This window comes from Budorcas taxicolor, chromosome 1 (genome assembly GCF_023091745.1).
Source record: "Budorcas taxicolor isolate Tak-1 chromosome 1, Takin1.1, whole genome shotgun sequence".
NCBI lineage: Eukaryota > Metazoa > Chordata > Mammalia > Artiodactyla > Bovidae > Budorcas > Budorcas taxicolor.
The window spans coordinates 31,664,825-31,776,779 of NC_068910.1; the positions used below are offsets into that span (position 1 = coordinate 31,664,825).

The 111,955-nt window shown below is 42.0% G+C and overlaps 1 protein-coding gene across 1 annotated transcript; it reads left to right on the forward strand.

The window, feature by feature from the left end:
* Window positions 1-15,235: 15,235 nt before the first annotated feature.
* On the forward strand, window positions 15,236-93,186 carry GXYLT2 (glucoside xylosyltransferase 2). Its single transcript, XM_052638859.1, has 7 exons — window positions 15,236-15,510; window positions 37,866-38,058; window positions 43,926-44,057; window positions 75,528-75,779; window positions 76,872-76,995; window positions 87,817-87,989; window positions 92,862-93,186. Exons 1-7 carry the CDS (start codon window positions 15,236-15,238, stop codon window positions 93,042-93,044), a joined length of 1,332 nt encoding a protein of 443 aa, XP_052494819.1. The 3' UTR covers window positions 93,045-93,186.
* The last annotated feature ends 18,769 nt before the right edge of the window (window positions 93,187-111,955 follow it).

The following is a 111,955-nucleotide window of genomic DNA, read 5'->3' on the forward strand; positions in this document are numbered from 1 at the left end:
GGTTTTGTTTATTTACACTCATCTTGCTTCATCACTTCAGTAGTTAACAACATTTTTATGGTGATTTTTGAAAATCATAATTTGTAGCCAGTTAAGTGTCTTCTCTCTTTATATAAAACATGAAGAAATAAGAAAATTTTAAGTTCTGTCTTCATGGCATCAGAGGTCTCCAGCCAGTGAGACCAGAACCTGTTGCCTTCATTATCACAGTTTACGGAGTTGTTTTTCATCCTGGAAAATAATGCTTATGCTCTTTTCTTTGCCTCTAGGTAATACTTCCCCCAAGTTATCATAAACTTATGGTATAAATTTAATCAACAATAAATTTATTGTTTGCTTATTATATATGAGTCATTTTTCTAAGTGTTTTGCAAACAATGTCATTATTTCAGCTCTGGGAGGAAACAGACTTCTTATTACCAGTGCCTTCATTTTATTCATGAGAAAACTTGGACTTAAAGAGGTTAAGTGACTTTCTGGGTCTCATGGCTTATAAGTAACACAGTCAGGATTGGGACCTCTGAGTTTACCCGACCTTTAGTCCTTTGCCTGTCTTAGTACCTCAGACGGTAAAGCGTCTGCCTACAATGCTGGAGACCCGGGTTCGATCCCTGGGTCGGAAAGATCCCCTGGAGAAGGAAATGGCAACCCACTCCAGTATTCTTGCCTGGAAAATCCCATGGACTGAGGAGCCTGGTAGGCTACAGTCCATGGGGTCACAAAGAGTCGGACATGACTGAGCGACTTCACTTAGTCCACCATCTATAAAACACATGTTTCTGTTCTTTGTGATCTAGGAGGAAGAGAGAGAAGAGATAATACAAGATGAAAGAAATGATCTCTAACTTCAAATAATTTAGACTCTAGTTGTGAAAATGAAACACAGAAGAATTAGCAATTGCAGTAGCCAGTTTCCAAAGCCGCATCTTCCCACACCCGAGTGTGAAGCTGGGTTGGCCCTGTGGTACCAGTGGTAACACTGCATTACTTTGGAGAGCCAGGTCATAAAAAAATCTTGCCACTTCCAACCAGACTATTGAAACACATGCTCTAAAGGAAGCCAGCCACCGTGCAAGAAATCTAGCTACCCATGAGATCACCATGCTGTGGGGAAGCCCAACCTGCCACTTGGAGAGGCTGTGTGGCCAGCAGTGACTGCCTCTGCCATCCCAGCCCAGGTACCATTTTCAAGAGTGAAGAAGCCATCTTGGACATCTAAGCCTCAGCAGATACCACAGGAAGAAGAACAGAGGAATCTTGCTGTTAGCCAGAAACACAGCTCGAAGCTTACGGGCCCATCCCAGCCACCTCTAGGATTTGAGCCACCCCAGCTGAGGCCCCAGTTACATCAGAAGAGAGACAAGCCGTCCCCACTGTGCCTGCCCTAATTTCTCACACACAAAATTATCAGCCTAAGAAAATGATTGTTAGGTTTGAGGGAGGTTTTGCAATGCAGCAGGGGATAAACAGAATAGCAATGAAAGGCAATCCGGTGTAAAAATCCAGTCAGAGAGATCCAGAGATAGAGAAATGTGTAGGGGGCTGAACAATTAGAAAAATCTCATTCCTGATAAGTCTGACAAGTCTAAATTATCTGAGCAAAGGCTCCCAGGGGAAAAAGTACAGATAAATGGGGTGGAACCAGGTCACTTTATCTGATGTGGAAGACACAAAAACGGAAACAACAAGCATTAGGACTAGATAAGACTCTAGGGCAATCCTTGAGAGGGGTGAATGCCCAGGAAAAGAATTCTGCAGCTGAACAGGGCAGAACCATTTAGTACAACTCATGCTTTTGTAAGATAAAGAAACTGAAATTCAGAAAAATGAAGTGATTGGGAGAAGGTCACATAGCAGGTTGGTGGCAAAAGTTAATACTTAAGGCTAGGACTTAGTTTCTTTTCTCCAGGAACCCACAGTTGGTTAAGGAAACAGCATCATGATTCTTTGTGTCTAAATCTAGATAAACTTTCTTCCCTGGTATCAAAACAAAAAACCATGGTATATCCATCCTAAATATCTGGACAGATAACCATGGTGTATAAAGCCAGATTTTCTCCTTCGCAGCTGTGAAGTCTCTAAACACTCTTTCTTCATCCTTTTCTTTCACGTTAAAACCAAAATACAATAAAACCTCTAAATCTTTTAGTCTCTGAACTTTCACCAAATTCTCCATTAAGTTTTTTAAAAAAACTTTTTTGAGGCATAAATTACATTTCATGAAATTCACTCTGTTTTAAGTGTACTAGTCAGCGTTTTTTACTACTGAGTTGAGCAATCATCACCTTAATCCACTTCCAGAATATTTCTATTCCCTGCAGCAAAATCTCTCTGTGCATTTACAGTTAACCTTTTTCCTGCCTTGAGCTGCAGATCAGAAATAATTTACTTTTGTCTCTATAGATTTGCCTTTCTGGATATTTCAGGTAAATAGGACCATGCAATAAATGGCCCTTTGTGTCTGGCTTCCTTCACATAGCATGTTTTTGAAGTTCACCCATCCTGTAATGTGAATCAGTAGCTAATTCCTTTTTATTGTTGAATAGTATTCCATTGTATGGATATACCATATTAGTTTATCTATTATTATTATTATTATTATTATCTATTATTATTAGTGGACATTTGGCTTGGTTCTACTTTTTGACTACTGTGAATAATTCTGCTTCCACTAATTTTAAATTTAAAAGTAGTAAAGATTGGTTAGTAGAGAGAAGTCTCACAGAAGTTTTGAGAGTTTTGTGGAGATTGTTTATTTAAATAAGAAAATGCAGAAAAATAGGAAAAATACAAATTCACCATTCAGAGATAACCAGAGTATTAATGTTCTACACGTTTTAGCTAAGTATTATGTAGAGTCTTTTCTTATAATAAAGTTAAACAGTATATACTTTTTTGATAGCTCATTTTAAAATTAATTATGTCAAGAAAAACCTTTCTATGTGACTGCTGCTGCTGCTGCTGCTAAGTTGCTTCAGTCGTGTCCAACTCTGTGTGACCCCATAGACGGCGGCCCACCAGGCTCCTCTGTCCCTGGGGTTCTCCGGGCAAGAATACTGGAGTGGGTTGCCATTTCCTTCTCCAATGCGTGAAAGTGAAGTCGCTCAGTCGTGTCTGACTCTTCGCGACCCCATGGACTGCAGCCCACCAGGCTCCTCCGCCCATGGGATTTTCCAGGCAAGAGTACTGGAGTGGGGTGCCATCGCCTTCTCCATTCTATGTGACTACATTACATTGAATCAGTGTATCATCATTTGTTTATCTGATTTGATAAAAATTTTATTTCAGTGATTATATAATTCAGTTACATCCAATTTCTTGGCCATTATAAACAAGAATGACTTTGGCTATGCTCACAAAAGCTGTCTTCAAACTAAATTCATGAAACTATTTACTTCTGTTTTCTTTCACCTCTTTACGGTTAATTGTTTATATTCAACTTTTTAGTCCATCCTGAAAGTATTTTGGCACTTGTTTACCCCAAAGCCATTCTTCCACACTGACTTAAAAAGCATTCTTTCATTCACAGTACAGATGAACACTGTCCAGAACCATTTCTTAGGTTTCTACTCTATGTCATCACATGACTTCAAGTGCCAACACCATCTTGCTGTAATCAGAACTGACTGGAGCATGATAACACATAGCAGCGTTAGTCTTCCTTCAACGTTACCTTGTTTCATACCGTCCAGTTTCACAGCAAAAATTCTCAAAAGTCTAACTTTATTTAATATGTATATACTGAAATTTTGGATAAAATTCACACACTTAAGTAGCAAAAATTTTTTCTGATTTCACCAAGAGAACTACTGGTCGAAGTGACCTTGAAGTGACTTATTTGTAAGCCATATATCAATAGTCCCCTCTAGTCCCATGTTGTCAGTCATCATGCAGTCCCCCACAGGACCACCACGTTCTATTCAGACCAGAGTTCGGAGCTTCTTCCCCTGTCCCTGTGATGAGAGGGGCATGAACTGTGAGTCAGGTTGTTCTAAAAAGTAGATGGATCTTGGGTTATTTGTAAAGTCATAGACAGACCTAGAGACTGTCTATAGAGTGAAGTCAGAAGAACAAATATTGTAGATTAATGCATATGTGCTGAATCAAAAAAAAATGGTATCAGTTCAGTTCAGTGGCTCAGTTGTGTCCGACTCTGTGACCCCATGGACTGCAGCATGCCAGGCTTCCCTGTCCATCACCAACTCCCAGAGCTTGCTCAAACTCATATCCATCCAATCAGTGATGCCAATCAACCATCTCATCCTCTATTGTCCCCTTCTCCTCCTGCCTTCAATCTTTCCCAGGCATTGGGGTCTTTTCCAGTGAGTCAGTTCTTCGCATCAGGTGGCCAGAGTATAAAATCATATAGACGATCTTATTTGCAAGCAGAAGTAGAGACACAGATGTAGAGAACAAATATTTGTATACCAAGGGAGGAAGGGAGAAGTGGGAGGAATTGACACATACACACTATTGATGGGCTTTCCTTGTGGCTCAGCTGGTAAAGAATCTGCTTGCAATACAGGAGATGTTGGTTTGATCCCTGGGTTGGGAAGATCCCCTGGAGAAAGGAAAGGTTACCCGCTCCAGTATTCTGCCCTGGAGAATTCCACGGACTCTGTAGTCCATGGCGTCGCAAAGAGTCGGACACAGCTGAGTGACTTTCACTTTCACATTATTGATAGTATGTATAAAATACAGGTAACTAGTGAGAACACCCTGTATAGCACAGGAAACTCTACTTAATGCACTGCGGTGACCTGAATGGGAAAGAAATCCAAAAGAGAGGGGAATATATGTATATGTATGACTGATTCATTTTTCTGTACAGAAGAAACTAACATAACATTGTAAAGCAACTATACTGCAATAAAAATTAATTTAAAAAAAATTAGATGGATCTTAAAACCTTAGTGAACCCAAGAAGCACCAGTACAAGCTGTATTAGGTATGAACTTTCAATGCACACAACTCAGGTGTGAAAAAATGTAACTTTGATTCTTCCTTGTCTGAATTTAATTTCTTTGTCTGGCAACAGTTTGCCAAATCAATTTGTGGTCAACTCAGTCACTTCAGAGTTTTTCCTTAATCTCTTTGGTGTAGACTCAAGGGGTTCAGGTTTTTCTCCACCTCCTTAATTCACCCCAAGGTGTCATTTTACTTCTAGGAAGTTTTCCAAGAATCACAGAACTGAGTAGAGTGGGGTGGGCCTGAGGAAGCATCTGAACCTTGGAGTTGTGTCTGTTCAGACACACGCAAGTGTCCTGTCCTGTGTGGTCCTCAAAGTTGTCTCTCCACACCAGCATCTACCGAGGCATCCAAAGTCCTATGTCATAGCTGTACAGTCTGTTCCAGTTTCTGCTAAGACATTCCCTCATCAGCGTAAGGACCTCTACTATCCTCAAGCCTCGGGTCTAATGGCTTCTGCTAGGCCCCCTGTTTTACTGGGTCCCACTCTGGCCTTTCTCAGGCAGAGCCCATCCAGAGCCCTGGCTCCTCCTCTACCTGGAATATACCCTGGATATCCAAGACTCTGCAATTCCCAATCTAAATGGTCCTGAACCCCATCTTGGTGCAGGCCTCTTTGCTAAGTGGTCCTCCTGAAGACAAACTGCCCCTAGCATACATGCCCTTAGGCTTGAGGGTGGCCAAAGGGCAGGTGTTTGCAGGAGACTGGATGAAGCTTGAGCATGTGAGTACAGGTGGAGGGAAGAGGGGATGAGCTCAAGACTGGGGCTGGGGACTTGCACTCCACCCCCTCCAAGCATATGTGTAGAAATCTTGAAGTTCCTCCTGAACCTGAAGGTTGCTATCAAAATACATTTGTCATGCAGAAGCATAGAACATATGCTATTTGACAGTGGATAGTTTGACCTGTAAATATTTAAGCAAAGGATAGGTGGGTCTCCATTTTTTTTTTAACTTTTATGTTAAATTGGAGTGTGGGCTTCCCAGGTGACTCAGCAGTAAAGAACCTGCCTGAAATGCAGGAGATGTGGTTTGATCCCTGGGTTGGGAAGATCTCCTTGAGAAGGAAATGGCAACCCACTCCAGTATTCTTGCCGGGAAAATCCCATGGACAGAGGAGCCTAGCGGGCTACAGTCCATGGGGTTGCAAAAGAGTCAGGCACAACTTAGTGACTAAACAATAATGAGAGTTGACTAACAACATTGTGTTAGTTTCAGGTGTACAGCAAAGTGAATCAGTTATACCTATACATGTATCTGTTCTTTCTCAAGTTCTTTCCCCAAATAGGTTATTACAGAATGTTGAGTAGAGTTCCCTGTGCTATAATGGGGTTCTCTGATTTTACTCTCACCCCAGACCCTGAGAATTCCAGGGATGGACCTGATAGAACACTATCACTCAGCTGAGTGCTGCCTTATATAGCTTTGACTGTTAGAGTCACAGAGTGTCACTCTTTGGGGAACCCAGTTTATTCAAATGTCCCCATTCTGACTTCACAACTTGTTTAGGTTCTAGGTTTTATTTCCTGTCCAAAGAAAATTTTCACTACAATGCTGAATAGTCTCTTGGGTTTCTTACCTTCTTACAGTTTCTTGGCTTCAGAGATTTTCCTTGTTTTCCCACCAGGTCAGTGAAACATATCAAGAGAAGTCTATGCATCCTCAAAGGATACCAAATAACATTTGAACCAATAGGAAAGTGAAAGTTGCTCAGTCATGTCAGACTCTTTTCAACCCCATGGACTATATAGTTCACGGAATTCTCTGGGCCAGAATACTGGAGTGGGTAGCTGTTTCCTTCTCCAGGGGAGCAACTGAACCAATAAGGGACATTTAGTTATACTCCACTGGAAAAACAACATCATGGAGATGTTAATTCATTGTAAGTTAACTTTTAAATTTTTCTTAATACCAATAAAGCTTTTTTTGAATTTTAGAATGAGAAAGCTAGTTCTGAGCTCATATGGAAAAATAAATAAGAATGGCCTGGGAAGCTCTAAAACAATGAAACTCATCCTGCTAGATATGTAAACATGTCATCATTCTAAGGAAATAAAACTGCATGCTAACATGGGAAACAGACAAGAAGAATGGGATAGAAAACTCCAAAATATCCAAAAATACACCTAGGAATGCAGCACATGACCAAGGTGGCATCTAGAATTGATGGGAAAGGTGGACTGTGCAGTTTAAGTGTTGAGAAAACCATATGAAGGCAAAATAAAGTGGGCCCAAACTCACCTAGAGTAAATGCCAAGGGAGCCAAAGATTTACACTTAAAAATGAAACTATATGTATTGATAAGGTTTGTTTATGCAGATTCTGGGGAATCTTACAAATCAATCAAAGGCAACTCAACAGAAAAATGAGCAAAAGACTGGAGCAGAGATTTCATAAAATAAGACATCTAGTTGGCCAGTACATACATGAAAAGATGCTAACTTCACTAGTGCTCAGGGAAATGCAAATTAAAACCACATTGAAATGCCACTACACAGTCTCCAGCGTGGTTAAAATGAGAAAAACAAAACACTTGGAGAGAATGTTTAGCAGAAAGAACCCTCATGTGTTGCGGGTAGGTGTGTCAGTTGATACAATCACAGGGGAAAACTGTTGGGTAGCATCCACTGAAGCTAAGCTTATGCCTACCTTGCAATACAGCAATTTACCTCCTAATATATATATCCAACACACACATATTCCTGTGCTCACCAGGGGACAAATACAAGAATGTTCACAGCAGGTTTTCAGTGAAAACATTTCCTTCCAACCCTGTCCTCCATCTGTTCTGGGTTTTTTACTCCGTAAGATAAAGATATCTTTATTATTCAAGCCCTTGCTCAAAATGTTGAATCACCACCAGCAGCAGGAGCAATGTTTAACAGCTTATTAGAAATACAGACTCTTGGGTCATGGCTCAGATACACAACATTGATATCTACATTTAACAAGAGCTCCAGATAATGTGCCCACCCATTAAAGTTTGGAAAGCCATAAGCTAAGCTAAGTCACTTCAGTCGTGTCCGACTCTGTGCGACCCCATAGACGGCAGCCCACCAGGCTCCCCCGTCCCTGGGATTCTCCAGGCAAGAACACTGGAGTGGGTTGCCATTTCCTTCTCCATGAAAATATTCCATAAATGAATTTCAGTAACTCTTAAACATTCCACAAAATTTCCTAAGAACCTGTGAGAGTTAGTCAGATTCTCTTCTGCTCCTTCTGACTGATATAGACATGACCCTAAGCCTCCTCTCCTATCAACTGAGGTACTTACTGGCTACCATCTTTACAGATCATTCTACACCCTTCTCTTTGCTTAAGCTACATATATACACTATCCTTGGGGCTTCCCTGGTGGCTCAGAGGTTAAAGCGTCTGCCTCTAATGTGGGAGATCTGGGTTCCATCCCTGGGTCGGGAAGATCCCCTGGAGAAGGAAATGGCAACCCACTCCAGTGTTCTTGCCTGGAGAATCCCATGGACGGAGGAGCCTGGTAGGCTATAGTCCACAGGGTCGCAAAGAGTCGGACACGACTGAGCAACTTAACTTTCACTTTCACTTTGGGGCAGGGGGTGGAGGGGCATGATTAACAACACAGACAGTAGAGTCAGAGTACTTGCATGAAAAATCCTTTATCTGCTTGCTTTTTAAAAAGAAAAATAGATTTTTTAAGAGCAATATTTTTAGGTTCACTGTAAAATTGAAGGGAAAGTACAGAGAATTCTGACATCCTTACTGTTTCCTCACGTACACAGCCTTCTCTCCACCAACATCTCAGCACCAGAGGGGTACATGCTTTCACCCGATGAATACACACTGGCACACCATTATCACCCAAAGTGACAGATGCAGCACAGTTTATTTATCCATCACCTGCTGAGGGGTATTTTGGTTGCCTCTAAGTTTTCACAGTTACTCATAAAGCCGTTATTACTAATTACCTGCACTCAAGTGCAGGTTATTGTACAGACATAAGTTAAATAAACACCAAGGAGCAAGACCGCTGGATTGTATGGTAAGGGTATGTTTAATTTTGTAACTGTCTTCCAAAGAAGCTGTATCATTTTGCATTCCCACCAGAAGTGCATGAGTGTCCCTCTTGGTCCACATCCCTGTTAGCACTGGTCGTGTCGGTCGTGCCAGATTTTGGCCATTCTAATAGGTGCGTAGTCGTATCTCATTGTTTAATTTGCATTTCCCCAGTGGCAACCCACTCCAGTGTTCTTGCCTGGAGAATCCCAGGGACGGAGGAGCCTGGTGGGCTGCCGTCTATGGGGTCACATAGAGTCCGACACGACTGAAGCGACTTAGCAGCAGCAGCAGCAGCAGTGACAGAATAACCCACTCCAGTATTCTTGCCTGGAGAATCCTGTGGACAGAGGAGCCTGCTGGGCTGCTGTCCATGGGGTCCGCAGAGTCTAACACGACTGAAGCGACTTAGAAGCAGCAGCAGCAGCAGTGACAGAATGTGGAGCATCTTTTCATCCGTTTACTTGCTACCTGTATATCACCTGTGATGAAGTGTCCATTAAGGTCTTCAGCCTATTTTTAAATCAGGTTGTTTCTTTTCTTATTGCTGAGTTTTAAGAGCTCTTTGCATGTTTTGAATAAGTCCTTTGTCAGATGTCTTTTGCAAATCTTTTCTTTCAGTCTGCAGCTTATCTTCCAATTCTCTTGCATTTGTCTTTCACAGAAGTTTTTAATTATAATAAAAGCTAGCTTATCAATAATTTCTTTCATGGATTGTGCCTTTGGCATTATATCTAAGAATTTCTGGCCATCCCTGAAGAGTTATAAGCAGAGGCAAAAGTGAAAGTGAAAGTCACTCAGGCGTGTCTGACTCTTTGCAGCTCTATGGACTACACAGTCCATGGAATTCTCCAGGCCAGAATACTGGAGTGGGTAGTTGTTGCCTTCTCCAAGGGATCTTCCCAACCCAGGGATTGAACCCAGATCTCCTGCATCGCAGGCAGATTCTTTACCAGCTGAGTCACTAGGGAAGCCCAAGAGGAGAAATAGGACTCAGTATATGTTTAAAAAAATTTTATTCTGGTTTAAGGATTGGAAGAAGGCATGGGGAAAAGCAAGGAGGTTTCTAGGCCACAAAAGAGCTACATCATACAATTTAAGGTAGCGAAGGGTGGAGTGGGGATAATTTATATGAAATACAATGAGAACAAGACCATGAGGAACTGGGCAAGGTTTGGTCTCGTCAAACAATCCTTATTGACAACTCAGGAGAAAAGTGGACAGATGCCAACTGCACCTTGGAGGCAGAGTTGACAGAACTTGCTGACTCTCAGATATGGGAGGTAAGGAAGGTAGCCTTCTAAAACAGCTCCCAGTAATCCTGGTATTCAGGTCTTTGTGTAATCCTCTCCACTTAAGGGTAGAATCGGTTTAATGCCTTGCTTCTAATAAGAAGAACTCAGCATTGCAATGGAATGCCACTTCCTAAAATAGATAATGAGATTGTCACTTCTGTGTTCTCTCTCTCTAGCTCTTCTGATGTCCTTACCCTGATAGAAAGAGCCACCTGGCAAGGCACTGAGGGCAGTCTCTGGCAAAGAGTCATCAAAACAGAAATTCTCAATATAATGACCTGAAAGAAACCACCCCTTTCAACAACTATGTGAGTCTTAGAAGCAGATCTTTTCCCAGTTGAGCCTTCAGTTGAGACCACCACACCTGGGCCAACACTTTGATTATAGCCTTTCGAGAGCCTGTGAAGCAGAGAACCCAGCTACACTCTGCTGGGTTCTTACCCACAGAAAGCATGAGATTGTATGTGCATAATATATTTTTAAATATTTATTTATTTAGCTGTTTCTAGTCTTAGTTGAGGCATGTGGGCTTAGTTGCACCATGTGAGCTTAGTTGTATGTGGAATCTTAGTTTCCTGACCAGAGATCAAACCCACATCCCCTACATTGGAAGGTGGAGTCTTAACCACTGGACCACCAGGGAAGTCCCTGTATGTGTATTATCTTAAGCCACCAAATTTGGGGATTTGTTATGCAACAATAGATAACCAATACAAGTGTGAGGTAAGCAGAGAAACCAAGGATGCTTCCTACCTAATTTCTGGCTTGAGCAAATGGGTATCTAGACATGTTAAAATTCCCAGTGGAAGAACAGATTTCTGGGATAGAGAGACAAAATAAAAAAAAGCATTTGGTATATTAGATATCCAAGTGAAAAATTGGGTAAATCCTAGATAATGTATCTGGAACCCTTTTTCAATGACATTAGATGTCAGAGCAGTAACCAAACCATGAATTTGAACTCAGGAAAAGGAAGTAAATCAGGCCTTTCCTTTGTTCCAGCAAGGCTGAATAAATCAGGGTCCTCTGTTTGTTCAAACCTAGCTGGCCCAACTTCTATTTTGGTATTTGAGACTAAAACCTTAACTGCTAGTCAAGTGTGACTTGGCCTAATTTTATTCTTGTTGCACGTGTCTCCTTGAGGAAGAGAAGAGATGGCAAGACAGAGTTTGGAAATTCTTGCTTCACTTGGCCACATACCAACATAATAATGGTCATTTCTGAATTTGGAAGGCCTGAACATCAAGCTTTAGCCTAACCCGATGTTTTTCCACAGCATCGCCATGTTGGCAGTTGGCCCAAGACATTTCTTTTCCTTAAAAAATATTTTATTTATTTATTTGGCTACACTAGGTCTTGGCTGTGGCATGTGGGATCTAGTTCCCTGACCAGGGATCAAATCCATGCCCCCTGCAGTGGAAGCGCAGAGTCTTAACCACTAGGCCACCAAAGAAGTCCCAACCCAGAAAGATCTTTTGTGTTACTGGAGTGTCCTAGCATTGTAGGAAGTCTAGCATGTGCCAGTAGAATCTGCCAGTTATTGACAACCCAAAACATCCTTTCCACAATTCCAAAATGCACCTTACTGAGATAGCACCTCACCCTCGGTGAGAATCAATGAATTTTTTGTGCAACATCTGCCATACACACCTTGAGCCTGCATCCTGCAATCGCCCAGGTGCCTGCTTAACCAGAGGTTCTAAGTGTTTATATGTTCTCATTCCTAGAACTTTATATACAACAGAATCCCTCAAAGAATTAAAATGTAATGCTAATATGAGAACCATTTGGAATATAATTGAATTTTGGGTGATTTAGAAGGCAACATGGAATCTTGTAGAATCTCAGAGACTTTGCCATAACTAGTGTTCTTTGTTCTATGGCGAAGCTGAAAAGAAAGTTAATAGAACACTGGCTATCAGTTCACGATAAATAATAAGAGGAGGAGCCCTCATGGTTCAGGTTTATGATGGAATGCCCTGGAAGAAGAGTTAGAAACTTCTAGAAACTTGGTCTGATAATTCTGGCTGTTAAAGTCTCAAGAAGAAGCTGAAGAAGCTGAAGTTGAATGGTTCTATGAAGACCTACAAGATCTTTTAGAACTAACACCTACAAAAGATGTCCTTTTCATTATAGGCGACTGGAATGCAAAAGTAGGAAGTCAAAAAACACCCGGGGTAACAGGCAAATTTGGCCTTGGGATATGGAATGAAGCAGGGCAAAGGCTAATAGAGTTTTGCCAAGAGAATGCACTGGTCATAGCAAACACCCTCTTCCAACAACACAAGAGAAGACTCTACACATGGACATCACCAGATGGTCAACACCGAAATCAGATTGATTATATTCTTTGCAGCCAAAGATGGAGAAGCTTTATACAGTCAGCAAAAACAAGACTGGGAGCTGACTGTGGCTCAGATCATGAACTCCTTATTGCCAAATTCAGACTTAAATTGAAGAAAGTAGGGAAACCCACTAACTAACCATTCAGGTATGACCTAAATCAAATTCCTCATGATTATACAGTGGAAGTGAGAAATAGATTTAAGGGACTAGATCTGATAGATAGAGTGCCTGATGAACTATGGATGGAGGTTCGGGACATTGTACAGGATACAGGGATCAAGACCATCCCCATGGAAAAGAAATGCAAAAAAGCAAAATGGCTGTCTGGGGAGGCCTTACAAATATCTGTGAAAAGAAGAGAAGCGAAAAGCAAAGGAGAAAAGGAAAGATATAAGCATCTGAATGCAGAGTTCCAAAGAATAGCAAGGAGATATAACAAAAACTTCCTAGGCGATCAATGCAAAGAAATAGAGGAAAACAACAGAATGGGAAAGACTAGAGATCTCTTCAAGAAAATTAGAGATACCAAGGGGACATTTCATGCAAAGATGGGCTTGATAAAGGACAGAAATGGTATGGACCTAACAGAAGCAGAAGATATTAAGAAGAGGTGGCAAGAATACATAGAAGAACTGTACAAAAAAGATCTTCAGTTCAGTTCAGTTCATTTCAGTCGCTCAGTCGTGTCCGACTCTTTGTGACCCCATGAATCGCAGCACACCAAGCCTCCCTGTCCATCACCAACTCCCAGAGTTCACTCAGACTCATGTTCATTGAGTCAGTGATGCCATTCAGCCATCTCATCCTCGGTCTTCCCCTTCTCCTCCTGCCCCCAATCCCTCCCAGCATCAAAGTCTTTTCCAATGAGTCAACTCTTCGCATGAGGTGGCCAAAGTACTGGAGCTTCAGCTTTAGCATCATTCCTTCCAAAGAAATCCCAGGGTTGATCTCCTTCAGAATGGACTGGTTGGATCTCCTTGCAGTCCAACGGACTCTCAAAGAGTCTTCTCCAACACCACAGTTCAAAAGCATCAGTTCTTCGGCGCTCACCTTTCTTCACAGTCCAACTCTCACATCCATCCATGACCGCTGGAAAAACCATAGCCTTGACTAGATGGACCTTAGTCGGCAAAGTAATGTCTCTGCTTTTGAATATGCTATCTAGGTTGGTCATAACTTTCCTTCCAAGGAGTAAGTGTCTTTTAATTTCATGGCTGCAGTCACCATCTGCAGTGATTTTGGAGCCCCCCAAAAATAAAGTCTGACACTGTTTCCACTGTTTCCCCATCTATTTCCCATGAAGTGATGGGACCAGATGCCATGATCTTTGTTTTCTGAATGTTGAGCTTTAAGTCAACTTTTTCACTCTCCTCTTTCACTTTCATCAAGAGGCTTTTTAGTTCCTCTTCACTTTCTGCCATAAGGGTGGTGTCATCTGCATATCTGAGGTTTTGATATTTCTCCTGACAATCTTGATTCCAGCTTGTGCTTCTTCCAGCCCAGCGTTTCTTATGATGTACTCTGCATAGAAGTTAAATAAGCAGGGTGACAATATACAGCCTTGCCGTACTCCATTTTTTATTTGGAACCAGTCTGTTGTTCCATGTCCAGTTCTAACTGTTGCTTCCTGATCTGCATATAGGTTTCTCAAGAGGCAGGTCAGGTGAACTTATTACTCTGTCTCAAATCTATGTCAGAAAGCGTGCGTTTATGTATATACTACAAGCTCTGTTTTATTGTACTAATTATCACATAAGTTTTATTGAGCACCTGTTGTGAGCTAAGCACTGTGTGAGTTTCTTCGAATGCTTTAAGAAAGGCCCACACAACACCTCTGTGGAGAAGAGCAATACAATCCCAGTTTGCATGGAGGGAAATAAAGGCACAAGAAAGCTGTGCAAGTTCCCCAAGATCATCTAGTCAGTGAGGTGTAGAGTCAAATTTCAAATCCAGACTCCAAAATTCGCTCTGTAACTTGTTTAGACTCTATGGAGCTGGAGTCATGTTATCTTACAGCTATCCACCAAGTGCCAGGCCCTACCAATGGCCAAGCGGGACAGGGGTGTCCCGGCCTGATTGGACGTGCGGATAGCTGCGCAAGTGCGTGGATAGATGGATAAAAATAAATGACGGGGGAAATGCAAGGGATAATGAGGGACTGCAATGAACAGGGGATGGAATGAAAGAGTGAATGAGTGAAATAAGGAAGTAAACGAGGGAATGGAACGGAGTGGGAGAGAATGGGTGAATGGATAGATGGGACGGAGGAGTAAGGGGTTTTGAGGCGGCCCTAACCAGGAGACCGAGCGCCTAGCTGCCGGCGGGTGGGCAAACGGGCAGCTACTCCACACAGTACGGTAGGCGCGGGCTGCCCCTCCTCGGGCCGGCTCACGCCTCCCCCCTCTCCCCCTCCCTTCTCTTCCTCCTCCGTCGCGCGCCCGCCCGCCCGCCCGCCCGTCGGCTGCCGGGACCCCAGTCCCCGGCGGGCGGGCGGAGGAGGCGGCCGCCGCGCGCCGCTGCCCTCGCGCCGCCGCCCGGGGCGCCGCGATGCTCGGAGGGGCCCGGTCGCCCGGGGGCCGCCGCCGCCGCGCCGCACCATGAAGCTCCGCAACAAGGCGGCGGCGCTGCTCCTGCTCGCGCTGGCCGCGCTCCTGCTCGCGCTTCTGTCCCTGCGCGCCGGCCGCGCCGCGCCCCCAGCGCCCCTCGCGCGCCCCGCGTCCGCCCCGCCGCGCCGCGCCGCGCCGGCCCCCGCGCGCCTCCCGGGCTGGAGCGCCCTCCCGGCGGCCGGCCCGAGCGCTCGTCGGCGCCGGCCTCCTCGTCTGCGCCCCCGAGCCGGCCGTCGGGGCGCCGTGAGCCTCAAGAAGTCGGCGAGGTGAGTCGTGGCAGCCCCAGACCCCCATCTGTGGACCCGTGCCTCCCTCCCTCCACCCGTGTCAAGTCCAAGGGAGGCTGTGGGCTGGAGGGACAAACTCCAGGTTCACCCCCGGGCTGCCCACTTTTATGTCTTACCTTGCTAGAAATGAAAAATCGTCTTCTTGGAATCCTGTTAACAGCGCAGTGCTAGTCATCACGTACCTTTTGGAAAGCAGAGTGTCAGGGGAAATGATTGGCATGTTACATTCTTAACTGTCCGGGCAAAACCATATATTTTCATTTTTCCAAATTTGCGTCCTTTGTTTAATTTCTCAAAAGCCATCGTGATGCAAGAATGCTTTATCTAACTCTCATATTTCACTGGAGATTTTTTTTTTAAGCCAAAAACTTAGATCTGATTGAGTTGGAAAAGTTAGATTTTTGCTAAGTACTGGCTGTTTCTTATTGAACCTCGAATTGCCCTGTGCTTGGAACAGAAGAGCCACTCTACCTGAGGGTGTTAAAAAGAAGTGTTCTCCTAGGAAGGAGGGATGCGTGGCACGGGAAAGACAGTGGGGGTTTCCTTGTTATTCCTTCGTTTTCAGACTCTTGTATGGTCAGAGTCCTGCAAGGAAAACATCTTAGCCATCAAGATTCTGTTTGATATCCCCTTTCTTTACACAGAGCTTAACCCGCCACAGCTTTTCATCAGAGCGTTTTATCTTGGCCTTAGGGTCGCTGGAACGCCGCAGGTTAGGGATTTGCCTTCATTTCCTTTGTTGTGGAGAGAGCTTTTTAACAATCCCCCCTGTCTTGTAACTGTCTGTTTCCTCTACCCTTTTGAGGCTGTTGATGTTTCTAACTGCCAATTGCAACGTCCACGTTTGCTGGGCTCCCTAATAACCTGAAATGACTGGAAGACTTCTTTTTGACCATAGTGACTAAATCTGGTTTGACGTTTTTACTGTGAGAGAAAAGTCAGGAGACCTCCGTAAGTAGCTGTGTCAGCATTCTCTTCTGCCTGGTAAGAGATGTACAGATGAGTAGGGACGAGTTTTAGGAGCAAAAATCTATACGATTGTTTTTGAGTACTTGGAACCATTTATAACCTCTTATGAATGTATTTGCTCTTATGAATGTATTTGCTCTGTAAGGATATTTCTGTTAGGAACTAAATAGGGTTTTCTCTTCTAGGTACTAAGGTTTCTTGTAATGGGTTCTAATACAGTTTAACTACAAGGTTGCTGTGATTTGTAAGTTGATGGGACAACTTGGAAGGTAATAAGACTGGACACCATTTGTCATGGCTAACTTTTTACAAGGCATAGTGTTAACCTCAGTACGTTAAAAGTCATTGTTAATGCAGGTTATGATTCTTATTACACCATCAGTATAGTGGTTCTCCCAGAGAGCTCTTTGAATCAGCAGCATCAGCTTTACCTGGGGCTTTGTTAGAAATGCAGTCTTACCCCTCCCCTCTTCCACTCCACCCCTAGACCCTCTGAGTAAGAAATCAGGAGGATGAGGTCAGTAATCTGTGTTTTAATAAGCCCTCCTCTTGTTTCTGATGCACACCAAACTTTGAGAGCCTGCTCTAAGTAAGCACTAATCAAGCACTAATATTATCCCCATTTTACAGATGAGGAAAATGTTATACAAGGTTTAGCAATTTGTCTCAGTTTCCAAGGTGAGGTTAAATATCCCAGCAGTCTGGGTCCAGGTTGAGCCATTTAGTACTAGTACACATGTCAAACACGAGGCTTGCCTGCATTCACCATTTTCCTGAGATCTTTTCTAAAGAAATGTGACCAATTTTTGGAACTGTCTTCATCCTTCAAGGTGTTGGGAACACTGGGGCAGCATCTTCTTGTCTCTATCTGGACAAATTGGCTCTGACTCAGAAGAGATCACGAACAGAATCCAAATGGATGTTTTCAGGAAGGACTATTTCCATGAGCAACAGCACCTCCGGAAGTCATTTTTCTTCTGAACATATCTTGTAGATTATCGTGGAAATCATGGCCAACACCATAAGAATAAAGAACAAAATTTTCAAAGTCAGGAGAGAGTGAAAAACAAAAATGCCACAGGAAGTCTCAGGCTCAAATACATAAATGTGGAAGTCCTCTGGCAAAGTTGACGTTTTCGGGGACTTCTTAAGGTTTCTCTTGCTACCTGGACAGGAATGGTGACAGAAGCAGTAAGGGAGCAGGAGGAAAGATCTTTGCATGGACGCCTTTGTTGCTTTGCTAATCCTGCCTGGGTTAAATTTTTGTGGTTTAGGAGGAATTTCATTTTAGGGAGGGAAAAGTAAGCCTCGTATTTTCAGAAAATGAGTGCTTTAATCTCTTGATGTGGCTAGAATCCATAAGAGATGAAGGCTGCATGCGTGATCTGGTATCTCAGGCCTGGGGAGTAGTCAGCAGAAATGGTGGGGCTGGATGAGACCCAATCCACCACCTGCTGACCATCCTTCCAGGGCTATACTGCTCCCTGCAGGGTCGTGGTGTAAGTGAACTCCTGCCACGTCAGCACAGCAAGCATGGCATTCTCCTTCCACATCTTGTTTTCATTTCAGAGACGTTTCCAGGGATTTGCCTAGTTAGCAGGCAGACCCTACAATTTTATAAGTAGTCATTTGTATGCAGTCTGTCCTGTGGTGGGCTCCCCTTTCCATAAATATAAAGCCAGAAGGTGAGGTCTGAGCTTTTAGGTCAAGGGTGGAATCTGAAAACAGACACCACACTCTTAAGTAGCGGTTCCAGGGCACAAGAGAAATGAAATCTTCCTTCTATTTTTTTTTTTTTGGTGATTTAGACCTGGCTGACTTCCAAAACAAATTTGAGACGACTAACAGTAACTGACACATATACAATAAGGCCATTGAAATACTTATGAAACATGAAAAGTCATAAAGAGGAGGTGGGAAATAAGTACTGTTTGTCTAAAACTAAGGCCACTATTGTTGTGAGGGATTAAGTGTTCAATTTAGCTCTAAGCTTCCTGGCAGCCATGTCAAAAAGGGAACCATGATGGGCTGTGTTATTTTCTTTGAGATAAGAGGAAAAGTTTATCAAGAGGGATCATTTTTTTTTCATGGAACTGAATCCTAAAATGAGAACTTTACATTAGATTTTATTTCAGAAGACTGTCTCTCCAGCTTGCTTCTGAATACCCTTTGAGCCTGCCTACAGAAGAGGAAGTTTAATATAACTGCCCATCAGTGTGATAGGAAAAGAATGTGTCATCTGGAGTCCAGAGGATTGGGTTCTATTCTGGAACCATTTCACCCTAATTTCTATCTCTGTCAAATGAGAGTCGATCCACAAATTTTCTAAGATCTCTTTCAGCTCTGCCATTTGACCGTACTGTGATGAGATCATCAAGTTCAGCTGCAAAATCCCAGCAAAGACTGTTGCTTAGCCCTTTGTGTTGTGTCTTGCAAAACCACTCTGTTTCTCATTTATTGGCCGTGACCTAGAACTGCTGGTTAGTCAGCCTCCGCCCTCTCCTGAACTTCTATTCTTTGTCTTTTGATTTAGCCTGGATAGTGCTGTTTTCTCTAGAAGCCATAAAAATACGGCTTCTAAGGGAGACGTGGGCTACGTCTAAGCCCCTCTGTGATTTTATGCCACAGTCATTCAGCAGATGTTTATTGCGCATGTGTCCTGAGCCAGGTACTCATTGTGCAATGGTAGGTGGAGTTTGGAAGAGGGAGGACAACACAAAAACGCATTACATATTTGGCAGCCTCCACAGCTGCCCCAGTGAGAGGAAGCGAGCATATCTGCTCATCAAGACAGCACTTTCTGCAGTTCCCTTTGGTCTCTGGAGAAGTCTTTTCAAAGGGTTCAAGCCTGAATAAAGGTCTCACTAAAGAGGGATTATGTTATACAGCAAAATGCCAGGTCTGTGGCCAACCTATAATTAACTGGTCACCCCAGAGCACATTACAGATCTCCAGATCTTGAGGACCATCTATGATACTTGGTCACTGTGAGTGCAGATTCTAGTTTCACGTTCATTTTTGTTGATGAGACCCCTCTTTCACCCTCTCCGTGTATTCATTTAGTAAGTCCTCTGGGTTTTATCTCAAAATAGAACCCGAGTCCCACCATTTCTACTACTTTCACGGTTGCCACCCAGCTCCTGAACACGGTGGTTTGCCATGGACTGACCACTGCAGTAGCTTTTCTTTGACTTGGGGTGTCCACTCTAGCGCCCTCTACAGTCCATTTTCTATACAGCTGCTGAAATAATCTTAATTGCTGGTTCCAGTCACTAACTTCACATCATACAGTAAAATTGAGCTTCTTACTGTGGCCTTTGAACCCTATTTCAGGTCCATTTAGCTCTCTGACCTCATTTCCTACCCCTCCCCACTTCACTCACTCTGCTTCAACCACTCTGGCCAGCACTGCTTACTTTTTCCTATGCTGAAATGTTCTTTGCTCCTGTCCTTGTGTGGCTAGCTTCCTCATTTCTTTCAGGTTTACGTTTTCAGGCTTTCGCCGCAGAGGAGTCTTCCCAGCTGGGACCCTGCCCATCATCCTCTACCTTCTTGCTCTCCTGTTTTTTTGTTTTAATAGCACTCATCATTATATGAAAATACTGCTTTGCTCCTTCCCCCATCATGCATGCTTCATGTCTTGTTAATCAATTTACTGCTGGCACCTAGAACAGAGATGAGCGCTCAGTAGGTACTTAGTAAATATTGGTTGAGTGAATGAATGAATGAATGAATGCAGCACCCCCCTTATGCCAGCACTATACTAAGACTTTGCTTCTATTATAAAATTGCATATTACTTAGTAATATTCAAAACAATCTTACACCTTTTAGGGAGGATCTCTAATAGTAACATCCTTTCAAGAGAGGGAATATTTTTTTTTAATAGGTTTTAATTTTTTTAGAGGGCTTCCCTCATAGCTCAGTTGGTAAATCACCTGGCTGTAATGAAGGAGACCCAGGTTCAATTCCTGGGTCGTGAAGATCCCCTGGAGAAGGAAATGGCAACCCACTCCAGTATTCTTGCCTGGAGAATTCCATGGACAGAGGAGCCTGTCAGGCCATAGTCCTTGGGGGTCCAAGAGTTGGACACGACTTAGTGACATTTGTGGAAAAATTGGGGAGTATGTAGTCCAGAGGGTTCCCATATATCTTGTACCCAGTTTCCCCTCTGATTAAAATCTGGCACTGGTATGCTACATTTGTTGTTATTTACCAAATAATAGCAATACGTTATTACTAATGTTTGGTGTATTTGGATTACATTTGTTTTTACTTACGGCTCTTTTGCAGTTCCAGGATTTTATCTATGACATCACGTTACATTTAGTTGTGACATCTCTTTGAGCTGTGACAGTTTCTCAGACTTTCCTTCTTTGTTGATGACCTTGAGAGTTCTGAATAGCACTAGTCAGGTATTTTGTAAGATGCTTCACTATCAGAATGTGTCTGATATTTTACTCAGGGTGACTCTGGGGTTATGAATTATCAGGAGAAAAACCATGGGATATAGTGCCATTTCATCACATCATATCAAGTGTATATGCTATCAACATGAATTAATGTTGGCTTTGGTCACCTGGCTGAGATAGTGTTTCTAGACTTACTCTTGCCCTGTCTCCATACCGTACTCTTTAGAAGGAAGACACTGCACAGCTGCCACGTAAGGAGTGGGGAGTTGTGTTCCCCTCCTTGAGGATGGAGCGTGCTTAATCATTCAGCCATGTTCAAGTCTTAGTGACCCCATGGACTGTAGCCCACCAGGCTCCTCTGTATGGGATTCCCCAGGCAAGAATACTGGAGTGGATTGCCATTTCCTTCTCCAGGGAGTATGGAATATCTATATATAATTTATTTGAAATTCTTTTGTGTGGGACATGTTGTGTTTCTTCTCCCCCATTTATTAATTTATTCAATCATAAATCAGTATAGAATCACTGATATTTTATACTTTGAGTTACACTGCATCATGACCTCATTTTGTTGTTGAAATTATTTCAGTTCAAGTCATTAGTAGCTCTTACAGTTGGCTGCTATGCCCTTTAGACATACTCCCATCCCTGTGCTTTCATTTTTTGTTTTTGTTCTTGTCTTTCTGGGCACTTTCTTACTCTCTGGCACTATAAGAGCTGCAGGCTCACCTCCTGTGTTTCCTGCTTCAGTCATAAAATCAGTCATTTCTTCTAGGAGACCTGATTTCTCTCATTGGAAAATGGTATTAGAAGCCAAGATTTGGGTACTCAATATGTTTGCTGCTACTGGGGTGTCATTTCATTTAGCCTTCACAGCTGAGAGAGCAAAACACATATGTGTGTACTAACCTTTGTATGTACATGTACTTATAAAATTTTCCATGCATGACCATCTCTGTGTAAGTTAAACATGGATTTATACTTAATGTCTCCAACTGTAATCTGCTACAAACATGGATCATTCTAACCTCTTTTCCTTGATTCTCTGGGAAAGGGAGTGTTTTTATATCCTAGAAGCACCAGCGAAAGTTTTCTCCCATCTTATTGGCTTTATTTGGTTTAAATGCCTACAGTGTGGATGAGGAAATGGAAAGGAATAGAGGGATGAGATGGGATTAGCTAACTGATGTAAACCAAGCGAGGGTCACCACTTAAGTTAGGGATGAGGCCAAATATGCCTGAACCATGGGATGGAGATAAAGTAATAGACGTTGTGGTTGGCACCTGACCTCTATTTTCCCATCCCAGCCCCAGTTTGACAGTGAGGTGTACCTCCAGGCAATGGTCTAAACCTACCATGACATCCCTATCCATGCCATAGTGTAATCTTTATATATCCAGGACCAAGATATAATTTCATTTCTCTGGCAATAATTACTGGTCTTACAGGTGTTACATGACCCGAGCTGGCCTGATCAGCAGGAAAAGAAAGACTTATGTTAGTGGACAAAAGACTTTATTGTCTAGATATGAACAAGATAATAAACAGTCCCAGGTGTCACTGCCATCCTCAGAAAACCAGCCTTGACTGAAGTCATCACTCTGGGCAGTAGAGAAAGATAGAGACTGTGGATCCTTGTGGACAGTGCTGAACCCTTAGAACCACAGCTCTGGAGGCCTGGCCCATCTTGAACCCTCCTGCTCTATGCTGCAGTTGAGATTTCCGTTATTTGCCACCGAAATCCTCTCCCGCCCTGCCATGGTGTGCCATATGTGCTATCCTGCTTCCCTGACCAGGGGTCGAACCTGCATACCCTGTGCTGGAAGTGCAGAGAGTCTTAATCACTGGACTGCCAGGGAAGTCTCTAAACTCCTTTTAATGGAACTAGGTGGTACTTTCAGAGAAGGCAATGGCACCCCACTCCAGTACTCTTGCCTGGAAAATCCCACAGATGGAGGAACCTGGTGGGCTGCAGTCCATGGGTCGCTAAGAGTCGGAGATGACTGAGCGACTTCACTTTCACTTTTCTGCATTGGAGAAGGAAATGGCAACCCACTCCAGTGTTCTTGCCTGGAGAATCCCGGGGACGGAGGAGCCTGGTGGGCTGCCGCCTCTGGGGTCGCACAGAGTCGGACACGACTGAAGCGACTTAGCAGCAGAAGCAGTAGAAGCAGCAGATGGTTCTTTACGTCAAAACCTAAGTGCTATTGATGATGAAAAAAGGGAACAGCTATAGGGCCACCCAGGAAATGAAGGTCCGTTACACCCTGGAGCTGCCATCCTGTGTCCTTGACCTTGTCCCAGGCAGCAGGTGATTCTGAGATATGTTCCTAAGCCAAATTAGAGCCTTTAGGGGGTGGGGGATTTAAAACATTGCAATCAGAGAGACAGGATAAGGGAAAAGTATTTCTAGTGGCTGGAACTGCATGATAGGAAACTCAGGGACTGGCAGCTCTGTCTCTGGCATGGAGAAAGCTGGGGAGTTCATGGACCCAGGATGACAAGGAGGGTTGAGAAGCAATGCCAAGCAACTGGGGTGGGGGTGGGGTGGGTGCTGACATAGTTCCCAAGGCCAGCTTCTGCCCTCTGCTGGCTGTTCTGGCCCATCGTGTCTGATTCTTTGTGACCCCATAGACTATAGCCTGTGGGCTCCTCTGTCCATGGAATTCTCCAGGCAAGAATACTTGAGTGTGTTGCCATTTCCTCCTCCAGGAGATCTTCCCAACCCAGGGATCAAAAACAGATCTCTTGCGTCTCCTGCAATAGCAAGTAGAGTCTTTACCACTGTGCCTCTTGGAAGCCCTAATCTCTGTCCTAACTTCCGTGAATTGAGTTTCTGTCACTCACCACCAAAGAATTCTGACTGACGTAGACATGTCGCACCTGACTTTAGCACCTTTAGAAAGTTTCATGACTGGTCGCCGTATTGATACTTATCCTCCTAGAAACTCACAAGAGAGATGCCTTGGAAGAACCTTTGAGAACAGATTTGTTTTCTTTGGAAATACTTCTCCTCATGATACAATTTACTGTAAGAAAATAAGAGGTAAAGTTTTTTGTTACATCTGTCTTGTGGGTGTGTGTGTGCTCAGTCATGTGCAACTCTTTGTGGTCCCACAGACTATAGTCCACCAGGCTCTTCTGTGCATGGAATTCTCCAGGCAAGAATACTGGAGTGGGTTGCCGTTTCCTATTCCAGGGGGTCTTCCCAACCCAGGGATCGAGCATGCATCTCTTTCATCCCCTGCATTAGCAGACAGATGTTTTACCACCAGCACCACCTCTTATCACCATTTAAAATGCTTCTTCAAAACAGAAAATAAGAGGCAGACTTGAAGATGGAATTCATGTTCCTCTCCAGAACTTGCCCAGCACTTGATGTATTTTACATCATGAAACTTTGACAACTGCCCCAGAAAGAAGAGTTTCTTGATTTGATTCCTTTATTTGGATTCCGTGCTATTTTGGCAGCCAAGCGCAGCTGTGGTGTGTTTGAGGGTGATCTTTAGATGCCCGCTTCCCCCCTTATCTCTTTTAGCAACACAGAAGACTATCATCTTCTGATAAATACTCAAAGCCGTACAATTTAGAGTCCAAGCTTTCCATAAGTAGGAGGCAATGGAGAACAGGTAATTTAAAATGCAATTTCCTTTTATATGAGAGAAAACTGAGGTCCAAAGAGCTAAAATAATAATAATGCTCTGAAGCACCAAGCACAGGCCTAGCTCATGGTGATCCCTCAGCCTGTGACATGCTGTTCTGGGTACTGTTCTCATCCTGGTTGCTTTATTATTTAGAAACTGAATCCTAACTAGATCCAGCTGACTGGCTGTGTAGCTTTGAATGAGTCAGTGCTCCTCAGCAAATCTAGGCTTTCTCCTAAGTTCAAGGAGGAAATGAAACAATGTGAGTCAAATGCTGGCACAGAACCTGCAACACGAGAAGCTCTCAGCAAATGTTAACCAGAGCTAAGATGTGGATTCAGGCAGGGTTTTCGCTGGGTTTTGTCTTGAGGAAATGCAGACAGCCTCTGTGTATAGCGAGTGCTATCCTAACACAGTGACCTGGTCCTTAGTAAAAGCTGGGGAAATAGATGGGACAGGACCCTTTTAACTGTCTCTGGTAGAGTTGGGAGATTTTTCTGGAGAATTTGAGAACCCAAAAGTCTGGCCATCTATAGCTTTGACTTCTGCTCAAGGGCAGAAAAACTATTGTTTCTGCTTAGAAAAGCAGAGTGAAGAGTTTGCAGAAATTAGGCAGTGTCTTCAGGAACCAAAATGCAGGATTTTGTCCACAGACACTGCTCTTCAGGAGCCTGTGTCTCTGCTTGGGCTTGAACCCTTGCTCTGCTTTCTCTCCTCTCAATTTTGTGGGAATTACAAGGAGCCAGTTGTTTGACGCTGCTCCAAAGTAACAGGCCTTATTGTTCAAGTATCAAATATCATCCCTCAGGAGAAATGGGGTAATGGACTTTGATGTTAAAGTCTGAGAAGTTTAAAAATGTGCAAACATTACAAACCTGATTTGCAATAATTGAGTATTGACACTTAAGTTTTTTGCTGCTCTGCCTTGCCCATTTGGCAAGGGGCATGGGTATAAAGGATTTGAAGAAAAATGAAGGCTTCTGATGCATCATCTAAGTTAATATTTAATAATAGTGATGATGATAACTAATATTTATTGATGACTTAAACATTCCAGGTACTATAGAAAGCATTTTGCCACATTATTTCATTTAATCTTAACAATCTAGGAGATGGGTACTGATATTGGATAGGCAGTATTTTTTTTAGTTAGAAGTGACGGAATCCCAGCTCCTCAGCTTAATCAGAATCATATCACTTACTCATAAAAAGGGATTTACTAGCTCATAAAATTGTGAGATCAATTAAAACTGCAAAGGAGATCAAGCTCAGTCACAGATGTATCCAGGACGTCTGTCTTGTCTTGCTTGGTTAGTCACTCCGTCGTGTCTGACTCTTTGTGGCCCTTTGGAGTGTAGCCTAGGCTCCTCTGTCCATGGGATTTTCAGGGAAGAATATTGGAGTGGGTTGCCATTTCCTACCTCAGGGGATCTTCCCAACCCAGGGATGGAACCCGTATTTCCTGTGTCTCCTGCGTGGCGGGCAGATTCTTTATCCCCTGAGCCATCCGGGCAGCCCATCTGGCCATCTTGCTTCATTTTCTAGCTCTGCTTCCTTCTGTGTGGGCCACACTTGTCGGTCATTTTTTTTCTGTGTGATAGTTCCAACGGATCTGGACTTGTGTCCTCCTCCTTTAGTAACCTTGGAGGGAAAGACTCCATCCAGCAAGAGTCCCAGGTCTGCCTCCGCTGCTCTGGTTTGGATCCCATGCGCACCCGATCCCTGATGGCCTCACCTGGTGGGGAGGATATTTCAGCCCATCCCAACCTCATGGACTGAGAACTGAGGTTCCCCCCGAAGAAAACTGAGATGTCCTTAGCAGAAACACCTGGAAGTGGATGCTAGTAAGAAACACCAAAACCAAAAGCAGAGAACCACTGGAATCAATAAGCCCATTTTACAGATGGAAAACCTGAGGGTTAGAGATGGTGAAAGTGTTGGCCCAAGAGATGGAACAGCCAAGTCACAGACCTAGAATTTGAAGCCAGGTCTATGTGCAACTAGATCTGTATTGCTTTTTTAAAAAAACTATCAAGGAAGGGTATTTATTGGTTCACATTTCTTAAAAGTCCAGTGTATATACTAGCTTCAGACATGATTTGATCTTTGCTTACAACCATAATGTATTTGAGAACATATCTTAAAATTTGAACTGTTTGCTTGCTTTCCAGAATCCCTTTGAAGAAGATACCTTTAATGAAATCTCTTTTCTTTTAACTTTGAAAATTTTTTAAATTTATAAGGGAAAAAGCAGATTATAAAAGTTTTCTTGTTTTTAATGCCTTCTATGTATTTACGTATTTATAAACACATACCCACATATGTTGGTTATATCTCTGGAAGGTGGTATCTGCCTGTGTGCTCAGTCATGTCCAACTCTTTGCAACCCCGTGGACTGTAGCCTGCCAGGCTCCTATGTCCATGGAATTTTCTAGGCAAGAATACTAGGGTGGGTCACCATTTCCTCTTCCAGGGGATCTTCCTGAGCCAGGGATTGGACCCGTGTCTCTTGCATGTCCTACATTGGCAGGCGGATTCTTTATTACTGCACCACCTGGAAAGTGGTATACCAGAATGTTAACAGAGGTTATCAAATTGGGTACCCCTTCTTTTGCTTGTCTATATTTTGCTTTTTTCTATGCTAAATGTATGCATTACTTGCATATTGATAAAACAATTTAAAGTATATTAATTATCATAAAAATTAAAAATCCCTTATTGGCCTGAGGCATAAGAAGATGGAAATTAGTTGGGGAAACTACTTTTCCTTCCTTTAGGTCCCTCATGCTCTTTCTTGAGGAATGAAATAGAGGTGCCCATTCATGGAATATATAATCCACACTCTTCTCCCTCATATGTCACCAGACATTTATTTCAAACCAGTGCTGCTGGTTCATATTTTAAAAATCTCAATAACATCGTAATTTGAAAAGAAAAGGGAGATGGAGAAATAGAATTCCCTGTGTGTCAGGAACAATCATAAGGGGGAAAACTGAAATGAGAATTAGTCCAGGCAGTGTCCTAAAATTTTAGAAGAAGAATTATGAACGCAATTGTGTATAACCTCAGCTAAGGACAAGTGGCGAATGTAGACAGCATATTAAAAAGCAGAGACATTACTTTGCCAACAAAGGTCTGTATGGTCAAAGCTGTGGTTTTTCCAGTAGTCATGTATAGATGTGAGAATTGAACCATAAAGAAGGCTGAGCACCAAAGGATTGATGCTTTCGAACTGTGGTGTTGGAGAAGACTCTTGAGAGTTCCTTGGACTGCAAGGGGATCCAACCAGTCAAACCTAAAGGAAATCAGTCCTGAATATTCATTGGAAGAACTGATCTGAAGCTGAAGCTCCAATACTTTGGCCACCTGATGTGAAGAGCTGACTCATTAGAATGGATCCTGATGCTGGGAAGGATTGGAGAAGGCAATGGCACCCCACTCCAGTACTCTTGCCTGGAAAATCCCATGGACGGAGGGGCCTGGTAGACTGTAGTCCATGGGGTCGCGAAGAGTCGGACACGACTGAGTGACTTCACTTTCACTTTTCACTTTCGTGCATTGGAGAAGGAAATGGCAACCCACTCCAGTGTTCTTGCGTAGAGAATCCCAGGGATGGGGGAGCCTAGTGGGCTGCCGTCCATGGAGTCGCACAGAATGGGACACGACTGAAGCGACTTAGCAGTAGCAGTAGCAGGAAGAAAAGGGGATGACAGAGGGCGATATGGTTGGGTGGCATCACCGACTTAATGGACATGAGTTTGAGCAAGGTCTGGGAGATGGTGAAGGACAGGGAAGCCTGGTGTGCTGCAGTCCATGGGGTTGCAAAGAATTGGACGCAACTGAGCAACAACAAGGGGCAAGTGGATAGATTACGGAGGAAGAGATGGTGCAGGTATGCTATGGGAGTCACACCTGGTGGGGCTGTAGTGGGCACTGAAATCCAGTTCACCTTCAGATCACTGAATCAGGAGCACGAAGTAAAGATAAAGGCTTATGTGCCTAGAGGGGGCTTCTTTTCTGACTCACCTGTATGTGGTCCCATATACAGCACAATAACGAAAAGCAAGGCTTCTTGAGTTTGAATCCTGACTCTGCTACTTCCTAATCATAAGCCGTGTATATGTGTACAATGATAGCTAAAACCAGACACACACACTTACAAAATCACCAAGTTTGGGCATTGACACCTATTGTTCTTTAGAGCTAGACTTTGTTTAGGAACACAGCCATGTTTCAAATGTCGTGATCCAAGCAAAATATGAATTATTAATAATTGGATTCGCTTATCAAATGATTTTATTAAGTCTCCCCCTCATAGCAGATATTTTTGCATTGTTTCAACGCTGATCATGTAATGCAGGGACTTCAAGGCAAATGTCAGCTTTTCTGTCTGTCTTGGAAGATTAAAGACTGTTGATTTAACTCCAAACCATGGGTCATTAAAAGTGATTTAGCTGTTAGCACAGTCCTGGGCGTCATGTCTGGGTTGCTAAGTAAAGGCTCTACTCACAGCTTCAGTGTGGAAATTTTTTGTCAGGGGTTTTATGTGTTCCCAGACCTGTAGTTTGCAAGGAACTTCATTAGTGTCTCTGGCTGCCAACACTTAACATGGATATAATCACCCATCACCAGACTCTTTTGCTAGGAGCTAAATCAAGGTATTTCCACTTTTTTCAACTGCCACTGTGGCCTCATTTGCAAATCTCTATGTTCAAATAGCCATGGCTTCATCTTAAAAGAGATTCCACTGGGACAGGGGTAGGAGGAAGAGCATTCTACAGGTCAGGTCTTCCCTAGGGTGAGCATATTCAACTCAAATCTTAAAATTTGTCTGTTTCCTTTCCTTCCCACCTCCCCCCTCAAATTTCTGTTTCCCTCCCTATTAAAACTAGACACCAACAGTACTGGTTCAGGCTGTGATTTTCTGTCCAGCTCACACTGCCAGCCCATATCATAGCATCAGGTTTACCTGAGTTAATTTAGCCTGTCAGTTAAGAAGCCCTGATAACAGGGGTAGCAGGAGACAGCAGAAAAGAGGGTCTGAGTAGAAGCAATTACTCGCGTTAATAATTCAGTGTGTTTTGCAGTAATAGGCTTCAAAGTAAATAGCACTACACATAAATGCCGTATTTCATTATTTATACACTCCAGAAATTGAAGTTTAATTAAGTCACACGCTTGAGACTTTTAAGCAATTAAGGAGACACTCGTCTCCAGCAGTGGGGAGGAGGTAGTTGAGCCTTCTCTGTTGTTCTGAGCATCATTTTTCATTGGACCACAGGGCGGGCATAAACCAGGACAATGAGGGTGGCATTTTCCAAACCTCAGTCATTCCTACATCAGCATCATGGTTTTTAAGAGTATACTGCTGTATGCTAACTTGAAAAGAAAAAAAAACAAACTTAAATCTATCCTTGTTATAAATGTGTGCCTTTGTGTATTTACTTAATAGCAGCTTTATTGCAATATAACTCAAATACCCTTAAAAGGTATACAATGTGGAGATTTTTAGTTTACTCACAGAGTTGTGCAACCATCCCTGATATCCAGTTTCAGAACAATTTCATCACTCGGAAAAGAAACCCTATACCCATGAAACAGTCACTCCCCCTTCGCCCCTTCTGTGAGTCCCTGGTAACCACTGAGCTGCCTTATGTCTCTATGGATTTTCCTATCCTGGACTTTTTGTACACTTGGAATCATGCAACATGTAGTCTTTTGTATTTTCATAAACTATTTTAAAGGTTCTAATATGTTGACAGAGGCATCAGTGCTCCATTCCTTTTTATTGCCACATAATATTCCTTTATATGGGTATACTGCATTTTGTTTGTTCATTCATCAGTTGATGGACACTTGGGTTGGACTTTTCGGCTATTGTAAATAATGCTGCTAGGAACATTTACAAGTGTACATGTTTTTGTGAGGACAGCTGTTTTCGTTTCTCTTGGGTGGACACCTAGCAGTAGAATCACTGGGTCATAGAGTAGTTCTGTACTACCACCTGATCTCCCAAGACTTTGCCTACTTGATGCAAAGAACTGACTCATTTGAAAAGACCCTGATGCTGGGAAAGATTGAAGGCAGGAGGAGGAGGGGACGACAGAGGGTGAGATGGTTGGATGTCATCACTGACTCAATGGACATGAATCTGAGCAAGCTCCAGGAGTTGGTGATGGACAGAGAAGCTTGGCCTGCTGCAGTCCATGGGGTCGCAAAGAGTCAGACATGACTGAGCAACTGAACTGAACTGACTGATGGTAGTTCTATAGTTAAAAATTTGAGGAACTGTTTTCCAAAGCAGTTGCACTATTTTGCAGTCTCACCAGTTGTGCTTGAGGGTGCAGATTTCTCCATATTCATACTATATTTGTTTTTAAAGAAAACTTTATATCACTGACATAAATTGCTAGCAATCACATAAATAGAAGGGGACCGTCAAATCAAACACTAAGAAAACAAGACAGCTTTTCATTTGTAACTTGGTACTCTTGCCTGCTAAGGCTCTCTAGCTGAGGCCTGCTGTCTTCTCGGTTGAAAAGGAGAATTAGGCAACATTAGAAAGACATATTAGCACTGTTGAAAAAGACGTTGTTGGAAAAGAACTGAAAATGGAATAACTTCTTCCTGTGAGACTCAATGTTATTTGATGCAATGTCTAAACGATAACTCCAGTCTATGCATCACCTCTTCAGAACACAAGGAATTTGGAGGCACTGATGTCACGTGCAAGCATGTTTCATCTTGTTTCAGCTGTCAGCTCCACAGTTACCTCATACAAGGAGCTCAGAGGTGGCTGGTCTAATGTTTGTTATGTTTTTTGTTTTCCTTCTCATAGTCTGGATGTTTTCTAAGAACTCTTTGGTAAATTTGAGGAACTCAAAATTACTACATCCTTGATAGGAAAATAGCTGTTAACCCAGTAAATCCCTTCCTGGGAATGTAGTGTAAGGAAATAATGCAAAAAAGGGAAAATAAAATCTATTGACCTATACATGTTTAGTGCAGGATTTTATATGTACATACACACACACACACACACACACACACACACACACACACATGTATATTTGAGAAAAATTAAGACAAACCACCACAAAAGAAATGGTAAGCCATGGTGTTTTAGTCAGATAACCAGTTAAAATGATGGTCATGAAGACTTAAAAAGTAACAGGAAAAGTAAAAGGCAGAAGGAGAAGGATGAAAAAAGTAGAATATAAAATTGAATGTACACCATTAGTACATATTTTATTTGGTGGAATAAAGACCACACTGTAACATGCGAAAAAAGTTATTTTATGGGGCAAGGATTTTTTTTCATGTACCAACTTTATTATTTCAACACATAATGTTTTATATTTTAAAAATTGAAACTATACATTGTGTGTTTTATTCCAACCTTTTTTCTAAGGATTTTTAAAATTTACATTGCCTTATGTTGACTGTAAATAATATTGTGTGCTTGCTGTAAATTACAATGTAAGTAATCCCCTAACAAGGTAGGTTTTTTGGAATGAGATAAAGACCCTGATAGAAAAGAAAAGGGAAGGTGCTCCTTCAATGAGGTGGTCAGGGAAGTGTTATTCTACTGTCGAAAGAGAAGGAGGTGGTTTTGTAAAGAGCTGTGCTGTTGCTCAGTCGTGTCCGACTCTTTGCAACCCCATGGACTGTAGCTCGCCAGGCTCCTCTGTCCATGGGATTTCCCAGGCAAGAATACTGGAGTGGGTTGCCATTTCCTTCTCCAGGGGATCTTCCTGACCCAGGAGTTGAACTCGAGTCTCTGCATTAGCAGGCAGATTCTTTACCACTGAGCCACCAGGGAAGCCGTAGGGAAGAACATTCCAGAAGCAACAGTGTATGTGAAGGTCCAGGATGTAAGCACAGCACTAGGTGTCTCAGGACATGAGAAGGAAAAGGTGGAGGGTATTCAGCTCACAAAACTGAAGGATCAGGATGCAGGAACCATCTTTTAAAGAGCCATTGAAGTCCCTAAGAGCCTATGGGGGTCAAAATGAGTAGGACACGACTTAGCACAACAACAAGAATGTTGACAAGGACTGTGGTAGGGAGATGTACTGTGGGCAAGAAGCTCAACTGTTCAGGGAATGAAGAGGAGTGACCGGACAGCTGAGAGATGACACCAGCAAGGAAGATGGAATAGTTGCATCCACAGACTTCACCGTGGAGATAGTGTCTAAATGTGTTAGGGAGGAGCAGGGAGGAAACCAGCTTCTGAGGCTCCTGGGACAGGGCAGGAAGAAGAGCTGCACTCGAGGGGTTGACTGGGGAGGTGGCATCCTCACAAGGCGGCAAGAGGTGAAGAGAAGACCCAGAGAAAAGGCAGAGGATAGAGCTTCATTCCTGCAGGTGAGGGGAAGAGTTAGGGAGAGAGAGGAGAGGTGAGAGGTCAACTCAGGTGATGAGTTCCTGGCTGGAGATGGACTCCGGATGCTTGTAGTCCAAGTGTGTTAATATGCAAACTCTGGGGTCTCACCCCAGACCCACGGAATCAGAATCTCTCTGGGATGGAAGTTATAATATTAACAGACACCTCCTGTGATGATGATATGCAGTCAGGCTGGGCATCCTCCGCTCAAGATGGTATCTGGTGTCTCTTCCACCTATGACACTGGTAGAACCATGAAAATTTGGATGAAGGTCCTCAGTTCAGTCGCTCAGTCATGTCCGACTCTTTGCAACCCTGTGGACTGCAGCACACCAGGCTTCCCTGTCCATCACCAGCTCCTGGAGCCTGCTTAAACTAATGTCCATTGAGTTGATGTCATCCAACCAGTGAGCCTCAGAGAGGGGATGGATTCGTGGAGCATTTAAAGGATGACTCAAGGTGAGAAGAGAAGCAGAGTGAGTGAGTGAGTGAAGTCGCTCAGTCGTGTCCGACTCTTTGCAACCCCATGGACTGTAGCCTACCAGGCTCCTCCCTCCATGGGATTCTCCAGGCAAGAGTACTGGAGTGGGTTGCTATTTGAATCTAAGGCAATCTGAAACCTATTTCTAAGACCTATGTAAAGACTCTTTTTTGATTACTAAGTTGTTTGTTTCAAACTGACTTAAAGGGAAAAGAATATATTGGCTTATCAATGACCTTCCAGGGTTAAAGCCATACACTTGGATTCAGGTGCCCAAGTTATGCCATTTGAGATATGACCTGCCTCCTTTTGGCTCTGCTTTCTGTTGACTCCCATCCAGGCTCTACCAGTGCGGTAGCTGAGTTGGTTGCCATCAGCTTCAGCCTCAGCAGCAGGCCTGTAAAACTGGATAGCAAATATCTACTCCAGTCTTCTTTTATAAAGTGTAAAGAAGAACATAGTTAGCCATCAATCAGAGCAGTTCAAGTACAATTCCCATCTCCCATTCTCCACCAACACCTGGCAACTCAAGGGGTTTAGAAGTCTGAGGTCTGTAGCCTGGACATCCCTTGACCCTTGCAGGGTCTTCAGGTGACCTTTGAGAGGGGCTTGTGTCCCATTGGTAAGATTTGGTGGCAGGCACACCATTTCAGCCCCCTTACTTGATTATTCCTTGTGGCTACAGAACACAAACGCTTATTACCTGAAGCCTATGATTTTTAACGTAACATGAGAAGTAACAGAGTAGGGGGCAGCAAAGGTCTCATTAAATCCCAGCCACCGATACTTGAACTGCCACCAGGAGAAGCTTTATTTGTCTTTTTTAGTACCTGTCACCAGACACCAAAAAGAACTGCAGGGCCCAGCCCCTGCTTTGTGTACCATGCAGGCCCAAATCACTGAAGCCTGCAAAGAAAAGTGGCCTGCTGTGCTGCAGGGATGTGCAAGCTTTTTTTAATCAAAAAGAAAATAAAGTATTTGTCTCATAGTTTGGGCACATGAATAATACAGACAATTACATCGTGCATTTCTGTGTACCCTGCTCTCATCTTAAGAAATAAAAACTTAAGTGCCCGGAAGTAACCACTGCCTCGTCTTTGATGTCTCTCATCCTCATAACATGATGACTTTTACTCCATATGTCTGTGAACAACACGCAGTGTTTGCTGGTTTTTCAGCTTCATCCAAACTGTCTCAATCTACCGCTCTCCTGCTACCTAATTGCTCTTTTTCCTGTTTGTCCTTATGTTTGTACATGACCTTCTGAATTGTTTATTTTCACTGCTCTGCAGTATTCTGCTTACATTTGTCAAATATATTCATGATTCTCCTGTGCATGGACAGGAAAGTTATTTCCAACTTTTCAATATTATAAATAGGACTGCTGTGAGCATTCTTCCATGGGTCCTATGCAAATGTGCAAGAGTTTCTTCAGGGCTCATATGCAGGTGTAGAACCAGAAGAGTGAGGGTGTATATATATCTTCACTCCTGACGGATGTGACCAAAAGGCGTTCCAAGGTGTTTGCTGCTGCTGCTGCTGCCAAGTTGCTTCAGTCGTGTCCAACTCTGCGACCCCAGCAATGGCAGCCCACCAGACTCCCCCATCCCTGGGATTCTCCAGGCAAGAATGCTGGAGTGGGTTGCCATTTCCTTCTCCAGTGCATGAAAGTGAAAAGTGAAAGGGAAGTTGCTCAGTCGTGTCCGACTCTTCGCGACCCCATGGACTGCAGCCTACCAGGCCCCTCCGTCCATGGGATTTTCCAGGCAAGAGTACTGGAGTGGGATGCCATTGCCTTCTCCTTCCAAGGTGTTTAGGTCAACTTAAATTGCCCCAGCAGCATCTGAGCTGTCCCCAACCTCCATATCCACTCTGAAACATATATGGTCCAACTTTTATTTTTTAAGTTTCACCAGTCCGAAACAACATAGAGTCTCCTTATTGTTTGAATTAGTATTTTCCTGATTACTGAGGTTAAGATATTTTATTCACGTAGAAGTCCAAAGTGTAAAGCTAAACTAGGTGGAATTGTTCTCTTTGGAGGTGGGGTAATGGCTCATATTTAAGACAGCTAAGCTGTTACATTTATTATTTTAAGTACCTGTGGATACTTGTGTTTTTAAATGTTGAGCATAATTTTAAGCAAATGAGTATGCATTAAATGTTTTTGTAGCATATTTTGGCTGGTATTTTGACTGACTTTTTCTTAATTGACTGTGATTTTGGCATTGTCTGTGACACATCCTTCCCATCCCTTTATATAAATTAGTTGGGAGTTGGCTTTAATAGCAGGTATGAAAGTCCATCTGTGAAGCTGAAGGAGAGAAGACATCTGAGTCCTGAAGGCAAGGATTCTTGGATTCACCAGGCATGTTTCTCATTTAGCGCCTTTGGTCTGACTGTCCCCTTTGCCTGGAATCCTCCTCACCCACAAAAGCATGTGACTCCTTCCCTCCCCACCGTCAGATTGTCATCGGATCTCGGCTTCTCAGTGAGGACTTACTTCTCTGACTTCGCAATGTATAGTATATTCCAAACCATCAGACACTCCTGTATCTCTCATGGTTCCACCCTGTATTTCCTGCTTGCTGGAGGACTTTCTTTGTGAGTTGCTCACTTACTATTTGCTTTGACTGGTATTCTTTCTTTGTCTTTCGCCTACCATCTGTAGAATGTAACTTCAGCAAGGGCAGGCATTTTGATCTGTATTGTTCACTGCTGTCTTCCTGGTACCCAGAAAGGTGTCTGGCACATAGTAGGCACTTCATATAGATTTATGGAGTAATGGGACGGAGTGAGCAAGGAAAAGAGAGCCGAGAAGAGCATTTCTGAGAGACACTGCATGTGCTAGGATCTGAAGATGAAATGAGATGGAGAGCTGCAGCCTAAGTGTGACTGTCATTATGAATGGCTGCCCACCCAGGCTCCAGGTGCTGGAGGCGGATACAAGAGACCTAAGTAGAAGCCACAGTCAGCAGTTTGAACTTGATCTTCAAGGCAGTCAGGAGCCTTTACATGACTTTTATCAAGGGAATAACACAATCCTGTTTGCATTTTAGAAGAACGTGACTCTGACCCCAACAAGGAGAAATCATAGATGGGGTTAAGGATCGGATTGGAGGCGGGTGGACCATCTAGGGGGAGTCACAGTGATCTTGGAGAGGGAAGATGATGCCTCATCAGGTAGCAGCAGGGAGCTGAAGGGACATGGACGTCTCAGAAGATACGTCTCTACTGTCCTCTCCTCTGATCCCTGAAATTAGTGGAATCTGAGTAAGTCTATGCAGCTGGACCTAACTAAGCCAGGAGGCCATGCTTCTACTCAGCATGCTCTTAAGTAATCAGACTGGAAAGTCTTCCAAAGTGTTCCACCCACATCTTCAACTTTCCTCTTGGTGAAAGAAATCTGGAGCACGGCCGCCTTTATTTGAGCGAGCAGTGAATAATGGAGCAGTACGCTGATTGAACTCGAAGTTTTTGGAAGGAAGGTAGCATTCCACATCCAAGCTCCCCTGGTCTCCAGATCTTTTGTGCAAGTAAATTAGTTTCATTTGTCTCAGGGCACCTTTTTCCAGGCCAACTTCTTCCAGCTTGCCTGCAAATGTTTCTCAGTGGTGTGTTTGAGGCTTGGCTGTGTCTCCTTGTCTGGAACAAATCTTTTATTACGAGGAAATAGCTGGAAGATGATTCTGGACTCTTGGACTCTGTTCCCCTCTCAGCTGTTGACTGGGTATTTGATACCTTGGTAATTTTCAGCTTAACCTGTCCTCTCTCCTGCCTGCTTCTCATTACTAAACATTTCACGCTGGAAGCTGAATTTCATACCTACCAGCTCAGCAGTCTTGAGCGAGATGATTAAGATTAACACCTGTTTCTGTGAGACTCTCCCAAGATGTCATGGAGGCCCCATGTGTTGTTTTCTTTGCTTACCTCCTGGGTTTGCATGATTTTCCTTTGGGCCGGTGGTCATGCCTTCCACTTCAGCCTAAAACCCTCCAGATGATAGGAGTATCATGTTGCTTGTTTCACATGGGAAAGCCACCGTCCACCCTCGTCTTGTTCAAATTGCATTCAAATCTAATTTCCATGGCCCATGTCAGTGGGAGCACCACAGCCCTGTGTCAGCTGTCAGAGTTTAGCAATACTATTTCCAAACATGGGCCAGTAGGCAGCCAGCAGGCACTAGACAGCTGAATGCTGGCGGAAAAAAGCCTCAGACACCTATAGCAGTCCAAACAGTGACTCATCCTGCTATTGCCAGGATAAATATGGGAATAAAGGGTATTTTTCCCTAAGCAGGAAGAATTGTCAAAATGCTTATCACTTTATAAAGTATAACAGATTGTGCCTGTTCATGTTTTGAAATGTTCTAACCCTCCACTAGCTTTTATTTTTCTTGAATGAGTTTAATAATGGCTTTCACCTATTTTTCTTCTTTCTAGGAGGCCTGGAGAACTCAGGAGTTTCCAAGCTGAGCTGCCGCCCGAGCTCTGGATCCACTTGGCAGTGGTGGCCTGTGGCAATCGTCTGGAGGAGACGCTTGTCATGCTCAAATCTGCCGTGCTGTTTAGCCACAGGAAGATGCAATTTCACATCTTCACTGAGGAATCTCTGAAGCCTGAGTTTGATAAGCAGGTGATTGTGCAGAAATTGTGGCACGGTATTTACTGAGTGTAGACAGAGTGTACTGTGGGACATGCATATCCTGTTTCCTACTGTATTTTACTGAATACTCAGCTGTGTGCCCACGAACACTTGACTCTGAGCCTTAAAGTTGTCATCTATAATATAGGGATAATTACACCCCCTTAGAGAGAGACGGGGAGGATTAAATGAGGATCAAATGAGATGATGCACTTGAAGCACTTGACCCAGAGCTCCACCCCTCCTGGTGTTACTGACACTGCTCTCAGTGGGAGTCACGTAGCTTATTTTTATTTGTGTATATATATTTTTTGAATGACAAATAATATGTGCTCATCAAAATAAATTCAAACGGGATGTTATAAATATAAAAGGTAGAAGTCCTTGCTACCCTTCTTCCCCACACAAGAAACTATCAGAGTCAACACTTTTGAGTAATTCCTCCATATTTTTTTCACATACAGGTGTGTGTATGTGTATTTATGTATCTGAGAGATTGAGTATGTATATGTGTATACATGAATATGTGTGTACTCTTCCTGTATTGAGGAACAAGTAACAGTTCCCTCCCAGTACAGGAGTGCTTTGGAAATAGCTATTTTCTCTGGGCTTGTTGCATGTGCAACTATAAACCGAGTTTGTTTTCCTGGCGAGGCTTCTCTTGCAGTGAGTTCTTGAGTGCTGGCAGAGAGAGCAGCTGTTTTGTTTTGTATCTACCAACTTGTGTCACCAGGGCTACATCCTGCCATCTGAGTAGCCACACTGATGAGAAAGGCCAAAGCAGAATGTTGGGTAACTAGAGACTAATAACCGAAATCTAGAGAATGTATTATGATTTCTAAAGAAAAAAAGAAATCACTTTGACATCCTCTCCTAAAGAAGCCAGGGAAGAAACTGCCTTGGGACTTGAAATTGATTGGCAAATACCTTGAGAAAGGTCTGCATCAGGGGAAGGGGCAAGCAAAAACATTGAAACACATGTAGGTAGCTTCTCTGAAGCTGTGGTATAATGGGAATTATAATTAATAATAATAATAATAGTAATCATTATTTCAAAAATAGAATAGCGTTTATCAAGGGCTTATGATTTACTGTTATTTAATCCTCAAAGCAATCCTTTGAAAAAGTTAATAACCATATCCGTAGTTTGCTAACTAGTAAAATATCCGTATTTTACTAACTGAGATCATTGAGGCTTAGAGAGTCTCAGTGATTAACTCATCTGATGTCAGTTCAAGGTTTCTGACCCAAATATCCATAAACTTAACTCGACTAGTTCTCAAACTAGTAGACAGAAAACTCAGATTCAAAACTCAGCTCCACTATTCACCTGCTGCCTGATCTTGGGCAAGTCTTGGGGGCTTTTTGGGGGGGCTTTTTTGGGGGGCTTCACTAGTCCATTCTAACAGAGAAGGCAATAGTACCCCACTCCAGTATTCTTGCCTGGAAAATCCCAAGGACGGAGGAGCCTGGTAGGCTGCAGTCCATGGGGTCGCGAAAAGTCAGACATGACTGAGCGACTTCACTTTCACACATTGGAGAAGGAAATGGCAACCCACTCCAGTGTTCTTGCCTGGAGAATCCCAGGGATGGGGGAGCCTGGTGGCTGCTGTCTCTGGGGTCGCACAGAGTCGGACACGACTGAAGTGACTTAGCAGCAGCAGTCCATTCTAAAGGAGATCAGTCCTGGGTGTTCTTTGGAAGGAATGACGCTAAAGCTGAAACTCCAATACCTTGGCCACCTCATGCAAAGAGTTGACTCATTGGAAAAGACTCTGATGCTGGGAGGGATTAGGGGCAGGAGCAGAAGGGGACGACAGAGGATGAGATGGCTGGTTGGCATCACCGACTCGATGGATGTGAGTTTGAGTGAACTCTGGGAGTTGGTGATGGACAGGGAGGCCTGGCGTGCTGCGATTCGTGGGGTCGCAAAGAGTCGGACAAGACTGACTGACTGAACTGAACTTCCCCCTCTGCAACTTGGGACCAGTGGGAGTGATAAAAAGAGATGCTTATCTGTACCCAAGATAGGCTAGGTCAGGCTGCACTAACAACTTCCGGAAAGCTCAGAGACTTTCCACATGCCTGCTGAATGTCTCAGAGGGCCTCTCCACATGGCCCTGTCAGCCTGGGACCAGAGTTAACAGAGACTGTTCTTGCATGTAGCTGGCACCTGCTGGAACATTTGGCCTCTGCAGTTCTTGAGATGCCACTAAAGGAAAGACAGGGACTATCAGATCCCCACGATGCCTTTCACTCCCTCCTCTTGACACTGACATTTCTGTTCCTATTTAACTGTCCAGCAGCAGCCGGTCACAAGACCCACCCAACTCCAAAGGGGCTGAGAAGTATGCTCTGTGCAGGAATGGAGCAAAAGTGGCTATGGGCCAACACTAGTCGGGTCACGTACAGTATCCATTGAACAAGTATTTATTGAGTACCTACTACATGCTAGAAGTTGGGGCATGAGAATGGAACAGAACAGAATGCAGACTTAAATCTTAAAAAGAGAAGGAAGATGTATATATATAATTACAAATGCGTAACAGGTTGTGTTTTCTGAAGGGCCCCCTTGATCCTGCCTCCTACTATTCACATCTGTATGTACTCTCATCCTGCACTGTCCCAGGGCTGGCCTGTATGAACAGTAGCATAGGGAAGAAGTGACACTATGTCACTTCTGAGATTAGATCTAAAATGACACTGCACCTTCCATCTTGGTTGCACTCTTTCTCTCTTGGAGGCCAGCTCTCATGTCAGAGCAGCCCTTGCAGAAGACCATGTGTTAAGGCTTGAAGACTTCTTGCTGACATTCATGCACATGAACTTGGAGACAGGACTTCTCACCCCATCCAGCCTTCAGATGACTCACCCTCACTCCTCATCCAGAACACCCCAGTTCACAGATTCCTGACCCTAAGAAATGATGTGAGATAATGCATGTTTGTGGTTTTAAGCTAGTAAGTTTTAGGGTCATTTGTTACAAGGCAAGAGCTAATACAGATACATCTACACACATAATATGTGTGTGCATGGATGCTTAGTAGCCCACCAGGCTCCTCTGTCCATGGAATTTTGCAGGCAAGAATACTGGAGTGGGTTGTCATTTCCTTTTCCAGGGATCTTCCCAACCCAGGGATTGGACCCGCGTCTCTTGCATCTCGTGCACTGGCAGGCAGATTGTTTACCGCTGTGCTACCTGGGGAACAAAAATCAGAAACGACTGAGCGACTGGGCACGAGCGCATATGTACGTGTACATAACATAGAGTATGCCAGATGTCCTGCTATGTGGCGAAAAATGATACAGCTTCTGCCTGGCTATCTCTTGGGATGCCTGGCCCTGGAACCTCGCCACCATGCAGTGAGAAAGTCCAGATTCACCCACAGGAAGAAGCCCACACAGAGAGAAGTCAGGTCCCCAGCCAGTAACTAACCTCCACCACCAGACATGTGAGAACAAGCCGTTAGATGATTGCAGCCCCCAGCCTCCAAGACTTGTAGTTGAGGCCTCAGACACTGTGAAGCAAAGTCAAGCCGTCCCGTCTGTGCCATGTCTGATTTTTTTGATCCTTGGAATCTATGAGAATAGTAAATGGTTGTTTTGTACTACTAAGTTTTGGAGTAATTTGTTATGAGCCATAGTACTTGGGATGTTATAAATTAGGAGCTATTGTATGGGAAAATTTTGTAGCTACTTGTGCAGTTGGGTTATGTTTTGCGTTGCTCAGATGACTTTATCCCTTTGACGGCTTTTTTCCTCAGGTCTTTGTTAGACCAGTGAAGCCCAATTGCGAAGGAAATTATAATAGGGTGTTAAAAATCACAGCAGGGCATATGGCCCCGTTTTTTTTTTTTTTTTTAATGCTGAGGTTATGGTGCCAGTTTAGATGTAAACCATTGGCTCTTTCATAAGTCACAGAATGTTTCTCAGTTTCAATTTCTTCATTTGTATCAAGCAAAAATCTCTCATAGATACACAGAAGGGACAGATGATTCTTGCTCTGCTTGTTGTGGAGTCTAAGTGTGAGGCCATATCAGATTCTACAGATTCCTTGGAATGTTTCTGTCTGGTGGGTACTGTATTAGCCCTAAAACTGTAGATCAGCAGCAGTTGGCTTCTGCTCAGCCATGTGAGATGCTCGTGTGTAGGGGCAGGTTATCGCCTCCTTCTCAGGGTTGTCAGTTAGTTTCAACACTGAGGCATTGTGGGAATATCCAGAGTGTCTTGTGATAACTTTCTGGGAGGCTCAGGGACACATACCTCAGCGTCAGAACAAAACAAAATGCTAATTGCCATCATGATTCCTCTGGAAACTACATTGTGGGCAAGTGCTGTTTTATTGAAGTAGATTTTTTTTTTTAAACTGTTTAAGAACTAGAGTTTTTTTAAGCTGTAGACATTGGTGTTTACCACCTACATTGTTGATATTTAATATTTGAAAGCTTCATTTTTGTCATCTCCTAATATAAAGGCTGAAAATGTCAGCTGGTTGGTTTCTTAACCTCTTCAGGCAGTTCACAATCAAATATACAATTTAACTTTGCCCCCGACTCAGAACCAGAAAATAGTAGGACACAGAAGTGGGGACAGCCACGAGCCCGTTCTGGTGGGGTGCATGAGACATTGACGTTCTGTAATGGTAGATGTAGAACATCATGCCGTTGTCAAAACCCATAAAATCGGGTGATAGAGAGAATGACTCCTCATGTAGACTATGGGCTTTACTTGGTGATGTATTGATACTGGGTCATCACTTGTAACAAATGTGCCGCATTCATGCAAGATGTTAATGATGAGGAAACTGTGGGATAAGAAAGGGAAGGAGAGAGGATATATGGGAACTCTGTGTACTTCCTGGTCAATTTTTCTGTTAACATAAAGCTGCTCTGAAAAATAAAGTCTACTGATTAAAATAATTTTATTATAAGACTAATATAAGCAGAGAAAGTAATATACACTCCCTATAAAAGTTTTGAAGAATACAGAAATATAAACATAGAAAATGACACCCCCACTTCCATAGGTACCCACTTTTAACAGTACGGTGCATGTCTGTTCAGATTGTCCCCTACATGTAAAATACACACATGTATTTTCCCCTGTGTGATAGACCCATATTATACATTTCTTTTTGGACTTTCTTTTTCTAAAACCTAACTATATATTGTAACTGTTTTTTCATAATGGCACATATGCATGCGTGCTAAGTCATTTCAGTTGTGTCCAACTCTTTGCGACCCCATGGACTGTATGTAGCCTGCCAGGCTCCTCTGTCCATGGGATTCTCCAGGCAAGAATACTGCAGTTGGTTGCCATGTCCTCCTCCAGGGAATCTTCCCAATCCAGGTATCAAACCCACATCTCTTGCGTCTCCTGCATTGGCAGGCGAGTTCTTTACCACTTGTGCCCCCTGTTCTCACCCTTTACAATAGTCCACTGTGTAGTTCCATCATAATGCATTTTCCCAGTTCCTTATTATTGAGTTTTTAATTTGTTCCCAAGGGGATTTTTTTGTTTTGTTTTTTATTTTTTACTAAAAACTATGTTTTGGTGCAAGTCCCTGGACCTCTGTCTTGGGGTTTGTTATTACCACTTTCTAAATTACCCTCTTGGAAGTTTTTTTATAATTTACCCTTCCAGCATTTAGGTGCGAGTTTCCCATCATCCTTGCCAACTCTGGATGCTATTTTTTTAAATCTTAACAGTGGTCTATTCAGTGAGCACGAGTTGTGGTGATAAAGTTAAACTTCTGTGCGTGCTACCTGAATAATTTCTACACTGCCACTCAGAAGTTTTAGGTGTTTTCCATATTTCTGGGGTCTAATCACCCTCCCCTTCCCTGCTATCTTTTTCAGCTTCGACAGTGGCCTGACTCATATACAAAGAAGTTTGAGCACAGAATCTACCCCATCACATTTTCGGCTGGAAACCCTCAAGAATGGAAGAAATTATTCAAACCCTGCGCTGCCCAGAGACTCTTTCTTCCGGTAGGAACACCTGCTTTTAATAAGATGCTGCTTGGGAGAGAATTGCATTTGGAAACATCATGGAATTAACTAGCCTTTGTTTAGAAAGATTTTAATTACGGTGGTTACAGTGGAAAATATGTTCCTCTTAGATTTTGTAGTTGATGCTCCTAATGATCAGGGTGTACAGAGAAGTTCCCTGTGGTTGAGAAATTGTCTTTCTCAAAGATTGAGGGACTGAGAGTATCCAGAGCATTCTTGATTATGAATCTTTGTGACTATGGATCCACATTTACTAGCTCTGTGGACCTCACTAAATCTCTAAACTTCTCTAAGCCTCACTTTCCTCCATAAGCTTGGCACATAGTTGCTGCTCAATAAATGTTATTTTAGATTATCGTTATTTCTCTTATAATAAGAACTACTACTGGATGTCACCATGTTGCTGTTGTCATTTTAGTCACTAAGTCGTGTCTGACTCTTGTGACCCCATGGACTGTAGCTGCCAGGCTCCTCTGTTCATGGGATTTTCCAGGCAAGAATACTGGAGTGGGTTGCCATTTCCTTCTCCAGGGGATCTTCCTGACTCAGGGATTGAACCCACGTCTCTGACATTGGCAGGCACATTCTTTACCACTGAGCCACCAGGGAAGCCCAGCTGTACCTTTGCTAGGGAGTAATTCAGAAGGTCCAGCGTTCCAGTTCACTTTTTCATTTGGAGGGTTCAAGTTGAAAGTCTTTGTTTCCTTTATAAAAAAAATCCTAAATAGAAAAGCACCAAAGATATACTAAAACTGACAATATCACTCAACAAAATGGCAGCTTTGACTTGTGAATTGCAGCCTTGACATTTGTCAAGGTCATGCTTTCAGTAAACATTTATTGAGTGCCCATTAGGTGCTAAGCTCCGGCTTAGTGATGGTGATATGACAGTGAACAAGACACCATGGTCTTTTTAAATTTTTTTTAATTTTTATTGAAGTATAGTTGATTTACAATGTTGTGTTACTTTCTGCTGTACGGCAAAGTGAGTCGGTTATAACTAGCATATATCCAGTCTTTTTTAGATTCTTTTCCCATACAGGTCATTATGGAGTATTCAGTAGAGTTCCCTGTGCTATCCAGCAAATCCTTAATAGTTATTTATTGATCTTGCCTCCTTGGAGTTTGAGTCTAGCATGGAAATGAACAAGAACTTAGAAATGTGATCCATGCTGAGATGGAGAACAATCTCATGGATGTATGTAACATAGGGTTACACTCTGATCTGGGGGGTATCTAGATGGTTCTGTTGAGAAATGGCTTTTATGCTGAAATGTGAAAGAAGAAGTAGCAGGAGGTGGTCACTGGGTGACTAGAGTCTGAGAAGTAATGAGAGAAAAAGGTTCCAGGTAAATGGAATAGTAGGTGTACAGGCCCTACTACAAAAGTAGGAAGGCACATGTTTGAGAAGATAGAAGATCCCAGTAACTGAAAACAGAGTGTGGTGGAATAGAAGGGGTTGACAGGGTCTGGAGCCTGCAGACTCTATAAGCCATGTTGGAATGTCTGACCTTTGTGTTTAGGACAGTGAGATGCCACTGAACAATTCTTAGCTTGGAAGTGAAGTCATCTGACTTGGGTATTGAAGAGGATTCAGGGATTTCCCTGGTGGTTCAGTGGCTAAGACTCCATGCTCCAATGCAGGGGACTGGGTTCAATCCCTGGTCAGGGAACTAGATTCCACATGCCACAACTAAGATCTGGCACAGCCAAATAAATAAATACATATTTATGGGGGAAAAAAGGATTTACAGTATGGATAGTGGAATTGCTGAGACCAATTAATACTGACTTCAGCTATGGCAGTTGGTTGCCTTTGAGATGGATGCAGACCATGCCTCCATCCCTATGAGTAGCTGGCTGTGAGAGTTGAAGTGGAGGTGATCAAGATTTCACCAAGGTTTCTGATCTGAACAGCTTTTAAAGTTGATCTGTTTGAAATTGCCAGTATTCAGCTATTTATGAGCTACAAAAAAAGGCTGTTTCTTTTAGTTCAACCTATACAATGTATGTGTATGTGTGAGCTCAGTTGTGTCCAACTCTCTGTGACTCCATGGATTGAAGCCTGCCGCTTCTCTGTCCATGGAATTTTCCAGGCAAGAATACTGGAGTGGGTTACCATTTCCTACTTCGGAGGATCTTCCTGACCCAGGGATCAGGACACATCTCTTGTGTCTCCTGCATTGGCAGGCAGACTCTTCACCATTTCGTCACCTGGGAGTGTATAATAGTAGTGCTATTTAGAGATGGAAAAGGGGGCTTGCCTGGCGATCCAGTGGTTAAGACTCCGTGCTTCCACCAGAGAGGGATGGGTTCAATCCCTGGTTGGGAACCTAAGAGTCCATATGCTACACGGTGGGGCCAAAAAACCCCAAAAAATGTAAAAACAAAACTTAAGAGATGGAAAAGGCTATAAAGAAATATCATTACTTGTAAAGGGAGAAGATGAGTTTAATCAGGGTCATATTTTGATTTTGAGGTACCTGGGAAACATCCACACAAGGAGGCCTTACCATCTGTTGGTCTGAAACCCCAAATGGCAAATGGCATTTTTAGCATTTCCTACTCAGAACTCGTGAAAAAGAAATACAACCTGGATGTACTATTAGTGGCGATTTGCTGCACAAGTTCACTGACTACTAAATGACCTGTTTTTCACATGATACAGCCTTTAGTACAGGTTGTGACATGGGATTCACTGCATGAAACAAAGTAAGAAGTGGCTCAGAAGGTAAAGAATCCACCCACAGTGTAGGAGACCCAGATGCGATCCCTGGGTGTGCAAGATCCCTTGGAGAAGGGAATGGCAACCCATTCTAGTATTCTTTTTTTTTTTTTTTTTTTTCTTTCCATTCTCGTATTCTTGCCTGGAGAATCCCATGGACAGGGGAGCCTGGAGAGTTACAGTCCAGGGGTCTCAAAAAGTTGGAGACAGCTGAGCGGCTAACACTTTCACTTCACTTTCAAGAAGCAACTACCCTAAATCAGAGCTAAAAACTCTGGGTTGGTGTTATGAAAACTACTTGAGAAGACAAGAAAAAAAAATCTCAAGCTTCTGCTTAACTGTTTTAATGGGAAAATATTAGAAATCCCAAGTTATTATTGGAAAATTGTCTCCCCAACCTACCAGGAAAATAGTAACAACCCAAGAGAAGACATTTGAATTTTCCCTGACCTTGAATTGTGACTTTACTGCCACTATTAAAAAAACAAACCTACCACATGATGGTTTTCATTCATTCCCCGCAAAACAAGTCTATTCCATTTTGAATGACAAATGAGTGCTGGAATTCCTTATCTGCTTTTGATAATGGAAACTAGCCCTTCTTAAAAATAATAAAGAGAGATTGTGGTTGACAGGACATTTACTTTCCCTGAGTTGTATATCATAACAGAAGATTATAAACATGGCTTTTCTGGACATCAGTGAGATATATTGATCTTCATGGTAATTTGAAATAAAGTCTAGGTGATGTTTTCCTTGAAATTTGTCTCTATAAAACCAAATCAGGGGTGCTGCTCAGTCAGTGCAGAGGAGATGGAGATTCTAAAATGCAAACATTCTGGCCCTGGTCAGTCCAGTGACTGAGAATCAGTCTTACCTCTTTTCTGAGGCAGTGTTGTCTGTATATGAAACCTTTTCTCAGGTAAGTGAAAGTGAAAGTAGCTCAGTCGTGTCCGACTCTTTGCAACCCCATGGACTCTACAGTCCATGGAATTCTCCAGGCCAGAATACTGGAGTCGGTAGTTTTTCCCTTCTCCAGGGGATCTTCCCAACCCAGGGATCAAACCCAGTTCTCCCACATTGTAGAAGGATTCTTTACCAGCTGAGCCACAAGGGAAGCCCAAGAGTACTGGAGTGGGTAGCCTATCCCTTCTCCAGTGGATCTTTCCAATCCAGGAATCGAACCAGGGTGTCTGGCATTACAAGCGGATTCTTTACCAACTGAGCCATCAGGGAAGCCCTTTTCTCAGGTAAGATTTTACTAATCAGAGCATGAACCTTTGCAAGTCAAACCTATTAGATTCTCAAGTACAATTAGTGGAATTCAGATCCCATCAATTCAAGATTTATGAAGTCCTAAATCAATCAATGTTCGTTAACTTTTCTGTTTCTGTGAACAGTGGACCTAAGGACCCTTATTAGTGCAGGCTAACAGGTGACTTGATGAAGCTCCTTAGGCATGAAGCTCAAAAGTATTTAAAACAATATGCCAACCACAGATAAGTCAAATCTGTCCTTTCAAATTGATCCTGGAGGACTTTTCCCTTTTTGCATAGTAAAAGCCAAAAAAGCCTTTACTTTTGTAAGAACAACTGTTTTGTGAATTCACATCACCTTTTCTATTTAATAGGAATTAGTGAGATTTTATACTGAATCTCCACATTTTGTTACACAATGTGCCTGTTTGATTATAAAGACCTATCTCCTCAATAATGTTCTCCTCTGCAGATCCTGGGCTTCCCAGGTAGCACTAATAGTAAGAACCTGCCTGCCAATGCAGGAGACCTGAGACTCAAGTTTCAGTCCCTGTTAGTTATCCAGGCTCCTCTGTTCATGGAATTCTCCAGGCAAGAATACTGGACTGGGTTGCCATTTCTTTCTCCAGGGGATCTTCCCAACCCAGGAATGGAACTGGGTCTCCCACATTGCAGGCAGATTCTTTACCAGCTGAGCTACCAGGGAAGCCCATAAACTCTCACTAATTCCTATTAAAGAAAGAAAAGGTGATGTGAATTCACAAAACATAAATATGTCCTGAGAATTTTTTAACTGTATTTCCAACGAACTTATCCCATTCTTTAATATTTCAAAGTAATACCATGCCATATAAAAATCTTAATTACCTAGATTTTCTATATAACATCAAGAGCAACAACATATAACCTTCCCTTTTTGCCCTTATAGTTTGTTAAAGAGGTCTTTATCTGGTTCCAGTATTTGGAAAACTTTATGCCCACTAGAATGTTCTAATGCATCTGCCATATGTTGAGGGAAAAGAGAGGTTTACTTGGCTTATTAGAACTTTGTTTTATTAGAACTTTTTATAATTAAGGTAAGGTTTTTGTATTATCAATAATATGTTTCAGAATTAGCAATTGAGACTTCCTTGAAAAGAACCTTTTGTATTTCAACAAACATTGACAGGCAAATAGGAATATATTAAAAAGCCTTATTAAGAGGAACATCAGTTTCCATCATCATAAATGATGTCTGTATATTTCATCAAGCCCTAAGAGGCCTTATATTATCAGGATGAAGTTAACTACATAAAAGATCGCATGAAAACAACCCTAGACAGCAATCTTGTTGGACAAGTTTTCCACATTTGCTCACACATTATTAAACATTTGACATTCAGGATATTAGTTACAAGTCTTGGTTACCTGTGAGAGAAACTCAATTTCAACTATGAATAGCTAAGCAGAGAAAGTGAAAGACAAGAATTAAAAAGTTGGCTTAAAACTCCAGGACATGGAACCAACCTAGATGTCCATCAGCAGACAAATGGATAAGAAAGCTGTGGTACATATACACAATGGAATATTACTCATCCATTAAAAAGAATACATTTGAACCAGTTCTAATGAAGTGGATGAAACTGGAGCCTATTATACAGAATGAAGTAAGCCAGAAAGAAAAACACCAATACAGTATACTAACACATATATATGGAATTTAGAAAGATGGTAATGATAACCCTGTATGTGAGACAGCAAAAGAGACACAGATGTATAGAACAGTCTTTTGGACTCTGTGGAAAGGGTGAGGGTGGGATGATATGGGAGAATGGCACTGAAACTTGTAAATTATCACATGTGAAACAAATCGCCAGTCCAGGTTCAATGCATGATACGGGGTGCTCGGGGCTGGTGCACTGGGATGACCAAGAGGGATGGGATGGGGAGGGAGGTAGGAGGGGGGTTCAGGATGGGGAACACATGTACACCCATGGTGGATTCATGTCAATGTATGGCAAAACCAATACAATATTGAAAGTTAAATAAACAGATAAATAAATAAAACTGAGATTAAAAAAAAAGTTGACTTTAAACTCAACACTCAAAAAACTAAGATCATGGCATCAGGTCCCATAACTTCACGGCAAATAGATGGGAAAACAATGGAAACAGTGACAGACTTTATTTTCTTGGGCTCCAAAATCACTGCAGATGGTGACTGCAGCCATGAAATTAAAAGGTGTTTGCTCCTTGAAAGAAAAGCTATGACAAACCTAGACAGCATGTTAAAAAGCAGAGACATTACTTTGCCAACAAAGGTCCATCTAGTTAGTTCAGTTCAGTTCAGTCGCTCAGTCATGTCTGATTCTTGGTGACCCCATGAATCGCAGCACGCCAGGCCACCCTATACGTCACCAACTCCCGGAATTTACCCAAACTCATGTCCATTGAGTTGGTGATGCATCCAACCATCTGATCCTCTGTCGTCCCTTTCACCTCCTGCCTTCAATCTTTGCCAGGGTCTTTTCAAATGAGTCAGTTCTTCGCATCAGGTGGCCAAAGTACTGGAGTTTCAGCTTCAGCATCAGTCCTTCCAATGAACACTCAAGACTGATCTCCTTTAGGGTGGACTGGTTGGATCTCCTTCCAGTTCAAGGGACTCTCAAGAGTCTTCTCCAACACCACAGTTCAAAAACATCGATTCTTTGGGGCTCAGCTTTCTTTATAGTCCAGCTGTCACATCCATACATGACTACTGGAAAAACCATAGCCTTGACTAGACGGACTTTTGTTGGTTAAGTAATGTCTCTCCTTTTTAATATGCTGTCTAGGTTGGTCATAACTTTCCTTCCAAATTTTGGAGCCCCCAAAAATAAAGTCAGCCACTGTATCCACTGTTTCCCCATCGATTTGCCATGAAGTGATGGGACCGGATGCCATGATCTTCGTTTTCTGAATGTTGAGCTTGAAGCCAACTTTTTCGCTCTCCTCTTTCAATTTCATCAAGAGGCTCTTTAGTTCTTCTTCACTTTCTGCCATAAGGGTGGTGTCATCTGCATATCTGAGGTTATTGATATGTCTCTAGGCAATCTTGATTCCAGCCTGTGCTTCTTCCAGCCCAGAGTTTCTCATGATGTACTCTGCATAGAAGTTAAATAAGCAGGGTGACAATATACAGCCTTGACGTACTCCTTTTCCTATTTGGAACCAGTCTGTTGTTCCATGTCCAGTTCTAACTGTTGCTTCCTAACCTGCATACAGGTTTCTCAAGAGGCAGGTCATTCCCATCTGGCATTCCCATCTCTTTCAGAATTTTCCACAGTTTATTGTGATCCACACAGTCAAAGGCTTTGGCATAGTCAATAAGGCAGAAATAAATGTCTTTCTGGAACTCTCTTGCTTTTTCCATGATCCAGCAGATGTTGGCAATTTGATCTCTGGTTCCTCTGCCTTTTCTAAAACCAGCTTGGACATCTGGAAGTTCACAGTTCACGTATTGCTGAAGCCTGGCTTGGAGAATTTTGAGCATTACTTTACTAGTGTGTGAGATGAGTGCAATTGTGCAGTAGTTTGAGCATTCTTTGGCATTGCCTTTCTTTGCCGTCTAGTCAAGGCTATGGTTTTTCTAGTAGTCGTGTATGGATGTGAGAGTTGGACTATAAAGAAAGCTGAGTGCCAAAGAATTGATGCTTTTGAACTGTGGTGTTGGAGAAGACTCTTGAGAGTTCCTTCGACTGCAAGGAAATCCAACCAGTCCATCCTAAAGGAAATCAATCCTGACTGTTCATTGGAGGGACTGATGCTGAAGCTGAAACTCCAGTACTTTGGCCACCTGATGCGAAGAATTGACTCATTTGAAAAGACCCTGGCAAAGATTGAAGGCAGGAGGTGAAGGGGACGACAGAGGATCAGATGATTGGATGGCATCACCAACTCAACGGTCATGAGTTTGAGTAAACTCCAGGAGTTGGTGATAGACAGGGAAGCCTCGCATGCTGTAGTCCATGGGGTTGCAAAGAGTCAGATATGACTGAGTGACTGAACTGAACTGAAGCAGAAAAGGCGGTTTATTCACTTATCTGACTGTGGCGTCCAGATCAGAGGACTGATCTCAAGCACAACTAGATCCAAAGGCTGTTGTAATGTCGCCAGGGCTCTGTCTCTCTTGTAGTCCTTTACTAGGCTCACTCCATGAGAATGATGATTGCTTGAAGCAGCCTGAGAATCATGTTCTAGAAACTTAGCTCCTGCTGCTGCTGCTCAGTTGCTTCAGTCGTGTCCGACTCTGTGCGACCCCATAGATGGCAGCCTACCAGGCTCCCCTGTCCCTGGAATTCTCCAGGCAAGAACACTGGAGTGGGTTGCCATTTCATTCTCCAATGCATGAAAGTGAAAAGTGAAAGTGAAGTCGCTCAGTCGTGTCTGACTCTTAGCGACCCCATGGACTGCAGCCTGCCAGGCTCCTCCGTCCATGGGATTTCCCAGGCAAGAGTACTGGAGTGGGGTGCCATTGCCTTCTCCACAGTGAAAAAAGAGCCTGGCAGGGTGGTGACATCTGAAATGGCAGCTTCTGGCCCTGAGGCTTATGAGACCTTCCCTTCATTGGAAGGCAAAGTCTTAATCACTGGACCTTGCGGGGAGTCCCAGAACATTATTTTTAAAACAACTGTCTAGAATCTTTGGAAACTGTCATAATGGCCTAAGCAAATGAAGAAACAGATTTCTTACTCAAGAAATCTACTAAAACTTAATAAGAAAGAGTGAGAGTCTGTGCCAGTTGAGCCATGACCCACTCCCTCCCTCTCCCCTTCTAGCTCAGCATGGTGGAAACCCAACTCAGTTCAGTCAAGAACACAGGAATCCTTTCCTCCACAGCTCCCAGTTGAGGGGTTTGGTATTTTCTTGGGTGCAGGGGGTGGGGAGGTCATCAGCATTTCTCATCTCTACCAGCAGTGTCTTTCAGAAGCTTAAATTCCAGGCAAAAATGGCCAAGGTTTCAGAGGCTCCCTTCATTAAGAGAAAGCTTCATGAGAGCAAGAAGCTAAATAAACTATAGGCCAGTTAGTTTACAAGGGAGAACCAGGGGAAGAAATATAAAAAGTGCCCTTCTGGTCAGAACAAAGTCCAAAGACCAGCTTCTAAAACTGTCCCCTCAGATGTGCCTGAATTTAATGGATCATCCTGTGGAGCAACTCATGCTCAGGCCATTGTCAAAAATAGAAGAGCAATCAGCTGGAATTAGTGAAGGCTAACAGCTGGGTCATTGATAAAGCAAGAGAGTTCCAGAAAAACATCTATTTCTGCTTTATTGACTATGCCAAAGCCTTTGACTGTGTGGATCACAATAAACTGGAAATTCTGAAAGAGATGGGAATACCAGACCACTTGACCTGCCTCTTGAGAAACCTGTATGCAGGTCAGGAAGCAACAGTTAGAACTGGACATGGAACAACAGACTGGTTCCAAATAGGAAAAGGAGTACGTTAAGGCTGTATATTAAGGCTTATTTAACTTCTATGCAGAGTACATCATGAGAAATGCTGGGCTGGAAGAAGCACAAGCTGGAATCAAGATTCCCTGGAGACATATCAATAACCTCAGATATGCAGATGACACCACCCTTATGGCAGAAAGTGAAGAAGAACTAAAGAGCCTCTTGATGAAATTGAAAGAGGAGAGCGAAAAAGTTGGCTTCAAGCTCAACATTCAGAAAATGAAGATCATGGCATCCGGTCCCATCACTTCATGGCGAATAGATGGGGAAAGAGTGGAAACAGTGTGAGACTTTATTTTTGGGGGCTCCAAAATCACCGCAGATGGTGATTACAGCCATGAAATTAAAAGACGCTTACTCCTTGGAAGGAAAGTTATGACCAACCTAGACAGCATGTTCAAAAGCAGAGACATTACTTTGCCAACAAAGGTCCATCTAGTCAAAGCTATGGTTTTTCCAGTGGTCATGTATGGATGTGAGAGTTGGACTGTGAAGAAAGCTGAGCACCAAAGAATTGATGCTTTTGAACTGTGGTGTTGGAGAAGACTCTTGAGAGTCCCTTGGACTGCAAGAAGTTCCAGCCAGTCCATCCTAAAGGAGACCAGTCCTGAGTGTTCATTGGAAGGACTGATGCTGAGGCTGAAACTCCAATACTTTGGCCACCTCATGTGAAGAGTTGACTGATTGGAAAAGACTCTGATGCTGGGAGGGATTGGGGGCAGGAGGAGAAGGGGACGACAGAGGATGAGATGGCTGGATGGCATCACCGACTCGATGGACATGAGTTAGGGTAAACTCCGGGAGTTGGTAATGGACAGGGAGGCCTGGTGTGCTGTGATTCATGGGGTCGCAAAGAGTGAGACACGACTGAAACTGAACTGAACTGAACTGAACAGCTGGGTATAATACCAACAGTGGTGAACAGCTTATGAGAAAGATGAGAGGAATAGTCAATCAAAAAGAGCCCCGATAAAAACCACTGTCATCTTGGGTGACCGTGGGTATTTATAGGCTGCATCCTCTGAGGAAAAACTATAGATTTCACACACAAGATGAAGTGGACTACACTGAAATAGTCCAGTCAAGATACTAAACAAATAAACAACATCCACAAGCCCTGCACTTTTTGGAGTCGGGTATAGCGTGGGCAGGGGAGAGTTATCCAAAGTTGCTAAAACATCCTGAAACGTATTATCATGGTAAAATATATTAACATGCTAAAAATATCATCTAAATTTTTTTCAACAAAAAATTATAAGGCAGTCAAATAAAGAAGAAAGTGTGACTCATTCACAGGAAAAAAATGCAGGCAACAGAAACTGACTGGTGAGAAGACCCAGCTGTCAGATTTAGTAGAAAAAGACTTCAGAGAAGCCATTACAAATATATTCAAGCTATAAAAGGAACCTGTGCTTAAAAAAGTAAAATAAGATATGATGACGATGTTTTGTAAAATTGAGACTGTCAGTAAAGAAATTTAATTTTTTTAAAAGAGCCACATAGAAGTTCTAGAGTTGAAACGTAAAATAACTGAAGTGAAAAAATCGGCTATTTATTTGAATTTAAAGTAGAAATAATCAGTAAACTTGAAAATAATCAAATATTAAGATTATACAACCCGAAGAACAGGCAAAAATAACAAATAAAATTGAACAGAGACTTGGAGATGTGACGCACCATTGGACCCACCAGGACACGTATGATGGCAATATTAGAAGGAAAGGAGAGAGAGAAATAATAGAAAAAATTTTTGAAAAAATAATGGTTGTAAACTTGTAAATTTGATGAATACAATTTACACATGGAAAATCAACTCCAAGTAAGATAAACTCAAAGAGATCCACACACAAATCATGGTAAAAACCCTGAAAGACAAAAACAAAGTCTTACGAGCCGTATAAGAAAAATACTTGTCACATGTAAGGCAACTCCAATAAGATTAATAGCCGACTTCTCATTAGAAATTGTGGGGACTTCCCTGGTAGTGCATCTGAGCCACCAGGGAAGCCCCAAGTATACTGGAATGGGTAGCCTATTCCTCCTGTAGGAGGTCTTCACAACCCAGAAATCAAACCCAGGTCTCTGGCATTGCAGGGCGGTTCTTTACCAGCTGAGTTACCATCAATTCTTGGCTTGGGAAGATCCCCTGGAGAAGGGGATACCCACTCCAGTATTCTTGGGCTTCCCTGGTGGCTCAAACGATAAAGAATCTGCCTGCAATGCAGGAGACCTGGGTTTGATCACTGGGTTGGGAAGATTCCCTGGAGGAGGGCATGGCGTCCCACTCCAGTATTCTTGCCTGGAGAATCCCGCAGACAGAGGAGCCTGCCGGGCCACAGCCCATAGGGTCGCACAGAGTCAGACACAACTGAAACGACTTGGCACTCACGCACTGGGAACTAAGATTCCACAGGCCACATGGTGTGGCCATAAAGTGAAAAAGCAAAAACTGTGGATACCCTGAGACCATGAGATAACATTATTTGAAGTGCCAAAAGATGGGGAGAACCTCAACCAAAAACTTTATATCCAGCAAAATAGTTTTTAAGTTGAAGGTGAAATAAAGTCACTCCCAAATTAACAAAATCTGACATAATTCATTTACAGCAGAACCACAAGAATAAAGGAAGTTCTGAAAGCAAATGACTCCAGACAGTGATTAAAAAATCATGTTTAAAAAAGAGTATAATAAAGGCATTAAAGCAAAAGAAAATATAAGTGAGTATTTCTTACCCCTTATTCTCTTGATTGATTTTAAAAATGATTGTGTAAAACATTATGTTTATATTTTGGATTTGTACTGTTAAAATATATTTAATAATAATAGCACAAAGGAGGTTAGATGAAGAAAAATTATATGGAATAAGAAAATGACAGCAGATAGTAACTTGAATCCACAGGAACAAATGAACAAAATTTAAAATGTCATATGAAAAAGTTAATATAACAAACTCCGTAAATATGTACTTGTTCTTCCTCTCTCAGCTTCTTTAAAACACATAAAATTATATGAAGTAGCAATTATACTGTTGGGCTTATAACAGTATTGATGTAATATAATAATGAAAATATAATGTAATACAATGATGTTATAAAATGAAGAAGAGGAAATAGAGTTATGTATGACTGACATTTGTATATCTCACTGGAATGTAGTGTAAATCTGAGGTGTATTCTGATAAGACATATATGATAATCTCTAGAGCAACCACCAAGGAAACATCTCAAAAAGCATGGTGAAAAGAAATGTATTAAAATTCAAAAATACTCAGTGCAAAAGAAAACAGTAAGACTAGAGTAATAAAAAAAGACATGATACATATTGAAGACAAAAATAGGAGACATAAATTCAGCTCTGTCTATAATCACATTAAATAAAAATGGGTAGAAGTCCAATCAAAAGATAGAAATTGCCAGAGACAGATGATAAAGAATACAATCCAACTATGTACTGTTTACAGGAGACATACCTCAGGTTCAAAATACAAATAAGTTGGCAAAGATACGTCAATCAAACAGCAACCACTAGGAAGCTGGACTGGCTATACTAGCATCAGATAAGGCAGAATTTAAAAAGCAACATTAGTAGAAAAAAACAGGCATATTTTGCCATGCGCATGTTAATCCACTAAGAAAATATAACAGTTGTAAACATTTATGCACTGTTTTTGCATTTATGTAAAATGTAAAAGCCCCGAGTACTTGAAGCAAAAACTGACAGAATTAGAGGAAGAAATAGGCACTTCACCAGTGATATTAGGAGGTTTCAATGCCCCACATTCAATAATGGATTAAGCAGTAGGCAGAACATCAACAAGGGATTAAAAGACTTGAACAACATTATAAACCTGGTGCAGCCAGATAAATAAATATATATTAAAAAAGGCAGAGAGATGGCTGTTTCATCTAATGCACAGAAACCAGCACAGAGTCAAAGAAAGTGAAGACACGGAGGCATATGCTCCAAACAAAAGGAAAAGATAAAACTCCAGAAACAGACCTTAATGAAATGTAGATAAGTAATTAACCTGATTTATATGCAGAGTACATCATAAGAAACGCTGGACTGGAAGAAACACAAGCTGGAATCAAGATTGCCGGGAGAAATATCAATAACCTCAGATATGCAGATGACACCACCTTTATGGCAGAAAGTGAAGAGGAGCTAAAAAGCCTCTTGATGAAAGTGAAAGAGGAGAGCGAAAAAGTTGGCTTAAAGCTCAACATTCAGAAAACGAAGATCATGGCATCCGGTCCCATCACTTCATGGGAAATAGATGGGGAAACAGTAGAAACAGTGTCAGACTTTATATTTTTGGGCTCCAAAATCACTGCAGATGGTGACTGCAGCCATGACATTAAAAGACGCTTACTCCTTGGAAGGAAAGTTATGACCAACCTAGATAGCATATTCAAAAGCAGAGACATTACTTTGCCAACAAAGGTCCGTCTAGTCAAGGCTATGGTTTTTCCAGTAGTCATGTATGGATGTGAGTTGGACTGTGAAGAAGGCTGAGAGCCAAAGAATTGATGCTTTTGAACTGTGGTGTTGGAGAAGACTCTTGAGAGTCCCTTGGACTGCAAGGAGATCCAACTAGTCCATTCTGAAGGAGATCAGGCCTGGGATTTCTTTGGAAGGAATGATGCTAAAGCTGAAGCTCCAGTACTTTGGCCACCTCATGCGAAGAGTTGACTCATTGGAAAAGACTCTGATGCTGGGAGGGATTGGGGGCAGGAGGAGAAGGGGACGACTGAGGATGAGATGGCTGGATGGCATCACAGACTCGATGGACGTGAGTCTGAGTGAACTCCGGGAGATGGTGATGGACAGGGAGGCCTGGCGTGCTGCGATTCATGGGGTCGCAAAGAGTCGGACACGACTGAGCGACTTAACTGAACTGAACTGAAGAGTTTAATGTAGTAGTCATAAGGATGCTCACTAAGGTTGGAGAGCAATGCATGAACAAAGTGAGACTTTCAACAAAAAGGAAAAATATAAGAAAGTACCAAATGGAACTCACAGAGATGAAGAATACAATAACTGGGCTGAAAAATTCAATGGAGGGGTTCAACAGCAGACTAGATTGAGTGAAACAAAAACTTGAATTTTCAGAACAGTAGTGAGAAAAAGAAGAATGTATTAGGTGTCAGTAAGGTGGAGGGGTGGGGGATGTTCACATCAAAGGATCAGGAATCAGAAGGGCTTCAAACTTGTCAGCAGCAGTGGAGGAAGTGCTAAAATATTGGAGCAATGCCTTTAAATTCAGAGGCAGTTTTATGTCTAACCTAGTTTCCCTACCAGACAAGCTACAAATCAGGCATGTGGGTAGAATCAAGACATTTTTAGATGTGCATAGTTTCAAAATATTTACCCCCATCAGTCTTCTCTCTGAATAATGTGCTCCACCGAAATGAAGGAGTACATTCAGAAAGATAAAGATGCGAGATCCAGGAAGCAGACAATCCCACACAAAGGAGGCATGAGAGGAGTCTCAGGGGAAGGGAGATGCAGAGCATCCTGATGAGAGGGAATCAGGAAGCTGTGGAAGAAACTTTGCCTAAAGTATAGACAACTAAGCAAATTCACAACAGGAAAAAAACCCACAGTTATTAATTTCAGGGAAAAACAAAGTTATTCAGAAGGGGAAAGTCACATGGTTTGCTTCATGGCTTAATTGGAAATCATGTTAAATAATCATCATAAGATAATATTGTGTGTTGATCAAAATGATATTTTGATGTTGCTAGATTGGGAGATGAGGTGTGTATGTGAGCGGTGTTATGGAGTTGATAGTTTTTGTGAAAAGGACCTGAATTCTTTTCTAAGGTAGGAAGTCAGTAGATGAGACATATCTGACATAGTAAGAAATATCTTCCTAGAGCTCCTAAGTGAAGTGAAGTGAAGTTGCTCAGTCGTGTCCGACTCTTTGCGATCCCATGGACTGTAGCCTACCAGGCTTCTCTGTCCATGGGATTTTCCAGGCAATAGTCCTGGAGTGGATTGCCATTTCCTTCTCCAGGGGATCTTCCCAACCCAGGGCTCAAACCCAGGTCTCCCACATTGTAGACAGACGCTTTACCATCTGAGCCACCCTAAGTCCCTTGGAATTTCCTGGGTAACAGGCATGTCTTTTGTCCTAATGAAATGACTTGGTGGGCTTCTGGATAGGGGCTGATGACGAAAAAGGCCAAGCCGTGATTAGAAGCTTGGAGCTTCCAACCCTAACCCCTTTCTCTAGGAAAGGGAAAGGGCGATTGGAGATTGAGTTAATCATTGATGATGCCTACGTGATGAAGCCTTCATAAAAATATGTAAACAAGGAGGTTCAGGGAGATTTTGGGTTGATGAAGATATCCGTGTTCTGGGACAGTGGTGCAAACTTCACAGAGACAGAAGCTCCTGGGCTCAGGACCTTTCTGGACCTCACCTTATGTACCTTTTCTTCTGGCTGCTCATCTGAATCCTTTTTTATATTCTGTACAACAAGCCATAAAAATAAGTGTTTCCCTGAATTCTGTGAGCCGTTATACCAAATCATCAGACTTGAGGAGGGGATCATGGGAACCTCCGATTTGTAGTCAAGTCAGACAGAAGTGTAGGCAACCTGGGGACCACTACTTATGATTAGCATCTGAAGGGGGAGGGCAGTCTTGTGGGACTGGACCCTTTAACCTTTGGTAACTAACTGTGGTAGTTCTTACTAATTCAGATAGTATCATAATTGAATTGTAGGACACTCAGTTGGTGTCCAAAGGAAGTGCTGGGAAATTAGTTGGTGTGGAGAAAAGCCCTGTACATTTGGTGTCAAACTGCTGTAAATTCAAAGAATTAAGTTTTTTTCTTTTAGTGTGTTATTTAGAGACGTGAAGGTACATACTCAAAGAACTGGAATTGTTTGTTTGCTGTGAGAGGGAGGAAATGTGGGAGGATAAATATTTTTTATTTATTTGTCCATATGTCTGTTTGTCTATATTTAATTACTTACCAAGCCATCATTAACTGCTCAACCCCTGTGATTCTAGTAGAAATGTATCCACTACTGAATTCCCTGCTGGTTCAGTGGTTAGGACGCTGTGCTTTCACTGCTGAGCGCTCTGGTCAGGGAACTAAGAAAATTACCCACTAGTAACTCTTTTTGTGTGGGGGTTTTTTGGGGCATGCTGCCTGGTGTATGGGATCTTAGTTCCCTGACCAGGAGGTCAAACCCATGCCCCCTGCAATGGGAGCTTGGAGTTTTAACCACTGGACTGCCAGGAAAGTCCCCCACTAGTAATTCCTGAAATCAGTTTTGTAGATAATAATCAGCTGTTTTAAAAATTAAATAAGTAGAGTAGAATTGAATAAGGGACATGCATTACTATAGTAAGACAAATAATATTTTTAAAAATGTTTCTGTTTTATGTATTTATGTGTGCACATTCTAGTATTGTGATACTATTGTGATGTAGCTGCCTTTCTTACTGTGGGGTACAATTGAAAATACTTTGAGAAATGAGGCTTTAAGATAGGTCTTCAGGATGTGCCACTGAAAGGAGGGGACTCTATAGGTGGTCCACACAGTGACACAAAGACCACACAGTGTCTGTTATACAAACACATGATAAGATCTTCGGATTGATGATTTTGTCAACCCTTCTCAGTTCTCTGAGGAATGTACTGATCTGTAACATTTTTTCTAAGGAGGAAACCGAAGTTAAGGGAAGTTTACCTTATTTTTTTCCTGGGGTATATCTTAGAGCCTGGATTGAAGCCCAAGTTTATCCCATAGTGTAGTCATTCTGTCCAACTTCCTGCAATTTCTAAATGCCAAATTTTTCTTCTGTATTTATAGAAAGATTCCCAGGATATTCCAAACTACCTCCTTTGGAAGATTCCCATGAATCTTCCATCGTCATCTGTTAACTGGGTATAAAAATAGTACACATGTCTTTGTTCAGACTCACTTGTTCAGTGAGGCTATTGTATTTAAAATTGCTTCCCTCCCTCACTATATTTTTCCTTCTCTGCTACTGTCTTCAAAGTTTCATCTATACTTTACTAACTTGTTTTATTTTTGCTTCCTCTCACTGGCATCTAAGTCCTACCAGGGGAGAAGTCTTTGATCTCCAACACATAGCACACTGCACATATTAACAGAAGGTACTCAGTAAAACTGTTTGGATGGTATGGATGAGAAGGAAGGTAGGTAGGTAGGAAAGCAGGAAGGAAGGATAGAGGAAAGGGAGGGAAGGAGGGCAGCTGGATGATTGGATGCATGAATGAGTGGACAGGGCTTTACCAAGTTCATCAAAGCGTCCTAGAGAGGATTTGAAGATTCAGTGCTTATAAAGTGCCCAGACTTGAACCCTGTAAATATTCAGTAAACGTTAATTGAATTTCATTCTCATATACAAGGAAAAGGAAAATATCCTTTGAAAACCAGTCCAATTCAAGTGAAGAACTATAGTTGCTTGCAACCCAATGATCCTATTTCCAGCAATTCCCTAGCAGAGGGGACAGTCTCTGAGAAGGCACCATCTGACTCAGAAACTGGACTCTGTTTTAAAGGACAGTTGCCATGGCTTAACAGGATGTCTGCAGCCAGCAAGAGAAGACAGTATGTACTTGCTGGCTGGGATTGCAACACCTGATAAGAGGAGGAAGCAAGCCAAAGGGATGATGGGAACAGATGAAAGATCTGAGAGCCAGTATCTCAGAGCACGCCAGAGAAACCAGACACCTTCAGGAATCCAAGGCCTGTGCAAAACGGCCTGCATGCAGTTAGAACAGTTGGCCCCACAGCTGAGATGATGAAATCGAAGACCAAACACAAGCTTGACAAGCCAGAATTTTAGGAGAACTATCCTGAACAAAGCCATCATTGATTTGCTCAACTCAGAGGCAATCTGAATCTTGTTTGCATAGTGATCAAAGATTAAACTGATTGGAACAGTCTACTTCATTGATGGGAATGTCAAGGCAGTTTATTTCTCTCCCTTGATTCTTATCTCCTTATAGCAAACATGTCAAACAACAGACTAGCTACAGCTCAAGCAGTCAGAATTTTGTTAAGCAGCAGATAGTACACCCTTGAGACATGAGAGTGGGCTGACCCCAAAGGAAACAGGCTGATCCCAAAGGAGTGGCCTCCACCTCTGTTAGCTTTCCTCTTTCATACTTTCTGTCACCTCCCCCTGGAGCCTGATTGGTCCAGCCTTATGCTAAATAGGGCTTGTACCTGCCACCAATCAGGGAAGGGAATGCAAATAGACATACACTCAAGGCCAATCAAGGAAGGGGGCGTGTTTCCCCACTGTGGATTCTTGCACTGGTTCTTGACTTCCTCTTTCCCGGGTTTTTTGTTTGTTTGTTTGTTTGCCTTCTATGTGATTCTTCCAACCACCATCTTGGACTCCTTTTTCTAACTACCTAACAGGAACATGTGTAAATGGAGCAAGGAAACGGGTACAATCTGCTCTTTGTTAAAACTAAACAAAAATGAATATGCAAGTTATATGTCATTCCACAAGAGGGCACAACAGAAGCAAAAATAAAAATTGCTATACTTTAATTTTCTCCTGTATGCTTTATTTATTTATTTATTTGCATGACACCTTTTAAAACATTTTTGTCATTTTCAGACAAGCACAATGACCTCTTTGGTACATAAGTTATCGTGTTTTTTTGTTTTTTGTTTTTTCAGAATCAGGGCATTATAATGCTTTCTTTTTTTCCCCTCTTGGAGTACAGTTACTTTACAATGTTGTGTTAGTGTCTCCTGTACAAGGAAGTGTATCCTATACACATACCCCTTCCCTCTTGGACCTACCTTCCACCACCACCACCACCACCCCCCCACCATCGCACCCATCTAAGTCATCACAGAGCACCCAGCTGATCTCCTGTGCATTTTAAGCTAGCAATTTAGTGATCCTCTTTTAAAATCTCAAAACAGTGTAAGTGGTGAATCACTAATTAATCGAGTGAAAATTTATTTCTGTACAGATTTGCAATGAAACAGGACAAAAGAACACTATAGAGGAATGATACTTTCCAAGTGTTTGTAATTCTCTCCCTTATCTTTAACTATTTTAATGGTATAAAGGATATTTGAGAACATATAGCATCAAACAGAAAGTTCTTTGTTTTCTGCACATCTAAAACTAAGGGGAAATATCTCAAAGTAGATAATTACAAAGTATGTGTTGGTGGGAATATAAATTAGTGTAGCCACTGTGAGAAACAGTATAGAGGTCCCTTAAAAAACTAAAAACGGGGTTGCCATAAGATCCAGCAATCTGACTCCTGGGAATGTATATGGAGAAAATTCTAATTTGGAAAAATACATGCACCCTGATGTTCATAGCAGCACTGTTTACAAGAGCCAAGACATGGAAACAACTTCAGTGTCCATCGACAAATGAGTGGATGAAGATATGGTACATATATACAATGGAATATTACTCAGTCATAAAAAAGAATGAAACAATGCCATTTACAGCAACATGGATAGACCTAGAGATTATCATACTATATGAAGTAAGTCACAGAAAGACAAATATCATATGATGTCTCTTATATGTGAAATGTAAAATACGATACAAATGAAATGATTTACCTAACAGACAGACATAGGAAACAAACATATGGTTAGTTATCAAAAGGGAAAGAGGTGGGAAGGGATAAATGAGGAGGTTGAGATTAGCAGATACAAACTACTGTATGCAAAGTAGATAAGCAACAAGGTCCTACTCTAGCACAGGAACTGTGCTCAATATCTTATAATAAACTATAATGGGAAAGAATGTCAAAAAGACTATGTGTGTATATATGTATTTGAATCACTCTGTGCTGTACGCCAGTAAGACACAACATTGTAAATCAACCCTACTTTAATTTTAAAAACTCCAAAACTATGTGCATTTGTGTGCATATATATACATACACAAACATCATGTATAAAAGCGTTCATTCAACAATACTTATCAGACCCAAACTAATTTCAGATAGTAGTAAGCATAATGAGAAAAAATGAAAGCATTTTAGGAATGATGGGGGGTGGGGCTGTCTGAGGAGGCCGCAGTTGGGTTGAGATCTGAATTCCTGGCCTTGAAAAGGTCACGTGCATGCGTGCTCAGTTGCTTCAGTCATGTCTGACTCTTTGCCACCCTGTAGACTGTAGCCCACCAGGGTCTTCTGTCCAGAGGATTCTCCAGGCAAGAATACTGGAGTGGGTTGCCATGCCCACCTCCAGGAACCTTCCCAATCCAGGTACCAAACCCAAGTCCTCTGCGTCTCCTGCCTTGCAGGTGGATTCTTTATACTGAGCCACCAGGGAAGCCCTGGAAAGGTTATTTTTGTATATATATATAAATATGTAGAAACTGCCTGAGGTGGGGTGAAGTTCATTGAACGGTTATGGTTAGTTAATTCTAAAAAAGAAGAAAGGGTATAAGAGCATGGAGTGATGGGATGCTGGGGAGAGGCAGAAAAAGAACTATTTGAATTTCTTATTCTGTGGATTGCTGAATTGTCCATACTTTTATAACATATAAGCATGAGTTTGTATAATTTACACAGTTTTTAAAATGGCAAACCAGTAAGAAAGAGAAAAAAATAATTTTCATAATGTATGGAAACTTTTTATTCACCTTTGCAAGGATATATAGACATGCCAGAATCACAAAGGATCACAGAAGTTGCTGGCCTCTTTCTGACCAGGTGTTCTTGTTCTGGGTGTATTTACATTAAAACAAACAATAAATGCTACAATTATAATAGAGAAAAGGATGATTGTACTGATCTATTTTCTTGTTTCCCTGCTATCTGTGTCCCTTCCCTCCTGCATGCCACTCCTGGATTTTTTTAGTTTTTGAATGATATTCTCATGTGGATTCTCAGCCCAGAGCCCCTGTTGTCTTATAGGATCAAGTCGGGGCAACCCCTCAGCATGGTTTTTCAGGGCCCTTTGCATTCTGAACGAGTTCACTTCTTAACTTTTCAGCATTATTCCAAATCATGAATTCTTATCTTAGATTGCCACCTCTGTTTACTAGAGGATCTCTTAGAGGTTACCCAGCCATCAATGGACATCTTTGTCATTACCTGTCTTTCTCCCTTTCACCCAAAATTATTTTCCCTGTAATAGCTTCAAGATAGGTCCGTGTAGATTTTTTGAAAAAGAATATAATAGAATGGTGGAAGAAAAAGGAATTAATTTTGATCAAGTTGCATATATATATTGAAATGTAAAATTTCCTTTTTGTTCTGATTTTGAGTTGGAAACAAGAATTTTGGTTCCAGAGGAAAAAGTCCAAATAGCCCCAGAAATCCTCTTCTATCCAGTTTATCTTTTCGTAGAATGAGAAGGGCTTGGGGACTGCAAACATTTGCCCGAGGATCTAACCCCTTCCCAGGTAGCACTAGTGGTAAAGAATCTGCCTGCCAGTGCAGGAGACGTGAAAGACTCCGGTTCGATCCCTGGGTCAGGAAGAACCCTGGAGAAGGAAATGGCAACCTACTCCACTATTCTTGCCTGGAGAATCCCATGGATAGAGGAGCCTGGCGGGCTACAGTCCATGGGGTCACAAAGAATCAGACACAACTGGGCAACTAAGCACACAGCAAGGTATATATAATGTAAAATGCTTTAATTAACCATTTTTAAGGTACAGGTCTGTGGCATTCAGTACATTGTGCAAACCATCACCATCTCCAGAACTTTTTCATCTTCCCAGAGTTAAACAATGTCTGCATTTCTTGTGTGTTTCCATGGAGACCATCATTCGTTTAGTCATGATCTAACAGTGTATATGGAGACTGTGACTTTAGACTGTACAAATGAATTGTTGCTATTTTAATTATATTCAAGTCTCCGTTTTTCATAAATGTAAATGTCTTCCATTGGTTAGAATAAAAGATGTGTTTCTCTTTTGCTTCTTGAGATGTCTTTTCCTCTTTTCTGTTTCCATCTTCTCCTTTAACTCTCTTTAACCCTATCCTGATTATCACTAACATCATTTACCAAAGATCCCCCCTTTGAAATTCAGTTCTGCTGAAATCTACATGGCTTTTTTTGCTTTTGCTTCAGTTCTGCCCTTTCCCTTTGTAACCAGCAATGGGGAGTCCCACTGCTTGCCACTCAAAAGCCAATAGGAAAGTTTGCTTTATTTTGGATGCCAGCAATGGTGGGCTGCGGGCAGGGGGAGGCTTTTCTAGACAGAGAGAGGGGCATGCAGAAACTGCACAGTCTGGTCTAACAGTCATCATGAAATTGGTGATCAGTGGTCTGACCAGTGTCACCTTGATTGTTAAGTACAGTTTATCTTTAGTTCTGGGGTCTGTTTTTTCCCATTTCCTTGAGGCCATCTCTAAGAATTGTGGCCGCCTCTGTCGTGGCCACAGTCTGGTCACGATGTAGTTAACTTCTCCCACCTGGTGGAGGTTTCAGTGTCTGGAAGACAGCTCACAGGATATAGCTCAAAATATTATCTATAGGCCTTGAGAAGGAACTAAAGATCCTTAATTATGCTTAATGACGAAACAGTTATTTCAGCTCATCGGACTGTTTTCCTTTGTTTCTGCACTTTCTCACTTCTCGGATTAAACTTATTCTTTAGCTAAACTCTTTTCACAGACAGAAGGCAGGCAGAGGTCACAGGGGGCAAGAACCATAGGTTCCTGCTCCATTTAGCCTCTTCCAGCTCCCCTTCTATTCCTTCAGTTCTTAGGGTCTTTTTAAAATCCTGGAGAGGTAAGGAAATGGGATATTATACATATTTAGCAACTTAGCTGCCCCATTAACAGAGACTTGGAGAGCAACACCCTGGACCACACCAGCAAAAGAATGATATTTAGCAGAGTAGGTGTTACATTGGTTTTCTCTTCAGGAACATGATTCTTTTATTCTTCAACTATTCACAGACCTTCTCATTTCTCAGGACCTGTCCTTTCTTCTGCAATCAGCCTTGAAGCATATTTAAAGTTACAATGGTTTTGAGACAGCTCAGTGATTGAAGTCATTACTTTGGATAAATATTTATTGATGCCTAGTATGTCTACTAGGCATTACACTAGGCCCACAAACTTTAGAAGTTCACTAGACCTAGAAGGTCCCTGCCCTCATGGAACTTCTATTCTAATTGGGGAAGGCAAGCAACAGATGAGAAAATAATTTGGTTCTGGACAGAGGTAGTATAGTGGTGTGATGGAGAGGCTGGAAGGCAAGAGGAAGGAGGCTCTTGGGTAAGCATTTCTGAGGAGGTCACACCTGAGCTTATACCTGCAGGCTGAGTTAGAGCTGTGCATTCAAAAGTGGTAAGTGGAAAGCTCTGCCTCATATGTGGCAATCTGTTGGTAGCACTTTGCTCACAGGCTTGGGATGACGTTTATCCTAAATCACAGGTGCTCCCTAGAACTTAATCTCCAGAGCCAAGGAAAGGGGGAGAAATGTGAAGTTACTGTTAACTGATTTATATCAACAGATATGATTTGGGGGCATCATTAATTTCACACTAATCATAGTTTTGATACTTTAAGCAATTGTCTAAAACAAGAGCTCACAAACCTTGAAACTAAAGCATCAGAGCTGCACATGTATTTCATAAACTATAGATACACTGTTTTTCAGCAGATTTGAGCACCTTATCTTCTTCATTTTGGGTGCTTTGAATTTAGGGAATAAAGTGAGAGAGACCATTCCAAAAGATGATTCCTGGGAATTCCTTGGCTGTCCAGTGGTTAGGGCTCTGTGGCCCAGGTTCAATCCCTGGTCAGGGATCTAAGATCCCACAAGCCATGCTGCATGGCCAAAAACAAACAAACAAAGCAAACAAACCAAAAAACAAAAAAATCCTTTTCCAAAAGATTATTCCTTTGTTAAACGGGATAGTTTCTAGTTTATGTTTTCTTTTTGAAAGTGGTGGACTTATGTGTTAGTTTCTAACTAAGCAAAGGTGTAAGTGTTTCTCTGACAGTGGAAACTCTGGCTATATATAGGCAGGAAGAGAAATGGAAGTTTGTTGGCTTCCTATTAAGTCTGTTTTGCTCCCTGCCCTTTGACTTTGGCAGTAATTGAGCCATAATGAAAAGCTGAAGGTCTTGAAGCCAGAGTTGTGCTAGGAGGTGAAAGATCACCACTGATAGGAACTCGGTGCCCCACGCGGTCAGAGTATGTCTATCTTTTAGGGACCATGGTTCATGTGTAATGAAACTGCAGTGAAAAGTCTTGAAGAGGTTTAAAGATGAAAGTGGTATCATCTAATATTAGTTTTTAAAAAAGCCCTCTCTCTGGATCTTTTGTAATGATATGAGGCTCAATCCATCAGGAGCATATTCCACTCTAAATGAGTCTGCACCTGGGAGCCTAATAACAGAGCTCTCAGCTGTAGGAAGCAAACCCATGCTTAGAGAAATGAAAGTGAAGTGAAGTGAGGTTGCTCAGTCGTGTCCGACTCTTTATGACTCCATGGACTGGGGCCTACCAGGCTCCCATGGACTATAGCCTACCAGGCTCTTCCCTCCATGGGATTCTCCAGGCAAGAGTACTAGAGTGTGTTTGCCATTTCCTTCTCCAGGGGATCTTCCCAACTCAGGAATCGAACTCGGGTCTCCCACATTCCAGGCAGAATCTTTAACCTCTGGGCCACCAGGGAAGCAGTACACAAATCCACAGTCAATGTGGGAGACTTCAGCACTCTTCCTTTTTTATAATTGTTTGTTAGTGTGAAAATTAATGATCGCTCCCAAATCATATCTGTTGATGTAAATGAACTTGCAGTAATTTCATATTTCTCCACTCTTTCTTTGTGTCTGAAGATAGAACTCCGTAGAGCTCCTGTGGTTATAATTAAACAGAAAATCAGTTAGGACCTAGAAATCCTTGACGACACTATCAACCAGCTGACCTAATTGGTAGCTATAGAATTTATAGAATGCTCCACCCAACAACTGCAGGATAAACATTCAGCATTCACCAAATGCTGGGCAGTAAAACAAGTCTCAGTGAAAGGGAGAGGGTTGCAATCATGCAGAGTATGCTCCTTGAGTATAAGGAAGTTAAATTAGAAACGAATAGTAAAAAGATATCTGGAAAATCCCAAATATTTGGAAATTAAGCAACCCCAACCCCCTTGTAAATAACCCATGGGTCCAAGAAGAAATGACACTGGAGATTAAAAAATTGTTCTGGCTACTCTGTTAGGAACAGGTTGGAGGAGGAATGCCAGTGAATGGACCTTTCCAGAATTCTAGGAGAGCTATAGTGGTGCCTTGGACTGAGGGTGAGGCAGCGGAAAGGGAGAGAGATGGGCAAATTCAGGTGTATTTTGGAGGGAGAGTGCGTGAGACTTGCTGAGGATTGGATGGAAGCAATGAGGGTAGGAGAGGAAGCATCAGACCTCAATTCCTGGTTCAAATTATTTCACATCTCCCCATTGCTCTCAGGGTCAAGTTCAAATTTGTCTGCGTAGGTCCTGATCAGGCCCCTGCCCACTTGACCAGCCTAATCTCTCCCCACCCCTGGCTCCTGGCTCTCCTGCTTTAAGCTTCAGGCCCATCAGCCAACTTGCCTATGCATTGTTCTTTCCTGGTTACTGGCACTTTTCACGTGCTGTTCTATTTATCTTTAACATTCTTTGCCCTGTTTTTCACTACTAATTTCTTGGCTTAAATGTCACTTCTTCTGGGAAGCCTTCCCTGTTTTCACTCCAAACTGGTTTAGGGGGACCTTCTTAGTGCTTCTGTGCTACCCCTACCATTAATTAGCACATCTTACTTGCTTTATCTGCCTTCCCAACTAAACTTCCTTGAGAACAGATAATATGCCTCATTCTTTTACTACTGCTGCTACTGCTGCTACTGCTACCACTATAGCAGCCAGTTACTGGGCTGTGAGTCAAGGAACTAGCCCTCCTGAGCGTGAGACAGAAAGACTATCACATAGCCTTTATCAAGTCCTCATTGTGTGTGTACCAGGGGCTTCACATGCATTATCTCATTAAATCATCCCGACAGCACTCTAAAGTGAGTGACTGATCCCACCTACAAGATAAGGAACATAAGGCTTAGAAGGCTTGAACCAGCTTGCCCAAGACCATAGTTAGTAGTAGAAACAGAATCTGAACACAAGTAATTAGATTTCAAAGCCAAAACTTCCAGCCACAGAGTTGTGCTGTCAAAGTCAGAGTGAGGTTGGAGCAAGTAATGAACTTGAATGAGAGCCAGTGGCCCCTGATAATCTTGCTGCCCATGGCCAGCCTTTGATCCTTACTTAGCACAGAGAGCCAGCAGGGTTCCCCGAGGCAGCTGCCCAGGTTGGGATGATGAATGGAACCAGAGCAGCTTTGTATACAAATAGCTATTATCTGTGCCTATGCCTCTTTTTGCCCTTCTCTTAGAAACCAAAGGCCTCATTTCTAGTGCTAATTTCCATAAGGGAATTAGAATGGCTGATTTTATACCCTTTCGGTAAGTATTCCTCTGCCCATTAAAACGTGGCCACAGTGATCCTCTTCAAATTAATACCACCAATAATTGCTGCAGAATTAGCCTCAGGAGATGCAATGTTATAGAAGGAGTTGGGTTTTTCTCCTGTTTTGTTTTTATTTTTTTTTCTCAGATAAAGAGTAAAGAGGCCTTTTGTGCTCTTGTTTTCAGTCAAGGTAATAAGTGGATTATATTAGAAAGGTTCAAACTCTTCCATTTTTTTCTGCTAGACTTTGTATAAAAACACTTTATGGTCAACATATGCTTTGAAGTACTGTGGCCAGTGATGCGAATGGTAACTAACTACATTTGAAGTTTTTGAGAAATGGAGTATTTCCTGCCATATCAGTAAGCAAGGATGTCAGAGTCAACAGCCATTCCAGCCCTCCAAATGTGAATATCTGAGCCCTATGGGCATTCAGGAAGGAGAGTACCTGAGAGATCAGGCAGCCCTCAGGTTGCAGCCACTCCCTAAGGTGAGCACTGAGGATCTCAGAATGGGAAATACTCAGGACACTGGCCCCAGATAGCTGAGATGCATATGAAAGGAATGGTTTCCGTGAGCCCAGACTCTTGCATCTTCCTATATATAGAAAACCGCTAAATTCCTTAATTTGAGATACCTGGTTTTCTTTAAATCACAAAAATTCTTTTGATATTCAAACTACATGGCCTTTGTTGCAAACTTCTGTATAACCTGATTCCTTCCTGCCCACCCCATGCTCACCCGCCCCCCCGCCGCCCCCCGCTGCGTCCTCCCACCTTCTCTGAACCAGTTCTCTCAGGGCTACTTGAGATGCTGCCTCCTAGGCTTCAGTCCTAGAAATTTCTGCCGAATAAAACATAACTCTCAACATTAGGTTGCGACTTTTTTTTAAGTCAACATTTTCAAAGAAAAAGCACAGAAACTCCTTATAGTAGCAGTGTGGCTATTTATTTATTTATTGACTTTTTATTTTGTATTGGGGTATAATAGATTGTTAACAAGATAATTTCGGGTGAACAGTGAAGGGACCCAGCCATATATATACATGTATGCATTCTCCCCCCAAACTCCCTTCCATCCAGGCTGAGTGGCTATTTATTGAGTACTTACTATGTGCTAAGTTCCTTGTGTCTTTTATTCACTGGATGATTGTGACAATCCAGGGACAGGGGTGGTAGTGGTAGAGGTCTTGCTTTCCACTTTTTACAGATGGGGAACTGGGGCCTGGAAAGACTGAGGAATTCATCCAGAGTCACAGGGCTCATGATGCCTGGATTTTAACTCAGGAATGCCAGACTCAAGATTCCTAAGGACTATCCGCCGTGCTGTCCCTGAGATGTATCATTAGTCTACTTTTAGATGTCTATTTTGAAATATGATCTGTATACCAAAAAGAGCCCACCAAAGTGTTGTATACTTGAAATGAACTAAGATGAGGATTTTTTTTCATTGTGACCTTGTTTGTGATTACAAAAGCTTGAGAAGAACTTAAATGTTCTATTCAGATGATTAAAAAAACTATGGTAGATCCACACAGTAGAACGCTATACATAAAAATAAGTAGATAAAATCTCTATGTACTGAGTGGAAAGCCCTCCGACATGTATTGTTTTGGTTAATAAAAAAGCAAGCAACAATGTCATCTGGCAGCCTGGATGGGTGAAGAGTTTGAGGAGGAATGGAGACACGCACATGTATGGCTGAGTCCCTTCGCTGTTCACCTGAAACTGTCCCAGCGTTGTTAATTGGCTATACCCCAATACAAAATAAAAAGTTTTTAAAAAAAGAAAGCAAGAAGACTGGAGACATTGTTTGTGCTATGCTACCATTTGTAGTGTAAAAGGAAAATGTATCTGCACAGCTATGTAATTTTTCAGTCGGTAGCATTTGTGTTGAAAAAGAAAAACCATGAAGCTAATTTTAATAACATTTTAATTCAGTATATCCAAAATTTTATCATTTCAACCTATAGTCATTATAAAATCATAATGAGATATATGACATGCTTTTTAATGTCCTTAATATGTCTTTAAAATCTCTTGTATATCTATCACTGAATATCTCAGTTCACGTTTTTTTTTAAACTCTGTACTTTAATGGCAACCCACTCCAGTACTCTTGCCTGGAAAATCCCATGGGTGGAGGAGCCTGGTGGGCTGCAGTCCATGGGGTCACTAAGAGTTGGACACAACTGAGCAACTTCACTTTCACTTTTCACTTTCATGCAGTGGAGAAGGAAATGGCAACCCACTCCAGTGTTCTTGCCTGGAGAATCCCAGGGACAGGGGAGCCAGGGAGCTGCCGTCTATGGGGTCGCACAGAGTCGGACACGACTGAAGCGACTTAGCAGCAGCAGCAGCAGCAGTATTGTTACTAACAGAACTTTTCCTCGGATAAGTGCTGGAATTCCCAGCAATGATTAATGTATTTACAAAGTATTTAACAAGGTTACGTGTATTTCTTTAATTTGGATAATCTGTTGTGACATGGTAGATCATTGTTTTTTATTTTATTTTATTGACATGTAAATTCTATTCCTCAACGACACGAGGAAGGAAAGATAAATGTTACAACTAATCGTGTAAGTTTTTAAATTATTCAAAACTGAAATCTCCATGATGCCAGTGTCATATGGTGTTCATCAATCTTAAATATTAGGATCTCGGTGGAATGTTGTCTTAACTTGCCATAACAAAATACCATAACTGGGTGACTTGAACCACAGAAATGTATTTTCTTACAGTTCTAGAAGCTGTAAGTCTGAGATAAGGGTGAGAACCCTCTCTCTGGCATGCAGACTGCTGCCCTTGTCACTATGCTCTCACATGGCAGAAAAGAGAGAGAGAGCGAGTGAGATGAGCGCAAGAGCCAGTGAGCAAGAGAGACACAAGCTGTCTGATGTCTCTTTTAATGAGGACACGGATCCCGTCTTGCTGGAGAAGGAAATGGCAACCCACGCCAGTATTCTTGCCTGGAGAATCCCATCGAGAAGCCTGGTGGGCTACCACCTGTGGGGTCGCAGAGTCAGGCATGCCTGAGCATGCACACACGCATCCCATCTTGAAGGTTCTACCCTCAGGACCTCAAGTAACCGTAATGACCTCCCAAAGACCCCCATCTCTAAATACCATCACATTGAGCGTTAGGGCTTCAACATATGCATTTTAGAAAGACTCAGGCCGTAACAAGTGTTGTTATGGTTTTAGGATGATGATCCTTCTTTGGTTAAGCTACTTCTAAATTTGGGGGGACAATAAGAAAACAAGGTAAATAACCCTATTACTATAATAACAATGGCTTTGAAGTCTCAGACCCCAGGGCACAATTCTGGTAAGCAAATAAGCATTTAGCAAAGGAGAACTTATTTACTTAAGGTGGCTGACTTAAATGATCTACAGCAGAGGTTGACAAACCAGAGCCCTTGAGTCAAGAATGTCTTTTATGTTTCAAATGGTTGACGAAAGAAACATAAGAAGGTTTTGTGGCATCTAAAGATTATATGTAATTCGAATTTAAGTGTTCCCAAGTAAAGGATTACTGGAATCACCCATGCTCATTTGTTTATATACTGTCCATGGCTACTTTTATCCTACAGCAGAGTTGAGTAGCTGCAACAGAGCCTAAAATATTATTGCCTAGCCATGTAGACAAAAGCATTTGCCAATCCCTGCAGACAAAGCTGGCCAATGACTTGCTTTGCCTATTTCCAAGTCTAAACCTTAGTTGAAAATATTATTTCAAAAAGATGCAGAGCCATACCCAGCAACAGTGAGAGAAGTGGATCCAGAGACAGAGTATTTACCCTAAAGCCTGGCATGAACTAGTCTAGTTGTCCAGCTTCGAGTGTTCTAATGCCTGCCCTAGATTTTCCAAGAAAAAAACTAAAAGAGAAAGACAGATGGCCTTACTGGAGGGTGGAAGAAGAAAGCCTGGAAGAAGAAGAAGAAGAAGAAAGTAGTCATTTGCTGATATTTTCACTCCCTGGGAAGTTTACTGCTACTACTACTACTACTACTACTAAGTTGCTTCAGTCGTGCCCAACTCTGTGTGACCCCATAGACGGCAGCCCACCAGGCTCCCCCGTCCCTGGGACTCTCCAGGCAAGAATACTGGAGTGGGTTGCCATTTCCTTCTCCAATGCATGAAAGTAAAAAGTGAAAGTGAAGTCGCTCAGTTGTGTCCAACTCTTAGTGACCCCATGGACTGCAGCCTACCAGGCTCCTCCATCCATGGGATTTTCCAGGCAAGAGTACTGGAGTGGGGTGCCATTGCCTTCTCCTGGGAATTTTAACCCTTGCCAAATATAGTCAAGGGTCCTGGAACTGCACCAATCTGGGTCAAGATTGATCTTTCTTTGAGCGTCTACCCTTTGATTGATGCTTCTCCCTGAAGTCCAAGGAGAAGAAAGGAATGGGGGCTAAGAGTGATACCCCTTGTAGAATTCGCGTTAATCAATGAAATCAGTGTCAGTGTTGACCTCTCAGGCCACTTCCTTTGTTTCTGACTTGTCATGTTTTCCCTCCTCACCCAATACATACAAAGGTAATTTTAAAGGATGTGGACTCCCTTCTCTACGTGGACACCGATGTTCTCTTTCTGAGACCTGTTGATGACATCTGGAAGCTTCTGAGGCAGTTTAATTCAACGCAGCTTGCAGCCATGGCCCCCGAGCATGAAATCCCCAAGATTGGCTGGTATAGCCGCTTTGCCCGGCACCCTTTCTATGGCTCCGCGGGGGTTAACTCAGGAGTCATGCTAATGAATTTAACTCGGATAAGAAGTGCCCAGTTCAAGGTAAGAAAGTAGTTTATATTTCCTTTTTTAAACATCAAGGCTTTGTCTTCTCAGCGTGACGTTCTTGGAGTGTCAGTGTATTGACTTTAGAAGTAGATGGCTTGTAGAAGCCAGGAAAGAGAAAGGCATTTGGAAAGTTACAGAATATTTGTTGGTTTAGGAAAATCCCAGGTGATTATGGAATTTAACACTCTTCAACAGAGTTACTATTCTGGAACATTACGTTGCATTTCTGAATTCCATCCTTAAACCCTGTGTGTATCTCAGCCTTCAAAAACCTTGGAGAACTTCTCGGAATTACCCTAGGGATAAATTTACATAAATATACAGAGATAAATGAACAAGGCCTCAGCTTTTATCTTGGCAAAGAACTGGAAGAACCTAAGTGAACATCAGTAGAGAACAAGTCAAAAAAAAAAAAAATTACCCTCCTACTAAAGGGTAAATCTATAAGTAAGATAAGTAAGATTTCTAAAAAAATATTAAGTGAAAAAATTTAAATGCAACAAAACATGGTACCATAGGGTGTGATTCCTTTTATGCCTTAGAAATTTCCAGAAGACTACCTAAGAAACTGGCCATTAATTGTGGTTCCATCTAGAGAAAGTGGGAATGGGAACTGTAGGAAGCAGAAGGAAAAATATCTTTACTTTTTACATCTTTGTGTGCTGTCTGAATATTTAGTGTGAATATGTTGCTTTTATCTTAAAAATAGATAATTGTTGTGAGATAAGGAAAGGGTATTTTTCCTTAAGATACCTTAATTATGGTATCTGTATTTTGTTCCTTCACTTCAGAGGCAAGAATTTAGTGTAACAAAGAAAGGTTCGATCTGGGGCCTGCTTTTCTGAGAAGCCATAGGCCCACTTCTAGTTCCAGGTTCGTCTGCCACCCATGTGGGCGCCTGCAGGCTCCAGGCCTAGTTTTGCTTTGTCCTATGCCTTGAGGCCAGCAGGACCCTTCCTCTGTTGGTTTCATTTTCACTCTGGGGGGCAGAGAGTACAGGGGAGAACTCGTCCCTGTACACAGATGCTCAGCAGATCAGATGCATTTGCCATGCCGTAGCCACTGTGACGGTTTTGTCTTTTCCAGAACAGCATGATTCCAACAGGCTTGGCTTGGGAGGACATGCTGTACCCTCTCTACCAGAAGTACAAGAATGCCATCACGTGGGGAGATCAGGACTTATTAAATATTATTTTTTATTTCAACCCAGGTAGGTTCTCTTTCGAGAATGTGGTTCGTGGAGGAGTTCACCCACCTCAGCCCACAGAGCACATTCCAGCCTGGGCTGTGTTGGTGGACCCTGAATTGTGCCTGTGTCCCCTGCAAAGGGGGCCTTTTCATCCGCCCTTGGGGTCTCACGTGGGCCGTCCTCTCACTGCCAACACAAAAGGTCAAATGTTGAAACCTCCAACACTGGGCTCCATTTTTCAAGAATATCTTTTGGGTTTTGCCATGCCATTCTTTGAAGAAGTACAGGCAAAATAAGTGAGTGGCACAGACCTAAATGAAAACATTATGGTCTAAGCGCAAGGCCCTCCATAGCCTGAACAATTGCTAGATTGACGGGACTTGATTCTTGGGATCCTGACAGTGAAGGGACTTGTTCAGGGTTAAAACAATGTAGAAGAGGGACCACGAATACATATCCCTCTTTCTTTCCACCTGGGGCAAAGAAATTCTTCAAGTCAGTGATTTGGTGGACTTGGGGAAGGAAGGGGGATGTAAGTTTCTGGTCTGTGTTTTTACATTGATGCCTAAAGCTAAACATTGCCTTTTCTTTCATCTTTACTACAGTCTTACTTAATGTGATTGAAATCAAAACCATGTTTTCTCTTTGAGAAAGATCTCTGGGGAAAAAAAAATCACTCCTCACCATAACCTACTTAGGACTCTCCTTGGTCTTTAAAAATCTTGAAATAGAGAATTTCCTGGTGGTCCAGTGGTTAAGACTTGGGCTTTCACCACCCTGAACCAGGGTTTGATCCCCAGTCAGAAACTAAGATCCCATAAGCCATGCGATGTGACCAAAAAAAAAAAAAAAAAAAAAAATCCTGAAATAGAGGCTCCTGTTTTCTAAGACTTCTGTCTCTGTATGTACCTATATTTGGTTTTTTACAAAATTCTGAAATAAAGCCTAATCTCATATGTCTTTGAATCAAAAAGGAGCAAATCCTGGAAAAGAAGAAAAGCAGGTTGATACGTAATGGACTTCATTTCTGGGAAAGATTCCCGATACTAACTCTTGTGATGAAGGGGGTGTGTTGGCTGTTGGTTTGTGGCGTGTTTTAATCCATTTCACTCTGATGGCAACAGGGACTTTAAAGTCAGCCCCTCCTCCTTTTTCTACTTAAGCAGATTCCGTCTTTTTTTTCTAGGTGTAGTTATAGTGAGTAGGACTCTTGGCTACAAATAAAAGGCCCCTGGAATTAGTCTAAACACAAAGGATACGTTTTTAAATAAGCAAACTGGTGTCCTGTAGAAACCTAGAGCAGGAAGACCTGAAACAGGCAAGGAAGGGAAAAGGCTGAGCAGCCCAGGCTGGACTTCCCTTCTCCCACTGAGGCTGTGCATTCCTCTCTTCGAAGGTTCTCAATCTGTGCTCACAGCACAATGCCACAGTTTCACACTCCAGGTCCAGCCACAAGGAAAGACTAACTTCATCCCACTTCCAAATTCCTGGCGGGGAGGAAGCAGATGTTGGCAGCATGTTGGCCAAGAGCCTGAAGCTAAGGAATAACGACTGATGTCGATTATTTACTGCGTGTCAGGTGTTGTTCTGAGCATTTTCTTATTTAATTTTCATAGGAACACTGATAGAATCCCCATTTCACAGACAAAGGTACCAAATGAGAGAGAGTTAAATAATTTGTGGTGCAGCTAATGGTGCCAGAGCCGGGGTACAAGCCCAGGCCTTTCCAGCTCCAGCCCCATGCCTTTGTAGGGGAGGGGAAGGTCCCCTAGTTGAGGGGGGTGTCTAAAGAGCTGTGCAGTTTTCCCCAAATGTGTCTCTCTCCTGCATTATTTTGTCCTTTATTTCAGTGGTCCCCAGTCTCCATTGGATTGATCTCCAATCTAATGCCTGATGTTCTCAGGTGGAGCTGATGTAATAATAATGGAAATAAAGTGCACAATAAATGTAATATGCTTGAATCATCCCAAAACCACACCCCAGCAAGGCTGGTCCATGGAAAAATTGTCTTCCACAAAATTGGTCTCTGGTGCCCAAAAGGTTGGGGACCACTGCTTTATTGCATTTTCCCTCTCTGTTGTGTGTCTTAAAGTCTCTTCCATAGCCTACCTGTCCATATTCCCAAACTGAGGAATTCAAAAGATCTGCGCAGTTGCCTCCCCAGATAGCCTCTTAGCCTGTCGCAGAGTATTTGAGGACATGATCAGTGAGTAAATAATACTCAAAGGCGGTCACAAGCAGCTCTGCCATTAGACCGAGACCCTTGTCTTTAATTAATCTGAAAACCAGCTGAATTTAATGGCGCCCCACTGTCCATCTTAGATCCATTGAGTACAAGGATTTTATAAAATAATTAGGAAGTTGTTCTGAATCCTGAGTCTGAGCAGTAGCAAGTAAATAACTGAGTTTCCTAACTTTAGGTCAGTAAGTATTAGGTGTCTCTTTGAGCGTTCTTTGTATGGCCTGCCTTTGATCTTTCATGCTTTATTCAGATCCTTTATCAAACATGAGCTCTTTGACCTGAAATCCAGTGATATCCATCATATTAAAGGTTTTTCTTTGTTTATATTGATTGGGAGCACTTTCTATAAACCAGAACAAACAGTATTTGAAGAGGAAAAAAAAAAGGGTGTTACCTTTATCCCTGGAAAGGAGAGAGGAAGAGAAAATTGGCCATGACTCAGGAAATAAACATGCTTATTGTTATGATTTTCTGGGTTGCTATGGGTGAAGCAATACACACAAAACCTGAGCCCATATTTAGAATATTTTCATATAGCTTTCTTATAGCTTCCTGTAGCCAATCATATCATGAAAACAGGTTTACAAGTCATTAGCTTAAAAATGTTGTGAAACTCTTGCTATAGTTAGATAGTAAATGCCTGTGGGTGTGTAATTGTTGTGCTGAGTACTGGACTGACTCACGAGGTGACAGCTGAAGCCCATGGGAGACACACAGGTAACATCCCACAGGACTTTTCCTGGCAGTGAGCTGAGGCAGTTTCATCAAGAAATGGAAGACTGAACTCACATCTTTATAGGTGAATTTGAGTCAAGAGCAGAGTTCTGTAGAAAGGATAAATTTGACAAGAGCTCACAAAGAACTCTATTTAGAAAGATGTGCTTAGATTCAAATATACTTAGGTTTCAGGGAATCAAATTCTATTCAGACCAACTAAGTAGGGGTCCAGGTGCCAGTCCCATGGACACATGGGTCAAATCATACCAGACCTCATGAGAACCATCTCTGGGCAGCTGCTCAGGATCAAAGCTGATTTCTTCATCCCTCAGAGGCCTCAGGGTATCCGTCTTATTGCTTCTGCTCATCTGATTCCATTCCATCTTTCTAGCAGTATTCTTTGCTTGTACATGGCCCAACATCAGGTCAACAGAACCTTACAAGTCCATACCAATGATGATAGGTTTTTTTTTGTTTGTTTTGTTTTTTAATGTCTTAGATTCTTGAAGGAGAGAAAGATAGAGAGGGAGATTGTTCTGGTCCAGCCTATCAACTGATTCCCAGCCAGCTCTAAACCAGTTTTGTTTTTTTGGGTGAGGAGACTGCCCTTGTTCCAGTCATGAGGGGCCAGAGGAACAAGATCACGTGCCTTTTTCCTCCCTCAAACATGACTACCTGGATCTGTCCCTTCTTCAGAAACAGTTTCTAGAAAAGTGCACATGGGCAGGAAAGGAAATGAAACCAGCTAAGTACAGATGACAAGGCAGGACATCCAACCACAGCAGAAGTGGTAGGGTTCTGTCCAGGAAGAGCGTCCATGAGTTGAATCTGATACAAAGGAGTCAGGAGGATCTTCTGGGGCCGCAGGGAGCAAGACACACAGTCCCATGGAACAAGCTTCTTCAAAGGCCCAGTCAGGCCTTGTTCTCTCATCCTGTCTGGGTCACTGGAGTTTTGCACCTGGTGGACAACCCCACTATTTACTCACTCACCCAAAACACCCAGCAGCTGGCAGTTATGGGTGTGTTTTGGGGTGGACAGGCCCAGCAATTTGGTTTTAAGCCTGTCCTGGAAACTGATAACAGATCATTGTCTGGGAAGTTCATGAACTCTGATCCGAAGTGCAAGAATGAAGATTGTTGGGTCCTTGTGAGAGAGTTGTGTCTACTTTGTCTTCCTCAAGTGATTGCAGTGCGAGTCTTAGCACCTTAAATGGTGCTTTGAAGACCAAATGGAGTTGGTCTTCAGAGGTGTATTGACTGGTTGGAGGAATGGGATTAATAGACTAAAGTGAAAAGGGGAAGGAAATCAAAGAGAAAGAGCACAGTCAGGAATGTGAGAGGAAGGGATGGTGGGGAGAGAAAGGAGAGGAAGAAAGCAGAGAAAGAGGAGAGATACAGAGGCTGGAGGAAGGTATAAGCTTTTGCTCTCCCATTCAGCAGCTCTCTTTTGAGCACCTACCAGGTGCCAGCCCCAGGGCCAGGCGGTGGGCATATGGCACCAGAGAAGACAGAGTTCCTCCTTTTACCAAACCTACCTTTTATTGGGAGAGATTGACTTGCAGAGAATAGAAACGAGTCATTCAGAATCACCAATTGTGATCAATACTGTGAAGGAAACAAGTGTGGGGTTGAGCGAGCCACTGTCAGGGCCGGGGAGAAAGGGTTGCTTCTTCAGATCGTGTGATCAAAGGTGACTTCATGGAGGAACGCATTGCCCTTTTCTCGAACAAGGTGCTTTTTGGAAGAAGGAAGAAGAGGAGGCTGGGGAAGCTTAGTTTCAGAATAAGACATTAAAAAACAAGACAACAAACAAATTGCTCTGAGGAGTGCAAACAGCCTCCGATCTGTTGACAGAATATAGTAAGTAAGTAGCAAGCTTATTTCACCGGGAAGTTAAAAATGATCAGAAGCTTTTCAATCATCTTAGAGACTCCAAGAGTAGGAAATGATCAGAAATTTAAGGAGCGATCAATTCATATAGTCCTTTACAAATAGTTAGAAGGCTGTGGAAATAAATATCGACTCCTGAAGGGATCACTAAGGGATTTTAATCTCATAAATAATCAATTAATGACCTGCTTTATCTATATAAAATGGAGAGGAAAAATAGCAAAAACCCAGAGAGATTGGCTGGAATTTTTTTTTTTTTTAATAAATTGCAGGAGTTTAAAGCATTGGGGATTTGGAATTTAAAAACCATTCACTGTATTATTTCCTCAACAGTGGAAAAAAATAACTTGCACATTTCATGGTGCTGTCATTTTTTAAACATTAGGTTTTGACAGCTGTGATAATCTTGCTTAAACTAGATTCATTTCGGAATAGTTATTGATTATGTGCCAAATTACCATGAGTAACCCATACGACATGTTCATCAGCTGGTCTGAAGTTTACCATCTTCAACCCACCCCAGGATGCTGGTCACACATCAACTACTTGGAGGTTTCACAGTGTAACCCACATCAAATGTATCTGTGAATAAAAAAGCACATCTGGTTTTTTTTTTTTAACTTTTTATTTTATATTGGGATATAGCTGATTATGGGCTTCTCAGGTGATGCTAATGGTAAAGAATCCACCTGCCAATGCAGGAGACGTAAGAAACACTGGTTCGATCCCTGGGTCGGGAACGTCCCCTGGAGGAGGTCATGGCAGCCCACTGCAGTACTCTTGCCTGGAGAATCCCACAGACAGAGGACCCCAGTGGTCTACACTCCATAGAGTCACAAAAGAGTCAGACATGACTGAAGTGACTTCACACGCATAGCTGATTAACAATGTTGTGATTGTTTCAGATGAGCAGCTAAGGGACTCAGCCATACTTACACATGTATCCATTCTCCCACAAACTCCCCTCCCACCCAGGCTGCACATCTGTTATTTTTGCCTGTGCACTCTTGATTGCCCTTTCTTTTACTAACAGCACTCCTCTTCCCCCATCCCATGCAGTCTTAGAACCGTGCCCGCCCCTGACTTGCACTAAACCATCAGACCATCTCCTGGGAACCTGAGTCTGGGAATCCAAGAGCAGAAAGTAGGCAAGGCTGGTTCATCCTGACAGCAGTGCTAAGAAGCTGACATTCATTAGTCCTGCATCCCGGGAGCTGCCCCACTCACTGCCCTGGTTCGGCTTTCTCTCTGATTTGACGAGCTGTGTTGTGCTGTGTGAGCTTAGTTGCTCAGTCGTGTCTGCCCTTTGCAACCCCATGGTCTGTAGCCCACCAGGCTCCTCTGTCCATGGTGATTCTCCAGGCAAGAATACTGGAGTGGGTTGCCACACCCTTCTCCAGGGGATCTTCCCAAGCCAGGGATCAAACCCGGGTCTCCCGCATTGCAAGTGGATTCTTTACCATCTGAGACACCAGGGAAACCCTTTTTTTTTTTTTTTAATGAGCTACCCTCCTCTCTTTCCAAAGGAAAAAGAAACTATTTTGCCTCACAAGTTAGAATTATAGTTGGTTACTTGCAACCTAATACATAGATTTATATTTCTTGACTATCTTAGGTTAAAGAAGTCTACTTATATGACAACTTTCCTACCATTAGCTTACCCTTTTGCAGAAATTGAGTTGCTCTGAAAAATTAAATGCCTTATCTTTTCTAAAACACACTCTGATTTCCCAACTCTTCACCATCATCAGGCTATTTTCTCCTCCTCAAAAGCTCTTGCAAGCTTCTATTTCTGTCAGTCCTATCCTTACTATATGTCTGACTTTAAATAAAGCTTTACTGAAATGCCTTCCTTTCTATGAACTCTGATAAAACGTGTTCATTTCTATACTATCTCCCTTACAAGAGAATAGATTCCCCAAGGGCAGAGGCAGCGCCTTATCACCCAGTGACACCAGTGCCTTGCGTTGTGGTGAACAAATACTTGTTTCAATTCTATTCTCAATGTGTTTTGCATTTCTTTCCCTGGAACATTCTGAAGGGAAGGTAAACAAGTTAATTGAATTCTGCCTGGGCCAAATTTCACATGTGGCTTTCAATAGCTGGGTTTCTTAGCTGGTCTTTAGAAGATCTACACAACCCTAAACTTGTAAGCAAATATTCTTCGTATATTTTTCCAAAGGCAGAATCTAAAGCCTTCATGAGATTCCCAGAGAGGTCTGTGACTCCTAAAAGGTTAAGAAAGCCTGGCCACCTGCAGGTCTAGAGGCAATTGCTAAAAAACATTTGCCACCCATGTACTATGTGTCAGGAGCTATGCTAGGCTCGTTCCATGTAAGTTCTCTTGCTTCATCCTTCTAGCAGCTCAATGAGGTAGTACTTGTTATAGCAATAACAGTGTTAATAGTAATGATTGCAGTTTACATGTATGGTGTGCCTCCTATGTGCTGAGCGCTGTTCCAAGTACTTCTAGACATGAACTCATTTAATACGCCCTCAAATCCTACAAGTGATACTTACAATTCTTCCCCCTTTTACAGATAATGAAGCTGAGGCCCAGAAAAAATTGTGTGATTTGCTTGAGTTCACACAACTCATGGCAGAGTGCGGTATTCAGTCTTAACAGATTGACTCCAGAACTTGCTGTCAGCCTCTCTACTTTTAGGTCGTGAGTGACACATAATAAGGGCTTCTCTGGTGGCTCAGAGGCAAAGAATCTGCCTGTCAATGCAGGAGGCGAGGGTTCAGTCCCTGGGTGGGGAAGATCCCCTGCAGAAGGATATGGCAACCCACTCTAGTTTTCTTGTCTGGGAAATCCCACGGACAGAGGAGTTTGGAGGGCTACAGTCCCTGGGGTTGCAAAAGAGTCAGACATGACTTAGCAACTAAACAACAACAAGTGCTCCTAAACTGAAGTCAAGCTTCTCAGCAAATCACCCAAGGTTTTAGAGCTAGAAGATGGTAGAAGTCCATTTTGAGCCTACTGAATGTATGAATCTGTCTCACTTCAAATCCTTTTGGAAGTTTCAGAAGGGTAGATGTTAAATTAAATGTATTAGAGTAAATGTTTAATATTTAAGTAAATATTAAACTAAATGTTTAATAGAATTTGCCTGTGAAGCCATCTAGTCCTGGACTTTGTTGGAAGATTGTTAATCACAGTTTCCATTTCAGTACTTGCGATTGGTCTGTTCATATTTTCTGTTTCCTTCTGGTTCAGTCCTAGAAGGTTGTACCTTTCTGAGAATTTCTCCATTTCTTCTAGGTTGTCCATTTTATTGACATATAGTTGCTCATAGTAGTTGCTTATGATCCTTTGTATTTCTGTGGTGTTCATTGCAACATCTCCTTTTTTATTTCTCATTTTATTGATTTGAATCCTCTCCCTTTTTTTCTTGATGAATCTGGCTTAGGGTTTATCAGTTTTGTTTTTATCTTCTCGGAGAACCAACTTTTAGTCTTGGTTTTTGCTATTGTTTTCTTCATCTCTGCTTCCATTTATGTCTGCTCTGATCTTTATGATTCCTTTCCTTCAACTAAGTTTGGGCTTTGTTTGTTCTTTCTCTAGTTGCTTTAGGTGTAAGATTAGGTCATTTATTTGAGACTTTTATTGTTTGTTGAGGTAAGATTGTATTACTATAAACTTCCCTCTTAGAACTGCTTTTGCTGTGTCCCATAGGTTTTGGATTGTGTTTTCGTTGTCATTTGTCTCTTGGTATTTTTTCAATTTCCTCCTTAATTTCTTCAGTGATTCATTGGTTATTTAGTAACATATCGTTTAGCCTCCGTGTGTTTGTTTTTCGCCTTTGAACAATGCCCTAAATGGGCTTGGTCTTCTAAGGCTGCAAAGAGAGGAAAAATTTGGGGATTTTTGTTTGTTTGTTTGGGGGGGTTGTGTGTGTGTGTGTGTGTGTGTGTGTGTGTGTAGTAGCAGTAGTAGTAGTAGAGTCCTTTCACTACTTAGGAGGAGGCAAAAACATTCATCACCAACCTTAAACTCCATGAAGGCAGGACCTGTACATATAGCAAGCATTCAATAAATATGTGTTGATTCCATCAATCCATGTGTTTACCAAATCAGAGACAGGGTCTAGGGCAGTTTATGCAGCAGAGATTATTGGCAGGCGCTTAAGCAGGGGCTGCAAATCCAAAAGACCAGAGAGGTATCAGAAAGGAGTGAAGTGACTCTTTGGGTTAAAAGGGACAGCTATTGTGCTGGCATCAGGCTGCAGTTAAGAAGCACAAAAGTACATTTAGATATTTTCACTCCCACCATCCTCACATCCAGTCTCTGCACTGAAGTACAGGGAAGTCACACAGCTAATAAAGGAATTGGGATTCACATCCTGATAGTATGATTTCAGATAAGCACCACTCTCCCCCAGGTGTGGCTTACGTATGTGCAAGCATGGAGGTGAATGCAAGTAAGAGGAGCATCATGGTGGAATGGAGTTCTCCCAAGAAAAGGAAAATCTTATAGTGTTTTGTGAACAATTAGGGATTAGAAGGTGCTACGGTGTCACAGTGGTCTGTAACTTTTTCATTCTGTTTTGTTTTATTGGCTGCCCCATGCAGCTTGCAGGATCTTAGTTCCCTGACCAGGGATTAAACCTGCACCCTTGGCAGTGCAAGTTCCAAGTCCTAAACACTGGACTGCCAGGGAATTCCACAGTGGCCTGTAAATTCTGAGAGGTAGAAATACTACACACCGTCTGCCAGAGGGGATGTATAGTGATGGTTTCATTCTTTGCTTTCCATGTTGAAGCTTTCTGTAAATAACCTCTAAGCAGCAGTTCTTTCCATAAGAAGGAAATACCAGCAACCTAACCAAGAACACATCTTTATAATGCTTTTCTGACATGGGTAATTGATTTGCTCCAAGCCTCCTGTGTTCTCACAAAGGTCTTTCTCATGATGAGTGATGCATGTTTGCAGAGAACTTTGATTCATCCTCCTCTAGGCCCAACCCTTAAAGGCACAGGAAGGAGGAGCCAGGAAGCTTGAGGGTTATGAACTTTTTGCTAATTTTATAATCCTAGTCACCAAGAGGAAATTTACTGAATCCAACAGGATTAGAGCTAAGTTTCTTGACCTTGGCACTGCTACTGTGGTGGGGGCTGTGTTGTTCATTGAGGATGTTTACAGCATCCCTAGTCTCAACACACTAGACACACTAGACACACTAGCAGCCTCACCTGTGATGACCAAAGTCTCCCTCCAGACACTGCCAGATGGAATAGCATCACCCCTGGCTAAGAACCTGTGACTTAGAGATGCAGACACACAAGTACACAATGGACATGCTCACCCACAGTGTACATAGTCACCGGGACACGGGGACTTCTTTTTGGGGGGTTGGGGAGCTCTTTTTGGTTTGCTTTTTTGCTGGATGGGTTGTTTTTTGTTTTGCTATTGTAGTGTTTTGTTTGTTTTCCTTCATTTTGTTTCTATCGGTTGCTTGCTTTTTAATCTGAAGAGGAACCTTTGCCTCACTCATGACTCTAATTTTTCAGGTTGGTCTATTTCACAAAATCTTTCCAAAGAGTTGATTGTAACTGCTAACGCTATAGGCCACAGCTGAGTGCTTGGCATGTTACACGCGCTTTTAAAAAACTGAATCATCAATAACGGGGCAATCCTATTACATCCATCTTGTGGATGAGGAAACTGAAACACAGGGTGATTAAGTCACTGGACCTAGGTTGCACTGCTTCTGATCCGCAGAGTTGGGTTTCTGTCCCAGGCTGTCTGCTGCCGTTGTTTGCCTTCTTGTCCAAGCTGCTGTATTATCGTCCCCTTCGGGGTAAGGCCTCCAACATCACTAATGCATGATCCTTCAATTCCTGAACTCAGACTGTTAACAAACATGGCAAAACCTGGGCTACGGGTCACCAGTCACTCACGTGCCTTGAGATCCTGTGTGGTGTGCAGTTTATGGAAATGTGGGTTTCAGCACTGGCACTGATCGTGTCTTTCTCTTGGCACCTCCAGAGTGTCTCTACGTGTTCCCCTGCCAGTGGAACTACCGTCCTGATCACTGCATGTATGGAAGCAATTGCAGAGAGGCAGAGCGGGAAGGTGTGTCTGTCCTGCATGGGAATCGAGGTGTCTACCATGACGAGAAGCAGCCAACTTTCAAAGCACTCTATGAGGCGATCCGAGATGTAAGTGTGTTCTCGTCCCCATTCAGCAGGCTTGTCAGTGTGATGCAGAGCACGCACTTTGGTCACCCATCCCTTTGAAGGTCGAATAATTCCTCAGAAGCATTGAATTACGCCAGTTTTCCCCAATGTCGGTCACATTACGCCTCTTGCTACCTGATCCTGTACCTTATTCACTCTTGACTTATTATTTCCAAATAAGTCACTCATTTTTTCCCCTGAAATAAGTTCACTGAAGGTGGAAATGTCCTATCAGAAAGAGAAACCCTGTGCCATTTGCCATAATAAAGGATCATAGGTTAGGGTAAACATAATATTAATACAATAAAAATAAAATTATAGTATTCAACTCAAGCTAAGCACGTTGCCTGGTCGCCAGCTCCAGCCTGTTGAACGAACAAAGTGTCTAGGTGGTCAGTTAGGCAAGGAGCCAAACTGAAGTAACAGTCAAGTCCTGCCTGCTATAACTCACATACTTTGGAAATGTAGCCTTCCACATTGCCTTTCACCTTGAAGTTCCTGGGGGAAAACCAGCAACAGCTACTTTCAGAGATTTCTCTTTTGAAACTTTCATTCCCAAAAACAGGACTATAGCGGTCATCCAACTTGGGCCAATTACTGGGCCAAATCTGGTCTGTTTTTGTAAGACATGTGGGGTAAGAATGGTTTCTTAAAGAGTTGGGAAAAAATGGACAGAAGAATAGTTTGTGACATAAGAAAGTTCTATGAAATTCACATTTCTTGATTCATAAATAGAGTCATGTGGGGGCATAGTGACAGCCATTCACGTATGTGTTGTCTGTGGCCACTTTTATGCTGCAGAAGCAGAGATGAGTCACTGTGATAGACTGTATGACCCACAGAATCTGAAATATTTACTGTCTAGCCCTTTACAGCAAAAAATTGCCAACCCCTGACATACAGCCTATAGATTTTATTAGAGGGTTTTTTCTTGAGTATCCAAGAACCCTCATGATTCGTGAACGGGCTTTGGTAGGGGTGAAGTGGGAGTGAACCCTGCAATATAGTAATATTTCATACATTTTTGCATGTATGAAAATATGCATTTTGCAGAGCTGCCAATAAGCAAGAGATAAGAGAACACTGATTCAATCCCTGGGTCGGGGAGATCCCCCGGAGGAGGGCATGGCAACCCACTCCAGTATTTTTGTCTGGAGAATCCCATGGACAGAGGAGCCTGGTGGGCTACAGTCCATAGGGTCACAAAGAGTCGGACGCAACTGAAGCCACTTAACATGCATGCATGCAGAGAGAATCCCAGAGAATTCCAATTCTAGAATCTCCAGAATTGTCTTCTGTGGAGGGAAAATATTTCATGTACCTATAAGCTAATACTTCTTTCTTCCCCAGGTTCCTGCTGATTTAATTACATAGAAAATGTGTTCTGTACTTAGTGATATCACGTTTAGGTATTCAGACACTGACTCCAGGTGTAGACCCATTCAGGAGTACACATGGAAGTTAAAGAAAACTGCCACAGACGTGGACATCAGAACCACGCCTTCAGTTGTTCTGTGGTCTGTCAGCCCTGGTCTGGGATTGATCAGCTGTGCTTCTAGAATTACAGTCTGTCTTGTTTGTTTTCTGGGTGGATCAGAAAATAGGCCAAATAAATGTTTCATAAAGGATCCTGGCTAATACACTAACTGATTTTCCTCAGTTGGACCTAAAAAGGCAATTCTCCTTCAATTCTCATTCATTTCAATCAGGACTGTCACTAACCCCATCCTGAAACTCGAGTAAATATGGACAGACTTCATCATAAAAAGACATATTTCTTCACTCAACCACTGTGCCCTACAGTGCAACCTGGTCAGGGCTTGGCTTTGGGCATCACTCGCCCTGGGTTCAGATCCCAATATTATCACTTTCTGGTGATTAGTTACTAGCTCTCTGTTCTTGCCTTTTGTTGTTATCGTTCAGTCTTTAAGTCATGTCCAACTCGTTCCGACCCCATGGACTATAGTACTCTAGACTCTATGGGATTCTCCAGGCAAGAGTACTTGAGTGGGTTGCCATTTCCTTCTCCAGGGGAGTTTTCCTGGATCAAGGATCAAACCCACATCTCCTGTATTGGTAGACAGGTTCTTTACCACTCAGCCACCAGGGAAGCCTCTTCTTGCCTTACTGGGCCTCAGTTTCCTCATCTGTGAAATGGGGATAATATTTTCTAAAAGGTGTTGTTGGAATTCAACATAATGATGGTGTTTACACTTTTTAGTACAGTGCCTGATGTAGAGTTGTGCTCAACAGTTAGTAGAAGTTGTTTGCATGATAACAGGTTCACACTTTTTTTTTCCTTACCTCTCACTGTTTTTTCCTTGCTTTCTTCTTCTCTGAAAATATTCCCCTCTCCTCCCTCTTCCTGCTTTCCTTCCCTTCTCTTTCTTTCCCTCCTCCTCTCCCATCTCGTCCCCTCTCCTTTTCTCCCCCCAACTCATATTCACACACCCTAACCCTGCGTGTATGTTTCTGTGAAGCGGAAGTATGATCTGCTCGCGCTATGACCCAAGAAAAGTTAGGTACCAAGCAGACATCCTGCCATGATTTTTTCAACAATCATCTGTGAAGAGCCTGTTTAACATAGGAACAGTCTAGGTTCTAGGAAACTCAGAAATCAACAAGACCAAGGACTGATAAAACCTGCTTCTCATGAAGCATATATTCTGGGTGGATAAAGCCAGACAATATTCGTATAAACCAAGAAATAATAAAAGTCCTTTCAGACAGTGAGAGATTAAAAGGTGACCAGAGCAGAGTAATGGCCATCCTGGATGGAGAGGAGGATTCACAAACTCAGGTCCTCAGGGATGCCTCTGCCTAGCCTGAGCCTTGATCCCTGGAGGCAGCCTTGGGGAAATCTAGGGGGAGATCCTGCCAAGTAGAAGAAATAATGTGGAAAAGTCCCTGGGGCAGGAATAAGTTTGTGGGAAGAGGCCGCAGTAACCAGAATGACCAGAAAAGGGGAAAGAGCAGGAGATGAGCATAGAGAGTTCCAGATCTCATTGAACCTTTGGGGAAAGAGAGGAGTTTGAATCTTATTCTAATTGCAGTGGGAAGCCCCTGCAAGAAAATGATGTGCTCTGATTTATGCTTTAAAAATACCTGCTTGGTAACTGGTGGAAGGGCTGCAACAGTGAAGACTCAAAGGCTACTTATGAGGCTGATTACCACCATCCAGGTGAGAGATGGGGCCGGCAGGTACTTGTGCGGTATTAGGAGGATGGGAGGAAGGGGCTGGATTCCAGATACGTTGTGGAGACAGAGTTGACGGCGCTTGCTGATGGACTAGATGAAGGATATGGGGAAAGAGAGGAATCAGAGATGAATCCATTGTCTGGACCTATTCTTTTCCTGTCACTGGGGGAGACAGTAGTGGAAAGTTTTCGTTCATGCGCAATGTGTCTGACTCTTTGTGATGCCATGGACTGTAGCCCGACAGGCTCCTCTGTCCGTGGGATTGTCCAGCAAGAGTACTGGAGTGGGATGCCATTTCCTACTCCAGGGGATTCCCGACCCAGAGATCGAACCGGCTTCTGCGTCTCCTGCATTGCCTGCATCTGCAGGTGGATTCTTTACCACTGAGCCATCTGGGAAACCCCAGAAGTCTATCAGTGGTCTAAATTGCGCTGTGAAAGAAAAAGTGTTCCAAACATAGTCTCGGACAGAACCTTAACCTCCGTTTGGGAAGAAAATCACATTTCTGATAAACTTGCTTAAGCAATATTTCTGATGAACTTTAACGGATTAAAACTTGTTTTGGGAAACTACACACCCACCCACTCTGCTGTCAGGCGACAGTATTCTGACTTTTCATCATTCTTGCTTTCCTTTTTTTTTTTTTTCCTTTCTCTAGTCTTTTTGTTTAAAATGTCCTTGCCAACAGTGAATCTTTGACTTGACCTGACGGGAGGCCTGTTCCCTTTTGCTGAGATTGTAATAAAACTTTGACTCATGCTCATAATGAGGTAGTCTGAAAGATTTGTTTGGGAGAATACAGACATATTCCATAGGAAAGCAGGATAATCTTTTTAAAGTATGAAGTGAGATAAAACCAACAACAAATATTCAGTACCTAAATTACTAAAATAAAGTTCACTGATGATACATTTCACTAGTAGTTGTTAAACTCTGGACTTGATAAGATCACTGTAGTTCCTTCATTAAGATTGCTATAAAGGCAAAGAAATACGAAGAATTCAGTGTTTTATTGTAGTAGATTTCAAGTATCTACTTGAATTTTTTCGATTTTATTGAAATGTAGTTGATTACAACGTTGTGTTCTTTTGTACAGCAAAGTAATTCAGTTATACATATGTGGGGGTTTTTTCTTATTCTTTTCCATTATATTTGTCACAGAATATTGAATATAGTTCCCTGTGCTGTATAGTTAAGATCTTGTTGTTTATACTCAAATCTTGATCTACTCAGCAAGAGCATGGTATATAGAATACCCTGTTCTGGGAAATACATTGGGATGGTCAGAGGTTCCTTTGGGCTTTTCCATAAGATGGTACGGAAAAAGCCCAAACGAACTTTTTGTCCAACCCAATACTTAACTCTTAAATTTTAAAAGCTTTTAGAACACAAATAAGTCATCTTTTTTTTTGTTTTTAAAGTAAAGACACTGAGCCCCCAAAAGGGTAAATGATGGCCTGGGGTTGTACAGGATTGAATCAGGGTTTGGACTTTGGTCCTTGGAGGTCCTTTCCACTGTATCTAAAAACATACCAACTGTGACTGCGTGTTTCCAGTAATTCCCTGCGTCATTTCCCAGTAAGTTATTTCCTTTTTAAATGGCATTTGAATAACTAAAATAAACTTTTCCTTTTTTTTTCCCCACTCATCTTTCAGTTTCCCTTTCAAGACAATCTCTTTCAATCCATGTATTACCCTCTTCAGCTGAAGTTTTTGGAGACTGTGCACACTTTATGTGGACGAATTCCACAAGTTTTTCTGAAGCAAATTGAGAAAACAATGAAAAGGGCCTATGAGAAACACGTCATCATCCATGTTGGCCCCAACCAGATGCACTGAGTACTTCATGTTGTCACAAGTCAATTAGGCATCTCATGAATGAGGAAATATTCATCTTCAAGCTGCCTGGATCTCTTTTATGTGAATATTTCATGGTGCTCTATGACAATTGAGTTTTAAAAGCCTTGTTAAATGTTGCTAAATTAGTTGCCCCTAAAAGGAAATATGCTTTAGGTTTTTCCTAAAATGCTATTTATCTCTCTGTTGTTTTTTTTAATGGTATTATTGCTCACTTAACATTGTTGAAGCATGTTGAGCTAGCTGTGAAAAGGAACTCTCATGAGCCTTCCAGTTCCTAAGTGTTGGAGACAATGGCAGTGACATCTGTTGTGGTATATTTTATCCAATTTTCTTGAGACTCTTTCTATGCAATTGGTTCCCCCCACCCCTTGTTATAAAAGTAATACATGCTTATTATAAAGCAAACAAACTTTTAAAAATTTTAGAGGAATCTATAGGTCAGTGGACCAAAATCAAGATGAGATTAGCCATAATCCTATCAACTAGGGAAAAGATTTTTTAGTGTAGTCTCATCTAGCCTTTTTTCCCCTACTTCTGTATTTATTTGCCGCTTGTCTTTTTCCATCATAAAACGTATCTAAAACAGGTAGTCTAAGTAAAACTTGAACCCTATGCTGAGATTTTTATGTAGGAGACTAAAAATTTAGACAAAATGATTATGTTTACAGTGCTTTATTTAAAATGTGTTTGGGACAAAGAAGCTCTTCAAGATTAGGAGACTGATTGAGATGAGATTAAGGGAGTGCAAGCCGTGCACACACCCTAGTCTTGTCAGAGCTCCCACCCTTGAACCATTGTTGTAAAGACAGTGAAAGTGAAGTCGCTCAGTCGTGTCTGACTCTTTGCGACCCCATGGACTGTAGCCACTAATCAGTTCTTTAAGGCTGAGGCACTTAGTTTTTCAGGCAAGAGCCAGCTATGTCCCCCTTTGCCTGGCAAAGCAATAAAGCTATCCTTTTCTACTTAAAAAATAATATGGCAGGAGCATTCAAATTTTAGCTAATTGGGCAGTGATAAAGGGTGAAGCATATCTGGGTTTTTTGTTTTTTAAGAAAAATTGTTTGTTGTTGTTCAGTCTTCAGGTCGTGTCCAACTCTTCACGACCCCAAGGGCAGCAGCATGCCAGGCTTCCCTGCCCTTCACTATCTCCCGGAGTTGGCTCAAACTCCTGTCCATTGAATCAGTGATCCTATCCAGGCATCTTTTTCCCAGTCATAAGACATGTCTATTCAGCTTCTGAAAGGAGAAATTCAGTACTGCTGTTAAACCTAAGCAGTCTATTTAGCAGAGATGTGATTTTGTGTTTACTCAGAAACAAAGCATTTCATCTCTTTGGTAGGTTTGGCCATGTCTCTTTAAACTCTTGGGCAATAGTTGGAAATTAAAGGCCAAGTTGGAATATAATATGTACGAATAAACAGTTCAGTGGATTCCATTGGCAAGAAAATTCATCTTCCTACCAGCCTTAGAAAGATCTCAGTTCTTTTTTTTTTTTTTTTCCTTCTCTAGGGTTATCTAGCTGTGAGCCAAGGAACCAGGCAGGTCTTATCACCTAGCTACAGTACAGGAAGTTCTATATTCTTTACCCAAAGGATCTAATTTAATCCCTAGTAGCTGCTATTAGCATAAGGGCATTTTGCATAATGCTTTATTTATCTCTACCAACATGTGTATAATTGATCTCCTTGATGTTTGCAATAGCCTAATGAACTTGGTAGGGACCTGCATCATCTGCACTGGGCAAATAAGGAAATTGTAATACAAAGAAACATATCCGGTATCATTACTGTTCTATAAGACGCATAGATATGTATAAGATGCATCCTGTTTTACAGAGAAATTTTGAGGAACAAAATTTTTATTTTTTATCACAGACAGACAGCTATCTGAAGGTTTAAAAGGAAAATGTTTTGTTTTGGTAATGCAAATATAATAGATATCCTATATATTGAAAGGCAATAGGATATCATAGGGCTTTCTTGGCAGCTCAGATGGTAAAGCGTCTGCCTGCAATGTGGGATACCCGGGTTTGATGCCTGGATTGGGAAGATCACCTGGGGAAGGAAATGGCAGCCCACTCCAGTACACTTGCCTGGAAAATCCCATGGACGGAGGAGCCTGGTAGGCTACATTCCATGGGGTCACAAAAAGTCGGACATGACTGAGTGATGGGTTCTATAACAGCAGAAAAAGTCTTACCGTGAAAAAAAAAATACAAAAACCTCAGCACTACCAAAGAATGTATCAGGATCAATCAACATTAGTGTGCAGCAGTGTACAGTAGTAACAAATTTAAATCTAAAATGGTTGAGTAATAACCCATACTTTCCTTTTGACAAGCTGGATGGCCTGTGGTTTGTTATTTATGTTACGGGAAATTACCATTATGATGTGAAACTCTATCTTTGCTGTTGTATTTTGCTGTTTCCTCATTTTACCACTAAAGGTGACACCATTCATTATTTGATTTCTAAAGCCTGTGGGAGAATTTCTGGATTGTCTTTTGGATGGAGAAATTGTATCCTGTATACCCACAAATGGAGTTTTGGTGAAAGAGCCAGGATGTGAGATGATTCCCTGACTTCCATTCAAGTTTTCTTCCTGCTTGTTCAATATGGCCCATAACGCCCACCAATGCCATTCAGATTTGTTGGTGGCTCATAGACCTGAAGTAGTTTCTTTCCTCTCTTGGCAAGTCCCACAAAAACATCTGCTTGTAAAGACCTGAAATACAGCAATGCATTTTCCTGTATGAGCCAGGTTTACCGACAACTTTCAATTATTGGTTCTATTGAAGATACACAATAGGATTTCCAGCAAAGATCAGTGATAAGACTCTAGAACATTCTGCTACTGCTACTGCTAAGTCGCTTCAGTCATGTCCGACTCTGTGCCACCCCATAGACGGCAGCCCACCAGGCTCCCCCGTCCCTGGGATTCTCCATGCAAGAACACTGGAGTGGGTTGCCATTTCCTTCTCCAATGTGTGAAAGTGAAAAGTGAAAGTGAAGTCGCTCAGTCGTGTCCGACTCTGTGCTACCCCATGGACTGTAGCCCACCAGGCTCCTCCATTCATGGGATTTTCCAGGCAAGAGTACTGGAGTGGGGTGCTATTGCCTTCTGCAAGAACATTCTAGAATGATGCATTATGAGACCATGAATTCTTAGAATTTGGTGTGGTTTTCTGCTTTGAAATTCCTTTGCTGTATTCTGAAAAATGTTAGATGAGTTTGGTGGAGAGTTTAGAAAAACTGATCTTCCAATCCCCACTGCCTAAAAGTGATAATTATTTTCTATAGTTAGCATGTTACCCATGTGGCAGTATTTTCTCTACTTTTGATAATTTCCATAAAACTACTACATTAACACCCTTGAAATATGATAACCACAGATTTTAATACAGCAGTCTCCTGAAACTTGTGGTCTGAAGTCTGCCATAAGGGAACACTGCCCCATCTGGCACATTGCTCATCTGTGGGATGAGCTTGAAACTGGGTTTTTTCTACCCTCCTATCTTGTCCTGTCCTTTTCTGGTTTCCTTTAAAATTCTGCTTAACGCATGACTACAGAGTACCATTGGAGAATGCAAGAACACTTTCTAATAGCAAAATGTAATATTTTTGTGTGCATGGATATTGAGACTTTCAATAGCAAATCACTAGAAATTCCGACCATATTTTTCTTGCTGAATTTTTCTTTTCCCAATATAAATCTCAGAAATTGTGACATACATTAGAAATTCCAATATTTGAAAAATTGGCTAGACAATCGAAGTTTCCTTTCAACTTCCAAAACAACAATTTAGCATTTAGGATATATTGCTCCAGGCTTAACTATTTATTTGAAATGCCTATTCCATATTAAGTGCTTCCACTTCAAATGATTGTGACTTTTCCTGAATTTGTTGTTGACATGGATATTTATATGGACTTGTAGAGGTTTGTACTGTTTTCATTGCAGTTATGGTGTTTATATAACAAGCAAACCATACAAAACCTTATTCACAGTCATAGAATAATGATCTAATAATGGAGTAATCATTCCAACCCACCCTGAAGATGGCACTACATACAAACTTAGGATTAGATATAATACTGGTTAATATTTATACAGAAAAGATAAATCTCATGTGTTGGATAAACCAACACGAACATGATTTCATTATTGAATTCAGAATTATGTTTAATGTCATAAGAGTACAAATCATGATATCCTCGTTTATTAGTATGGGAAGCAATCGTTTTTATGTCTTTCCGTTTCTCTCCTTCTTTTTCATCTTCCTCTTTTTCATTTTTGCCTTTCCCTTCCTGCCTTCGTTGTTAGCTTCTCAGTGGGACCAAGATGCTTGGCATCAGTGGCAGAGCCACGGCACTTGGGGATCCCTGTGCGGACAGAACTAAGTTCTAATCCTAAAATCAAATCTTTATGGTGACAGTTCTCCAAAAACTTAAAAAAAAATCACACAATATATGTACACACACACACCTCACATGTTTTTTAAAGAAAGACCCAGCATTTGTTGTGCTCTGTGAATTGAAGAATCATTGATAGTGACACCTGAGGTGAAATCATTTCACAGTTGCTGCGCTGGCATTTATTGGGTTACCACCCCCCCAAAAAAAAACCAACAACACCTGAATGAACTTTTTGGCCAACCCAATAAAGCTAATGAGATTTCTCTGGCAACTGCAGAAATTTTCACAAGTCAAAACTGGAAATATTCTCTTGAGTCTTCAAGATAAAAGCACTTGTGTTTGTATCATCATATGCACGAACATGTAAGAATCCAGTGCAATTTCTGTTTCATCAGTTTTATGTGTTTGTGTTGTCACTGAAAAGTGCCCCCATTGTTTATTGCTCCCAAGGAGAACCTGAATGCATTTTTTATGTTGGAAAACTTATTTTTAGTGATTTTTCCTTGGGACAAAATGAGCATAATAAAGAACACTCCAAATAAAAAAGGAATTATTACAGCAAATTAAAAGGACTGATACAATTTACTTACTATCTTGTCATTTTTAAATGCCATTTCCTGTTTTACTTTTTTTAATTAAAACTTTTTTAAAAAGTGTTGTCTTTTGGTGTTATTTTGGAAGTGTGTTTCTTTTCTTTTGTAAGATAATATTAAATAGTAATACTTAAGTCCTTTCAGCCATGAAAGAAATTTGGTTTAGCATGTAGTTTGCCTTTTTTTAAAAAAAAATCATTAAAAATCTTCTTTGTTTATAAAATACCACACTGGAAGTTATGTTATTTGCATTTTAAAGGTGCTTGGTGTTTGATATACAATGAAGAAAAATCAGAAAATGTGAAAATAGTTCTCATGTTCTTAAATTTTATTTTGCAAAAACTGAATCTGACTTACTAGTGAAGTGAAGTCGCTCAGTCATGTCCAACTCTTTGCGACCCATGGACTGTGTAGCCCACCAAGCTCCTCCGTCCATGGGATTCTCCAGGCAAGAATACTGGAGTGGGTTGCCATTTCCTTCTCCAGGGGATCTTCCCGACCCAGGGATCGAACCCAGGTCTCCCACATTGCAGGCAGACGCTTTAACCACTAGCTAGTAACATAATGAAAAAATAACGTACCAAGAGTTTCGAGTCTGTATAAAGTTTTTTTTTTTTCCCTAATCCTTCAGTTCAGTTCAGTTCAGTCGCTCAGTCATGTCCGACTCTTTGCGACTCCATGAATCGCAGCACGCCAGGCCTCCCTGTCCATCACCATCTCCTGGAGTTCACTCAGACTCACATCCATCGAGTCTGTGATGCCATCCAGCCATCTCATCCTCGGTCGTCCCCTTTTCCTCCTGCCCCCAATCCCTCCCAGCATCAGAGTCTTTTCCAATGAGTCAGCTCTTCGCATGAGGTGGCCAAAGTATTGGAGTTTCAGCTTTAGCATCATTCCTTCCAAAGAAATCCCAGGGCTGATCTCCTTCAGAATGGACGGGTTGGATCTCCTTGCAGTCCAAGGGACTCTCAAGAGTCTTCTCCAACACCATAGTTCAAAAGCATCAATTCTTCAGCGCTCAGCCTTCTTCACAGTCCAACTCTCACATCCATACATGACCACTGGAAAAACTATAGCCTTGACAAGACGTACCTTAGTCAGCAAAGTAATGTCTGCTTTTGAATATACTATCTAGGTTGGTCATAACTTTTCTTCCAAGGAGTAAGCATCTTTTAATTTCATGGCTGCAGTCACCATCTGCAGTGATTTGGGAGCCCAAAAAAATAAAAGTCTGACACTGTTTCTACTGTTTCCCCATCTATTTCCCATGAAGTGATGGGACCGGATGCCATGATCTTCGTTTTCTGAATGTTGAATCCCTAATCCTTAGACTCTTAAAAGTCAGAAGGTATTTTGTTCATTTACTGAATTTCCTCCTTATATTTTAAAACATTTAAAAATGCTAAGGTATCTGGATATGATAAGGTTTTCTGGAATAACTAGGACCTCATATCAAATAATTATGTGAGATATGAGAGTCAGGCTCTATATTTAGACAGCATTGAGTTTAAATCCTAGTTCAGTCATTTTCTGACTGTGACTTAGACAACTTTGTTTTGTCCAAGTCACCCGGCATCCAGGATCCCAATCCCTCAACCAGGGATTGAACCCGCGTCTGCTGCATTGAAAGCACAGAGTCCTAACCACAGGGCAGCCAGGGAGGTTCCCAGGCAAACTTTTTGACTGTCTTAGTGCTTCAAACTTCTCACACGCTAGAACAGGGCCAGTGGTTCCTCACAGATTGTTGTGAGGAACAAACACAAAAGCACGAAATTTCAAAATTCCAAAAATTCTTTGTTTGTGGCTCCCTTGCCTCCAGTAAACAAATGGCTGATGGATTTTTAAAGAGTATCAGATTGAAAAACATGGCATTTTTATGTATTAATCTGTCATGGGGTTAGATGTTTACTCACCAGAGGGTCCACATGCTGAAGTTCTGCCTTTCTTGTCTTTTTAGAGGAGTAAAGTGAAAGTGAAGTCACTCAGTCGTGTCCAACTCTTTGCAACCCCGTGGACTGCAGCCAACCAGGCTCCTCCGTCCATGGGATTTTCCAGGCAAGAGTACTGGAGTGGTGGAAAAGCTTAAATATCTGTGGCTTCGCCTGCAATGCATGAGACCCCGGTTCAATTCCTGGATTGGGAAGATCTGCTAAAGAAGGGATAGGCTACCCTCTCCAGTATTCTTGGATTTCCCTGGCTCAGCTGGTAAAGAATCTGCCTGCAATGTAGGAGACCTGGGTTTGATCCCTGGGTTGGAAGATCCCCTGGAGAAGGGAAAGGCTACCCACTCCAGTATTCTGGCCTGGAGAATTCCATGGACTACAGTCCATGGTGTCACAAAGAGTTGGACACGACTGAGCAACTTTCACTATCAGTGCTTTTACCATTCCCAAAGCTACCCTGTTTCTGTTCCTATCATACCCTTTAGCTCTTAACATAATTCACAAGCAGCCTTCCTAACCTTGTTCATGACGTCATAATGTCCTGCATCCTTCTCCACCTTCATTAGTCCCTAAGTCTGTCAATGTCACCAACATCTACCCCCCTGCCCCCATACCTTATCCTAGAAACCTGCTCATTACTCTTGTTCCTTCCCTCTCTCTCATTTCATATCTCCTTCATCACTAAATCATCATGTCCCCATTGAAGCACCCCACTCGTGGTAACCAATTTTTGTGCATCTCTTCCAATTGCAAGTGATAGATAGCGCGAACAACCTGCTGCTGCTGTTAAGTCACTTCAGTCGTGTCCGACTCTGTGCGACCCCATAGACAGCAGCCCACCAGGCTCCGCCGTCCCTGGGATTCTCCAGGCAAGAACACTGGAGTGGGTTGCCATTTCCTTCTCCAGTGCATGAAAGTGAAAAGTGAAAGTGAACCGACTCTTAGCAACCCCATGGACTGTAGCCTACCAGGCTCCTCCATCCATGGGATTTTCCAGGCAAGAGTACTGGAGTGGGGTGCCATTGCCTTCTCCGATGAACAACCTGCTACTGCTAAGTCACTTCAGTCGTGTCCGATTCTGTGTGACCCCGTAGATGGCAGCCCACCAGTCTCCCCCGTGCCTGGGATTCTCCAGGCAAGAACACTGGAGTGAGTTGCCATTTCCTTCTCCAATGCATGAAAGTGAAAAGTCAAAGTGAAGTCTCTCAGTCGTGTCCAACCCTCAGCAACCCCATGGACTGCAGCCTACCAGGCTCCTCCATCCATGGGATTTTCCAGGCGAGAGTACTGGAGTGGGGTGCCGTTGCCTTCTCCGATGAACAACCTAAACTAGTACAAAAGGAAGTGTATGCTTCTACCTCCAGAATAGTCACTGAGTCAACTTCCTCTCTTTTTATTGTTGTCTCTACTCAAACTGTAACTTCCTGTATTTCTGTTCTCTCTGACCTGGATTGTTGTCTTAATGCCTTTTTTTATTGCTCTGAATTCAGTCTGGAACTTTCCAAACCATAAACCACCCCCATCCTGCGAAAAGCTTCTCCGTGTTTTCCCTCTTCGCTCCTAGAATAACGTCCACGCTCCTTTCCAAAGTTCTCAAAACATCTCTGCACATCTACCTCCTACCTATCTCCCTGGCTGCATTTGAGTTTTTCCTCACTCCACTAATTAACTCAGGTTTTCACTAGTTTTTCACTAATGAACACTAAACGTGTTCACTAATGCACATTTGTTTTTCTGTTTCTTTAGGAAGCCAAGCTCTTTCCCATCAAGGGGCTTTACACTTGCTTGGAATCATTCACCCTAAAATTTCACCTGGCAAATTCTACTATCTTTCAGGTTCAGTTTAAATTTCCTTTCTTTGTGGAAGTTTCCTTGGATCCCCTAGATAAAGGCCTTTCTCCCTCATATTCCCTCATAGAATCCTGGACTTCTTCTTTGCAGTATGTATTATCACAGCAACAATACTTATTTGGGTAAAACTCTGAGTTAATTTTCTGTCTTCCTGCACTAGATACAAAGTTCTTTGAGGGTACAGTTCTTGCTGATCTTGTTCCGCGCTCTGCATTACCTACTTTAATGGCTAATGCATTTCTTGTGCTCCAAGAATCTTAAATGAAACTAAGTGATTCTGCTGCACCATGAACTGGGACCAGTTCCTATCAGTGAAGCTATAAAACATACTATATTTATTTTGAGTGTTGTTTTCAACAACTATTGCTATCTCTCCTACAAATGCTTTGTGTGTCGATTTGTAATAACCTATCCTTTAAAGTCTCATTCACTGAAAGTATAGTGATTTATTTAATTGCTTGGAAATTTATTTACTTGTCCATAAAATGACATGATCAGGTCAGATGATGTTTGAGTTCCTTTCTACTTGAATCCTCTGTGTTTCCATAATCTCTCTTTTATGTCTCTGTTGTGGACATTTGTGGGATTTTGACTGCCTAGAAACAACCCCACTCCTGGTGCCAATTTGTGTATTGTTAAAAACTTTTTAAATTGCAAGTGACAGCAAATACAACTCAAATTGGTACAAGGGGAGAGAGGGAGAGCGAATGCATTGGCTTGTGTGAGTGAGAAACCCAGAAATAGCTCTGGATTCAAAGGCTTAAATGATGCCAAGGGAAGTGTGTGACTCTAACAATGCTTTTTTCATTAATATTTTATTGAAAACCATACATCCTTCTAGGATTCCAGCCATAAAATTTTCATGTCATTCCAATAGAATCATTTCAACTGTGGAAAAATACATGGTCTCTGTGTCCAACTGAAAAACAGTATTGTCAACATGGGTCAAAATATCAAGAAAATTGTTCTCTTGGTGTATATTTTAAAATAACTGAGGTGAGGAATGATGGTAAAGCACTCTTGCCCAGTGGTTAATGAGAATGCATCATCCTTCCTTCAAACCCCACCCTCCCTCATTGAGAACTGCCATTAAGCAAATAAAGCCTTCATGCCAGAAATGATTCGGCAATCCAATATGAATGAATGAGTTGGGGTGGGGGGTGGGAAGTGGAGAAAAGAGGATACAATCTCATTAACTGTTGGGCAAGAGTGCTTTACCACCATTCCTCACCTCCGAGGTCCCCATAGACTTGTGGAGGCGACCAGCCAACACATGAGTGTGTCTTCTTAGGCTGTGACTATAAGGAGACTCGTAGGAATACCTGTGCCTGTCTCTTTACTGAGCATTTAGATCTTATCCAAATAATAGCATCTCTTTTTTCAGGATATCTGCTTTGGCTCTAGTGAAAAAATGAGTCTAAATGTCACATTAGGAAGTTGAGTTCTCTTGTATCTAAATGACTATTATTAGAAATAATTGGAAAAAAAATAGAAGACAAGAGTTTAAAAAAAAAAAAAAAAGGAATTTCCTGGCAGTCTAGAGGGTGGTTATTACTCTATGCTTTCTCTGTAGAGGACAAAGATTCTATCCCTCGTCAGGGAATGTGGCCAAAAGAAAAAAAAAAAAGAAATGATTTCAAACACAGAGTTGAAGAAAAGAATAAAAGGATGGATATCAACTTTGGTGTATTAAATGTTTAAAATGATAGCTATTTATGAGGTTCTTGGATTTTGGATAATGGAACCATGACTAATAATAATAATTGTGCATACTCAGTCATGTCCAACTCTTTGTGACTCCATGGACTGTATGTAGCCTGCCAGGCTCCTCTGTCCATGAGATTTTTCAGGCAAGAATACTGGAGTGGGTTGCCATTTTTTTAATCCAAAGTATCTTCCCAACCCAGGGATTGAACCCACGTCTCCTGTGCTCTTGCATGGACAGTCGGATTCTTTACCACTAGCGTCACCTGAGAAGCCCCAAATGGAATCATACATTATGTACTCTATTTTGCTTGGCCTTTTTCACTCAGCATAACTGAGATTCATCCATATTGTTGCATGTATTGTTCATTCCTTTTAATTTTATCCTCCTATTGATGGGTTAGCTTGTCTCCAGTTTTTGACTAGTACAAGTTAAAGCTGTTATGGACACGAACAAGTGAACAAATCATGAACATGTCTTTGGACCTATTTTTCCATTTCTGCCGGGTAAAATTTAGGACTAGAATGTCTGAGTTCCATGGTAAATGTATGTTTAACTTTTCAAGAAACTGCTAAACCGTTTTGCAAGTTGGTTGTACTGCTTAACATTTTCACCAGCAGTTCCTGTTTCTCCAAGTTTCTTGCCGAGATTGTGTGGACAGTCTGTTTAAGTTTAGCCAGTCTAGCGTGGCTTTATTTTTTGTTGTCTTTGTTGTTTGTTTGTTTTGGCTGTGCCACGAGGCATGTGGGATCTTAGTTCCCTGACCAGGGACTGAGCATTCCCCATGCACTGAGAGTATAGAGTCTTAGAAAACCAGTGGACCACCAGGGTAGTCCCTCATTTTAAGTTGCATTTTCCTGCTGACCATAGAGTCACAAAGAGTTGGATATGACTGAAGGGATTTAGCATGCATGCACGCAATGATGTTTAGCATCCTTTCATGTGTTTGTTTAACATTCAGATGTTTTCACTGGTAAAAAAAAATCTGTTCAAACCTTTTGCCCATTTTTAAAACTTTTGGTCTTTCATGTCTTATTCTTAAGTTTGGGGAGTCTTTACACATTCTGGATTCAAATCTTTGATACACATGTTCCAAATATTTTTTGTTAGCCTGTGTCATGTCTTTTTATTTTCTCAATTTGTCTTTATAAGAGCAAAAGCCTTTATGTTGGTAAAGTTCAATTTCTCAACTTTTTCTTTTTTGTTTTATGTTTTGTGTTGTGAAAAACGATTGCCTGTCCCAAGTTGCAAAGATTTTTCTCCTGTGTATTTTACCAGAAATTTTATAGTTTTAAGTCTTATACTGTTATGGACTGAATACTTATGTCCCATTCCAAATTCATATGTTGAAATCCTAAACCCCATGTGAAGGTGTTAAAACTTTGGGAGGCAATTAGGTCATGAGGGTAGATTAATGCCTTTTTAAGGAGAAACACAAGAAACACTATTTCTCTTTCAGTCATGTGAGGATGCACTATGTATTTTGAATTAAGTTTCAGGTATGGAGAGAGTTAACCCTCATCGATTTCCATACAGGCATCCAGTTGATTCAACAATTTACCCAAGTGACTTGTGTTTAGCTAAATATTAATGTTTGGATCAATATTGGAAAAGGACAATCAAAAGCTATAGGCCCTTGTATTCATTTATTCATTCAATAAATATCTATTGACTGTCTTATTAAGTGCCCTAGTAAGCTTTGGAGACACATGATTCATAAGATCCAACCCCAACCTACACATAGTTTACACTTTAGGTGAGAAGATAAATACAAAAATAATTGCAATTTTATATGAGAAATATGTACCAAAGCTGTGTGTTTCATGCTACAAACAACTTAAAAAGTCACAGCCAGCTTTAAAAAAATAGAATATCAGAATGCATATTAAGATAGGTATTATTTTACAAAGTCATATGTTTTATTGATTTGATGTAATCATATTTTATGTTATATATCAGTGTATGTTTACTGGGTTGCAATATAAAATGAATTTTTCCTTCTGATTGTGGTTAAAAAAATGTTTTCATGCTCCTACAACTCATTGGAAAAGACTCTGATGCTGGGAGGGATTGGGGGCAGGAGGAGAAGGGGACGACAGAGGATGAGATGGCTGGATGGCATCACTGACTCGATGGACGTGTGTCTGAGTGAACTCCGGGAGTTGTGATGGACAGGGAGACCTGGTGTGCTGCGGTTCATGGGGTCGCAGAGAGTCGGACACCACTGAGCAACTGAGCTGAACTGAACTGAACTGAACTGATGTTAAAGGTATGTACAAAGTTTCATTTTCAAGTCTCATCTGAAACATTGTCTTTTCAGAGACTTCTAATCACCTCACTCAGCATGGCTTCCCTACATGGCTTTCATACCATATTATCCTGTATATTTCCTTCTTAGAATTTACTACAATGTATAATTCCTGGGCCTTTACTTAGTTGTCTACTTCCTTCACATTTCTCTGTCCCAGTAGACAGTAAGATCCAAGAGGGCAAGGATCCTGTGTGCATGGCTCACCACTAATTCTATAGACCAGTTCCTGGCCTAAAATACTCAAAGAATTTCCTGGGCTCAGCTTTAGATTCTAAGTCTGTGACTTTGATGATGGAAGCTGACCCCTTCCCCACCTTTCTATTCCACATTTCTGAGTGATGACATTAACAAAATCCACATGCAAATAGGCCATTGCAGAAGTGATACACCTTGTGTCAACCCAGAAGATAGATCCAATCAATGTGATTTAGAGTTATCTGGAAAGTTTGTGGGCTTCACTAAGATGGAATAAAAGATGAAACTATACTCTTGGCAAAAAAAAAAAGGAAAAAATGTTCCAACTAACAAATACATCTTGGAAATGAAAATCAAAACAACACAGAGGTTTTCTGCTTAGTACTCAGACTGGTGAAAATTTCTGAGTCCACAAGTGCGTGGACAGTCACATACTTTCAGAAGGTGACAGTACTGTTTAAGGAGGTCCACTGGCAGTATGGCTTTAAAATATGCCTATCCAGCAATTACTCTACAGAGAAATGGTCGTGTAGAGGCTTGTGGTAGTAGCTGCTGCCACACAGCTAATAATAATAGTATAAAAACATAATAAAAGATTTGCCAGGTACTTCCCTAGGATCACTTTTAATCCTCAGTCTTTTATGAGATGAATGCTGCCTCTGTTTTTTAAAGAAGGACACTGAGATTTGAATTACGGAAGATCTTGTTTTCAATAGAGAAAAACTGGATAGCTGTATATGTGATTCATAGAGACTGCTTAAATAATATTCTATCTATACGTCAAAGTACTAAGCAAAGCAAGATTTTAAGTATCTCTAAAATAAAACAGAAAACCCCCAAGACATATTTTTGAGTAAAAAGTAAAAAAAAAAAAAATTGTAGAAGACTATGTTCCCTTTTAAGAGAAATTTAAGCCAAGGAGAACTACTTCAGTATATGTTTATGCAACAAACTATTTACTGAGATCCTATGGTATATGGATGCTGCACAAGGCTTCAAGGCACCTTGGGAAAAACCAGTGAACAAAAGAGTTTTCTGTCTTGGGGTGTTTGTTTGTGTTCCAGTGATGCAGAAAAATGTAATACACATAATTTTGAAAGGAAATGACATGATATGAGATGAAAAGAGCTGGGAGGAAAAGAAATAGAGTGGGGTAATGGACAAAAGGAGGTGGTCGGGAGTTCAGGGGAAGGTGGAAAGTGCAAGGCCTAAGGAGGTCTTGTTGAGAAGATGGTCTTCAAGGGGATGAGAGGGTCACATGGATATCCCAGGGAAGAGGGATCTAGGCAGATGGAAGAGCTGGGCACCCTCCTAAGGAGTGTACTCACAGATTAAGAGTGTCCCTAGAGGTTCAGTGGTAAAGAATCACCTGCCAATGCAAGAGACACAGGTTCAATCCCTGATCTGGGAAGATCCCATATGCTGAGCAGCTAAGCTCAAGTGTCACAATTATTGAGCCTGTGCTCTAGAGCCCGGGAGCTGCAACTACTGAGCCTCCGAGCTGCAACTACTGAAGCCTGTGCCCTAGGGCCTGCGCTCTGCAACAAGAGAAGCCCCTGCGATGAGAAACCTGCACACCACAACTAGAAAGTAGCCCCCGCTCGCCACAACTAAGGAAAAGCCCGAGCAATAATGAAGACCCAGCAAAGGCAAAACTAAAAAAATATGATTTTTTTTTTCTTAAAGAGTACATCATGAAGGTCAGTGAGGCCAGAGGACTTGAAGAAGGGCTGGGAGGAGGGGTGACGGTAGGAGATGGGGCAGGGGAGTGGGAGATTGTGTTTTTAGGGCCCTTGGCAAGGACTGTGGCTTTTGCTCTGCTGCTGCTGCTGCTAAGTCGCTTCAGTCGTGTCCGACTCTGTGCGACCCCATAGACGGCAGCCCATCAGGCTCCACCGTCCCTGGGATTCTCCAGGCAAGAACACTGGAGTGGGTTGCCATTTCCTTCTCCAATGCATGAAAGTGAAAAGTGAAAGTGAAGTCACTCAGTCATGTCCAACTCTTAGCGACATCATGGACTGCAGCCTACCAGGCTCCTCTGTCCATGGGATTTTCCAGGCAAGAGTACTGGAGTGGGATGCCATTGCCTTCTCCAGGCTTTTACTCTGAGTGGAATGTAACTAGTTGGGTGGAGCAAGATAGGCTCTTATTATTAAAAACCCTGGCATTTGTGTTAAAAATGGGGCTCCCAGGTGGCTCAGGTGGTAAAGAATCTGCCTGCCAAGGAGGAGACCCGAGTTCAGCACCTGAGTCGGGAAGATTCCCTGGAAAAGGAAAGGGCAACCCACTCTAGTATTCTTGCCTGGAGAATCCCATGGACAGAGGAGCCTGGTGGGCTACAGTCCACAGGGTCGCAAAGAATCGGATATGACTGAGTGACTAACAATTTTCTGTTGAAAATAAATTGTTGGAAGGTCCCTGATGACTCAGCGGTAAAGCACCTGCCTGCAATGCAGGAGACAGGAAGATCCCCTGGAGAAGGAAATGGCAACCCACTCCAGTATTCTTGCCTGGGAAATCCTATGGACAGGGGAGCCTGGCAGACTACAGACCAGGGGGTCACAAAAGAGTTAGACACAACTCAGTGAAAACACATAATAAACATCTGAAAAGATTCACAAGAAACTCATGAAGCTCCACCTAGCTGTGGTCGGTATTGCGGGGGGGGGGGGGGAGGACATCTTAAGAGACTTTTTGCTTGCCCTGTAGTCTTTGAATTGCTTGATAAAATACTATTTATCAGACATTAAGAAAATTTTACATTACTACTATTATTATAAATATTATTATAAATACTAATGATATCCTTCTGTAATAGGGGCTTCCCTGATAGCTCAGTAGGTAAAGAATCCTCCTGTAATGCAGGAGACCCTGGTTTGATTCCTGGGTTGGGAAGATCCCCTGGAGAAGGGGAAGGCTACCCACTCCACTATTCTGGCCTGGAGAATTCCATGGACTGTATATAGTCCATGGGGTCGCAAAGAGTCGGACACAACTGAGCAACTTTCACTTTTCTGGAATAATTCAATCTCCAACCAGTTAAGTGTGGCAAAGAAAAGTAGGTATCTGCCAGGGGCTGAGGGAAAGTAGCCTGGTGCAGGGTGTCAGAGCCCAAGGGAAGTGAGACAGGAACCTGTTACAGGGACTGCTGATTGGTCGGTTGAGTATTAGGGGAGATTGATAGAATAAATGAATGGACTGAGAGTGAAGAATGAGTTTGTCAAAAATCATTTTTGAGGCTATTATAAATCTTTAACGTGGGAAAAGCCCATGAAGTATCTCACTCAGGATTTGGCATGTAGTAGGCACCTGAATATTTGATTTTGATCTGTCCTGACATGGCTTCAGTATAGAAACAAATGTCTATGGAGTCAGTGAATTTCTTATGCATTGGGACAGTAAACCAGTATTAATTTAAAAGGGTAGCTTGGTGTAAATCTCTGAAGTTCAGAAAACATGGATTTGCAATTCTTGCCCTTGACCTTGTAGTTTAATTAAGTTCTTAACCTACAAAGAAAAAAAAAAGAATATACTGAGGAGAATGACAACCAGGTTTACTGTTGGACAGTGATGTGTATAGAAAAGGAGAAAACTAAAATGAATCCTCCAGTGTTAGATTGGAATTGGAAGCTGTGAACTCCTAGTTTTATAGATATTGATATAGAAATAAATATATAGATATATCTGTGTGCCAAGAGGGCCTGGCAATGACATCCCAATGGCCATGAACACCCTAGCAGCCTCAACTAGATGCCTAAGTAGCATTCTCCACCAAAAGGAATTGGGACTTCTGGGAGAAATGCTTACTTCCAGGGTTGGGAAAGGGAGATGCATGATGAGCCTCGAATACCTTTTTGTACCAGAAAATAAAGAAGTGCTCCAAGAGTGATGGAGACATGTCAAAAGGATGCAGGAGCCAGCTTGAAGAAGGTCTCACTGGCCAAGTCTAGATTAATTTAGGTATCAATTAATGATAGGAGTGAAATAACCCACTGGATAAAATAGGAATCAGTGAGTCAAAATTATTATAACTAAAAAAATGAATAAATGAGAGGAGACAACTCTTTGCTTATCATAGGAAGCCACCTGATAAATGTAAGAAGAATGATGGAATTAGAAAACTACCATTTGGCAACCAGCATAGTGATTTTTTTTTTTTCCTTTTTGGTCTTGCCAAGTAGCTTTGTAGAATCTTACTTCCCCGACCAGGGACTGAACCCAGGCCTTCTGCAGTGAAAGCTCAGAGTCCTAACCACTGGACTACAAGGGAATTCTCCATCATAGTAGCAACTTAGCCTAAAAGCATGCACATAATAATTAGTTCAGTCAAGTAACATCAATGGAGGTGAAAACTTGAGAGTGAAAATCTGATGAGAAATGGAATATTTGCAAAGTTTCACAGTTCTTATAAAACAATTTAAATTACTATCATGGGCTTAATAGTAGCCCCCCAAATTATATGTCCACATCCTAATCTCTGGAACCTGTTGTTGTTACCTTCCTGTTAAAAAGAGTGTTTGTAGATGTAATTTAAGAATCTTGAGCTAAGGAGATCACCCAAGATTATCCAGATGGGCTCTTAATCCAATAACTAGTGTCCTTTTAAGAGTAAGGTCAAGAGAGATGTGATAGACATAAGAGGCAACATGACCACAGGGGCAGAGATGGGAGTGATGCATGCAATCACATGTCTAGGAAAGCTGACAGTTGGGAGAAGCTGGGCGAGGCAAAAGAACTGACTCTTCTGTGGAGCCTGCAGAGGGATTGTGGGCCTTCTTACATCCTAATCTCAGACTCCTGGCCTCCAGAACTAAGAGTCCTGGATCCTACGGACTACCCTTGTTTTTGTTTAGTTGCTAAGACGTGTCCAACTCTGTGACCCCATGGACTGTAACCCACCAGGCTCCTCTGTCCATGGGATTTTCCAACCAAGAATACTGAAGTGGGCAGCCATTCCCTTCTCCAGGAGATCTTCCCTACCTAGAAATTGAACCAGCATCTTATCACCGGCAGGTGGATTCTTTACCGCTGACCCACCAAGGAAGCCCAATGGAGTACCCCTCCCTCCTCATAAATTCCCATTTCATTCACACAGTTTGAAATGCACCCCCAGAATTGCAGCAAACTTCATGAAGCCATCCACCCAGGCAGTACCTGCCAGTCTATTTTCCTAAGTCTGGTCTTCACCCCTGCATGGCTACCAGCTGCCACCCCACCATTGTGGCATCACAGAAAACAACCCTGGGTCTTTTAGAGCAGACTTTTTGTTGCACTTATTTCTAATTAAAAAAAACACACACAATCTTTATATTTAAAATGGATAACCAACAAGGACCTACTGTATAGAACACGGAACTCTGTATGGGAGGGGAGTTTGGGGGAGAATGGATATATCTATATGTATGGCTGAGTCACTCTGCTGTGCACCTGAAACAATCACATTATTAATTGGCTATATTTCTTTATAAAATAAAACATTTTTTAAATTTATATTTTGAAAGTCTCTGGGAAAAAGTTAACCTTGATGATATGTGAAGCTTTCTCTTATTTGTTTGGAAAGCTGGATTCCCCCTTATTGTCCACCTTCCCCTACCTCAGCTTCATTCTGGAACCTACTGTGATCTACAAATAAGGACTAAAAAGCATGAATAAAAGACCATGAGCATCAGAGAGCCTCCAAGTCTCTCTTTTGGCATTTTAATCCAGCCTGTTCTGTGCCCTTCAGCCTTTGTAGATGGTGTGTGGGATTATCTGTTCTTTTCCTCAATCTCCTCTTCTCGCTTTCCACAGGATCATCTCAGAGGGATGGCCCAAACCCAAGTCATTCTCTCTGGGGTTACAAAAAGATCCTTGCACATGTTTTTCTGACACAGTCTC

What these genes read in the sequence shown, in the direction of transcription:
- GXYLT2 (XM_052638859.1), top strand. Translation starts at nt 15,236, where the DNA reads ATGAAGCTCCGCAACAAGGCGGCGGCGCTGCTCCTGCTCGCGCTGGCC. An exon ending in AGCCTCAAGAAGTCGGCGAG is followed by an intron (nt 15,511 to 37,865) that starts GTGAGTCGTGGC and finishes TCTTCTTTCTAG; the next exon opens with GAGGCCTGGAGAACTCAGGA. An exon ending in TCTATGAGGCGATCCGAGAT is followed by an intron (nt 87,990 to 92,861) that starts GTAAGTGTGTTC and finishes CTCATCTTTCAG; the next exon opens with TTTCCCTTTCAAGACAATCT.